At 39.4% G+C, this 144,179-nt stretch overlaps 2 protein-coding genes, 1 non-coding gene and 1 pseudogene across 3 annotated transcripts; 2 read left to right on the top strand and 2 right to left on the bottom strand.

The window, feature by feature from the left end:
- The first annotated feature begins 12,845 nt into the window (after window positions 1-12,845).
- Window positions 12,846-14,420, top strand: LOC107814048 (metalloendoproteinase 2-MMP). Its single transcript, XM_016639373.2, has one exon. It carries the CDS (start codon window positions 13,151-13,153, stop codon window positions 14,249-14,251), a length of 1,101 nt encoding a protein of 366 aa, XP_016494859.1. The 5' UTR covers window positions 12,846-13,150; the 3' UTR covers window positions 14,252-14,420.
- Window positions 14,421-43,602: 29,182 nt separating this feature from the next.
- Window positions 43,603-45,333, top strand: LOC142167271 (metalloendoproteinase 3-MMP-like; annotated as a pseudogene).
- Window positions 45,334-69,915: 24,582 nt separating this feature from the next.
- LOC107814043 (uncharacterized) lies at window positions 69,916-71,100 on the bottom strand. The gene is made up of 2 exons (XM_075227436.1): window positions 70,975-71,100; window positions 69,916-70,611 (listed from the first exon to the last, which is right to left on the bottom strand). Exons 1-2 carry the CDS (start codon window positions 71,098-71,100, stop codon window positions 69,916-69,918), a joined length of 822 nt encoding a protein of 273 aa, XP_075083537.1.
- Window positions 71,101-142,489: 71,389 nt separating this feature from the next.
- TRNAN-GUU (transfer RNA asparagine (anticodon GUU)) lies at window positions 142,490-142,563 on the bottom strand. Its single transcript has one exon. It is a non-coding gene; the product is annotated as a tRNA-Asn (tRNA).
- Window positions 142,564-144,179: the final 1,616 nt, after the last annotated feature.

Here is a 144,179-nt window from a genome sequence, read left to right as displayed (position 1 = left end):
AATCCAGTAGAGGATCCTATTATTGAGGAACATGGCGAAGTACCTGCAGCAGAGCCAGTCCCGGTGGATTTCATGTCCGCACCGAGATTCTAGGAGGTCATGGGCCGTATGCTGCGGTTCATGAATTTTATGACTCAGGCTGGTTTATTTCTTGTAGACCCAGCCACATCTCAGGCAGGAGGGGAGCACAGACCCCTACCGCTCAGGCTCCAGGGCATGCAGCTACCGTATATCAAACCCCGAGCACACTACCCATGGTCGGAGCTCGGCCAGTTGTAGTAGCTATACCTGAGCCCAAACCAGCTGCGGCCGGCGATCCGCAGAAGCTATTGGACAGATGGACCAGGCTTCATCCTCCTGTCTTTTGGGGTGAGCGGCATGAGGACCCCCAAATTTTATTGATCGGTGCAGGGACATACTGCACAACATGAGGATATTGGAGTCTCACGGGGTGGACTTTACCACCTTTCAGCTGGAGGGCAGGGCCCGTCGATGGTGGCAGTCTTATCTTCTTAGTAGACCAACAGGTTCTCCTCCCATGACTTGGGATCAGTTCACACGCCTTTTCTTGGACAGATATATTCCACCCTCGCAGAGGGAAGAGTTGCGATTTCAGTTCGAGTAGCTCCAGCAGGGTCATATGTGAGTGTCCGACTATGAGGCGAGGTTCTCTGAGTTATCTCGCCATGCACTCATGATACTTGCAGGTTTGCACTCTGGTATCCAGGCCACTATGGCCCGAGAGGTTGAGATGGGGACTTCTTATGAGATAGTTGTGGAGATATCTCGGAGGATCGAGGGTGTACGTCAGCGTAGCCAAGAGCAGGCTACGAGGGATAAGTGGTTTCAATATTCTGGAGAGTTCAGTAGTGCCCCAGCTGGGGGCAGGGGTCAGTTCACGAGGGGCAAGTCTAGCAAGCCCACCTATCTAGCACCGCCGCCTTCTCAGGGTGCTCCTGCGCGACCTTATTTCAGCGCCATGCCGGATAGTTCCTACCGTCCACCAGCTATTCAGGGTTCCTCCAGTGGGTATTCCGGCTATCAGGGTCAGACTTCAGGTCAGCAGTTTATCGTACTGAGAGGTTGTTTCGAGTGCGGGGATCTTAGTCATGTGCGGAGGTTCTGCCCTAGGATTAAAGATAAGGCAGTGCAGCAGGGTCAGGAGCCTATGATCACAGCACCAACTGCCACACTAGCCGTCCGGCTGCCTAGAGGCGAAGGGCAGGTGGGTAGGGGCCGTCCTAGAGGGGGAGGCCAGTCAGGTGGCGCTCCAGCCAAATTCTATGCCTTTCTGGCCAGACCAGATGCAGTAGCCTCAGATGCCGTGATCACAGGTATTATTTCTGTCTGCGGTAGGGATACTTCGATACTATTTTATCCAGGGTCTACATATTCATATGTTTCATCTCTGTTTGCTCATTTCCTGGGAGTTCCTCGTGAGTCCTTGGGTACTCCTGTTTATGTGTCCACTCCAGTGGGCGATTATGTTATTGTGGATCGGGTCTATCAGTCCTGTATCATGACTTTCTATGGTTATGAGACTAGAGCGGATCTTTTATTGCTTGATATGACCGACTTTGAGATCATCCTGGGCATGAATTGGTTGTCCCCATATCACGCCATCCTTGATTGCCATGCCAAGACTATTACCTTGGCGATGCCAGAGCTTCCTAGATTGGAGTGGAAGGGTTCGTCTGTCAGTGCATATTATCGGGTTATCTCCTTTCTGAAGGCTCGACACATGGTTGAGAAGGGTTGTTTGTCTTATCTATCCTATGTTTGGGATACTACCACAGAGACTCCAGCGATTGATTCAGTGCCCGTGGTCCGAGAGTTCTCTAATGTGTTTCCTTTTGATCTTCCAAGCTTGCAACCAAATCGTGATATCAATTTCTGTATTGACTTGGCTCTAGGTACCTGGCCTATATCTATTCCACCGTACCGCATGGTGCCGAAAGAGTTAAGTGAGTTGAAGGAACATCTTGAGGAGTTGCTAGCAAAGGGGTTCGTCAGACCAAGTGTATCACCTTGGGGAACGCCAGTGTTATTTGTGAAGAAGAAAGATGTGACAATGCAGATGCGCATTGATTACCGCCTGTTGGACAAAGTTACCATTAAGAACAAGTACCCGTTGTTGCGTATTGATGATTTGTTTGACCAGTTGCAGGGTGCCAGGGTGTTCTCTAAGATCGACTTGAGATCGGCGTACCATCAGTTGAAGATTCGGGATTTGGATGTTCCGAAAACGACTTTCCAGACTAGATATGGCCATTATGAGTTTCTAGTGATGTCCTTCGATTTGACTAATACCCCAACGACGTTTATGGATTTGATGAATCGCGTGTTCAGGCCATATATTGATTTATTTGTCATTGTCTTCATTAATGATATTTTGATCTACTCGCGTAGCATGGAGGAGCACGAGCAGCATTTCAGAGTGGTGATTCAGACCTTACGGGAAAAGAACATATATGCTAAGTTCTCCAAGTGTGAGTTCTAGTTAGATTATGTGGCATTCTTGGGACATGTTGTATCGGGCGAGGGTATTAAGGTCGATCCTAAGAAGATCGAGGCAGTTCAGAGCTGGCCTCGCCCTACCACAGCGACCGAGATCTGGAGCTTCTTGGGGTTAGTAGGTTATTATCGTCGATTTGTGAAGGGCTTCTCATCTATTGCAGCACCTCTGACTAGATTGACCCAGAAGGGTGTTTCGCTCTGATAGTTTGATGATTACGAGGCGACCTTTCAGAAGCTCAAGACCGCATTGACTTTAGCACCGGTATTAGTGTTGTCTTCTGGTTTAGGGATGTATACTATGTATTGCGATGCTTTACGCATTCATTTGGGTTGCATATTGATGCAGGAGGGGCGAGTTATTGTATATGATTCACGTCAGCTGAAGCCCCAAAACAAGAATTACCCCGTACATAATTTGGAGTTGCCCGCGATTGTTCATGCTCTCAAGGTCTGGAGGCAATATTTTATGGGGTGTCTTGTGAGGTTTACACCGATCATCGCAGCTTGCAGCATTTGTTCAAGCAGAGGGATCTCAATTTGGGGCAGCGTAGGTGGCTTGAGTTACTAAAAGATAATGATATTACCATCATTTACCATCCGGGCAAGGCGAATATAGTTGTGTATGCCTTGAGTAGAAAGGCGGAGAGCATGGGTAGTTTGGCATTCATTTCAGTAGAGGAGATCCTACTAGCTTGGGGCATTTAGTCCTTGGCTAACAGACTTGTGAGGTTGGATATTTCAGAGCCAAGTTGAGTTCTTGCATGCGTAGTCACCTAGTCTTCACTATTTGAGCAGATCAAGGCTCGTTAGTTTGATGATCCGCACTTATTAGTTCTCCGAGAGACGGTACTACAAGGTGGTGCCAAAGAAATTACTATCGGTGAGGATGGTGTTCTGCGACTCCAGGGTCGCCTATGTGTCCCTAATGTTGATGGATTGAGGGAAAAGATTTTAGAGGAGGCACACAGTTCTCGGTATTCTATTCATCCAGGTGCTACAAAGATGTATCGCTACCTGAGGCAGCATTATTGGTGCCGGCGGATGAAGAAGGACATAGTTGAGTATGTATCTAGGTGCCTTAATTGCAAGCATGTTAAGTATGAGCATCAGAGGCCAGGTGGCCTACTCCAGCACATGGTTATACGTGAGTGGAAACGGGAGCGCATTACTATGGATTTCGTAATTGGGTTGCCACAGTCCTTGCAAAGTTTGATGTAGTTTGTGTCATTGTCGACAGGCTGACTAAGTCGGCACACTTCATTCCGGTTGTTACCACGTATTCCTCAGAGAGATTGGCTCAGATTTACATTCAGGAGATTGTTCGATTGTATGGTGTGCCTATTTCCATCATATCAGATAGAGGCCCCCAGTTTACTTCGCATTTCTAGAGGGCCGTACAGAGTGAGTTGGGGACCCGGGTAGAGATCAGAATAGCCTTTCATCCGCAGATCGATGGGCAGTCAGAGTGGACGGTTCAGATCTTGGAGGATATGCTCAGAGTATGTGTGATTGATTTCGGAGGGCAGTGGGATCGATTCTTGCCTTTGGCCGAGTTTGCTTACAACAACAGTTATCAGTTCATTATCAAGATGGCTCCATTTGAGGCTTTATATGGTCGGCGATGTCGTTTGCCCATCGGATGGTTTGAGCCCGACGAGGCTAGGTTATATGGTACTGATTTAGTGAAGGATGCCTTGGAAAAGGTAAAGTTGATTCAGGAGTGACTTTGCACAGTACAGTCCAGATAGAAGAGTTATGCAGATCAGAAGGCGTGTGATTTATCATTCATGGTGGGCGAGAAGGTTCTCTTGAAAGTCTCGCCGATTATGGGAATCATGAGGTTCGGGAAGAAGAGCAAGTTGAGCCCAAGGTTCATAGGTCCATTTGAGGTGTTGAGATGAGTTGGGGAGGTTACTTCTGAGCTTGCTTTGCCTCCCAGTCTATCTAGAGTTCATCCGGTTTTCCATGTGTCTATGCTCTGGAGGTATCATACCGACAGGTCGCATGTGTTAGACTTCAGCACGGTTCAGCTAGATGAGAGTCTAGGTTATGAGGAGGAACCCGTTGCCATTGTTGACAGACATGTTCGCCAGCTGAGGTCCAAGAAGATTTTTGAGGTAAAATTTCAGTAGAGGGTCCAACCAGTCGAGGAGGCGACTTGGGAGGCCGAAGAGGACACGCAGAGCAAATATCCACACTTATTCGGCACTCTTGGTACGATTCTAGACCCGTTCGAGGATGAACGTATAGTTAAGAGGTGGATAATGTAACGACCTGACCAGTCGTTTTGCTTTCTAGATCCCCATTCCCCTTATAAGACTCTCCATATGTGCTTTTACTATTTTAGGACGTGCGGGGATGGTTAATTCGGTATTTGGAAGGGTTCGGGTTGAAATCAGAATACTTAGTTCCTTAATATTGGCTTTAAAGGATTACATTTGACTTGGGTCAACAATTCTAGTAAACGATCTCGAAATAGGGATTTAACGGTCCCAATAGTTTCGTATTATGATTTTGGACTTGGGTGTGTGTCAAGATCGGGTTTTGGATTACCCGAGAGCATTTTGGTGCCTAAAGTTGAAAGCTGGCTTATTGAAGGTTTAAAAGTTCTTTAAATATGTTTTGGAGTAGGTTTTAGTGTTATCGAGATCCATTTAGGATTCCGAGCTTAGGAATAGCTCCGTAAGGTAATTTAAGACTTGCACGCAAAATTTGGTATCATTCTGAGTAGTTTAAGTATGATTCGGCTCGTTCGGAGCAAATTTGAAGAACTTGAAGTTCATAAGTTAATTCGATTTGGTTTGGGGGTGTGATTCTTAGTTTTGGTGTTGTTTCCCACATTCTATTGTTTTTCGTGTTTTGTGAGGTCGAGTAGGTCCGTTTTATGATTTCGAACTTATTGGTATGTTTGGAGGGGCACGGGGACCCCAGATGCCATTCGGACGAGGCACGAAACTCATTTGGACTTGGAAATAATAGCTGAAGCATCAGAGTTCTGGTGCAATCGCACCTGCGGAGGACCAGTGTCACGACCCAAACCGATGGGCCGTGATGGGCACCTAGTACCTCACTCAACCGAGTACCAATATAACGTATCTTTTCGTATCATACTATTATAAGTAAATGAGATGAAAAGGTTGTCGTGAGATAACTAGAATAAAACATGAGGAAATACTCGACATAGGATGACCCAACATGATGTACCGACTTATACATATGACATGCGGTCTTATAAGGCCGACACGATACTTTATATACTCAAAACATAGGCCGACAAGGCCATACAAGTATCCATATATATGACATCTATCTACAAGCCTCTAAGAGTAGATAAATACCATAAAGGTTGGGACAGGGCCCCGCCATATCAATCAATACATGTCCAAATCATACTGACCGAATAAGCAACTCCAGAGCAAATGGAGCGCACCAATACCTTCCGCTGAGTTGATAGACTACTTGTAGGACTCTCAAACTGTCTATCGGGACCTGCGGGCATGAAACGCAGCGTCCCCGGGCAAAAGGGACGTCAGTACAAATAATGTACCGAGTATGTAAGGAATGAAATTCAGTAGATAAAAGACATGAGAGAAACATGGAGTAAAAGACTCAACATGTAAGTCTGAATAGCTCTGTGAATCGTTTGATATTTATAATGTCGTGCATATACGTGTAAATTTCATATCATGCATAGGTATATGCGTACATAACATCATCAACCCTCTGAGGGCATCCCATCATATCATCTCGCCCACTGTGGGCAAAATCATCAACATATACCAGCTGATCAAGTGGTGGTGCGTATATAATGCTGTAACCTTTTTCCATATCCCATATACATATAATATACGCGTATATAATGCCATCTGGTCATGGGTCAATGTACATGTATAAATGAATGAAATACATAAGATATACGTTAATAAGATTTCTCGGAATGTCATAAAATCAATATGTCTTTCGGATAAACTTTATCAACTACGTATTTTTCTGAGACTCGTGAACAAAAGATATAATAATAATTCATATGAGGAATCAAGAACATAGGCACCCCTAGTACTTCTATGGATAGAGTCATTTATGAAAGTTGTGCGTTTACTCGTTTTGTTTGTATCGTATGAATCACGCCAAAAATAAAGAAAGGATAGCCTTAACATACTTGAGCCGATTCTCTTGACAATCCCTCTAATACACGTCAATCACGATAAAACACATAATGGCGAGATCAAAGTAGGGAAAAATCTGTATGATATTCTTGAGAAAGATTGTACCGTGTTCCCTTAGAATTACATCTCATGCTGCTATTACATAATTTTGTATGAAATTTGGTTGAAGCAAAATCACGTTGCCATTCCATATGATATAAGCATCTCTCAAGCAAATCATATTGCTATGTAGATTAGATATAAACATTACTCTTTGTGATTTTGAGAAGTCTTTTTACCTTAGTGGGTGTGGGCCCCACTTCGGTGATGACTTAGCCAAAAGTTCCTCCAATTGTGCCACCTTGTTTTGTGATTTAAGAGTCATTATATGGGCATAGTTTGCTGCCACGTTGGGTCTTATCAAACATATCCAATAGTTATCCACCCATTTCCTTAATTAACTTGTTAATCCCCACTAATCTAATAATTAATCAATTACCCACATAATTAAAAATTATCTCAAATTACTTAAAATACTACTTACTTTTAACATACTTTATACACCTTACTATCATGGTCATATGGTACCTTATATGGCACTAGTCCATAAATACCGAATATTATAGCTCGGACCGTATTTTATCCCAAATTGACAACCTTCGACAAAACTCATTTTCTTCCACTCGTTTATCCTCTGACCTTCACGACTTTACTTATCACTTGTTATAAATAGCATAATACTTATAACCTCAAAATAATCTTGTCCTTGAACTGATGTCAATTATTTTACGACAAATCCAACGTACAATACTACGGGGTGTAACAACCAGCCGCAGATGCGAGCTTGCAGAAACGAGCCAATGACCACAAAAGCGAGAAAGAGTGGGCTGCCCAGTGGCCGCAGAAGCGAGGAGATGGGCTGCATCTGCGAAGGCGGAGATGCAAGTAAGTGGTCGCAGAAGCATGCTGGTGCGCAGGTGCGGCGCTGGTGCCGCAAAAGCGGGCTCGCAGATGCGAGACTTTGCCCGTAGAAGAGGGAAGGGCAGACTAGGGCATGATTCGCATCTGCGAGGATTTCTCACCAGAAGTGAAGGCACATAAGCGGAAGTCCTGGAGGCAGTGAGGTTCCTTTAATACGAGACTTAGGCCATTTTTGAATCATTTCTTTCACTTCTTGGGCGAATTTGGAGCTTCTTAGAGAGGGGTTTTCACTTAGCTATTGGAGTTAAGTAATTTCTATCCAATGAAAGTTAAATACATAGATTATGGGTAGATTTTAACATGTAAAATTGTAAAAATTATGGGTTTAGATGAAAAACCTAGGTTTTGATAAAAATGTGATATAACCATGAAAATGGTTATGCAATTAGGTGAAAATTATTTATTTGAGTTCGTGAGGTTATGGGTAACAATTACCTTCGAAATTTTCCGGTATCCGGGCACGTGGCCTCGGGGATAAATTTTAGGAATCTTCCAGTTAGGGTTAGTTAATCACTCTAATAGTTATATTTTGCACTTTTGAACCTATATTGATTAATTTATACAATATTTGACTATTTTCGGGTTATTTGGCACCGAGTTGAGGATTTAAAGCACATTTGTGGATCGAAAGCGAGCATTGAGACAAGGTAAGTCTCTAGCTTAACCTTGTAAGAGAGAATTTACCCATATATGATTTAAATTACTATTTGCTTCTAATTGTAGGGGCTACGTATACAAGAGGTGACGAGAGTCCGTACGTAGCTACTAATTATGCTTGTGTCTGTGTAGTTTAGGACGCAAATCATGAAATACTTGTAATATTTGCACCCTATTTATTAATTAAAGTGCCTAAATTATATTGGAACTTGATAGAGGAATTGTAAGAGACCAACTTCTACTTACTTGAGTTTTGGCGAGATACTTGACCGTTAATAAAAATTGTGCTTCTTTGTGTATTAGCCTCGTAATAGCTTTTAAACCGAATGTTATAAAGTATCCTCTCTTCTTGTGAAGTGGGCCGAATGCCTCAGCAGTAGAATAGATGCATCTATGGTTAGTGTCGCTCGACCCTCGACAGTGTACACATTATTCTGGATCGGGTCGTACCACCTCAGCATAATCGTGCGTGAAAATACTTGGAGCTTAATTATACTTGATATTATTTTATGGCCTGAGAGGTTAAAATTATATATGACAGGAACTGACTTGGGATTTACCATTTGTGAAAGAATTATTTATTTCCTTCTTGTTATTGAGATATTATTATTATTTACATAAACCATGCTCATTTAGAATTTCTGTATTTATATTATTAGCCCATAGTAAGTGTCGATGTCGATCCCTCATCACTACTTCTTCGAGGTTAGACTAGATACTTGCTGGGCACATGTTGTTTATGTACTCATGCTACACTTCTACACTAACCGTACAGGACCTAAGGCAGGTGCATCTGGCAGTCATACCGCTGCGTACCCCCGTTACCCTGAGGCCTAGTGGTGAGCTGATTCCTGAGCCGTTCCGCAGCACCTAGAGTCACTCTTTTGCACTTATTTTCTGTCTACTTTTATTTCAGATAGTAATTAAAGTTTTGTATATTTTACTAGTTGCTTATACACTTGTGACACCAAGTCTTGGCATACATACTATTAGACTTTATGATTTTGGAGTATTTATATCACTATGATATCCACTCAGTTGCCTTTGTTTTATTTACTAAATTTTCCTACTCCTTACTTTCTTAATAAATGGAATTTAATTACTTGAAAACTTATTGAAAGGAGCAATCACATGGTTAGTTTACTGTTGGCTTGCCTAACGGCAACGTTGGACATCATCACAGCCTATAGGAGAAATTGGGTCGTCACAGTTCTAGCACAAAGTTTCCTTCCTTGCTAAAATTATTACCCGAGAGTGATGGACCCAGTATTCGAGGTCGATCGTCGAGAGGGCTCAGATACTGTTGAGCTGACCATCCATTCCGATTCAAAACTGGTCTTCGATTCTAAGTTAGCAGGATCCACTGTTGCCCCGTTAAAAACCTTGCCGGAAAATCCATTTGGGACAAAATCGGTTCAAGGAAAAAAGAGTGCAACGCGTGCTTTCAGGCCTAACAACTATATCATCCTTTGGATGTTGCCTGAAAGGGTTAGTCCAATTTGCAATATGTATCAAGAAAGAATAAATGGGGTCGTACCTTAACAGTAGAATCGTTTTAAGTAAGTCACATTCCAGTTGTTCAGTAGCCGCTCACTGTTCCCTGCTTCGAGTTTGTACGAACCTTTATCGGTAATCTCGATAATTCAATATGGACCTTCCCAATTCGGTCCCAGCTTCCCTTCATTCAGGTTCGAAGTGTTCAGTGTCACCTTTCTTAATACCAAGTCCCTGATATTAAAGTGCCGGAGGTTGGCTCTTCGGTTGTAATACCTTTCGATCCGTCGTTTCTTGGCGGCCAACCGGACGAGGGCGGCCTCGCGCCTCTCATCCAATAGTTCTAGGCTCGTGGTCATGGTCTCACTATTCGACTCTTCGGTCACATATCGAAACCTAAAACTCGATTCTCCTACCTTAACCGGTATTAGTGCTTTGGTATCGTAGACCAACGAAAACGGGGTGGCCCCGGTACTAGACTTTGAGGTTGTACGGTAAGCCCATAGAACTTCGGATAAAATTTCCTTTGGCATCGGTCAATTTTTTCTAATGGTTTTGGAGTATGGTCTTGTTTGTAGACTCCGCCTCCCGTTCCCACTAGGGTAATAGGGTGTTGACAAGATTCTTTTGATCTTATGGTCCTCGAAAAATTTGCTTACCTTGCTGCCCATGAACTGCTCCCCGTTGTCACATACAGCCTCTGCTGGCATCCCGAACCGACATATTATGTGGTCCCAAATAAAATTAATAACATTTTTTCTCTAACTTTCTCAAATGCCTGAGCCTCAACCTATTTAGAAAAATAGTCAGTCATAAATAATATAAATTAAACCTTACCGGGTGCTCATGGCAAGGGACCGACGATGTCCATTCCCCATTTCATGAATGGCCAAGGTGACAAGACCGAATGTAGTAGCTACCCGGGCTGATGGATCATCAGTGCGTGCCTCTGACAACCATCGCATTTTCGCACGAACTCCATCGCATCTTTTTCCATGTCGATCCAGTAATAGTCGATTTTGATTATCTTACGAACTAACGATTCAACCCTAGAATGGTTCCCGCAGGTGCCTTCGTGAACTTCCCTAAAAACATATTCGTTTGGATCAGTTGTCCCATTATACTTCGGAATTTCGGGCATACGGAACTTTTTTGGGATCGGCTTCAGAGCTGCGCTCAGAGGGGAAGGCTTTTGAAAAAATTTATTGGAATCCAGGCCCTTTAGTATCGGTGGTGCACCTGGGATTTGATCGACCCTGGAGTTATAGGTCTCCATTTTCTTTCTTCGGCTTCAATTTTCTTTTCTCCCGACTCCATCCGTTTTTATCAGTTCCTCAAGTATCTTTATTATCTCGAGGTTGGGCCCGAATTCAGCATCACTCGGCCTTTTTGTGGTCGGTTCATTTCTGCGAGTGTTTTCTCGGGATGATCCGGGCTCAACCCTGCTGGGGGTGCGGCTTTGGTTCTACAACTGGGCTATCGCTACCTGTTGAGCTTGTAACATTTCGAAGATCACACGCAAATTGATCCCATCACCTTCGCCATCATGTGTACTCCAGGCTATCGACTGGGTTCCCCAGCGAATGTTGTTTTTGGGGTCAGTAGGCAATTTTGCTTCGATAGCCACGTGTGAGTTAACATCGATCGGATCAGCGACTGGGACTCCGTTGGGGTCAACGGGGGCACCTCGTTGTTGGGTACCACATTGTTGTTCTCGCCATGGTGGTCGGACTCAGCATCCACGTTAATGGGCAGATTGAGAGTTTGACATTTTTAATTTTGACTTGCAATTAAAATTCCTAAAGAACAAGTGTAATATATAGTGTGTTATGGAAATTTGTATCAAATTGACACTATTATCCTTAGTCCCACGGTGAGCGCCAAACTGTTTACCCTAAAAACGGATAACAATTAAATTTATAAGTATTTTAAGGATACGCGGATTAATTCAATACAAATGATGAATTGCGTTAGATTAAACAGATAAAGAATGTAATAAATTGTCAAACCAATCAAGGGAAGTGATCCGGACTCAAAAACAGCTTTAATGAAATGACTCATATCCGGGGACCATCTCTAGCTTCTTAGGTAAAATGCGTCCCCACGCGTCTAAAATAATGGTCTTCATATTCTTTTTCAAATAAAAGTATTAGTATTTGAACTAAACTTTCTAAAAGACAAATACGGCAACATCGTCTAGAAAACTGTTCAAATGCCATAAAACTTGAAATATTTAGTAGTCGAATTTCATTGTCCATGACGACTTTATTCTTTTAAAAAATTAGAATAACTGTTAGACCTCAAATGCTATTTCCAGTTCAATAACATTTAAAACTGCGTAACACTTAAGTAAATGGCTAACATAGTTATACAGAAAGCCATCAACCAATGAAACAAATTCGCCAGAGAACGGAAGCAGTTGAACCACCGCATATGACCATCCTGAGTTTGTCAAATCTTCTTGAAAGGTGTAGGGTCTTATTCTTCTTTAAATAATGAAGATGAAACTCTGAGGCTGCTTTAGGTAAAGGAAGGAATCGACTGCGATCCTTCCTGGTTCCTAGAAACTAATTATTCAGCATGTGTTGTCCTTTTTTTTTTTTTTTTTTTTTTTTGTTTTGGTTTTTCATTTTTCTCTATTTATATTCTAATTGCCAAATTGTCCTTTTCTTTTCGGACAATAGCCAACTATCCAATCGCCCTTTAAAGTCCACTTGAGCCCCAAAAAAAACAGAAAAACCTACTATTCAACACGTTATTCGGCATTTTTGTCAACTGAAAATGAAGTATTTTCTCTAGGTTATGAGCATATTGATTTGTTGATTTAGAAATTTACCACAAACTTTAAACATCAATTACGAAAATATTATTGTCATTCTCTGTACCTTATAGTAGCAAAAGACAGATTTAAGATTTAAATTTTATGAATTTTAATATTTTTAATATTAAACCCATCATATTTTCTATTTTCATAATTATTATTTCTCAAAATTATAACTTTAATTAAACCCATATCTATATGGCTACCTCCGTCACTAGTAGCAGCAGCCCTAAAGGAACTATTCCAACTGGTTTTACAAAACTTCCAAGAAACACGACTTCTTGTGTAGTCAAATGTACCACGCAGACCTTTTCTCCTTCTTACAGTAAACTCCATAAATCCAATTATAAAAATCATAGCCTATAAAGCTCAAATACCAGAACATTTCCTTCCAATTCATTCTCCTTCTTACCCAAAGCTCCATAACCCATCATCAAAAACTTCGGATCCATAGCCCTTAGAGCTCAAATACTATTACCAATTTTTTCTATCTTCCACTTTTCAACAGAATAAAGCACCCAAAAAATAACCCGAAATGAGGATTCCTTTATTTATCGCCATTGTTTTTGTTCTAAGCTTATCGCCAGCTTCAGCTCATTTCTTCCCAAATATCTCTTCAATTCCTCCTTCTTTATTGAAGCCTAATAACACTGCTTGGGATGCTTTCCACAAGTTATTGGGTTGCCACGCCGGTCAGAAAGTCGACGGCTTGGCTAAAATTAAAAATTATTTTTATAATTTTGGGTACATTCCTTCTTTGAGTAACTTTACAGATGACTTTGATGATGCTCTTGAATCTGCGCTCAAGACTTACCAGCAAAACTTCAACCTCAACACCACCGGTGTACTCGACGCGCCGACGATTCAGCATCTTATAAGACCCAGATGTGGAAACGCCGATGTAGTTAACGGCACCAGTACAATGAACTCCGGCAAGCCGCCGGCAGGTTCTCCGTCGATGCACACGGTGGCTCACTACTCGTTTTTTCCGGGCAGACCACGGTGGCCGGCGAGCAAGACAGATTTGACATACGCGTTTCTACCGCAGAACGGCCTGACGGATAACATTAAGAGTGTGTTCTCACGCGCATTTGAACGGTGGTCGGAGGTAACCCCGTTGACCTTCTCTGAAACGGCGTCGTTTCAATCGGCCGATATTAAGATCGGGTTTTTCGCCGGAGATCACAACGACGGCGAGCCGTTTGATGGTCCGATGGGGACATTAGCACACGCGTTTTCGCCGCCGGGGGGACATTTTCACTTGGACGGCGACGAGAATTGGGTCATCAACGGCGTGCCGATTGATGAAGGGAATTTCTTTTCAATATTATCGGCGGTGGATCTTGAATCGGTTGCGGTTCATGAAATCGGGCATTTATTGGGTTTGGGCCATTCTTCTGTAGAAGATTCTATTATGTACCCGAGTTTAGCAGCAGGTACCCGAAGAGTGGAGCTTGCAAATGATGATATTCAGGGAGTCCAGGTGTTATACGGGTCTAACCCGAATTTTACTGGGCCGAACACAGTTTTGACTCCGACGCAAGAGAATGACACAAATGGAGCCCCGATATTTGGTTCATTATGGGTTCACGTGGTCGTTGCATTCTTCTTATCATCATTTGTCCATTTAATTTAAAAATACTATATTTCTGTATTATTTAATTCATTTTAAAAAATTTAAAATATCATACGCCATTACGTTGTCTTTTAATGAAGATTGTTTCACTAGATGTTAATTCCATTATGCTTGTAAATGGTTGTTTTATGTATAGTTTTAGCTATTCTCTTTTTTACTTGAATAAAAATTGACTCTATTTTGAGGCAGATAAATCCACATCTGTTTGCTGAAACTCCTTTTTTATATTTTTTATATTTTATATATATATATATATATATATATATATATATATATATATATATATATATATTAATTAAACATTGTATTAAAAGTCGGCTTTTCGTTTGTGGGTATCAAATGTTTGGACGACGACTGTTCACATTCTCTTCTAATTTTCACGTCTTTGCTACTTTTATGCTTACATGACCCAAAGGAAACGAGTGTTTTTGGACAATTAAGTTTATTAATTACCAAGTATATTTGTACAAAACAGGGTCTAAACAAACTTTTTAAACCCCTCTCAGAAGAAAAAGACCAATATAACTACTCTCAGAAGAAAAAGACCAATATAACTAGCAGCCTTTTGCACCAGACTTCCTTAAAAAAACAAATAAACTCAAATAATCTCCTATTGCCTCGGACCCTTATGAATAGAAAAGTCTTCAGTTCATGCAATATATCGCTTTAGCTTTGTTATGATACACTCGGACATTCCTTTCAATCTACATGTCATAACTCATAAACCACAGCAGCAAAGCTTGCCTTCAACAAGATCCCCTGTACAGTTCTCCTTTTAGACATCTGTGCCACCCATTTCCACTCCAATTCTCAGCACCTAATAGTTCTCTGCCGCTTCAACCGGCTGAGCATATCATGCCATATTGCTTTTGAGAAAGAACATTCAAAGAAGAGATGCATAGAGGTTTAGTATAGGAGTTACATAAGGCACAAATACCATCTATACAAATGCCCCATCTCAGTAAAATATCTTTAGTTTTTAGCTTGCCAAGTAAAGCCAACCATAAAATAAACACCTGTTTTGGCCGTGCAGCATAATGACAAATCAAGTCATTCACAACTTCACCTTGCAATGTGTTAGGATTTTTGTCACGATCCGATTTCTAACCAAGTCGTAACCGGTATTCGGTGCCTTAACTTGACCGAGCGCACCATCTCGGCTTTTCTATTCTGTTCTATTTCTGTTATGCAATGCATCTCAACACAATTTGATATGATTTAAAGTAAATTTTTTTCTGAATCTTTCATCGAAATAATAGTCTGAAAAGAAATTCATTCTGTTATTTGGAATAGATTGAAAAACTAATGTAATGCAAAATAGACACCTATGACTCTATCTATGAAGCCTCTAAGAAATACTGAATAGTAAGACAAAAATCTGGAATCAGCGAACTCCACGAACTAAAAATGGAGCTCATCAAATCTGCCGGTAATGAGAGGAGAATATCCTAGCTCGTAGCCTGCTTATCTGCAAAATCTGTGCCTACTTTGACATAGGTTAATGTAGGTTCCATGAAGAGAATATAAGTTCACCACAGTGGTACTCAGTAAGTAAAGCAATCCTCCGACTAAAGCTGGAGCGAGACTCTGAAAGAAGTATGTATGCATGATATACGAAAATTCTAAAACCTGTAATAAAGAGTTGAAACAAACAACTCATATATCTAGTATAAAGTTCTTCTTGATGTCACTCATGAAAATTCGCTTTCTTTTCTTTTCTGAAAAAAATATGAAATTAAAATAGATAAATATATAAACTTTCTCGAAACAATCCTTGTAAATTTTCTAAAGCATTTTCTTTTCTTTTCTAGGGAGTTCCATTGATTCTCAGATTCTTTCTCATTCTCATTCTAAAAATGTCACCATACGATCGGTATGGTGGACGATCCCAGCCCGATCGCCTAGACCTCATTCCTATAGTGCCTAATAGTTCAAGGTTTTAGCATGCCCGTGTTCTTGTGCCTTACCAGGGCACTTCTATCATAGTGCCCAAACCAACGGTACACTAATCTCCTACTTTGGCAAGAGTAGTTTCGGGATAACATAAACCACTAGAGGCTATGAACCCTTCTCAAAGATCTAAGAAAACTCCCAAGATAATCTTCTGAGTAATTCTTACATCACAAAATTTAAAACAATAATATATCTTCACAGTTCTCATCAAAACAGTCCCATAAAATCATGTAAAAGAAATTTTCATAGTCTATACATTAAAGAAATATATGCAAGTCATGAATGCATGAGACATGATTTATGGGACAACAGACTATTCTTGAGTTATTAACCATGATAATCATCTAAGATTTTTCTACAATTCTAATGGATAATGCGAGTCCACTCATTCTATTCAGATGCCGCATTAACATTCTATACAGTCTAACAATAACTTATGGCATGATCTTTGTAAGAAGACAACTTTAGTAAAAGCATTGTCTATACTCACCTTAATTCTTTGCTTTTGAATACGTTCGTTTGCTCCAATCCAATGGGTTCAACTCACCAAACAAATCTATACATAGTTAATTTAAAAATTAATACTAGAAGTTCCAAGATTTCCAAAATATAGAAACCCTAGGTTTGATTCTTCTCTCCTTCTAGGGTTCATAGTTAATCTATATTTTGTAGTAGTTTCTAGGAACAAATATCAACCATAAATCTCTCTAACAATCATAGTTGAAAGCGGTTATGAAATATTCCTTGAATCACGAAATCCTAGGTTAGCGGAGAGACTTTGTTCTTGAGTTCTTATTGAGAATCTAGCAAGTTTGAGATGGAATATTATTAGAATTGATGTTTGAAAGTAGTATTCCAATATTAATCACATTTAAAACTCACCCTAGATAGTATGAGAACACTTGGATGACTTGAGGATAAGAGAGAAGGTTTAATCTTTAAAGAATGAGGATATCTTCTCTCTTCCCGTCCACTTTATTTCAACGTCATGCCTTCGGCATCACAGTCCGTTCCCGGTGCTACCTACGATGCCCAAATAAAATTATTTCTTGTTTTGGCATTCTGATTGGCGCCCGACGCACCCCTAGGTGCCCAAAAATGCGATCCATTAGTCTGACAGGATAGTCTTCAGTAAAACGCCTATAACGTTTTATAGGAACATCGAAATTATGAACGGTTTGAAGTATTAAAAACTAGACGTCAAGAGCTTTATTTTGATATATAGCTCAAATCTCAATTCATTTTAAATCGATATATATGATCCTTGAAACTTAGGTCATATGCTACTAATGTCAGTTTCATCCCTTAAACAAGTCCAATGCATTCCAATTTACTTCTATACACTTATAATCATCCATTCAACCTTCTAAATATAAGATTTATGTATTTTATGCCTTCAATCATAACTTTTCATATATCTTTTGTCCATCATAGAGATTAAGCGGGAACATGATACTTAGCAAAAATATTTCGGGGCTTTACAATTATCCTCCCTTATATGACATTCATACTCGAATGTCAAATGAGTTAAGTTAAAAATCCTACCATTAGCTCTCTGTCCCTTTTGCGTAGATTACCTAAAATGCAAAATTTGGCCAACACTTTGAATTTCTTATAATTTCTATACTACCTCCTTTGGAACTAGAGCAACCACAACATTTTCAACATGTCAAATCTCAATCTTTTATAGCCCATACAACTATCCAACTACAACCCAAAATCCAGACCACTCAAGATCACACATAGTTATCAAAACTTGTACATATATAGGTATGAAATCGTTTTGAAACTTGAAACAATTACATGTCTCCTCCTCATATAATAAATGATGGTGCTTTTTCTTCAAGTCCTCTTCGACTTCCCATGTAGTCTTTTCTAAGCCTTTCTTTAGTCTATAATTTCTTGAGGATAATATGGAGCATGATTTTATGTATATAGATCTTGCGTCACTTTTAATAGGAATTATATAATATTAAAACCAACATAAGTTCCCTTATATATCGTATAAAGCTACCATAAAATATAATTTCACAATAACCTCCCTCGTTTGTGATTCCGCCTCTAAAATCAAATTGGCCACTCTTACTATTCTCGTTTGAGAATAAACCTTACTCATTATTAAACTTTTCTTCTAACTCTTTCATCATGAAAAGGCACATGTAGGTTGGGAAATGCACCCACTATTATAGGACTGCTCATAAAAATCATAAGAACTAAAAGTTACCTCGGAAACATGACGTATATTTAGGCACTTTTTGTTCTTGCTTTTTCTTTCTGACCTTCTTAAGGTTTAGGAAAATTGAGGCATCACCTCCCTCTTCTTCTCAAAGTATATATATATATACACACACACACCATTCTTTTAGAACGTACCATCTTTTCTGCAGCCTCAATTTCAAGACGTCATTCATCCATATAGGACTACTGGTGCCCTTTAATCATTTATATCTAACATTACTTTTATACTTTTGGGTATTAGGATACCACTTATCTTATCAGGTTCGCTTTATCAATTTGGCGACTCGGTCCTCTGCCCACTTGATTGTTACAAATAGAACTACTTCTGAACTTGTGACAATATCTAACCTTGTGAGTTACCTGTTTTACTGATAGACTATTATCCATATTCATATGGCTTGTGACAAGTGGTGACACGTAAACTCTAGAACATCTATGTATGTTCTTCATTTTCTCATCTTTTCTAATTTCTTGAAATTACCCAAAACATAGTAGTGTTCTTCTACCATCCTTGGGATTACTGCAATTTAACACCTGTCATGCCTCACTTATTGGCACTATTCTCAAGTTTATCATGCAATCCTTTGTACGATAGGCACATGTGAGGGCTACGACATCACATAGATTAGGCGCTCTAGTGTACTCTGCTCTAACTCTTTGGCTAGCAATACTCTATTGATATTTTATCCTCCGAGGCAATTAACACCTTAAAAACTTAATCCCTTTGTTTTGCGCTATATGTGCGCTTACGATATCCATTTTTCAGTGGCATATCTCATCTAGCTCTGTTAATCCCTTGATACATCCTAATCTACTACAACATCCATGGTACTCTTATATCACTTTTGGTATTAAACTCACATTATACAAGCACCTTTAAACTTGTGTACATATTTGGACATGCCATTTACTGCAATGACGATTTGCTAGCCAATGATAAATAATTTTGGCTTTGAATCTTAATAGAGGATGTTAATTAACTTCCTAGTATGAGTCTATGGTCCTAACATCATACACATTGCAATTATATGTACTTACTATCTATTTATTTCTCAGATGGATGAGGTACCGATCTTACTTATTACGATTCACCTTTGAAAGGATTGGCTTGTACTTTACCCTTATTTGTGCTTCATAGGATTCTTCCTTAATTGCAGATATTTTATTTCAGTAACCTAGTAATCAATCACTATTCTCCTAAGGAGATATGTTCTTTCATGCATCCATCTTCCTGGAGCAAAGTGTCCTCCATTTACTTTGATACTTACCTCGTATATGGGTTTTTCGAGTATTAACCATTGGTCTAGATTTATCCTAATATTGTCAACATCTCTTTAAATGTGCTTTCCATGCACATTTAATCCTTCCATCATAATCAAGACTTCCTCGATTCAATACTTTGTAGACGAACCCCTTCCTCATCCATTACTCGCATATCTTAATACTACTAGTTAGTCATGATCTCATCTAGTAGTTTTTTATTCTAGTTATCTTCCTTTTTAGGATATATCTTCTTATTCCATGGTCTAACTCGTGCAATACCTGATACCTGACAACTTATTTGATCAATTGGCTCACTCATCCTGGGCTCTCTTGGTTCTTATTGTATCCGAACTCTACGACACTTCAAAACTACTAATTTTATGTCTAAATATCATATAGCACCCCAAATCCACTTCATTACGTTGCACACTTCACTAGAAAATTACATTGATACTATTTCTTGCAATGTTCTTAGGTTACTCGATTCTAGGTCATATTTAACCTGACTTGAGAAAGAGAGTCTCTCTAAGAAACTCATATGCTAACCCTTAAAATCTACGCTGCATTGATACATCTATTTGTGTGCACCATGGAAGAATATATGTTTTATATAATCCCACTTTTCTTTTGATATCATACATTTACGAAATTTCTTGGGGTATTCTGAAACTAAACTTCTAGCTTGGAGGCTAACTTTTCTGATATCTTTCCCCTTAGGGCTTGTCTTTTCTGAATATTTCTGTCATACTATGGCATCTTGGTTGGGCTGCACAATATTTTTTAAATATATAAATATCATATATTTTTTATTATGTATATGACTGCATGCTACAAATTCTGGACTTAGCTTGTTGACATGCAATTATTCGCAAGCTCAACCTTAAGTCATATTAAGCACCGTCGGCCACGATCAAAACATTATATAGTTGAGATTTGAGTCACCTCATCCAATATCTCTAAATATTTCAGAACTATGCTAGCTTCAAAATGTATCGGTATCACTTTAAGAACTCTAGGGCCTTAAGCCAATATATCACTCTTGTATCTTATTGGAAGTATATTCTTCACTTTATCCCATTGTCTGTAGTATTCATTCTCTCCATAATACAAGGATGACTTTTTGAGTTTTGTGATTTTTCTTTTACCTTAAGAGGACGCCTTTTAATGTATATTTCCCCTCTCTTCTATCTCCTCTTGTTCTTTGATACTCATGACCAGACATCGTATCTTTAAAGAGCTTGGTGTTGTCATTCTACCGTGGTTCACCTCATGGTAGTAATTTATCTCAACTTTGAAATTCCGAGGTCATGTCTTTTTGTACTTCTTAAAATATTGTAAACCATGCATGTGTTCTTATCGTCTTATCATCTTCATCATTTAGAGGATATTCTTTGATAGGAGCCACAAAGTACTCACTGCAACTACCATAAGTTTTCCTTTGACCCCTGTACATAACTCATTAGCCTCGTTGTTTTGAACAAAATTTGGATTTGAACTTAGGGATGCAAATCCAGATATTTCTTTCTTCCGCTTAATCTCTTCACGTTAGTAGTGGCCTATACCATGACTGTCCTTTTTGGTTTTTAAATTAAATCAACCTAGAAATTTATTCTTTTATTGTGTTACTACTAACCTTACTAGCACCAATTCCTTGTGAGTTCCATGACAATTGTGACCTTATTGAAGACTTCATCACCTTATCTTATCAGTATATAATATTTGACATAATTATTATGGTACTGATATGTTACAACCCTGAATCAGGTCATCTCGGTATTACCACATTCCCCCTCTTGGGATATAATTTTCTTAATCAGTTCCAACTTAGCCTTTATTCTCCCTTAAAGACAATTAGCACCGTAATCACCTCGCTTGTATACGGTGATGTCTTGCTAGCTTTTTTTCTTAGAGTCTTTAATCGCATCGGTATGTCAATCATTCTATTAATCGATGGAAATAAATGTATGAATCTCACTTTAAGCTTTAACGCACGATCTAGAGTATAGAAGAACGAAAAACCTTTTTTAAATATCTCTAGACCCTCATTAATAGATGTGGGGCCCTCAGAACGATAAACGAGACTCTACTGACATGACTTCATAGACCCTTAAGACTCTCTAAACTTGCTGCTCTAATACCAAGTTTGTCAAAACCTGATTTCTAATCAAGTCGTAACCGGCACTCGATGCCTTAACTTGACCGAGCAAACCATCTCGGCTTTCCTATTCTGCTCTATTTCTGTTACGCAATGCATCTCAACACAATTCGATATGATTTAAAGTAAATTCTTTTCTGAATCTTTAATCGAAATAATAGTCTGAAAAAAATTTATTATGTTATCTGGAATACATTGAAAAATAAATGTAATGCAAAGTGGACACTCATGACTCTGTTCTGACTCTGTCTATGAACCCTCTAAGAAAAACTGAATAGTAAGAAAAAATTTTGGAATCAACGAACTCCACGAACTAAAATGGAGCTCACCAAATCTGCTGGTAACGGGAGGAAAATATCCTAGCTCGTAGCCTGCTTACCTGCAAAATCTGTGCCTATATTGACATAGGTCAATGTAGGCTCCCACGAAGAGAATATCAGTACACCACAACAGTACTCAGTAAGTAAAGCATGCCTCCCACTAAAGTTGGAACGAGACTCTGAAAGAAGTATGTATGCATGATTTAAGAAATTTCTAAATGCTTATGATGAAGAGTTGAAACAAACAACTCATATATCTAGTATAAAGTTCTTCTTCATGTCATTCATGAATATTCTCTCTCTTTTATTTTCTGAAAAAAATATAAAATTCAAATACATAAATATATAAACTTTTTCGAGACAATCCTTGTAAATTTTCTAAAGCATTTTCTTTTCTTTTCCGGGGAGTTCCATTGATTCTGACATTCTTTCTAATTCTTATTCTAAAAATGTCACCATATGATCGGTATAGTGGACGATCCCAGCCCGATTTCCTGGACTTCATTCATGTGGTGCCTTATAGTTCAAAGTTCTAGCATGCTCGCGTTCTAGTGCCTTACCAAATCACTTCTATCATAGTGCCCGAACCAACGGTACACTAATATCTTACTATGGCACAAGTGGTTTCAGGGCAACATACACCAGTAGAGGATATGAACCATTCTCAGAGATATAAGGAAACACCCAAAATATTCTTCTGAGTAATTCTTGCATCAAAAAATTTTAAACAATTATATATTTTTATAGTTCTCATCAAAACAGTTCCATAAAATCATGTTAAAGAATTTTTCATAGTTTATACATTAAAGAAATATATGCAAGTCATGAATGCATGAGACACAATTTATGAAATATCATAATTGAGCCCCTCAATGAATTTGTGGACCCGTTCTCTGATCGTAGGAACTAAGATAGATGCATGACGGGCTAACTCTTTGAACTGATAGCATATTCTGACACTGTCATAGTGTCCTGACGCAACCGTTCAAACTCCGTGTGCCACGCATCTCGGAGAGTCTAGGGAACAAACTCTTTCAAGAACATTTTCGAAAATTGAGTCCAAGTTGGTGGTGTTGCATCCACTTTTTGCCTATTAAGTCTACCAACACAGCGGAGCAAGTCTACCAACACAGCGGAGCAGTATGCTCAGTTGTATATTAAAGAAGTAGTCAGGTTGCATAGAACCCCAGTTTCCATCATTTCTGATCGGGGAGCACAATTCACTGCTAATTTTGGAAGAAATTTCAGCAAGGTTTGGGTACTTAAGTGAATCTTAGTACATCCTTTCACTCACAGACTGACTGGCAGGCAGAGCGGACTATTCAAACGCTCGAGGATATGTTGTGTGCTTGTGTGCTAGACTTTAAAGGTAGCTGGGATGATCATTTACCACTTATAGAATTTGCATACAACAATAGCTATTATGCTAGCATTCATATGGAACCGTTCGAGTATTTGTATGGTAGGATATGTATATCTCCCATTGGGTGGTTCGAAATTGGGGAAGCAGAGTTGATAGGGCTAGACCTCGTTCATTAGGCTATGAAAAAAGTTAAAATCATTAAGGAGCGGTTGAAGACTGCTCAGAGTCATCAGAAATCCTATTCGGATGTTCGTCATAGGGATTTGGAGTTCAAAGAAGATGATTGGGTATTCTTTAAAGTTTCCCCCATGAAGGGTGTAATGCGATTTGGTAAGAAAGGGAAATCGGGTCCGATGTATGTCGGACCGTACAAAATTATTCAAAGGATCGGTGAGGTGGCGTACAAGCTTGAGCTACCACCTGAGATGTCATTAGTACACCCGGTGTTTCATGTGTCTATGTTGAAGAAAGTAGTTGGAGATCCGACACTCATTGTTTCAGTTGAGACTTTTAAGGTAAATGAGAAATTGACTTACGAAAAGATTTTGGTTTCTATTATTGATCGCCAAGTTCGAAAATTGAGAAATAAAGAAATTACCTAAGTGAAAGTGTTGTGGCGAAACCAACAGGTTGAAGAGGCTACTGGGGAGGCTGAGGAAGAAATGAAGAAAAAGTATCCTTATTTGTTTGAATGACCATGTATTTATGAAGTTGTGATCTAGGAAAATTATAAGACTTACTATCTATGAATTATGTATTATTTGTACATTTGATGTTGAGGGTGTTCCGTTCTGGAAATATATTACTTTTGAAGCCACAGTTGGTATTGTTTCGTATTATGTTACATCATTGGATTATGTATATGCTGTTAGGATGTGTTTCTGGGGCTGTCTGACAGGCGGATAGGCCAAATTACAAAGGAAACTCTGGCGAAATATTTGAAAATTTAGGGAGTTAGTCAAATTTGGGGCAGCTAGTTTGTGGTATAAAACAAACTAAGTTGCATAAGATGCTAATGGCGGATTTTTACCCTCATTTGAGGACGAATGATCCTAAGTGGGGGAGAATGTAATACCCCAGAAAATTTCGAAGTACTTAAGTGTAAATCCCGATAAAATTTGCAAAAAAAATTATATTTCATGGTGCCGGACTAGGCTTACGTGTTGAGGATTATAGAAATAATGTGTAGGAAGATTGTTGAGCTAAAAATGGTAAAGATTGGGTTGTGGGATGATGGAATTCTCCATAAAAAGGATCTTGGAACCTTAATGCACACTTAGTGTTTGATAAAATGCTCAAATGAGCTAGGACCATGATCATCTTCCTAATTTTGATTCAATTTTGTTATATTTCTACAATAGATTGAAGTTTCTAAGAATTCCGGAATATTTTAGAGTTTAAGAAAGCTCAATTGAGGTATGTTGGCTAAAGTCTTCTCTTAGAATTGAATCCCACGATATTTATGTAAATGATGTAAGTCCCGAGTGATTCATTATGAAACTGGCTATTCTGAGTAAGATTGGGTTGAAAGATATATGTTCAACAAGCATCCCAAATGCTTTATTCATGTTATGTTACCAATTGAGGATGTGTTAAAATATGGGTTGTGCATTAATAATGTTTCGACTTTAAGTCAAGTTCAAATGAAGGCTATTATGCCAAATTTTGTGAAATATCTTTTTGTGCCTTAGACGCTAAATTGCTCACATGTGTTTGGAATTGAGACTTTAAAATAAAGTAACTGATGGTAAGAAATTGGTATTGCAACATGATCATTTTATTGGTTGATTAACGAAAACATATATATCCTATTTATTCATGAATGAGTTTGGGTAGAAGGAAATCTAATAGGCTTTCTCGGCCGGGTTCACTCGGTTGAGCGCCAGTCACGCTCCTTGGTTTTGGGGCGTGACAAACTTGGTATCATAGCCTAAGGTTTTAAAGTATCCTAGGATATCTCGGGGCCGTGTCTAGTAGAGTCCTTATTATCGGTGTGTTGTCGACTACATCTCTAATTAGGATGCTACATGGGCATTTAGGAATAATACCCTTCTTTCATGTTCTTGATCGTGCGATAAAGCTGGTTTGTAAGATTATTCCTCCTTTAACTCCTGCATTGCTCTAATTTTCAGTACATGGCACCTAAGAAGAAGGCAAGAACTGGCCAAAGAGCCAATGTCACCCCAGGAGTTACAGTTGATCCTATAATTGATGATGCGGGTGAGCACCCGAGGAGTGAGAATATTCCTCCAGCTACTACATTTCCTGACTCTACTACAACTGATTAGACCGCACCTGTACCTACTCCTACTGAGGGTGCAACGGTCCCTCCAACTGATATACCAGTTCCACCTCCAGTTCCAGCTTCTGATTCTAGTGTTTCTAATGTTGATCTTAGAGGAGCCATACAGATGTTTGCTCAAATAGTGGCTTCCCAGGCCCAGAGGCCAAATGTTGCACCTACTTCTTCCAGTCAGCTAGGGATTCTACTAGTTCCAGGGTGAACAGGTTTCTCCAGTTGGATCCTCCAGTGTTCACGGGTACTATCCCAGAGGAGGATCCCTAGGATTTCATTGATGAGATGCACAAGACTCTCTGAGTCATACGTGCTACTGAGACAGAGGCAGTGGAATTGGCCTCCTACTACCTGAAAGAGGTGGCATATTCTTGGTTTGAACTATGGGAGGAGTCCCGTGAAGAAGGGATCTCTCCGGCGAGGTGGGGTGAGTTTGCCAATGCCTTCATTGATCATTTCTTACCTGCCGATACTAAGGCAGCCCGTGCTGCTGAGTTTGAGAACCTGAGGCAAGGTAGCCTGAGTGTGTGGGATTACCATATGAGATTCACGTACCTGTCTAAATATGTTATTTACATGCTGCCCACTATGAAGGCTAGAGTTCGTCGATTTGTACAGGGCCTTACTCCCTTGGTAATTAATGAGGCTGCTACAGGAATACACCAAGCTATCATCAATGAACACAATAACAAAAGAATCCAAATAAGGTTAGAACACACTATTCATAAAATGCAAGAAGGTTGTTGGCGCAATAGTCAAATCAAAAGACATCACCAAGAACACATAATGCCTATAGGGGATCCTGAAAGTCATCTTAGGAATGCTGAAGCCCTAATCTTTAACTGTTGATAACCCGATATCTAGTCAATCTTCAAGAATACTTTGGCACCCTGAAGCTGATCAAATAAATCATCCATGTGAGGCAATGGATACTTGATCTTGATGGTAACCATTTTCAAATGCCTATATTTAATGCACATCCTCATGGAACCTTCCTTCTTATTCGCAAACAACACCGGTGCACTCCAAGGAGAAATACGCGGCCCGATGAATTCCTTATCTAACAACTCCGGCAACTGCTACATCAACTCCTTCAACTCATCTAGAGCGATGCAATACTGTGGAATAGATATAGACTGAGTTCCCAAAACCAGATCAATACCAAAATCAATATCTCTATCGGGTGGCATGCCCAGTAGGTCTATAGAAAACACATTTGGAAACTCTCTCACTACGGGGACTGAATCAGCCGTAGGAGTATCAGCACTAACATGTCTAACAAAGGCTAGGTATGCCAAACATCCCTTTTTAACCATCCGTTGATCATTCAATGAGATCACCCTAGTAGGAGTGTGACCAAGCGACCCCCTCTATTCCGATCTTGGAAACCCCAACATAGCCAACATCACGATCTTAGCGTGACAATCAAGAATAGTATGGTATGGAGATAATCAATCCATATCCAAAATTATATTAAAATTAACCATACCTAATAACAACAGGTCCATCCTCGTCTCGTAGACAGAAATAGTGACCACACAAGATCGATATACTCGATCCACAATAATAGAACCTCTCACTGATGTAGACACATAAACAAAAATATCAAGAGAGTCATGTGGCATATCCAGATAAGAAGCAAAATATGATGACACATAAGAATACTGAAGCATAATAAGAATAAGTGGAATCAGGGTCAAATATCTCTGAAGCATCAATGTGGAACACCGAAACAATACATATGATCATAGCATCTGAAGCAACTACCTCTGTCCTGCCCTGGAATGTATAACAATAAGCCTGTCCTCCACTAGACTAACCTCCACCTCTAGGACGGCCCTGAACAGATTGGGATCCAGCCCCAAATAGTTGTGCATGTAGTGTAGCTGATGGTGTTAGAATCATGAACTGGGTGCCGTGACATGGTACACTACCTAGAGGCTGCTGGCTCTGTGACTGTCCATGAGGACCTGAATATCCACCCGAAGAACCCTGAATTCATAGAGCGCAGTATGAACTCTGTGCTGGCAGTGCACTGAAAGATGACTGGCTTAGGCGAGCACTGTATGAACCATGGCGGACTGAAAAACCATGAGGAACTTGATGGGCTAAGTGAACATACCTGAAAGAATGGCTTCTACTGTGATGCCCCTAGCTTCCACATGAAGCACCACTAACACCACCAAAACCTCGGGGCCTCTTTATGTCCCGCTCCTCTCTCTCCTGCCTACGGATATGCTCCAAGCGCTTAGCAATCTCCACAACCTGATGAAAAGTAGTATCAATCTCGATCTCTTGGGCCAACCCATATCGGATACCAAATTTAAGGTCCTCAATGAACCTCCTAACCCTCTCCCTCTTAGTAAGGACCAAGAACACAACATGACGTGCTAGATTCGTGAACTTTATCTCTTACTAAGTCACGATCATACCCTCCTAGCATAGATACTCAAGCTCACTACACAACTCATCTCTACAAGTATGTGGAATAAACTTTTCCAAGAAGAGAACTGAGAAATGAGACCAAGTGAGTGGTGTTGTGACATCTCGTCTACTCAGCTCATAAGTTTGCTGCCATATGTATTATGGCCTTGATAACTTGAAGGTAGTAAAGTCAATCCCGCTCAAGTCCAGCAGACCCAAAGTGCGCAGAATCTGATGACACTGAATAAGTAAACCTTGTGCATCCTTAGTAAGCTCTCCACTGAAAGTGGGAGGTCGAAGTCTCTAAAATCTCTCCATCCTCTTCTCCTTCTCAAAAGTCAAGCCTGGCCTAATCTTGGGCTGAACAACGATGACTGGTTGTATTGCTAGAACTCCCAGTGTCGGATAACCATCAGCCAGCTGCTTTGGTGTATGTGATGCAGGATTTTGGGCTCCTACCCTAGCCTGGGAAGTAGCTGGAGCAACAGGGATCATAGCCGTCTACTCTTAGGGCGGGAAGAAAAGAAAACGCGAAGCATTCTCTTGCTTTCCCAACCTGTTATTTTTAAAGACTGCTCTCTCTCGGCTAGATCTTGGTCCAGCCTACTACGAGGATCCCGTATCCAGCAACCCAACCTATACAAAGGTCATTAAAGACCCTTGACTAGGTTGGATTTATAAAGCTTACCTTATATTATTAAAAAGGGAAAGGGCCTTTTCAGCTGGTGTGTCAAACCCTCAAACACGCTAAAACGTTGAGCCGAGGTCTCCTAGAGTTCTGGTGTTGCAATAGGCCCCTCTGAGGCCGGAGTTGGTTCCACCAGCTTAATATGATCAGGGATCTACTCCTCAACTAAAGCTACTGATGTCTCCACATTGGCTTCTCTAGTAGGGCCCCTAACCGTGACGCGTGCTCCACCTCGTCCTCTGCCTCTACCTCTCACTGCTCTAGCCTAAGGTACTGGCACCTGCTCAGCTGCACTAGAAGAACGTGTCCTCACCTTCTATGAGAGAATAGACTAGCAAAGATTCAAACTTCAGGATAAACAAATCCACACGATAGAGAATAAAAGAAAGAGAAGTTTTCCTAACAGTCTTGTAGCCTCTCTAAGATAAGAACAAACGTCTCCGTACCAATCCATAAGACTTTGCTAGACTTTCTCATGAATCTTGAGACATAATCAAACTAGCTATGATAACAAGCTATCACAATCCAAAATCACCATCGGCCATGATGGCGCCTAACTGTCACGCCCCAAAGTCGGGGAGCCGACCGGCGCTCAACCGAGTAAACCTGGCCGAGCAAGCCTATTAAATTTTCTTCTACCCGAACTCATCCATGAATAAAGAGGAGATACACTCCATTAATCAAACACTAAAAATATTTTATTAACAACTCACATTCATTCCATTAGCAACTTCGTTCATAATTTTCAAAGTATTACAAGTTTATAGGTATAATGAAAAACATGTTTGCCAAATAGCAACATTTCTAGTTCAATTTCCAACATCATACACCACCCACAACCTGTCTACGGAGCCTCTAAATATGACAGAAGAATAGTATGGAAGTGCAGGTAACAAGGCCCCGGCTATACCTCAAGACACAAAGTGTAACATCAAGTGACATCGGGCCCGGAATAGAATATGGCTCACCAAAACCTGTTGAATAGGGAGTAACTGGTAATGAGGACCCAAGTTGCACCGCTGATGAATCAAATGCATCTATTAAAGATGCAGCGCCCCCGACAAAAGGGACGTTAGTACATATGGAATAGTACTAGTATGTAAAGCTAACTGTCCTCTTTCAAAATAGAATACCGATGGAAGAAAAGGGAAATCCATAGAAACATCAAGTCACAATCAATGATATTCAAATGCCAAGTTAAAATATAATAATTTTCAAAATATGAAGATAACACTGGGAAGTGATAATCAAATTATGATGATAAAATTATTTTTGGTTGGGAGGTATTTAGCACCGATATACCATTGTTCACAATACCAATGTTCACAATACCAATGTTCACAATACCAGTGTTCATAATACCAATTTTCATATCTCACATAGGGAGATTTTTAGTATCCATATACCATTGTTCACAATACCAGTGTTCACAATACCAATGCCACTGTACTTTTAGCACGAAGTCCGATCACGACCCGATCGGCTAGGCCATCCATCAGGGACATCAACCACAATTACTATCAATACCAATACCACCATAATTTTACCACAGAGTCCGATCACGATCCGATCGGCTAGGCTATCTCATTAGAGAATCAACCACAATTACTATCAATACCAATGCCACCGTACTTTTAGCACGGAGTCCGATCACGACCCAATCGACTAGGCTGTCTTATTTGAAGACATCAACCAAAATCTCAATTTCAATTATAATTTCTAGCACAATCACCACCATGTGTGCAACATGGTATCCGATCACGACCCGATCGGCTAGGCTGTCTTATTCAAGACATCGACCCTTTTATATCAATCAATCTCATCCCAATTAAGAGAAATAATTTTATCACATCAATCTCATCCCAAATAAGGGGAATAATTCAAAAAAATAACATAGGTGATAATGTATTTACCTCATCATCTTTCACATTGTATAAATCTCCACTAGTATTTTCAACCAATAACAATAACAATATTTCCTTGGTTCTTTTGGCCATTCACAAGATTCTTTATTCAAGACACGATGGCCATATTTGATATTCCACACTTTCATTTCTTTCCTCTCATGTATCATCATCATAAATATCAAAATACATATAATATTCCAGAAATCACAAGTTTAAGTTCATTAGAGATGAACAATTTAAGCATAATAGATTTCTTTCTGAGAAATGGAGTAAAATAATTGGCAATTAATGTGCAAGTTGAAATCATCAGCAAACAACCCACCATTATTTCTTGACACATTTTTTTTCACAAAGGGCAATACACAATTTCCACTCACGAATATGCAAGAACGCAAAACACATTGAAAATACACATATGAGCAATTAAGAGTCTTAAGCATATTGAGTTTTCTCACACAATTTGGAGTCATAACCTTCATTTGATACACAACTCAAAGATATAGCATTTTAATACACATATCATTCTTGAACACATTCCCAAAGGATAACATAATGTGTTAGGAATATTCGGAACACGTTTTGAATACTTAATTCTCGACACTTTGCTTATTCGGGACAATCGAATTTATTGGGAATAACTCGGAACATAGAATAAGGAACTTGAGACGACCATACTTGAAACTTATGAGAACATTATTGAATTCAATTGTAAGAGAGTAGTTTAGCCAACATACCTTGCTTTGAGCTTTCCTTAAATTACTACAACGTTCCGAAAATATAGCAATCCCAATCTATTTTGAGACATAACAAAATTGAACCATTATTAGGAAGATATTCATGATCTCAGCTCATTTGAGCATTTTATCAAATACTAGGTGTGCAAATTTAACTACAAAGGTATTCTACAAGATTTCCTTCACTCCACAATCCAATATTTACTTATTTGAGCTCAACAATCTTCCCACAAACCTTGTTAGTACAAGCATATATAAATAATACTCTTACACCCAAGAATCATACTCCCAATCACCCATCTTTTACCCCAAACTCGAAATTAAAGACTAGTGGTTTGAATCTTACCTCTTAGATGAAGATCTTGTGAGATTTCCTTGTTGGATTTCAAAGCTTGGGAAAGATCTTGATGAGCAAAACACTTCATCTACTTTCTCTCTCTAGAACACTCTCACTTCTCTCTAAATATCTCAGATAATTGCCCGCCTATTTATCAAAATGGGGTCGGGTTATGAAAATAGAAATATTAACCCTCCGAAAGCAGGTCCGCGGTCGCATAATGGAGAGCAGAATGGGTATGCGGGCCGCACAATGGTCGCAAAAATAGGTGCCCAGAACTGAGCTGTTCTGGTCCATTCTTCGACCAGTTTGCGGTCGCAGAAGCACTTTCGCGATCGCAGAATTGGTCGCAGAATTGCATTTTTTCAGCCTTTGGTAAGTTGGTCATAACTTATTGTAGGAGTGTCCAAATGACAAACGGTTGAAAGCGTTGGAAACTAGAGACATAGAATTTTCGTTTGATAGGTAATACACCATATAACTCTTCATATCAAGAGAGGTATGCTCGTTTGAAATAAGATCTTGTGCAAACTTACTTGAAACTTTTTCCCATCATAAAATTTTCAACTTGACTTAGCCTTGGGGCTCTTCTTACACCATAAACTATTCTTAATGCACCTCATACATATATTCTCATGATCAATTGGTATAATTCTTATAATAGCCCTTGTCTACACACAAAATAATATAATTAGCGCACATCAACTTTCTTACTAGTGCTCAAGTACTTCGAAATTTTCCGGGGTGTTACATTCTCTCCCACTTAAGAACATTCGTCCTCGAATGTTTTACAAGTCACTTCTAAGAATAGAGTTACCATCCTTTTACCTCCAACCATTATACATAGGCGCTTATGATTACATGGGTCTTATACTTCCCTTCCAAAACCTCAATTTATTATGGCCCTTAAAATTTGGCTATCTTTACAAATTCGTAAATATTTCGATAGAGTTTCCCCTGTAGCTGGGCCTATCCACGTGTCAGAGAATCCCAGAAATCAATCCTAACAATATATCCATTACTCAATGATGCATCACAATATATATCAACAACACCGATCTCAATATTAGGGCATTACATTAACAAAAGTGGTATCTTGACATGAAATGTACACATTTAAACCATTATGCATAGCAGGTACGTTTTTGAACCACAACCATTTGGCTCTACAAAAAAGTGAGAATATTTCCTCCCCTCAACACTTTCGGCCTACGAGGTGATCTCCTCGACTCACAGACTTAGCCATAGCACTTGACGGAGGCAATCGTAACTTCCGGACTTATCTAACAAGAATAACAAATAGTTGCTCCTCATAATCCAATTATCCATTAACTTCACCTTCTTAGACATAGACACATGAAACACCGGGGTACACGGAGAACAATAATAGGGAAACATCATACTCATAGTTTAGCCTATTTCCTTCAAGATTTCATAAGGCCTATTGTGATTACACATACTTTACCTTTATTAGCAATTCACATAACATATTCATAGAGAAAATCTTTAGAATAACCCGTTCACTTTCTTCAATTCTAAATCTCTACACCAAACACCCAAACTAAAACTGTTGTGACCTCCAACAATTACTCTAAGATGTGCTAGCATGAGTATGGCCCTAAAACTTCCCATCCAATATATTTGATTATAGGATGATGCTTCTTCTTTGACATGTTTGAACCTTCAACCCCCATAAGTTACTATAAATATGAACAATGAGGTTTGAGATTGGATAGAAATATTCAAGAATCCATCAATGTGCTGAGCACGGTATTTCAGGAGGTTATATCCTAAGAGACATGAAGGTTACTACCAATAGTACTGACATGATTGATCATTGTGATAACTTCATTGATTTGACACATGAGGCATAGAGTTACCTAGTAGGCATTGATAATATAGGGACCATGTTCATGATTCTGAGATGTAACAGAAGTGAGTCATGAAAAGGACATCAACAATTGTTTCATTCCATTCGTGCCTTATTTGGCAATAGTAGGCCTCAAAGAGAGATAACACTTATGTGACATCAGTCGCCTCTTGGATATAGGGAAAATCAGTTTAACTCGAAATAAGAATATTCTAGCACCCTGAATATGATATGGGTTTCAAGATACACAAAGTTGCATTACGCTCTTAACTATATTTGACACAAGAAATCTATGCCACAAACCCATGAGGATGAAAAAGAAGTTGAACATTTGTGAGATTATTATCATTCTGACAACTTAACCCTTCCTAATAGTTGATTCTATAAGAGAGAACTAGAGATACAACAAACTTTTCTTTCAAATCAATATGTTCACGTGTTACTAGACGGTGAAAAGGATTCATGATAATATACACAAAGGAACAAAGTGATTGTTCAAACCATAAGAGAAATATACACTGGAGAGAAATAGAGTGGCTCAAGAAAGACCTCAACACTAGGCTGCTTTACATTAGATTTGATACCACATAGGTAAATATTATGGTAGTGCGTGCATAGGCACAAGTGAGCAGATGTTATCCATTTGAATCAAAATATTCTATAAGAAATTTATCAGGTATGGTCTCTTGTTGAGAATTTAGGAAATCACGTAGGAAGTATTACTCCTATAGTTATAACTCAATTCAAGGACATAATTATATAGCTCAATTCCACAAGAGGTTGTAAATAAGAGAATTTGTGATATAGTGGATTCACGAATAACGCTTCTCGTTCAAAGAGTAGGTACATGAATTGTTTTGTGCTTCAACATCTTGTTAAGACCATGTTTATGAGAGCTCTTCAATATGGGTGCACATAAACAACAAGTAAATATTATGCGGTGTTCATAACGATATAGCAAGGAGTGACTTACTTGGCAACTTTATATTGATAGGGCAGTATCTTACTTGATACCCCTCAACTTCACAACCATAACGTATTTCAAGAGTCATTCAACACGTTCCCAAGTGGCGTTTCTTACAAATCAAACATTCCAACTTATTGGTACAAACAATCCTCTTTCGTTTCTTAGGTGCTCTTACCACATGATCTGGTGACACGATAACATTAATAGGGACAAGTACACTTCCCTTAGTAATTGATTCTCTCATTCCCCCCTCGCTGACTCGAACCCGTAGGTTACTCATATGGAAAATGAGGCATAGTGAGGAAAATAGCTTCCTATCTTGAGCTCTATCGCATGATCAGGAGTATCAAAAAAGTTTGAAATTCCTAAATGTCTAAGTAGCCTCCTCATTATAGATGTGGTCGACAACACACCGATAAGGACTCTACTAGACACGGCTCCGAGACATCCTATGACACTTTAAAACCTTAGGCTCTGATACCAAGTTTGTCACGCCCCAAACTCGGGGAGCACGACCAGCGCTCAACCGAGTAAACCCAGCCGAGCAAGGCTGTTAAATTTCCTTCTACCCGAACTCATCCATGAATAAAGAGGAGATGCACTCCATTAATCCACTGAAAATAGTTTATTGACAACTCCCATTCATTCCATTAGCAACTTCGTTCATAATTTTTAAAGTATTACAAGTTTATAGGTATAATAAAAAATATGTTTACAAATAGCAACATTTTTAGTTCAATTCCCAACATCATACACCACACACAACCTATCTACGGAGTCTCTAAATATGACAGAAGAACAGTATGAAAGTGCCGGCAGCAAGGCCCCAGCTATACCTCAAGACACAAAGTGTAACATCATGTGACACCGGGCCCAGAATAGAATAGAGCTCACCAAAACCTGTTGAATAGGGAGTAACTACTAACGAGGACCCAAGTTGCCTGCTGATGAACCACCTGCATCCATTAAAGATGCAGCGCCCCTGGCAAAAGGGACGTTAGTACATATGGAATAGTACTAGTATGTAAAGCTAACTGTCCTCTTTCAAAATAGAATACCAATGTAAGAAAAGAAAAATCCATAGAAACATCAAGTCACAATCAATGATATTCAAATGCCAAGTTAAAACAAAATAATTTCCAAAATATGAAGATAACATTGGGAAGTGATAATCAAATTATGATGATTATATTATTTTTGGTTGGGAGGTCTTTAGCACCGATATACCACTATTCACAATACCAATACTCACAATACCGATGTTCACAATATTAATGTTCACAATACCGATGTTCATAATACCAAGGTTCACAATACCAAAGTTCACAATACAAATGCCACTGTACTTTTAGCACGGAGTTCGATCACGACCCGATCGACTAGGCTATCTCATTAGAGAATCAACCACAATTACTATCACTACCAATACCACCGTAATTTTAGCACGGAGTCCGATCACGACCCGATCAGCTAGGCTATCTCATTAGAGAATCAACCACAATTACTATCAATACCAATGCCACCGTACTTTTAGCACGGAGTCCGATCACGACCCAATCGACTAGGCTGTCTTATTTGAAGACATCAACCAAAATCTCAATTTCAATTATAATTTCTAGCACAATCACCACCATGTGTGCAACATGGTATCCGATCACGACCCGATCGGCTAGGCTGTCTTATTCAAGACATCGACCCTTTTATATCAATCAATCTCATCCCAATTAAGAGAAATAATTTTATCACATAAATCTCATCCCAAATAAGGGGAATAATTCAAAAAAATAGCATAGGTGCTAATGTATTTACCTCATCATCTTTCACATTGTATAAATCTCCACTAGTATTTTCAACCAATAACAACAACAATATTTTCTTGGTTCTTTTGGCCATTCACAAAATTCTTTATTCAAGACACGATGGCCATATTTGATATTCCACACTTTCATTTCTTCCTTCTCATGTATCATCATCATAAATATAAACATACATATACTATTACGAAAATCACAACTTTAAGTTCATTAGAAATGAACAATTTAAGCACAATAGATTTCTTTTCTAGAAATGAAGTAAAATGATTGGCAATTAATGCGCAAGTTAAAATCATCAGCAAATAACACACAATTTATTCTTAACACATTTTTCCCCACAAAAGGCAATACACAATTTCCACGCACGAATATGCAAGAACGCAAACACATTGAAAATACTCACAAATCATAACGTCTGTTAAAACAACCACATATGAGCATGACTTGAGTTTATAAGCTTTTAGGCAATTCTATTTTCGAAGTCAATACGGAATACTTGAATCAAGGCTCATTTCATAACCTTTCTCACATCATTTCATTTCATTGGCTCGGTTGGCCACAAGCATAACTTTCACTTATATCAATCATCGCATTTCATAACCTTTCTCACATCATTTCATTTCATTGGCTCCATTGGCCACGAGTATAACTTTCACTTATATTAATCATCGCATTTCATACTTCTTTCACATCTTTTAATTCCATTGGCACCATTGGCCACAAGTATAACTTTCACTTATATCAATCATCGCATTTCATACTTCTTTCACATGTTTATAGGTTATCAACAGTAAGACATTTTCAATCAAGGCTTTTAGGTACACATATGAGCAATTAAGAGTCTTAAGCATATTGAGTTTTCTCACACAATTTGGAGTCATAACCTTCATTTGATACACAACTCAAAGATATAGCATTTTAATACACATATCATTCTTGAACACATTCCCAAAGGATAACATAATGTGTTAGGAACATTCAGAATAAGTTTTGAATACTTAATTTTCGATACTTTACTTATTCGGGACAATCGAATTTATTGGAAACAACTCGAAACATAGAATAAGGAACTTGAGACAACCATACTTGAAACTTATGAGAACATCGTTGAATTCAATTCTAAGAGAGTAGTTTAGCCAATATACCTTGCTTTGAGCTTTCCTTAAATTACTACAACGTTTCAAAAATTCTATCAAGCCCAATTTATTTTGAGACATAACAAAATTGAACAATTATTAGGAAGATATTCATGATCTCTACTCATTTGAGCATTTTATCAAACACTGTGTGCAAATTTAACTACAAGGTTCTTCTATAAGATTTGCTTCACTCCACAACTCAATATTTACTTATTTGAGCTCAACAATCTTCCCACAAACCTTATTAGTACAAGCATGTAGAAATAATACTCTTACACCCAAGAATCATACTCCCAATCACTCATCTTTTACCCCAAACTCGAAATTAAAGGCTAGGGGTTTGAATCTTACCTCTTAGATGAAGATCTTGTGAGATTTCCTTGTTGGATTTCAAAGCTTGGGAAAGATCTTGATGAGAAAAACACTTCATCTACTTTCTCTCTCTAGAACACTCTCACTTCTCTCTAAAAATCTCAGATAATTGCCTGCCTATTTATCAAAATGGGGTCGGGTTATAAAAATAGAAATATTAACCCTCCGAAAGCAGGTCCGCGGTCGTATAATGGAGAGCAGAATAAGGAACTTGAGACGACCATACTTGAAACTTATGAGAACATTATTGAATTCAATTGTAAGAGAGTAGTTTAGCCAACATACCTTGCTTTGAACTTTCCTTAAATTACTACAACGTTCCGAAAATATAGCAATCCCAATCTATTTTGAGACATAACAAAATTGAACCATTATTAGGAAGATATTCATGATCTCAGCTCATTTGAGCATTTTATCAAACACTAGGTGTGCAAATTTAACTACAAGGGTATTCTACAAGATTTCCTTCACTCCACAACCCAATATTTACTTATTTGAGCTCAACAATCTTCCCACAAATCTTGTTAGTACAAGCATATATAAATAATACTCTTACACCCAAGAATCATACTCCCAATCACCCATCTTTTACCCCAAACTCGAAATTGAAGACTATAGGTTTGAATCTTATCTCTTAGATGAAGATCTTGTGAGATTTCCTTGTTGGATTTCAAAGCTTGGGCAAGATCTTGATGAACAAAACACTTCATCTACTTTATCTCTTTAGAATACTCTCACTTCTCTCTAAAACCCTCAGATAATTGCCCCAAAATAAAGCAGGCCTGCGGTCGCATAATGGACCGCAGAATGGGTATGCGGGCCTCACAATGGTCGCAATAATTGGTGCCCAGAAATGAGTTATTTTGGTCCATTCTGCGACCAGTGTGTGGTCGCAGAAGCACTTTCGCGATCGCATAATTATTCTGCAATCGCAGAATTGGTCGCATTTTTCCAGTATTTGGTAATTTGGTCATAACTTCTTGTAGAAGTTTCCAAATGACGAACGGTTTGAAGCGTTGGAAACTAGACATATAGACCTTTCTTTTGATAGGTAATACACTATATAACTCTTTATATCAAGAGAGGTATGCTTGTTTGAAAATTTTTAACTTGACTTAGCCTTGGGGCTCTTCTTAGACCATAAACCATTCTTAATGCACCTCATACATATATTATCACGATCAATTGATATAATTCATATAATAGCCCTTGTCTGCATACAAAATAATATAATTAGCGCACATCAACTTTTTTACTAGCGCTCAAGTACTTCGAAATTTTTTGGGGTGTTACACTAACCCACTTGCTAGTCTTGCAAATCATAAAATGATTTCGAAAAATAATACCAAATAATTAAGTCTGAGAGTCAAATAATTATAGATGAGTACCAAATCGATATAACATATCCCCAGAAACTAGTAACACTGAGTCATGAGCTCTATGAATATAAGTATGATAATATGGTATACTGTCTAAAACAATAATAGTAATGAAAGATAGAAGGAAACGCCAGGGACAGCCATCAGGATACAACTCTACCTCGGGTGTCAACCACAACATCAATAGCTCTCAATACTCAACTGAGTCCAACTCCTATATCTGCACAATTAAGTGCAGAGTATAGTATGAGTACAATTAACCCCTTGTACTCAGTAAGTATCATGTCTAACCTCGGCGAGGTAGTGACAAGAGTGGTCAATGATACTCACTTATAAAACATGAACAATCCATGAATATATATATATACATGCAGCAACAATACCAAAATCTAAGCATAAAATACAGGTAAAGCCAACGGTGCACATGGAGAAGTTATGCACAAGCATCATAAACAAGCTAACAGTTTAGCATATAAAGAAGATATGCATTTTATATCAAATAACCTGTCAACAGTCGCATATAGAGCAGATATGCATGAATAAATAAGTCAACTTACACTGATTAACATATAGGGAAGATATGTACAGTGAATCATTTCATCAATTAAAGCAACATATAGAGAAGATATGTATAAAAGGCATGTATACATTCTGGAGCTAGCATACAAAGAAGATATATGGTAAAACTTATGTATACATCCAAGGAGCTTGCATATAGAAAAGATATGCAAAGTCTAAACACTAACCAGTTTCCCATGATCCGCGTATACGTCATCAAGAGAGAAATATAGAGGACAACCCTAAGGGGATGGAACCTTATCAACACGCTACAAAGACAACTCACGTACCGTGATCATAACAACTACACAAATAACTTACATGCTATAATAACTCAACCCGCATGGACCGCTCACATTCTGCCAAACCAGTCCATCTCACAGAAAGAATATACAAAAATACATATATATGAACAATTGATATCAAATCACGTACTCATGGACTGAGGAAAAAACATGATAAGATGTATGCACATGTGAAGTGTACGACTACAACTCAGATTAAGCTGTTATGCCATACAATAACATGACATACAATAACGAGTATCATGTCCAAGCAGGACACATGATATCTCTCATGCTTTAAAAAGTTCACGTAGTCATACAAATGATTAAAACATGAATCATAGAAGTACATAATCCAAACAAGGCATGATAGAAGCCTAAAGTGTAATTCGATCAAAATCATACATAACACCCGCACGTACGCTCGTCGCCTCGTATATATATCGCTTCTTACACATTCTAATTAGACAAATAAGGTCATATCCTAAGGGTTATTCTCTCGCAAGAAAATTAGATAAGATATTTACCTCAAACGAGCAAAATTAATACTTCAAGAATGCCTTCCCTCGCAAATCGGCCTCCGAACGGCTTGAATCCTCCAAGTAGCAGTAAAAATCCCTTCCAAAACCGCATCTAGCCAGACTCCAATACTCAAAATAGTGAAAATAGGTGAAAACATGACTTAGAAATCACTACCAACGATTTCGCTTCTACGATAACTAGGATCGCATATGCAAGCTTTCATTTGCGACCATTAGCTCGGATCTACGAGACTATGAGCCTCAGCCACTCATTGCTTCTGCAACCAACACTGCACATCTGTGACATCGCAGGTGCAACAAAACTCCGCATGTGCAATCCACGCAGGCTCGACCACTTTGCGCTTCTGCGATCTTCCAGGTCAAGGCTTGCCTTCGCAGGGGCGAACCATAACCCCGCAGGTGCAACTTTGCACCTCCCATCTGCAGGTGCGACACAGCAGATTCAGCTGATCCAAAAATTTCCAAAATAGTCTGAAATACATACACACCCCCTCCCCCGGCCCCTGTCTGTCTATACCATCAATTCTTATTACCTTACCCAGCTTATTCAAATACTCAAACCACCATGAATAAGACCAAAACTAAGAATTAAAGATCAAAATTCTCCTCTTAACTTCCAAACTTTCCAACTTCGCCAAATATGTCCGGATCATGCCTTTTTTTTGATAAGGTAAAGATTTCATTAAGTAATTACAAATATTGTACACAAAAGTACATGAAAGAAGGCTCCAGAATAGCTAGTTACAATAACTTTCCAAGCATCTCAATAAAGTCCAAATATTGATCTACATTCTCCAAAATACTGCTCTTACACCAAAAATACAAATTATGCAGACAATTGTTCTTAATTCTAGAGATATGTCTTCTTTGTCCTTCAAAGCATCACTTGTTTCTTTCCAGCCATAAAGTCCAAAAGATGTATAAAGGAATAGTTTTCCAAAATTACTGTTGTCTTTTAGCTATTCTTTGACTCTGCCAGCTCTCCAACAAACTCCTAACATTGTGGAGCATTATCCAGGATACTCCACAGATATTCAGGAAAAGATCCCAACACTGCCTTGAGATTTCACAATGTAGAAGATTCTTTACTTTTGTGTGAAGCTGAGAAAGAGCAATTTTTTTTATCTTAGAGTGGTATTGTTGTGCTTTGAAGTTGTGACTGGTTTAAAAGTTAATATAGCAAAAGTAGTGTATTCAGCATATATGCAGAGCAAAGAGTTAAAGAAATTACTGATATAATGGGATGTAAAGTGGAGGATTTCCCCACTGTATATTTAGGCCTTCCTTTGGGGGCGAAAACTAATGACCAGAGGATCTGACAAGGAGTTCGTGATAAATGAGCAGATAAATTGGTTCCATGGAAGAAACAATATCTATCCTTTGGGGGCAGAGTGACTCTTATTAATAGTGTAATAGATAGAGTTCCAACATACTTGATGTCCTTATTTTCGATTCACTCAGTAGTGGAGAAGAAATTAATTCGATGAAGAATAATTTTTTATGGGATGAAAATGCATAAAATTAAAAGATGCACCTGGTTAAATGGAAAGTAGTAATGAGAGTCAAAAAAAAGAGGAGGCCTAGGAGTTAGGAATCTAAGGTTACACAACAAGAGTCTCTTGATTAAATGGTTGTGGAGGAATTGTAATGAAGATAGTAAGCTATGGAAAAGGTTGGTGGGTGCAAAATATGGGAAGAAAGATGAGTGGAGGCCTAACCTAGTTTTAGGATCTATAAAAGGAAGTGTCTGAGGAAGCATCCGCAACTTGTGGAAAGATTTTCACAGTTATACAATATTGGAAGTGGGTAATAGGTGTAGAATAAAGTTATGGACTGATATATGGTTGGGAAGTGAATGTTTGAGCTCCAAGTTTTCAACGTTATTCAGTTGCTCAACTAACAAAAAGAGGATTGTTGCAGAATTTTACTCTACTACTGATTGGCAAATTAATTGTAGAAGAGGTCTAAATGATTGGGAGATGGATGACATATGGCAGTTATTACACCAATTGGATTCTTTTGCTGTGGAAGAAAGCAAGAGGGATTCATTGATTTGGATTGCAAGGAGGGATAAAAAGTTCTCAGTCAAGAGTTGTTACAATTTACTACAATAGTAGATGGGACACTGGGAATATGATTGGCCATGAAAGATACTCTGGAAGACTAAAGCACCTGTAAAGGTGGCATGTTTCGGATGGATTACTACTATGGGAGCTTGTTTGACCCAGGATAACCTGCAGAAAAGAGGATTTTCACTAAGTAATAGATGTTATCTATGTGAAAGACACCAGGAAGCTATAAATCACCTTCTTACGGATCATGCCTAAATATTCTGGATTCCAACCAAACTTTTCACACAAGTCCTGATAAACTAAACGAATCTAGCCAAAATTCCGAAACACCAATCGGATCCCGATGACATCAAAGTCAACCATTGGTGAAACTTAATAACTCTCTAATTCTTCAAATTGTCAACTTTCGGCAAAAGACTCAAAATCCTCTAAGAACCTCCAAATCCAAATTCGAACATACGCCTACGTCTAAAAGGACCTTACGAACATATTCAAACCATCCAATCACCAATCCGAAGTTGTTTACACAAAAGTCAAACCTTGGTAAAGTCTTCCAACTTAAGGCTTCCAAAACAAAACTAAGTATTCCATCACTCTCGAACCCCATGAAAACTAAGCCACCCATCTCTGCAAGTTATAAAATAACAAACAAGCATACAAAAAGTATCAAATATGAAAATGGGGCTCAAATACACATGACGACCGGCCGGATCGTCACACTTACACATTTCTACCGCAAAACGGTTTGACGTATAACATTAAGAGTGTGTTCTCATGCGTGTTTACCCAATGGTTAGAGATAACCCCGTTATCTTTCACTAAAATTGAATCGTTCCAATCAGCGGATATTAAGATCGGGTTTTTCGCCGGAGATCACAATGATGAAGACTCGTTTGATGGTCCGATGGGGACATTAGTGCACGCGTTTTCGCCCCTGGCAGGGCATTTTTACTTGGACGGCGATGAGATTGGGTCATCGACAGCGTGCCGATTGATGAGTGGAATAATTTATTCATTATTATCGGCGGTGGATCGTGAATCACTTGCAGTTCATGAAATCAGGCATCTATTGGGTTTGGATCATTCTTCTGTAGAAGATTTTGTTATGTACCCAAGTTTATCGGTGGGTACTCGAATGAGTAAATTTCATGGACGGTCATTCATATTTGTGTTCATTACCCAAAAGTCATTTTTTCTTTTTTTATTACATAAACGTCATTCAACTTTGTGTTCATTACCCCAAAAGTCACTTTTCTTTCTTTTATTACACAAAAATTATTATATTTTGCTCTACTTATCAAAAAGTCACCTTGGCCAGATTATATAATACTTTTACTTTAAAAGTCTATTATACCATTTACATTATAAATTCTTCCATTTATGTTATACCTTCTATATTATATACTAGTATATAATATATTTTTACTTAGATATTTTACTTATAACTATGAATATATTTTAAAATATGAATATATTTTAAAATATAAAAATGACAAAAGATATTTATTTTTAATATTTATTTGAAATAAAAAATAGATTTTTTTAACAAATGATAGTTTTTATAGTCAGTAAAACGTTTAAAAAAATTAAAGATATTTATATTTAATATCAAGTTTTTAAATCTTTATCTGTTAATATTATTTATTTTAAAGTGTTAATATGATGTGTCAGCATGCTAAATGTGAGAATTTTATATATCGGATTAATGAATATGCCTTGATTAATAAATATATGAGCTTTGATTTTATAATTTTAATTATAAATATTTCATTAGGCATGATTAAGAACGTTGACTTCAAATTTGTTCAAAGTAATGTTACTGATAAATTTAATAATGTTACCTATATATCTTTAAAATCAGCATTAAGGGAAAATTAAATGATTGAATATATTATTAAAAAAAGTTTATGTTATTTTAATTATAAGTAAAATAATTAGGTAAAAATATATTATATTGTATATAAATAGAAGGTATTATGTAAATGAGAGAATTTACAATGCCAAGGGCATAATAGACTTTTCAGGTGAGTTTTATAAAATCTGGTCAAAGTGACTATCGTGATAACTAGAGCATAATAAAATGAGTTTTGTGTAACAAAAAAAAGATTTTTGGGTAATGAACACAAAGTTGAATGACTTTTACGTAATAAAAAAAATAATTTTTGGATAATAAATACAAAGTTGAATGACCATTCATGAAATTTATTCGTACTCGAAGAGTGGATCTTGCAACTGATGATATTCAGGGAGTCCAGGTATTATATGGGTTTAACCTGAATTTTACCGAGCCGATCGCAACTTTGTCTTTGACTCGAGAGGACGATACAAATAGAGCCCGGACTTTGGTTCATTGTGGGTTCACGGGGCTCTATTGGTCGTTGGATTGTTCTTAGCTTTTGTTACTTGAGCATGAAAATACTATTCTGTTGGCTCCAGAGGTGGATCTACGATTTTCAGTATATGAGTGCACTACCAAAAAAAAATAAAAATATATTAAGTAAAAATTTAAACACAAGATTAAATTAAATATATTAATTTAACCTTTAATCAAGTGCACCATTCAAACTTATTGTAATATGGGTGCCAACACATAATATTTATGTACGGGTAAAATCATGGGCAAAGCTTTCTCCGATTCCCCAATGAGAGAACGAAGGGAAAACACGGGTCGACATGATTATAATCGAGACCAGGAACCCGTCATATCGAGACCCGAGAAGAATTAACGATGTATCTAAGATCAGACACGGTAAAGCGGCGTACACCGGACCGAGTATAGCTTTTGGACCTCGGGAGACGCAGTGAACAATTATGCATGACAGATAGAGGCATGTAATATCCACCCTCAACCGGATATTACGGTGCGAATCTCATTCAATATCAATTGTAGATAGACAATTACCGGAAAAAAAAGATTTTTATATTTTTTACACTTGTACAAGATCTGAAATTCTTCAACTATATAAAGGGAAAGATTTTCTTTTATCTGACACATTATAATACGTAATTCAAAGCAATAAAAGTTTACTTTTGTCCTCTAGCTACTGTTCAAGGTATTGCTCACTTGTTCTTTTCTTCACTCATGACCGAGCTTGTACCGAGGATCCAATCGAGGACGAGTTCCACTGTTCAATCCAAGATCAGGCTTGGTCATTACATTGCGATTGGTTTGATCATCTATTTTATCTTTAATTCATCTATATATTATTCTCAACTATTCGTATTGAATTAAACCACGTATCCTTTAACAGCGTACAAATTTAATTGTTACTCATTTTTGGGGTAAACAGTTTGGCATATACTGTGAGGCTAAGAATAATAGTGGTGATTTGGTACGAATCTCCATAACACACCCTATTTTACGCTTGTTCTTTGAAATTTTAATTTCAGGTCATCATAAGAATGTCAAACTCTCACTCTGCTCACTTGAACGTTGACGATGAATCAGGCCATCACGGCGAAAATAATAATGTGGTGCCCAGTAATGATGTGCCTCCTCTGGATCCCAATGGCGTCCTAGCCGCTGACTCGATCGATGCTAACTCGCAGGTGGCCATCAATATCAATTTGCCAGCTGATCCCGAAAATAGTGTTCGCGGGGGACCCCGACCAACGACTCAAGAAGCATCTGAATGTGAAGATGATGGGGGTGAGAATACGATTGATTTTCGAAATATTGCAGGCTTAACAAGAGGCAATAGCACAGCTAGAGAACCAAAGCCACGCACCTAACAGGGTCGAGCTCGAACAATCTCGGGAAAATACTCAGAGAGACGAACAAGATGTCGTGAGATAGGGTGAAGCTAAGTACAGGGAAACTTCAAAGATAATAAAGATGCTCGAAGCATTAACAAAACAGGTGGAGTCAGGCGAGAAAAAGATTGAAGCCAACGACAAGAAGGTGAAAACATACAACTCCAGGGTCGATCAGATCTCGGGAGCACCACTGATATTGAAGGGATCAGACTCCAAAAACTTTATCCAGAAGCCCTTTCCCCCGAGCGCGACACCGAAGCCGATCCCAAAGTGATTTTGAATGCCCGACATTCCCAAGTATAATAGGACCACGGATCTAAATGAGCATGTAACCTCCTATACATGTGCGATCAAAGGGAACGACTTGAAAGATGACGAAGTCGAGTCGGTGTTGCTGAAAATGTTGTCCAAGGGGGAAATGATATGGTATCGCAACTTACCTCCAAATTCCATTGATCATTTGTTATGCTTACAGATGCTTTCGTAAAAGCTCATGTCGGAGCTATCAAGGTCGAGACCAGAAAGTCAGATCTTTTCAAGGTCAAACAAAGGGATAACGAGATGCTCAGGGAGTTAGTGTCAAGATTACAGATGGAAAAGATGGATCTGCCACCAGTTGCGGATGATTGGGCCATTCAGGTATCACCCAGGGGCTCAACCCCTAAAGCTCCATGGCCTCTCAATAGCTAAAATAAAATTTGGTGGAGTACCCAGCAGTAATCTGGGCGGACGTCCACAATAGGTACCAATCAAAGATCAGGGTCGAAGACTACCAACTCGGGGCCCCCTCTGGATCTGTTTACCCCATTAGAACCGATGATAGATCTAAGAGGACCATTGATCAGGAGCTAAGGCCGGTCTGAGATCGATATCATCTATACAACATAGATTGGAGGGAAAACGGATACAGGCGTCACCCAACTAGGAATGAGAAGAGAAGTGATAAAGGGCCGAGCGGCCGAGGCCTGATGAGCAAAAGCAGGTTTGACAGGTCGCTTGGGAGTAGAGCAACACCAAGATTATTGGAGTATAATTTCAATGTGGACGCTGCAAGCATCGTGTCGTTCATAGGGCACATCAAAGAGAATGGTCCCGACCATTGTTGTCCGACCCTACCCAGAGAGATCCTAATTTGATGTGTAAGTGTCATAACACTCATGGTCATAGGACAGAGATAGCCGACACTTAAGAGAAGTATTTGCTCGATTGTTCAAAAATGGGCACCTCCGAGCATTCCTAAGCGAGCGAGCCAAAAACCACTTTAGAAACAGGGACTCAAACAAATAGGTCGAACAAGAGGAGCCCCAACACGTGATCAACATAAACATTTGGGGAGTCGATGTCCCCCAAGGGACAATGATAAAACACACTAAAGTGTCTATTACGAGGGAAAAATGCACCCGGGATTCTGTTCTGGAGGGAGCTATCTCGTTCAGCGACAAAGATGTCGAGGGCATCGTATAACCTCAGAACGACGTACGGGTAATATCTGTATTTATCAATAAATCTTGGGTTAAATATGTGTTGATTGATCCAGGTAGCTCGGCCAACATCATCAAATCAAGGGTCGTAGAGCAACTGGGGTTATAGGATCAAATCGTACCGGCTGTCCAAGTATTGAATGGATTCAACATGGTGTGTGACACCACGAAAGGAGATTTAAAGTTACCGGTAAACACTGCCGGGACAACCCAAGAAATGAAGTTCTACGTTATCGAAGGGGATATGAGGTACAACGCTTTGTTCGGAAGGCCATGGGTCCGCAACATGAGGGCCTTTACCTCGACCTTACACCAGGCGCTGAAATTTCCCACGCCAGGGGGAATCAAAACGGTCTACGAAAAACAGTCGACTACAAGGAAAATGTTTGCTGTCGATGAAGTGATCCCGGTGCCTGCGGTCACAACATCAAGAAGCGCAGAACCGACCGAAAAAGAAGAAGCTAAATAGTAATCAATGGTACCGGCCCCAGCCGAACCGGAGAAGTAGGAGGAACAAGGAGCAGACGATGAGGAATATTACATTGTCCTGAGATCATTCATAGCACTCGATGACACCAACGCCACCAAATCAATGATCGAGGAGTTGGAGAAAGTTATATTAATCGAGCATTTACCGGATCAAAAGGGATACATGGGAACTAGGTTAACCCCCAAGCTCAGGAAAAAACTTATTGATTTTCTTAAAGCTAATGCCGTTTGTTTTACCTGGTCCCATCTGGACATGACAGGTATCCCACTGGAAGTAACCACTCACAAGTTGAGTTTGGATTTGAAGTTCCATCCGGTCAAGCAGAAGAGAAGGTTGCAGTCTGAGATCAAATACACGTTCATCAAGGATGAAGTATCCAAACTCCTAAAAATAGGTTCATCCGGGAAGTTATATACCCGAATTGGTTAGCTAACGTAGTGGTAGAACCTAAAAAAGGAAATAAACTGAGGATGTGTGTAGATTATAAGGATCTAAACAAGGCATGTCCAGAGGATTCTTTCCTTTGCCTAACATCGATCGAATGATTGACCCAACGGCTGTACATGAGATACTCCATTTTCCCGATGCCTACTCCGGGTACAACAAAATTCGGATGGACCCGGATGATCAAGAAAAGAATTCTTTCATAACAAAGTTCGGTACCTACTTCTGTAACGTAATGTTGTTCGGATTATAGAACACTGGTGCCACATTCCAACGCCTAGCAAACCAGATGTTCGAAGAATAAATAGGAAAATCAATGGAAGTTTATATTGATGATATGTTGGTCAAGTCCATGCGAAGGACCATTTGAAACATTTGCAAGAAACCTTCGTCATATTAAGGAAGTATAACATGATGCTAAACCCGGAGAAGTGTACATTATATCTAATTGAGGGATAGAGATCAACCCCGACAAAATAAAGGTCATAGAGGACATCACTGTAGTCAACAACATCAAGGTGGATCGGTTCATCTCGAGATCATTGGATAAAAGCCATCGGTTCTTCTCACTATTGAAAATGAAGAATAACTTTTCTTGTACTCCGGAATGCCAGCGCGCTTTGGAAGAAACCTGTTAAGCCCCCTTTGATGCACACTCCGAAGGCAGACGAACAACTGTACCTCTACTTGGTAGTTTTCGAGGTGGCGGTAAGTGGTGTCCTAGTCCAGGAGGAAGAAGGTACACAATTTCCTATTTATTATGTTAGTAGAACCCTAGGCGATGCCAAAACAAGGTATCCACACCTAGAAAAGTTAGCGCTCGCCTTACTGAGCGCTTCCAAGAAACTAAAACCGTACTTTCAATGCCACCCCATATGTGTCTTGACCTCTTACCCGCTGAGGAATGTCATGCATAAGCCCGAGCTCTCAGGTCGGCTGGCCAAATGGGCAGTATAGATCATCAGGTACGATATCGAGTACAAATCCCGGACAACTATAAAGTCTCAGATTTTGGCTGACTTTGTGACCGACTTTACCCGCCTTGATACCCAAAGTCAAAAAGGAATTGCTACTCATTTCGGAGGATAATTCGGGGATCTGGACCCTATTCACGGATAGTGCCTCCAATGCGAAGGGTCTTGGGCTCGGTATCGTGTTAAAATAGCTTGCGAGTAACATAATTAGACAGTCTATTAGAACTGTAAAATTGACTAACAATGAAGCCCAGTATGAAGCTATGATTGTAGGTCTAGAACTAGCTAAGAGCCTTTGGGCCGAAGTGATCGAAGCCAAATATGACTCCCTCCCCGTCGTAAATCAAGTCAACCGAATGTTCGAAGCAAAAAAGGAACGGTTGCGGAGGTACTTGGACAAATTGCACATAACCCTACACCAATTCAAGGAATGGAATCTGCAGCACGTACCTCGAGATCAAAATAGCGAGGCCGATGCACTCGCCAACTTAGGGTCGTCTGTCGACTCTGATGAATTCAACTCGGGGGCAGTGTTGCAGCTGATGAACTAAATGGTAGAAGAGGGTCACGCCGAAGTAAACTCGACAAGTTTGACTTGGGATTGCAGAAACAAATACATAGACTACCTAAAGACATGAACATTGCCATCAGATCCTAAGGAATCGAAAGCTCCGCGCACCAAAGTTGCCAGGTTTAGTTTAGTCGAAGGGAAATTATTCAGAAGGTCCTTATTTAGCCCACTGGGTAGATGCTTAGGTCCGGGGGAGATCGAATACGCCATGAGGGAAGTCCACGAGGGAACTTATGGGAACCATTCGGGGGAAGAATCATTGGTTCAGAAGATGAACAGAGTTGGCTTCTATTGGAATGAAATGGAGAAGGATGCGAAAGACTTCATACGAAAATGCAACAAATGCCAAAGACATGCCCCGATGATTCATCAACCGGGAGAGATTCTTCACCTGGTCCTGTTGCCATGGCCATTTATGAAGTGAGGAATAGATATCGTCGGTCCCCTGCCATGGGCGCCTAGTAACGCCCAATACATACTACTCATGACCGATTAATTTTTTCGAATGTGTCAAAGCTCAGGTGTCTATGAAGGTCTGGGAGAAGGAAGTCATTGACTTCATCTGGGATCACATAATATGTCGGTTTAGGATACCGACCGAGATCGTTTGTGACAATGGAAAATAATTCGTTGGCAGCAAGTTAAGTAAGCTTTTCGAAGACCACATGATTAAGAAGATATAATCAACGCCTTATTACCCTAGTGGGAATGGACAAGCGGAATCAACGAACAAAACCATATCCAAAACCTAAAAAAGAGATTGACCGATATAAAGGGAAAGTGGAAGGAACTCTTGCCCGAAGTCTTGTGGGCATACCCGTACGACTTCGAAGTCGGGTACTAGAGTGACCCCGTTCTCTCTAGTATATGGAGGGGAAGCCTTAACACCAGTTGAGGTAGGGGAACCGAGCCTTAGGTTCCAGTATGCCACTGAAGCGTCAAACAACGAGGCCATGTCCACGAAGCTGGAATTGTTGGATGAAAGGCGGGAAGCCCCTGGTCCGGTTGGCCGCCCAGAAGCAGTGAGTAGGGAGGTACTACAACCAAAGAGCCAACCTTTTACATTTTCAAATTGGGGACTTGGTGTTGAGAAAAGTAACGCTACACACCAGGAACCCAAAGGACGGGTAACTGGGCCCGAATTGGGAAGGATCGTATAGAGTTGCCGGAATAACCAGCAAAGACTCGTATAAACTCGAGTCAGGAAACATTGTACAACTATAGAACAATTTAAATGTGGCACACTTAATGCGATACTACTGCTAAGGTACGAACTTAATTCCTTTTTTAATTTTGTTATATTACGAACTAACTTATGCAGGTACTCAGTTAAGGGAAAATGTGACTATTTGGTCTGAAAGCATGTGTTGTACTCTTTTTTCCTTGAACCGATTTTGTCCTGAAGTGGATTTTTTGGCAAGATTTTTAATGAGGTAATAGTAAAACGTGCTACCTTAGTTTTGAAGACCGCCCTTAAACCGAAATTATTGATCGTTATCCTCACAAGTTCGACCTCAAATAGTGGGGGGCCTTTACCCCTAGGCTATGATCTTTCGAAAGGGCAAATTTTATATGTCAAAAGCCAAGGCTTGGTGGTTAGGATTCATTATAAGGGTCAAACGGTCAAACTAACCATTCCCATATAGCCCACTCAGCCATGGCACAAGGCTTATGCGCCTCCGATTATGTACTCTACATATAAAACAATGAAATAAATCTTTGCTCCCTTCATACTTCGTTACTACGCATTTCACTTCATCGATGTTTCATAATGGATCCGAGATCCCAAAGCCCACGGGCTACCCTAACTCGGGGACTGTCATCCGATAAAAAAATCAGACGGCCCAGGCTATTGAATCCCGTATGCACCGAGCCTATTAGGCAGTGCCCGAATATGAAAGACTACGACCACTCTAAAATGACTCGGAGAAGTCCGAAGTCCGTACTCAGAAAGTAAATCCCTTAAGTATAATCAAAACCTATTAAAGGGTAACACTCGACAAGAACATCGTTGTAAATGACTAAAACACTTAAGCATCTTAAAGGCCTTCGATTTTATCGAAATTTCGAAGCCACGAGTAATACAAAATTGCCATCGAAATCGGTCCCCATTCGGACCTCCGAAGAACGAATGCTCTACATCACGTTTGATTCTATGGCAAGGCATTAGGAACGTTACATAAATAAAAGATTGCAAATAACTGCTGAAAAATAAAAACATGATGTTGCCAAAGGGAAAATCTTATATTTACTTCAAAAAATATTTACAAAGGCACGTTAAACAGCCTCAAAATAAGCAAGAGAGAAAATATACAAAAAGGAAACAAAAAAGAACTAAGGCATCTACGCTTGATCTTCACCGGAGCTCGACTCGGCACCAGAACTGTCGGAACCTTCGGAGTCTCCGGGACCCTCAGGCTCGTAAAGCTCCTTTGCTTCGGCCACAAGCCTCTCGACTTCTTCGATCTCGGCAGACAGGTCAAATCCTCGGGCATGAACCTCCTCGAGGGTCTCCCTCTGGGACAACTGCTTTACATACTCGGTCTTCATTCTTAAGCGGGCCTCAGCTACTTCCACATCAACCTTATATTGGGCCAACATTTTCTCGACTTCAGAAGAATCAATCGAGGTTGCATCCAATTTGGACTTTAGCGCAATATATTCCTAGCCAAGGGAATCCCGTTCCGAGGTAGCTGAAGCCAGTTGTGCTCGGAGTTTGTTATTTAGCCGTGACCACTTATCAGTCTTGTACTTTGCCACTCAGAGCCGGTCCCTGGCTGATGCTAGGACCTCTTTGGTAGCCTCCTTTTCCGAAGCCAGCAGGTCCATCCTGCCTCTTAGCACCTCGGTCGTGGTCTTGACCTCATCCATCTTGGCCCGAAGCTGGTCAATTAAGTCTATCTTCTCTTAGACCTGTGAAGTCACGTCGTTAATCATCACGAGTAGCTTCTTATTTTTAGCCTCAAAGATCCTTACCTTCTCGACCATATCAGCATGCTCCCGTTTCACGGATGATGCCTCCTCCTGTGCCTTTTCCAGCTCGGCTCGGAGAATTTGGGAGGTCCTTGAGAGCCTCGTCTTGTTGTTCACTGAGAGCCCTGTACATGTCCTTCTTCTGGACCTGCTCTTTGAGCACAAACTCAAGATGGCTAATTTTCATTCGGGACTGAAGGAAGCTTTCATGGTGGAGCACCGAAGCCTGAAAAAAAATAAGGTCGTTAGAACATGCTAAAACTAAGCAAAATTCGTAAACGGTTAAAGGGGTAGACATCTTACCCCGGTTCAGTGCATGTTGCGCCTCGTTGAAGAGGCTCGATATGCCTACTTCGTTCATCTTTGCCTGGTCCTCCTCGGTCACCGGAAATGAAGATAGCTGGCCACACCCATCGGAGCGAACAACACCCAGGCATCAGTCGGGATAATAAGAACAACCGTTCGTTTACGGTCGGGATCCACACTCGGGGCAGGGAACTGCCTCACTAGCATCGGGCTCGAGCTCGGCTCGCCCGCTCCTGATGGCACGTCCTTTTTGGGACCTCCAGGTGACCAAGCCTTGAATAGTCCTCCAACGTGCTCATGCCCATCCGTCGAAGAACATGTTGAGGGCATCATCTGCACCCTGAGCCGTCTCGTTTAATTTCTATTTATCATCTTAAGCCTCTTCGAACATAGATTCTGTGTAGGACAGCGTCACCACGATGTCGATGACACTAGCTACTTTCTTCGGGGTAGGAGTGGCTTTTTGGGAGGTCGTGGAATCCGATTCTCCTTGTGGTTCCCGAGCTAGAGGGGGAACGACCTCTTGGCGAACTTCTCCGGTTGCCGCCTGCTCTCCCTTGTCGATGGTCATCCCATGAGAAATAAATTCCATACCATCATCCTCAGGGTAATCCCCGAGCCGGAAGATGGAATCAGGTCCGGTACCCTAGCTTTGGTGTCATTTTTATTGCTTTTCCGGACCCAGGCAACTACCCATTTCTTCTTCACCTCGTCGTCTGGGGAGCCAAAGGATTTCATATTTTTCTTCTTTTTCTCCTCGTTTGCGGCAGCTCCGGGCTGTCCCGAAGTGGAAGGTTCAGCAAGCGAGGACAAGGCCTCATCCTCATCCAATAGCCGAAGCTCAGTGGTCTTGGGAAAACCTGTAAAAGGGAAAAGGCATTATCAAAAATAAAAGTTAAGTATGTAAATGCAATTATTCGGAAGGAAGACTCACCATGGGAACAGGGCCTCCCATTTTCCCTTCGAGAGCTTGCGTCATTCGCGCTCGAAGCAAAATATTTATTTGAAAATCCCCTCGATCCACTCCTGGAAGCGGGGGACTGCATTGGGAACTTGGGTGACCGCTGCACAACGGTAGACAAGGGCAATTAGTAAAAGGACAAAAGGAAGTACCAAGCACTCGAGAAGAAGAAGACTTTCACAATGAGTTCCACTTTTCAGGGAACGATAGAAATTTGGGGGGAAAAAGTCTTCGGTTTTCACCCGAACGAACCTCCCTTGCCAACCTCGATCTCGATCTTCATCGATGCTCGAGAATGGGGCTTTACTTGCTCGATGAACGAGCTTTATCAGCCCTTCTCGGAAGATTCGAGGACTGTAGAGATGAAACAGGTGGTTGAGGGTGAACCGAGGTGCTTCGGTGTTGTTTATGAACTGGCGGAGGAGGATTACAATCCACCAAAAGGACGGGTGTATCTTTCCAAGGCAGACCTCGTACCTTTTGCATAAGCCAAGGATTATAGGGTCCACTGGGGCGAGCGTGAAGGGGTAAGTGTAAACACTTAGATACCCCTCCACGTGAGTGGTTATATCTTCATTGGGCTCGGGAACGACCACCTCCTTGCCCTCCCAGTTGCAATCCACCCGAACTGTGGGAAGTGTGTCCTCGGTAACGGAGCAAATGTACCTCCATACTTCCTCGCCTCGGCCCTCTTGACTGGAGGCCTTCTCGACTTTGAAGTTGTTTTCAATGGAATAACCCCCTGGGAACGAAACTCTTCAAGGGAGATACCGGGACCACCTCGGGAATGGCCACCTCGGCATCCGTAGCCAGGTTGGAAGTTGAAGGGGCGGTTTGCTGAGGCAGAGATTTGGAATTATTTTTCCATCGAATTCTGTAAAATTTGACGGTTTGAAGAAAAGTATGAAGGTTTGAAGATGAGGATGAAGATTTGAAGATGGGGATGAAGGTATGAAGGTCTAGTTTGAAGATTTAAAGAAAGAGTATGAAGATTTGAAGATCTAGGAAGCAATGTATGAAAAGGCATTAGAGTTAAGTGGAGAATTCGAGGGTAAATCAAAGAGCTCTGCAATCGCAAAGTGAAAAAGTGAAAAAGGGTTGGAGTTTTTATAGAAGAAGGATAATTAATGTGTGATGTTTCGTATTCGAGGACAGTCAACCGACAGCTGACACGTGTCCGAAGTCAAAACGACGCGACTGATGGGAGGTTTCGCTGACTTGTCAACTCGGTTGTAACGTACGAAAGAAGGAACCGAGGTTAATTTATCGCTTCTCATCGCTTCAATAAATCTACTTTCAAAAAACGAGGAGACTATCTCTGTACGGATAAAATCGGGGGCAAAGTTTTTCCTGATTCTCCCAAGAAAGAACGAAGGGGAAGCATTGGTCGACGCGATTATAATCAAGGCTAAGAACCCTTCATATTGAGACCTGGGAAGAATGAACAATGTATCTGAGATCGAACACAGTAAAACGATGTATCCCCGGATCGAGTATAGCTTGTGGACCTCGGGAGACACGGTGAACGGTTATGCATGACGGATAGGGACCGTAATATCCGTCCTCAACCAGATATTACAGAGCGAATCCCGTTCAGTATCAATTATAAATCAACAATTACCAGGAAAAGAAGATACTTACCTTATTTAGACTTGTACTAGGACTGAAATTCTCCTACTATATAAAGAAAAAGTTTTTCTTTTATTTGATACATTGTAACATACAATTCAACGCAATAAAAGTTTACTTTTGTCCTCTAGCTATTGTTCAAGGCATTGCTCACTTGTTCTTTTCTTCACTCACGACCGAGCTTATATCGAGGGTCCAATCGAAGACGAGTTCCACTGTTCAATCCAAGATCATGCTTGGTCATTACATTGCGATTGGTTTGATTGTTTATTTTGTCTTTAATTCATCTATCTGTTATTCTCAATTATTCGTATTGAATTAAACCACATATCCTTTAAACCGCGTATAAATTTAATTGTTATTCATTTTTGGGGTAAATAATATTATACCAATTTTAGAAAATATGTACATAAAATATCAAATTTTGCGAAGAGACTATGGGTTCACGTGACCCATAATCATCCCTACAAATCCGCCCCTGGTTGGCTGTATAACTTCATTATATATTCGTAAATGTTTATTCTTCTATATAGATGTTAATTCCCTCTTTTGTTGGAATAAAATTTGTAATTTGACATCATTTTGCACAGATAAATCTAAATTTTTATTTGCTCTATTCTTCAAAGATGTTAAGCTGATTGCAACTTTTTCATATCAATTTGGCGAACAAATATGATTTCAAATGTGAGTGACATTAGTTTGATTCTTGAAAAGTGAAAAGTAGGGGCAGTGTTACGTAGAGGCAAGGGGTTCAATTAAATAACCTTCAATGAGAAATTATATTATGCAAATAGAAAAACAATTTTTTTTTTTTTTGCAAGTACAAATTGTTAAACTGCCTTAACATAAGGGTTTTTAGCAAAATGTTTCAAAAATTGCTCTAATCACATGTTTGAATTTCAAGTGTGATATGCCAGTTTATTTTTTTTGTTTTTTTTATTTTTAAAAAAAAAGTAGATCTTCTTCCATAAATTCGTGGTTTCGTCAGTAGACATAGTCACTTATATTTTATATATTCCACACTGGAAATCTAGTATGAGAAAATATTAAATGTTAATGGTTGAGAAGTTAGCTTGATGAACAAATTATCCCATAAAAGTTTAATATTTATATTAGGATCGGGAATCCGGGTAGTGCGAAATTTAGCCAAACAACGGTATAATGACAATAATAAAGACAATAGAAGTTGATAACAACGGCAATTAAAGCAGATAAAGAAGACATCAATTTAACGTGGTTCGGTCAGTGTGACCTACGTCCACAAGCGGAAAGGAGCAATTTCACTATAACAATAAGAGTACAAAAGATAGTACAAAATTAGAGTAAATACTCTAATTAATCTCAAATACTCTAAGAGAATAACCTCACATGATCACTCCAAAGAAAGGGTTCACACAAGTGCTTCCCAACACTAACTCTCATACAAAATACTCTTAATAAAGGAGGAAAGGAAGAAACAAGAATTAAAAACAAGTCTTGTTGGTGTGTTTACAGATGAGTAGAGAGTCCTCGTTATATAGGAAAAGAAGAAAGAAATGCTTGGCCAAAATTGGCCAAATCCTCTCAAAATATAAGGCCATTTATTTGGCCAACAAGACCTTAAATAAATGGCTCCAAATGTGCTAACAAGGCTCACAAATAAAAAGCCTAAAAATAAGGTCACCTTTTACAAATCTCCACCTTGGCCTAATTTTGGCTACAACAACAACAACAACAACAACCCAGTATAATCCCGCTAGTGGAGTCTGGGGAGGGTAGTGTGTACGCAGACCTTACCCCTATCCTGGGGTAGAGAAGCTGTTTCCAATAGACCCTCGGCATCCTTCCCTCCAAGAACTCCCCGCCTTGGCCTAATTTTGGCTGATATAGTAAATTTGCTTCACCTTCTCAGCAAAAGCCCCAATGGACATATGTTAAAATTTAATGCCATCAAAATCAGACAAGTTGTCTGATATCGAAACTGTAGTAGGGCCTATAACAGTGGAGCCCAATAAAGTATACAACGAACCAGATCTATGTGTTTTCATGATCACAAGAGCACCTTGAAATTTTTTAGAACTCCACCTTCACCAGTGAATTTGCACCCAAGGGATTCTAAAGTGCCCAAAGAGATGAGATTTTTCTTTAACTCAGGAACATATCTAATATCGGTGAGAGTTCTCACAACACCATCGTGCATTCTGATCCGAATTGTACCTTTGCCAATAACTTTACAAGTAACATTGTTACCCAGTTGGATAACTCTACCTGCAACTGAATAATATATAGAAAATAAGTCCCTGCTAGGACACATATGATATGAACAACCGAAATCTAAAATTCACTCATTGTCTAATCTAAAACTAGTTTCAGTTGCTAAAAATACAGTTCCCTCAATCTCATCAGTTGCTACACTAGCTTCGGCGGTGTCAGTATTTTTGTGTTCATTTTTCCTTTCCTTATGCTTTTCTTTATTTTTCAGCTTATAGCATTCGGAGATAATGTGACCTTTCTTATGACAATAGAGATACTCTAAATTATTGTATATGGATTTTGAGTCGGATTATTCCCTAACAAACAAATCAACTTCCGCTTGAGTTCCACTAGCTCCCCTAGTAATATCATTATCTATCTATTCTTTTGATTTTAAGATAGATTTAATATCCTTATAAGAGATATTATCCTTTACATAAAGTATAGTATCTCTTATATGCTTAAAAGATGGGGGTAGAGAACAAAGCAGTAACAAGACTTGATCCTCTTCTTTAATTTCAGCATCTATATTACTCATATCCATAAGAATGGAATCAAAGGTATCAAGATGAGAGAGAATAGAGGTACCTTCACCCATACGAATTGTATAAAGCTTCTGCTTCAGGTAAAGTCTATTTTCCACCGTCCTCTTCATATATAAGGTTTTTAATTTTTCCCACATGCCTTTGGCTGTGGTTTCTACAGAAAGTTCACGTAAAACCTCATTTGACAGATTTAAGATGATACTTGATTTTATCTTTTTGTCTATGACGGCAAACTCCTCGTCCGTCATTTTATCCGGCTTCTTCTCCTTTCCTTGCAACGCCAAGTCTAATCCATCCTGAATTAGGATAGCTTCCATCTTTAATTACCACATTCCGAAGTTTGCACTTCGGTCAAATTTCTCAACATAGGTCTTTGTTAGAGTCATTTTGGCTATTAAAAATAATCTGGTAGATCCGGCTCTAATACCAATTTGTTAGGATCGGGAACCCGGGTAGTGCAAAATTTAGCCAAACAATGGTATAATGACAATAACAAAGACAATAGAAGTTGATAACAACGGCAATTAAAGCAGATAAAGAAGACACCAATTTAACGTGGTTCAATCAGTGTGACCTACGTCCACAAGCGAAGAGGAGCAATTTTACTATAACAATAAGAGTACAAAAGAGAGTACAAAATTAGAATAAATACTCTAATTAATCTCAAATACCATAAGAGAATAAACTCACAAGATCACTCCAAAGAAAGTGTTCACACAAGTGCTTCCCAACACTAACTCTCATACAAAACACTCTTAATAAAGGAGGAAAGGAAGAAACAAGAATTGAAGACAAGTCTTGTTGGTATATTTACAAATGAGTAGAGAGTCCTCATTATATAAGAAAAGAAGAAAGAAATGCTTGGCCAAAATTGGCCAAATTCTCTCAAAATACAAGGCCATTTATTTGGCCAACAAGACCTAAAATAAAAGGATCTAAATATGCCAACAAGGCTCACAAATAAAAAGCCTAAAAATAAGATCACCTTTTACGATTTATGTAGTCTTATTAATTTAGATCTTGAAAGTTTTGAAAATTTTATATAAGTAATGGAGTAAATTGGTTTAGAAGGAAGGGTTTGAGTGTGGGCCAGGTGATAGGAATGGGTGATTTGACTTCATCTCATGACTTGTATAAGTACTATTCTTGGCTGCCATTCATATTTAATCATAGACCAGGGTAATCGATCCACTCTTTCTAGAATAATTTGACCAAGTGAAACATTGATGTTGTTCATACTTCGAAAGGCATGTTATCAAATGTGATGGGCAGACAACCTGCTGAATCATCTTATTAATTTCAGATTTGTCCATTTCCCCTCCATGACTCTTTCGAACTCTGTCTCAGTCTTGGTTCATATTCTATAAATAGATTCTAACGTTTCACCTCTCAACTTAGACCTTTTCAAAAATAATTCACTTTTGATAAAGAAAAACCAGATGGAATGTCAATACTATTTGTTTACTACTCTCCATGAACAACGGCAATCGCCTACCCTCTCTCCAAAATTTGCCCCTTTTTCTTGAGATCTAAATCGTTGATGTCTTCTCTCAAGACTCAAGAGATTCTTATGATGATAATGCAAGTGGTAAGTAAATAATAAGCCGTTCCTTTCAAATGTAAATCAAACAAATGAATGAACAACAAAATAATTATGGTTTTTCACTATAAACTGGTCAAGTTAAGTGTTGGCCTCAAACGACGCAAAACTATTCTTAATATATTGTGATATTGTTCGATTTGGGCCAAGCTAACACGACTTTCCCCAAAAGATCTCAAATACTAAAAGATTCTTCCACCTTATATGTAGGCTCTCAATCTTTTTCACTACCAATATGAAACTTTGTTTGTACACCCAATACTAAGAATTTGAGTCATCCATTTAAATGTGGAACAAGACCTGAATTGAGATGATATTAATAGATTGCCTACTATTTGTATATCTTATGGAGTCTTCTAATAATTAAAATAGATTCCAACTATAGACGCATGAAGAAAAATATCTTCATTATATTCCATGTACAATACAAATTGTGACTACAAGAATTGTTGAACAATCTTGGAGAGATGGAGAAGGAATCTAATAGCTCTTGTTGAAAGAGATTTTACTTAACTATACTATATTAGAAACTTATTTATATATAACAGACAAGTTATCACTTAATTACATTCTCATAAACAAATTATAAATTATATACAAATTACCCATAAATGAGTATCCTTCAATTATAAGCAACTAAATGGGTAATAATTGATACCCAATTAATTTTTTCTTCTCTCTGTTTTACCCAAATATTAGATCTAGGCGTTATACAATTAGATTTATAGAGAAAGGGGTTAATCAAAGTCAATATTAATATTCAAGTAACAGACTAGTATTTTTATGACGAATATTTGACGTATGCTTTTAGATAGGAGTAAATTAGAACAATAATGGAACAATACTGGCTTAGAAATGTAAAAAGTAGCAATAAATGGCAGTAAATGGTATTTGAGTAATAAATGAGACAAAGTTTACCCGACAAGGGTGAGATTTTTCACTAAGCTTTCTGACAATGATGGATGATGATAAGTAATTGAATATTCCGATTCTTCTTGGATTAGAAGAGAAGGATAAAAAAAAAGATATGTAAAGTTAGGCTTTGTATTTATTCAATAAAGAGAGAATCTTCAAAGAGAATGTCAAATAATATTCTTTACAAAATTGTTTGATCCCCTTCTAGAACTACATCTCTTTCTATTTATAAGATTACATGGGCCACAAAATCTTAGATAGTACGACAGAGAGGAATATTTACTAGAATATTCTCTTGGGAATCTAAATCCCTAAACTAGCCGATACTGCGTGCCGGGGACGGATGCTCGTCCTCGTCCTAGTCTTTTATTAAGCCACCTCGACCTCGACGATAATTTGCCTTCTTCACAAGACCTCGGCCTTTTGGGGTCAGGTTGATACATCATAATATCGACATGTCACAGCCTGCAAAGGCTTTATCTCCGTTGACTAGGTCAAATGCATGACATGAAGTTTTTTGTCCATACAGTTAGTCCATCCACTTGTCGAGGTCGTCCTCGTGGACGAGCTTGATAAGCGGGTAATAACGATCATGGTCGTCGTAAGAGGCGGATGACATGGCACTTTGAGAGTCACATATATTGAAATCTTAATCTTCCCGGGTGACCTCTGGAGAGAGCCTGTCATGGGTGGAATGTGACAAAAAAAAAAAAAAAAAAATTATTTTTTTTTTTTTTTTTTTGGACATGCGCGACTTTTGGATTGGTTCTGTCATTTCGATTTCGGCTGCCGTTATGATGATCTGCTTCGAATCCCAAGGTTCTATCATTATAAAAGGGGGATGATCACCAATTTTGAGTCTTTCCTTCACTTTCACTGCTAAGATTTCTTTCATCCTCTTGGACCCTCTTAATCTACTAATTGTTCTAAAGCTTCCTTCCATTGTTTTTTACTCTTTCTTCTTTAAATGTTCCGAACGTTACATCCATGTCTAACTTGCCCTCTAATACCAATGAGGAGATTCAAGCTACTTCACTAGTTGTCGCGGCCTCCGTTCGCGAATGAGACACCATCTCTTCCATTGAAGTGGAGGTTCTTCCCTTAGTGGAAGAGATTATTCATCGTAACCCCGATGCAAAACCGGACATGCAACGGCATCCGGAGATGGTGGATGAGGTTTCCAATCTTCTCTGACAGCCGAGCGCTTATTGGAATTCAAGTCTAAGTTTGGCCTTTCTAGTCAAGTGGAGCTCGTACCCGCGGGAAATGATGAAGTGTATACTCATCGCCTAGGATTTTGCGCACTTTTTGCCTACCCTTTTGTAGGCTATTCATTTCCTTTTCCCCCTTTGGTAGAGGAATTTTTTCGTTATTACCAGGTCTGCCCATCCTAACTCGCGCTCTTGGTCTATAAGGTGATAAAGATACTGTCAAAGTTTGCCTAGCTGGCCGGTGTTGAGATTACTATGAGGTATTTGGCGCACTTGTTCATGCCCAACTTCTATCGGGGCATGATGTTGAAGATTCTGCATCGTGGAAGCAAGTCTTTGGACATTAATATGGATGACAAAGGTATTCGGCAGTTTTGGCTTGACTTCTTCTTTGTCAAGACCGAGGCCATCGTGGCTGATATCGCAGATTTTCCTGAAGCTTGGAACCGTACTCGTAAGTATTCGTACTTAGCTTTGCCCTTTCATGTAGTCATGTATTTTGAGTTCGTGAGTTAATCCTTCTCTTTTGCAGCTACTACTCAACTTCTTCAGTTGGTGAAGCACCTCACAGACTAGGTTAGGCGAGTCCTTCCTTACACTACGGGGGTCCGTGACTGGTCGAACTTTTGGTAAAGATACAAGCCGATTCCTCCTATGAAAGGTAACGTCAACTTTGGATGGTATTGTGTATGTACTGGCCCATTTCATAGTGTTCATTTTTATATTTCTTTCCACGCATTGCCAAGGAGGTTTGTAAAAGTAACCTGACGCTGATGCCTTCTTTTAAACGAAGGAGGGTTGTTGCTTCCTCAACGCCTGCCCCTAGTTCAACTTCCACACATGTTCTTCCCTTGGCTCCTCCTTGCATTGAAGATGAGGAAGTTTCTCTGCACGACGGAGACCTGAGGCCCAGTAAGAGGAAAGCCATAGATGGGGGAGACGGTGTACCGGTGGTGGTAGATTTGTCAGAAATCTCTCCCGAGGTCGTGGTGCAAGATGTCATGGTGACACTGGCCGAGGGAGGTATAGGTGCAGCCTCAGAGGTGCCTATCTTGGAAGGACATGAGTTTGTTGCTTTCCTTCGACTTGAAGGGGACGAGGAAACCATGAGTACTGCTGATGATGGTCCTGCTCGTCCCCGATGTGGGGATGCTTCGTCTTCCGACCCAGCCCAAGGAGTTTCCCATGCTGAAAACGGAAAGGCCAGATGCTTGCCAAGCAGGACTTTGAGCGAGCTGAATTTACTGGCGACAAATCTGACTCTAACCTCGACCCAAAAAAATCACGAGACGACTCTGATTGAGGTTATAGTGTGTGTGTGTGGGGGGGGGGGTTGAGAACCATCACGATTCTAGTGAATCATGATTTACTTAAGAACACTGAGGACATGATCAAGGCCTTTGGCCCCTTCTGCACTGACACTGAGCATAGGACTCTTGGGCAACTAAGTAATAGTACCCTTTCCAAGAGCATCGCTGGCCTCACTCTCAGGGTAAATTGTTTCTCTCATCTTTCTCTATCTGTAGTTCTCTTTGCTTTAATTTGCTTCTAGACCTCCCATTTTTCCTTCTTACATTGCTTACTCTTTTCCTCGTGAAGACGGTTATCCTGAAGATTGAGAGTGTGCGAAGAGAGAGGAGGCGGAAGGAGATCTACCAACAAATACGGTCGAAGTACGAAGTGTACTGGGGTGAGTATAAGGAGGCCAAGAGGCGTCTTCGTAAGGGGGGGAGATGTGCCTGCCCTGAGGGAGGAGCTGAGAAGGAAGGATCAAGTGTTGCTCTCATCTGTGGTGCGGCTAAGCCCTCGTGAGGGGGCGTTGAAAAGGAAAGAGGAGGAGTTAGAGCTGAGCAAGGGTGTAGAGGCCCAGTACCATGATCTTCAAAGCTGAGTTGATCAACTGCAAGGTCATTTGAATGAGTGCCAGTTCGTAATGGACGGGCTCAAGAGAGAGGTGGCTGGTAAGTAGCAGCGGCTCGAGGAGGCAGAGTCTTCCCGGAGGGAAACTCGGAAAAGAGCTACACTTTTGGAGTTGGCGAATAAGAGCCTTTCTACTGATCGGGACAATGTTCGGTCAACGATTGAAGCTAAGGAGGCCAGGCTTGAGGAGAGGATTGGCAAATTAGAGAATGAGAATGCCAAGCTACTTGAGTGGGTCTCTGCTCTAGAGGTCGAGAATGCCAGACTACTTGAGCGACCCTCTACTTCTTCTGCCTCTAAGTTTCAGTCCATCTCTCAAGAGCGATTTGAGGAGTTGATCCTTGCCGAAGCCTGAGTAGAGGTGGTCCGCGAGTTGGGTCAGACATGCTTTGTCTTTGAAACAACTTTGGAAGAGGCTCGAGCTAAGGCTTGCAAAGCTCAGATGGCCTATGGCTATGACCCCGACACACCTCAGCCTGATGCCGAGGATGATGATGAATGAGGCTTTGACCAACTCGAAGGCAGTGCCTGGTATGACTCTGCTTACGACCATTAGATATTTTGCCTTTGTTTTTGTTTAACTTCCTTTACTTTTCTCTCTTCCTGGCATCTTTGTGCGCCTTTGTAAAGACTCTTTATCTAAATATCAAAGTTGATTTTTGTTTTATACACCCCTTTCTTATCTTTGCATGTTTCGTTTATGTAGTTATGTGTTTTGCTTTTGTACTTCCTTCCTTCATTGTCATCCTCTGGGTTGTGATGGTCATGGGGTTGAGTGGCCGTGGGCTGAGGAGTTTATTTTGATCAAACTAGTCGAGCGTGTCTCTTAGTTTAGATGTGGCCAAGGGCCGACAGGTGTTGTTCGAGCTGGTCGAACATACCTTTTATTTAAGTCGAGGCTAAGGGACGGTAGGTGTTGTTCGAGCTGGTCGAACATTCCTTTTTTTTGAGTCATGTCCAAGGGCCAATAGGTGTTGTTCAATCTAGTTGAACATACCTTTTTGTTGAGTCATTGACAAGGTTCGATAGGTGTAGTTCGAGTAGGTTGAATATACCTTTCCATTGTGTCATGGCCAAGGGCTGATATGTATTGTTTGAGCTGGTTGAATGTACCTTTTTGTGGAGTCATGGCCAAGGTCCGATAGGTGTTGTTCGAGTTGGTCGAACATACCTTTTCGTTGAGTCATGGCCAAGGGCCGATAGGTGTTGTTCGAGCTGGTCGAATGCATCTTTTTTGTTGAGAGAATTATGAGAACAATTTCAATGAACGGGTATCTCATTTATTTTAACATCATTTCATCGATTACATCATTTTGCCCTGAGTCTTTTTGGAGAACATTACAAGTTTTGGGTGCTAGCTGTCGTTCTATTCTTAGTCCCAGTATATCTAGTCCCTTCATTGTTCGATTTGGAGATTCTTGAGCAGTCGGGAATTAAAATGTATTTGTCCTCGCGTACCCCAACTTGAAAATGTCCTGTCCGTCGCCTTGTAAAAAACCTCCTTGAGAAAACCCCGTTGGGACAAAACTCAAGTGAAGAGAAAAGAGCACGACTTACGGGGCACTCCTTGTTTCTTAGAAGTTGATGTATTTGAGGTGGCTGATGTTCCAATTGTTTGGTAAGGGCTTCCCTTCCAATGTCTCTAGTTGGAATGAACCCTTGTGTGACTTGCCTATAATTTTGTACGGTCCGTCCCAATTGGCTCCTAATTTGCCTTCTCGGGGATCTCTTCCTGCTTGGGTCTTGGCTTCGAGCATATAGACCCCGATCTTGAGTAATCGTACCTTGGCCTTTATGTTGTAGTAGCATTCTGCTTGCTATTTTTATGTGACCATTCTTATGTACGCCATGTCTCTTCGCTCTTCGATCTCATCAAGGTCTTGTCTTCTGCCCTCGTCATTGTTGTTTCCACTCTCATTGGTGTACCTTAGGATGGGTTCTCCTACTTCAACCGGTATGACTGCTTCCGTACCGTAGACTAGGGAGTAAGGTGTTTCTCCTGTGCTTGTTTTTGGGGACGTCCTGTGTGCCTACAATACTCCTGGGAGTATCTCCAGCCACAATCCCTTGGCGTCTTCGAGTCTCTTCTTCATGATGTTCAAGATTGATTTGTTGTAGGACTCTGCTTGCTCGTTGCTGGGTGGTAAGGGGACGAGAGTATCCTTTTAATGTGTCTTTTTTCAGAAAACTCGGTGGTTTTTCTTCCCGTGAATTGGGGTCCGTTATTGCAGCTTATTTCTTTTGGCAGGACAAATCGGCAGATGATATTCTTCTATATGAAAGTGATTACCTCTTGCTCGCGAATATGGGCAAATGCGCCTGCTTCTACTCATTTAGAGAGGTACTCAGTTAAAACTAAAAGGAATTTAACATTACCTCGTCCTGGTGGAAGTGGTCCCATGATGTCCATTTCCCACTTAATGAACGACCATGGGAAGGTGGCAGAATGGAGGTGTTTGCCTGCTTCGTGGATTATTGGGAAAAACTTCTGGCACTGTTCGTATTTCTTTATGAATTCCAAGGCATTTTTCTTCATGGTGCACCAATAGTATCCTGCTCGTATGAGATACCGAACCAGTGCTCTGTCAACAGAGTGAATACCAAAATGGCCTTCGTGGACTTCCTTGAGGATGCGTTTAGTTTGATTTGGGCCAAAGCATTTTACTAAGGGGCCATTGTACGTTCTTTTATACAGCTCGTAAGGATGTTTTATCTTGCTGTTTGCATTCTCAGCTTCCTGGCTTCCTTTTTATTATTTGGGAGGGTACCGTCCTGCAAATAGTTTGTAATAAAATTGTGCCAGTCCTAGGTTAGGTTTACAGATTTTACCTCGACGTGGTCTAGTGCCGAGCTGAGGAGATGCACCATGCTGTTGTCCTTAGGAGTTATGCATTTTGTTGCGGCGGTCAATTTTGCGAGGCCGTCTGCCTCGACGATCTGAGTTCATGGAATCTGGTCGACCTGGAATTCATCAAATTTGGACAACAATTTTCATATCTCGGTATGGTACTTTTGCAACCTTTGTTCTTTGATCTGGAAAGTCCTGGTTACTTGGTTGACGATGAGTTGGGAGTCATAGCGCAGTTGTGGGTGCCTTGCCCCATATTCGAATGCTAGCCTCAGTCCTGCAATCACGACCTCATACTCTGTCTCATTGTTAGTCATATATGGGCATCTTATAGATTGGCGAATGACTCTACCAGTGGGGACTTCGAGAACGAGTCCCAGTCCGGACCCGCATGCATTGGATGTGCCGTTAGTTTGCAAGACCTAGAGGTCCTACGTCAGGTTAGAATCTTGAGCAGCTTCCTTCTCAGCCTCAGGCATCACCTTGGCACTGAAGTCCGTGACGAAGTCGGCGAGCACATGTGATTTTATCACTGTGCGAGGCTGGTAAGTGATGTCGTGCTCACTTAACTCGATTGCCCATTTGGCCAGCCTCCTCGACAGCTCGAGTTTGTGCAATATGCTTCTTAAAAGAAATGTGGTGATGACCGAGATTGGATGGCACTGGAAGTATGGCTTGAGCTTTCTTGAAGCTACGACAAGGGCCAGGGCTAGTTTCTCGAGTTGAGGATACCTCGTCTTGGAGATTATATACCTTTGTCTTCTCGGACTTGGACTATACTTACTGCTACTTCTAAGACAACGATGTAGACGAGGAGAGGTTCCCCATGCTCGGGTTTTGAAAGCAAGGGTGGCAATGATAGGTATTCCTTGAGTTCCTTCAATGCTAGTATACATTCAGGCGTCCATTCGAGGCCGTTGTCCTTTTGAGTACATTAAAGAACCTATGGAACCTATTGCCTGACCTCGAGATGAATCTGGACAGGGCGGCGATTCAACCCGTCAGCCTTGATATGATCTGGGTTGACTTCGATTCCGCATTGTGATACCAGGAAACCCCAAAACTTGCCCAAAGTTACGCCAAACACGCATTTCTTGGTGTTCAGTTTCATCCCATATTTTCTCAATATCTCGAATGCTTTCTTCAGATAGTCAATGTGATCCTCGGCCCTCAAGTATTTAACCACATGCCGTCGATGTATACTTCCATGGTTTTGCTGATATGGTTCTTGAATTTCTTCGTGACCAGCCTTTGGTAGGTAGCTCCCGTGTTCTTCAACCTGAATGACATGACCCTGTAGCAGTACATTCCCCTATGAGTGATGAATGTGGTTTTCTCTTGGTCATCTTCTTCCATGAGTATCTGATTGTAGCCTGAGTAAGCATCCAAAAAACTTAGCAGCTCGTGTACCGTTGTGGCGTCGATGAGCTGATCGATGTGTGGTAATAGAAACAAATCCTTCGGGCAGGATTTGTTCAGATCGGTGAAGTCCACGCACATTCTCCACTTCCCGTCCTTATTTTTGACCATTACAACGTTAGCAATCTATTTGGTGTACTTTGAATCCCTAATAGATCTGTTCGCCAATAGTTTCTCCACCTCCTCGTGGACGACCTCGTTGATGGTAGGGTTGAACTTTCATCAAACCTACCTTACTGGGAGGTAGAAAGGATCGATAATTAACCTGTGTATGGCTATCTCTTTGGGGATGCCTGACATATCTGCATGGCTAAAGGCAAACAAATATGCATTAGCTATTAAGTATTGACTAAGTTTACCTGGGTCTTTGAGTTTGCAACCGATGTAGGCCTTTTTGCTGGGGTCACTTTAATCTAGTTGGACGGGATCGAGGTCCTCAATGGTTGATCCTACAGCTTCGACCACCTCTGGGTCCATAATGGTGTCCTTGGCTTCGACCTGTAGGTACCTCGACCATGCGATCTCTATGCTTCTTTTTCTTTTTTTTTCTCGATTGTCGTGTTGTCACGGGCGATCCGATAGCACTCCCGGGATGTGTGCCGCTTATCTCGTACACTGAATATTCCCCAAAGGGGTCAGGAACTTGATTACTTGGTATAGACTGGAGGGGACTGCCTTCATGGGGTGTATCCATGGTCGACCTACGATGGCATTCTATGTCGTGTCCTGATCCATGACGTGGAACATGGTCTCCAGCGTCACCCCATCGGTGAGGACGGGGAGTGTGATCTCGCCCGAAGTTTGTTCAACTGTATTGTTAAAACCGGTTAGTGTTATGAAGTGCGGCACTATCTTTTCCTCAAGTCCCATTTGTGCGAGGACTCGAGGATGGATGATGCACGCTCCGCTTCTGTCATACACCATAATTCTCCTAACATTAGTATCAAGGATTCGTAAAGTAATGATAAGTGCATCATTGTGAGGCAAAGTTAAACCGTCGGCATCTAACTCATTGAAGATGATACTCTCTTCAAGGCCATCATACCGTTCGTGGGTGATTGATCGTTTGAGTTTTTGAGTGGCGGTGAACTTGATGCCATTGATTGAGGCGTCGTTGCTGCCACCAATAATTAGGTTGATTGTGCAAGCGGGCGAAGGCAGATTTGGTGGGCCTGGGCATTCTTGACCCCTTGCTAAAGTGTTCCTACCTTTGTAGCTGAGTAACTCTTTAAGGTGTCCTTGTTGCAACAGGTTCACCAGTTCTAACTTTAGAGCGTGGCAGTCTTTCATCTTGTGTCCATGGTCTTGGTGGAACTCACAAAAGGCATCAGACTTCCTGGTGCTTGTGTCGGACCTCATCTTTGGTGGCCACATCACCTTTGTTCCGAGCTTCTCAAGTGCATAGACCACCTATGTAGGCGACATACAAAAGTTATGAGCAGATAGTAAGGGGGCATACCTCGATCATTTTTGTCGATGTATGACCTTAGCTTGGAGGGGCCATCTTCTTGGCGAAAATTGGGAACGGGTGCCCTGATACAAGGTTGGTATCGACTACACTGAGGTGAGTCATCGGGTTGTCCCATTGAGGTCTTCATCATCTGCCCTGACCTAGGCATAGTAGGCATTTTGGATCTCATCCCAAGTATTCGGTGGGTACTTCATCAAATGGCCCAGAAGCTTTCTGGTTGCCTTTGAGCCTTTTCTATTCAGCCTGTTTTGGAAGGATGCCATGGCCATTACTTCGGAGACATTTGTCAAGGTCATCCTCACCTTATTGAGTCGGGCCAAGAAGTCCCTCAATCCATCCCCTGGGGATTGTCTGATGGCAAAGGTATCATTCACCCTCATTTCAGCTTTCTTAGGCCCAGCATGCACCGTCACAAACTTGTCCGCCATCTCTTCGAATGTTTCTATGGAATAGGCTGCCAGCTGTGAAAACCATGATAACGCCACTCTTGTGAGGGTTTCACTAAAAATTTTCAACAAGATGGAGGACACCTGCTCTTTGGTGAGGTCGTTGCCTTTCACAGCAGTGACATAGTGGGTTACATGGTCCTTGGGATCAGTCGTTCCATCGTAGATTCAGAGGTATGGGGGCATCTTGAAAGTTTTTGGTATAGCGTGAGGAGCCGCTTCTTCCCTGTATGGAAGGAAATGAGAGATTCAGGAGATAGATACAAGTTTCAACAAGTAAAAGAAGCAAGATGAAGAAGGGTACGAGGCACCCAGTTAATAAAAATTGTCAGTATTTGCGATGCAAGCAGAGAAATATAAGCATTTTGAGTTACCTTCAATTGTAACAGAGGTATGTACAATTGGCCACACCCGTCTCAGTTATGCTCCATGGGAGACAACAGATATAGTTAAGAGAAGGACGGGATATCAGGATCCAGTTAGGGTAAAAGTAACCCAAAATGTTGGATGGATTGTTTGCGTTAGTTGACATTTCCGAAGGATAGTGCAAACGTGATAATGGATCTCCTTGTGAGACACCTAGATGGTGCACTCTAAAATAGTACAGCTAGATGTGAGTGCTACAAAGATAGGCACTGGAAGCCTAGAAAGGATAAATATTATCTTAGTATGACTCCCGTCCCTAGTAGAGAGATAATGCTAGGCAACTCGAAGAGCCACTGGATGGAGCAAAGGGGAGCTAAGAACAAAAAAATATCTTATTCGAGTTTTTAGAATAAAGTGATAGACATAAATGTTAGCGGGAAATAAGAAAAGAGTTAATGAAGCATTATAAGTAAGATATGATACATGGATTACAACGGTAGATCAAAAGATGACAGTATTACAGAGTCTATAGTCAAGTGAAGGAAAAGACGAGAGGTGACAAGCCTTGAGACAACAAAAGAGTATAGGCCATAAAGTCATATCTCATTTCGAGAAATAAGCTTGTGACTCTAACGTGACTACCAGAAGGAAAGGTTAGACCCCAGAGTAATAGAAATCAGTATGGAATGATGATCAAGGTAAACTAAACATGAACTAGGGACTGAGTAATAGTCGGCATCATGAGAATTTCAGAGATTGCGTCCTGGCGATGATAGAATGTAGGACAGAAGAATACCCTTTAAAGGTCATTCAGGAAGACGCTTCCCTAAAGCAAGCAAGGTGAGCAAAGTTAAGCTTAAGAGACTGTGTGTGCCGGTTACACTAAGTGTCACCCTCGCGACTGAGGAATTTTGTTATCCTTGGTATAGAAGGATTACTGCAAGGTGAGTAAGGGTCATCGATGATGTGAAAGGACGCCAAAGATGAAGAGGTAAAACATCTATAGGTAGATCGTCGTAGCTCCAACTCTTAGTACTCCTCTAAAGGGGTGAATATGGAGTGATGTGGTATTAAGTCAGAATTAAGTGGTTCTAGTAACTATGGATTAATAAAGGAAGAATGTGATAAGAATGAGAAAGGGATAAGATTGCCCTTATTCAAATCCTACAGATATGTTACGATTCCAGAACAGTATGCAAACACGACGTCAAGGAGAGGAGGTAAGGGTTCCTTCCTGAGATGTTATTGATAGATAAGGAGCTAGTGCGGGACGTAAGTTAAGATAAAGGAAATGACCCATGAAAGATTACGCAAAATATTGATATGAGAATGAACCAATTAGTAGTTAATAGTTGATTCAGGAAGAGCCTAGTATGGCTAGACAAGAGGATACAGACAAATCAACAGGTCGTGCAAGATAAACATAGTGAACCCCAACATGGGGAAATTCAGTCTCGCAGATATGACATTGTAATACTTGAGAAATATTCAGATAGGAGTCGGGGTAGTTAAAGGTACCGTATGAATGTTATGAAAATAAAAGATAGTCCTACTGGGAAGATAGTCAAAACTTCAGTTCAGGAGCAACCCTACAAGCACAAGGGCGTGGAGGTAAGTAACTACGGATAATTATAGGCGAGGAAGGACATCAAAAATTCCGTCGAGTAAATGATGTAATAAGATCGCAGCTTTACAAGAGTCAGAGGGTCCTCCCTAAGTACGACAATGAAAGACTAGCTGAGAAAATAAGGAAAAAGGCTTCAACCTAAGCATAGTAACTTGAAGAAGAAATGGTCTTGTAATAGCAGTCTCACAACAGCATTGTATGCACTCCATAAGAAAGTGGCACCTATCGGAGCTAATGAGCGGGAAATGAAACCAAAAGTAATATTCGAGACCATGTGAGTTGCACAAAAATTCTGGCATTCATGGGAACTAAGATAAGCTAAGTATACACACGACACAGGGGCAGAAAGATCAGAAAAAGTAATAGCTTACATTTAAAAGAAGCTCGGAAGGAACAAAAAGGATTATGCACTTGAGACTTTAGAGTGATATCCATGCAGCATATATGTTGATATTCATACAGCCGTAAAATACTCCGGTATAACTTAAAAGAAAGAATTGAGCCCAGGGTATAAGCAAAGGATTGAATTGTTAGAAAATTGTATCATGGGTATTCTATAGCACCCATGGAAGGCTATAGTAATAACTAATACCAGGAGCCGCCGATCGGAAGATAGCTTAAGCCTACATAAAGGCTGATCAGAAGAAAGAGCAAACTAAAGAGTTATATCAACCAAGTAAATCAGGAGTCTGAAGAAATTATGATTGAGAATACTGTAGAATTACTCTTAATATCAGAGGTACAAGAGAGGTAGTATAACAGCCATATTCTATAACGGCCCTACGATAAAGCCAGTTGGAAAAGTACCAGCCTTATAAGAAGTCAGTACGAAGCTCCCACCAGATAGTGTATGCACCAGAGGTGCAAGTATTATAATAGAGCTTCGAGTTATGGACGTGAATTATACTTATATGGAAGGGAGTCATGAAAGAGATAGAAGGTACGATACAAGATTTTAAGGTAGTAATACTTAAATGCAGAAGGTTGTGTATAGTCCATACTTCAGATAGAATGCTAGAAGCGTTGGGATTCAGTATCCAGGAATAATAGCAACATCGTCAGTGGCATATATCTTCCAGCCTATGGTTTCTATGTACCGAGAGGCCTAGTTAAGAGAATAAAGAAGAGTTTGAGACGATGAGATGTCTCGCTTGATGTTCCAAAATAACACAAGGAAATCTATGGTGCAAGCAAGTTGAAAGAAGGATGCGAATAGTATAACTAGATATGTGTAGGTCGCAAGCTAAAGTATGGTAAAGCGACAAGGTTTTAGGAAGACATGAATAAGGATAAGAAAGGGCGAGTGAGAAGGTGACGAGAATGGATAAGTCCTCAAGATTAAGCCCATGAAAACAAGAGAGTTGATGATTTTTCTAAGTTATAGAAAACTCAGTATAGTCTGACTGAACTCAAAGAAGTCTAAGACTAATGACATTTAGAAGAGATGGAATGCCGCCCTAATAGTACAATGAGGGTATAATTGTGATAGATAAAGGATGACTATTGGGCCTTCGATTGAGTAATGATTTGATGATTTGTACAGGAATAAAATACCCACGTAAGGAGAATCACATTGGGATGCTATGAAATACGAGAAGTACAGTATCGTATCACCCCCAGGTGGATCAGGAAAATCACTTCAGATGTTCCATGACGCAACGTGAGCCCTAGTGATTATGTAAGAGGTTTCAAGTTATCAGTGGTAGATTGTAGATCAATATTGAGGTGAATCAATAATGGATGAACAAAATTCACAAAGTACGAGATGAGAATAGGCCGTTATTCTTAAGATGAACAATAATGAGGAAGCATTAAAGGACTTAGATTTATACATATGGGATAAGCAACGAAAGTAACATGGAATTCGATAGCAGACCTCAGTAACGATAAATCGAAGTAAGAGTTATGGTATAGTATGACCTACCTAGATGCAGTAAAGTCATACGAATGGATAACCGGGCCTATGAAATAAGATATAGAAATATTCATAAGTTCAACAAAGTATCGAGCAAAGAACTTCAGTATACCTATAGATTCCTAGAGAGACATCTTATCAAGCTCTGTATATGCTTACAAATTGAGGCCTAGAGATTGGCTAAAATAAACTGGAGGAAAAAAGGAAGAGAAGAGTCGCATAGGTGCACATACAAGGAAAAAGTCGTACATGCTGCATTACAGAAGGTAGCAAGAGTTACGAGATTGGAAGAATTCCGACCATAGACCGTGGTGTGAGAAAGAGGCCTAAAGGGGGGGAATGCCGTGGCCTTTGGATTTATTCACAGAACAGTTGCCTAGATGGCAAGAAGAGTATTAAAGTATTCGTAAGAGCTATGGGTTATGAGAATGATAAGTGCATTAGTCAACATTCGAGGAAGAATATTTCAAAGGGGGGAATGATGTTACACCCCATGTTTTCATACATGGAAGTACGCCATAAATAAATTAATGGAAGTTCGGGAATGGAATTATTTTGAGATTATAAGCATTATGCCATTTCAAAAAAGTGATGAGTAAATTCGTAAAGGTGAGAGGGGAAGCAAGTCAAATAAAATGAATTTTCATCCAACTTTGACATGTGGGATAAAATATGGCCCGAGCTAAAATACTCGGTATTTATGGACTAGTGCCATACAAGGTACCACATGACCACGATGGTATGATGTATAAGGTGTGTTAACATGAGTAGTATTTTAAGTAATTTGAGATAATTCTTAATTATGTGGGTAATTGATTAATGAGAGATTAACAAGTTGATTAATAATGATTTTGGATAAAGTTTGAACTCCATAACGTGGCAGCAAACCCATCTAAGGATTGTGACTCATAAGTCACTATGATTATGTGGAAAGACTTAAAGAGCATGAGTCATACTCATTAAATAAAGAAGAGACACATTTCATTAGCAATTTTTATAAGTTGTGAATAGATCAGAACGTTAGCCATTTTTGTCAATTCCTACAAATTTTCAAATTCTTATTTTCAAACACTCCAAATCAGATTCTAACCCTTACATTAAGCAACGTGAATTCTTGCAACCAAAAGGAATCCAACGAAAAAATTTAAAATCATAGTAACGTAAAATTTTGCGGTTCTAAAGGAGTACGGTGCAACCTTTTCCAAGAACATCATACGTATTTTTCCCTACTCTGATCTTGCCGTTACATGTTGTCACAATTGATCTGTGTTAGAGGGATTGTCAAGAGAATCAACTCAGGTATGTTAAGGCTATCCCTTATTTCTTCTGGCATGACCCATACGACACAAACGAAACGAGAAAATGCACAATTTCTATACATGACTCTATTCATAGAAATATTAAAGATGCTTATGTTCTTGATTCCCCACGTGTCATATTATTTTATCATCTGTTCATGGATCTCAAAAATACGTAAGTTGGTAAAGTTTATTTCATGATATTAATCAGAGGCATAATGGTCTTATGACGTACTGAGAGATTTTATTAACGTATTCCATATGCATTTCATGCATTTATACATACACATTGGCCCATGAATAGATGGTGTTATATACGCATATGTATATATATGTATATGGGATATGAAAAAGGTTACAGCGTTATATACGCACCACCACCTGATCAGCTGGTATACGTTGATGATTTTGTCCACAGTGGCCGAGATGATATGATGGGATGCCCTTAGAGGCCTGATGATATTATGAAACATGTACCTATGCACGACATGACATTCATACGCATATGCATGACACTATAATTATTTCATGATTTACAGAGTTATCCAAACTTACAGGTTGAGTCATTTACTCTATATTTCTTCCATGTCTTTTATGTACTTATTTATGTGCCTTACATACTCGGTACATTATTCGTACTGATGTCCCTTTTTCCTGGGGACGCTGCGTTTCATGCCCGCGGGTCCTGATAGACAGGTCGAGAGTCCTCCAAGTAGGCTATCAGCTCAGCGGAAGGTGCTGGTGCGCTCCATTTGCTCCGAAGTTACTTATGTGGTCAGTATGATTAGGACATGTACTAATTAGTATGGCGGGGCACTGTCCCGACCTTTATGACATTTATGTACCCTTAGAGGCTTGTAGACAAATGTCGTGTACGTGAAAGATTGTACGGCCTTGTCGGCCTATGTTTTGAGTTTATAAATGATCATATTGGCCTATTAGGCCCGTATGTCACGTGTATATGATGATGTAATAAGAAAGATACGTTACGTTGGTACTCGGTTGAGTAAGGTACTGGGTGCCCGTCGCGGCCCATCGGTTTAGGTCGTGACACACATGGATTAGAGTTTAACAGTATTTTCATAGTTTCTAGCTTGATTGTTATCCAAGAGAATCAACAATTGAGATTTATATGATTAATAACTAAAATTAACTAAGAATCTAAAGCTATTGACTAATGACTATCGCAACAAGGGTAAGCAAAAGGAAGTTATCGGTGGGAGAAAATAGGGGTTGATAGGATAAGTGCAAGATAATTGTTTGGGATATAACTCTAGATAATTTACTTCTAATATTTAAGTGAGTCTCTCGAATTCACTCAATAATTAGTTCAAACGTTTAGCAGAAACTCCTCTTTCGATTAAGTCTCAACCTCACGAGATGAACAAATTTAAGCACGTGAAGATATGCAAGAATGCGTAGTGGATTGGTCTTTAGGAGAACCTCTCTCGATTATTCTCCAAACTAGGTTTAATCACTGATTCAACTAGCCTCTTTCGATTACTAAGAAGAATTAATAAACTCAACCAACAATGTAATGCAAAGATATCACAAGTTATGCCTCTCTCGATTACATGAACAAGTGAATATAGATGCAACAATTAAATCATCCAAAAATGCTTCAATACATACAACTAGAGTTATAATCCACAAGCAATCATCAATACACCAAATCCGACAAAACCTAAAAAGAACTACTCCATAGATATGGAGAAATTCATTACAAATATAATTAAAGTAGAGAAAACCATAAATTCAATTCAAACTCTTGTCTTGAGTGAGGAAGGAATGATGAAATCCTTGTGCTTTTGCTCCTCCAACTCCTCCTTAGAATCCATAGGTCTAAAATGTGTCAAAAGTCCAAGAAAATAATGTTTTTTCATGTATTTATACCAAGTAGGGTCTGGCCCAAATGAAATCACCTTTTCCTGCGTAAAATAGGACAATTACTCTGTAAAAGTTTCATAGGCGCACCACATGGTGCGACGCGCCATGTTGGGGATTAGTGGGGAAATCCAGAAAGTTTTTTCTGACAGACAGCAGGCATTTTGCACAGCCGCGGTGCGCCACGCTCCGCGTTAGTGATGTTTTCTCATAGTACATAATTTTCCTCGCTTTTTTATATCTAGGTGCGGTTTTCGACACCCGAACGCAATCCTGGCTTAATCCCTTGGGCTTTTACTCAGACTTCAAAGCTTCAAATAGCTCGAATTCATTCCATAAATCTACATAGCTCGGAATCCCTCCTACAAGGCATAAAACACAGAATAAGTACAAAACACTAGTGATTAACGCTCAAACACAAGTAAAGTGTTGTAAATTAGAGTGCAATAAGTGACTAAAATACGAGATTATAGCCTACCATCAATACACCACCCCCAACACCTTAAACAGTTAACAATAAAGTCAAATCCTAGGGGTTTCCTTCTTAACAAGGTTAGCCAAGAGTCTTTCCTCTACCTGGTAGTCTTCAACCTTCCAAAATAGCCTTCCATCTCAAATCCACCTCCGAACGGGTCGAATCTTGTCAAATACAACCCAATAACATCAAACAAAGTCATAGGAATCAATTCCAAATAATAAAGTTCGAATTTTTAATCAATTCCTCAAAAGTCAATACAACGCAACCCGGGTATAGAGGGTCAAAACTCGAGTCAAGGGGTAGATCCCGACTACCCATAACCCCACGAGTACAAATATGTGATTCCAAAATCGAGTCCAATTCGACTCCCAAAGTCCCAATATTCATCTCTTATGTTGCAGGCTAAAACCCCAATTTTCCCTCCAAAATCACATGATTAAAATCAAGATTAATAGCCAAATCCAAGTGGGAATTACTTACCAACAAAATAGTGATGAAAATCACTCCAAACTTTGCCTCTAGCCGAGCTCTAAAGTTCCAAATAATGAGAAATGAACTAAACCATCGAAATATAAATTTGCCCGACGATTTCCACATCTGCGGACAAATTGTTGGTTTATGAGACACAACTTCTGCATTCAAAACTTTACATCTCCGAGTTCACTTAAACAACTGGCCACTCATTTTTGCGAATTAAATGTCGTATCTGCAACTCCGTAGATGAGGCCATAACCTTCGCAGATGCGCAAAACCCCAAGCCCGCCAGGCCTCGCAGGTGCGCCTTCGCACCTGCGATCCACCCCATTGCAGAAGCGCGACTTCCCCAAAACATCTCCACTTCGCAGATGCGATAGGTTAGTTGCACCTGTGACCTCGCACCTTCGCCCAAACCTCTGCAGGTGCGATGCACCAGAACCAGTACTGCCCAAACTACTCCCAATGGTCTGAGCCCCCCAGGACCCCATCCAATCATATCAACAAGTCCATAAATACTATTCGAACCTATCCAAAGCCTCCAAACACATGCGATAACATTACATCAACGAATCAAGATCAACACACAATTCAAACTTCTCTTAAATTCAAGAATTCTCAAACTTCAAGACTAACCAATCCGGATTACATTCAAACATTGCACACAAATTTCAAATAACAAAACGAACATATTTCAAGTTTCAGAATAACAATTTGAATTTGATATCATCAAAGTCAACACCCGATCAAATCTACGAACTCTACAAACTTTCAAATTGCCAACTTTTGACAAAAGAACCAAAACATCCTAGGGATCTCCAAAACCAAATCCGGATATAGGCCTAAGTCCAAAATCACCATACAAATCTATCCGAACCATCAAATCAACAATCTGAGGTCGTCTACTCAAAAGTCAAACCTTGATCAACTCGTACAACTTAAGCTTTCAAAATATAACTAAGTGTTTCAATTCACTCTCAAACATTTCCAAAGCGAAACCAACCATCCCAGCAAGTCACAAAACTACAAATACACGTACAGAAAGCATTAAATAGGGGAAAAGGACTCAAATACATAAAACGACCAACCGAATCATTACAGGTGCATAAAATTTATATTTTTTATTGTATATATACAAAGGTAATATATATATATATATATATATATATATATATATATATATATATATATATATATATATAATTGTATAATGATTTTACCTTTGGTGCATCGTCTAAAAAGAATCTGTAATATTTCACTCAAAATACATACATCAATACAAAAGCATTAATTAAACTTGTGAACAATGTTATTCCAACCAGCTTTTCATGTTTGCTTAAGTTTGATACTTCCACAAGTTACAAGGAAAGAAAAAAAAGTCTCCCATGCAAAATAAGTAGGTTTTCGCTTTTTGCTTCACCAAAGTTGATGAACTTGTAGACATAACTGAAAGTACAAGAGAGGGATGGGTGAATTGTCGTATTTTTCTTTTTATGACTAATTAGTTGACTAGTTTAATAATTATTCGACTAGAAATAGATGTGAGGAAAATGGTAAAGATAGAACATGAAATGTAGAAAGTAAATGACACCAAGTATTTTTATAGTGGTTCGGATTCAATGTGAATCCTAGTCCAGTCCCTTTGGGTTGCAAGAAGGTTCTCTCTTCAAACTCCTTAAAAACTTCCGTACAAGTAAGATGATGTTATCAAGAACACCAACTTCTTTTCAATTCTAAGTACACTCTTTGTATTTTCGATACAATGCCTTACCAATATTTTTCTCTCTTTCTTCTCTGTACAATTACACAGTAAATCACACTCAGATTACAATGCTTGCTTAGAGTAGAACATATAAAGTGGTTCGATCAAAGTATATGTCTTCTCTTTGTCATCCCACTATATATAAAACTCAAGGGATCTGCGTAGGTTCTTGATTGTTGTAGATTTTGAGAGATTGCAAGCCCAAAGGAATGATCCTTGGAATTAATCATAAGTGATGATTCTTTCCAAGAATTAGCGTGGAGCTTCCGTTGATTTGTGTCTTTAATGGCGGAATTGATAGAACCTTCCATCAGTGAACGGATCTTTATTTCAACGAGTAGCCTTTAATTGATCCTTTGATTTCGGAATTGAACATCCTTCCTTCAATGAGCGGATTTTCAGTGCTTTGATAGATGTGTTAAGCGGATACTTAGCAATCTCAATGTCCTCTGATTTCGGTCCTTCCTTTCTTGTCTTCCTTCGCATGGGCTGTCAGATATTTGGAGATCTTTATTTTCCTTTCCTTTTCTCCTTCCTTTATTGTTTTCAATCGCATAGGTTGACAGATATTTGAAAATCTTACTAGTCCTTTCCTTTGCTCCTGGAGTGTACCTACAAGTAGATATATGTTATTTTTCATCATTAAAATATGGATCTAACAATCTCCTCCTTTTTGATGATGTCAAAATAATAAGGTAAAGCCATTTTACTTCTATTTCCATATTAGTCGACTCTTCTTCTGTTGTAGTCGACGCCCCCTCAACCGGGCATCCAACTTCTTACAAGTCGACTCCCCCTCAACTTGGCAACCATAAAATCAAAACAATTATACATGTAGTCTTATAAAACCTGTAATATTATTTTCCCCCTTTGGCATCAACAAAAAGGAATCATACGGGAAAGAATATGTCAAAGCAAGTAATAACTAACTAGTTAAGCATGCAAAAGCACGAGTAATTGTCTTAATAGTACAACCCCATTACTGGATAACCCATCCCAAAACAAACACAAATAAATAATTTCTTAAACATTCATCCACCAACATATTTAACGATGCAGAAAATAAGTGAGAGTGTTGCAGATAGCCTCCTTGAGACGATCAAATCTAGCATTTACTGTGACTGATATTCCATCGATCTTGTTATGCACTTTCTTGAAATCTTTTACTGTGTTCTCTGCTGTCCTGAGGAGTTTGACTCTTATCTTGGATATATCATATCTTGTCTCCTTTGATATGTCATGAATATCTTCAATTGTTTTTTGAGTGGCGGCCAACATATCCTTGATGATGGACAACTTGTCGTTGATGACATTTAGCTTTTCCACAAGATCAGGGTCACAAGCACATGGATGAGAAATAGAGGCATTGGTTTGGAGTCAGTCAGAGCAGTCTTGGCTTCACCATCTTGCTTCTTTATCCAAGTACCTTGCACAACAACGTATCTCATACTAGCTAAGGCTTTGGAGTTGTAGGATTTAGTGACAATGACATAGGGATAGTTAGAAAGGGATATGTTTTGGGCTTTGAGAAGGTGGATGATGACCATACTACAGGAAAGACTTGTGGGATATTCGGCACTCTCAATTATAAAATTGATGACCTAATAGGACAATTTAACTTTATGCTTGGTCAGGAGGCAATAAACAAGGAAAGTATCCTATCGGGAAAAGGTTGAGACAAATCATGTACGCGAAAGAATAGTGGTTGCCATAATTTGTGTGAGAACACGAGTTTCAAAATTTACATCACAAGGGCCTAATTGAATGGGAAGGGAATCCATGGTGACTCAGCTATATACCTTTTTGCTTGATCAAAAGAAATTTCAAAATCTTCAGGAAAAGTACTTTTGAACAAGATTGAAAATCCAGAACACTTACACTGGAAAATAGAATCAATGAAGCACAGTCCAGAATAATGCGCTTACCAAGAACTAAAGATTCTAATATGTCATGTTTTGGGGAACGAAGATCGGCATAGAATATTTTTACAAGGGATTCATATACCTTGGGAGGAGGCAGATAAAGAGAGTGTTTTCAACCTTGAGAATCGAAGAGTTCCTTTACCTTGCAGTTCAAGATTTCCATGTCACTCATATCAATGACTCTGACATGGGCTATGGGTTTGTCCTTGAATGAGATGAGGCATCTCTGTTCAGGGTGTCCCAGAAGTTGATGTCAAAGTCCAGAGAACTTGTGCGATATGCCTTGGGCTTCTTTGGAGTGAGCGATTCAAGAATATTTTCCATAGGAAGCTTACCTATGTCACGACCTAAAGAGAAGGTCCACAACGGGCACCTAGGTATTACTTGTCGAGCACCAACGTAACGTATCCTTAACTATAATATAATGCATAAATGGGCCAGAAGGGTCGTCATAAGATAACCTGGACATAACATAAAGAATACTCGATAAAGTACAAACTCAAAATAATATACATGAGATACACAGGCCTACAAAGACAATCAAAATATCTATACTCATGACATCTGTCTACAGGCCTTTAAGGAATACATTAAAATCATAAGGTCAGGACAGGCCCCGTCATACCCATAAACATATGTACATAATTATACTAACTTGAAAGGCAACTTTGAGGCAAGTGGAGTGCAACAATATTTCCTGTTGAACTGGTAGCCTACTGGGAGGATCATCAACCCATCTATCAGGACCTGCACCATGACATGCAGCATCCAAAATTAAAAGAGATGCCAGTACGAATAAAGTACTGAATATGTAAGGCAAGGAGCATAAATAACAATCGTAATGTAAAGAGATAGAAAAGATACATCTCGTAACATCTGAGTGCCACTGAGGGCGACTGACATGATATGCATATATATATATATATATATATATATATATATATATATATATATATATATATATATATATATATATATATATACACACACACACACACATATACTTTTAAAATATTCGCCTTTATGGTCATCATCATCATCATATTGTACCCAGTCGTAATAGGCTCGGTAAAACATAGCCGGTTATCATAAGGCTCAGTAGAATCGTACCCATCCACGTGGAGCTCGGTAGAACCCAACTGATCAGTCGTTGCACAATAGGTGTCGTACCCGACTGACTATAGTGAGGCTCGGTATAGTAAAATAGGTACATATATATATAATGCATGCTGGACTCATAGAATCACACTCTGATCCTTTCGGAGTGACGTAAGGTCGGTAACCTCCATATACGTTATTAGATCTAACTCGTCATCATGAATCTTATAGGAATTAGGAAATACCAACAACTTTTGATACATAAGAATATGAGAAGCAACCTCAACATCAATCGTTCCATAAGAAGGAAAACAATGTAAGTACTGCTAGCTTCTAAGAGTGGAGTATCTTTGGAAGCTCGTTCGTTTATATTACGTACAATCAGAGTCGTGCAAAAGAAAGAAAGGGATAGCCTCACATACCTTGTATATATTTCCCAACCTCAAGCTATGAAAATGCCAAGACTCCTTAGTCTACAATAAGATAAATGATACTATTGTTATCGTCTAAGCGTCGTAACTGTTATATATCGACCACAACCTATTTTACAATAAAACGGGCAGCACATTCCCTATTTATATAACTTCTCACAAGTTACAACAATCACCAAACAGCCCAAACAATATCAACAATACTCATATTAAGAATCCCAAACAGTCCAACAATCAACAACAATACACCTACGATTTTTAGAAAATTGGGTAGCGCCCATATCACTTCCTTCCCATGCAAACCAACACCAAAAATGACAAGAACAACATCAAAACAACACATCCAAGCTACTACGTCAAGAACCAACCGAAACTTAGCTCAAAAACCTTCCAAAACAGTCCCATATGCACAACACCTCAATCATACTTTCAACTTTAGAAGGTCTAGAGAGGGTTTTAGGTCTGATTTGGGTTGAAAATGAGGCTTGCAGATGAAGTCCACATAGCTTTATATATCAAGATAATCCTCAACCGACCTCGCGGGTCCCAAAGGGAGCTGCTTGCGTAGTTTAATGTCTCTCTACTCCAATGTTATATTGACAAACAGTTTAATGTGTTGGAAACTAGACTCTTAAATCTTCAATTTTATGGATGTATCACCCCATAAATCCAGTACATTTTGATAAAGACCTAAATTTTCAGAAAAGTTATGAACATAACTTGCGATAACTTTTGTCGACTTTTGTTTCATAGCTCATTTGACATCAAAACTTAACACACGAATATCATACGACTAAAATAAATCATAACATCACCATCTTATCATATTAATCATCCAGTCTCACCCCAAAAGTACGGGTTACAACATTCCCAAATTGCCGACTTTTGATGAAACTTATTTGCTTCTATTTGTTTAACTTCTAAACCTTCCAACATGTGCTATGCATGGTTTTATACACTCATGAACTTGATAATAGTCTTGATCTACGAGTATCGACTACATCATGACACACTTGACCATTTGACGTGTGAAAATATGAGATGTAACATCCTCCCCCTCCCCCCCTCTTAAGGATATTCGTCCTCGAATGTAAAAATCCACGGGGATTAAGTCAAAGATTTCACTACAAAATGTAACCGTTCATACTACCCTGTTTTTCTTACAGGCTATACAAAATTGTATATGTGTGCCAAGGAATCTTTATGGGCGACCGTTACCTTATAAGGTTGATTCTGCTTCTTCCATCTTTCTTTCAACTAGTAATTTCCTAAGTATTCGAGTACTTTATAACTTTTAACAAGATTTAACTTGTGAATTTCTTATCCTCGTAGTCGACTCTTAGGTGGCATGCCCTTGAAGGGTTACGCATATTTTGACCTTTGGTCTTTCAGGGATATTCATATGTTCAACATAGTCTCATCTTTTATTTTGGTTTAGCTAATGTTCGTGTGCTCATCAATTCATGACCGAGGATTATGCCTACTTAATTCTTATCGTTGAATATTTGGCAAAATTGCTATCAACACAAAGCTGCCTATATTTTGGCATTACATCCTTAGCTTAAATTCTAAAAGCCCCTTGAACTGTGGCACTTATTCCCACGCCGAGCTCTTAATAGTGGTTGTCGGGATATTGTAACTGGTAATGTCATGGTAAGTGATTCTTTGTAGGTTGTCTTTTGTTTACAAGGTTAATACTGCACATCTTTCCTGGTTCGCACATTTAATTGGATCGTGATTTAACTCTTGAAGTTTATTTATTACCATATACATTCGCATGGGTTCATTGGTCGTAGTCCATTTTCCTTCATAGCTCCTATCCTCCTCGCGCTTACATCTTACGGTTACTAGTAGACTGTCAATACCATTAAGTCCTTCCTTGGATTTCCAATATCGTATATCAGTTATATAACACTCATGGATTCTTGGCCCTTCTTGTCACTGTTTTCTTCCTTATTGGATCGGATCTCCTTTGGTATAAATTTGTAATGTCGCTCTCAGGGTTCTATAATTTACTCATCAACTTAATTTAGCTTGGTCTCTTCTATCATTTGTTGCAATTTCTGGGTATCGCCCACGATTTTATTGTTATTCTGATGCTGAAGGGTACTTATTTATAACATTAGGGCAGTTTACGTCACTGTGCTCATCACGATGGTGTCATTCTCCATTTAAATAGTAGAGGTTCCCCTGTTTTAAATATCCTGGTGTATTCTCTATGTGGTTGTTCTCTATGTGTGAGGTGCTCATGTTAGAGTGGTACTATTCATAAAGGGTCATAATTCCTCTAGTTTTCCTCCGTCCACTTGGTCAAGCAGTCTCCTTTATTTTTTGACTACTCAGTAGTATGCTCAATTGCCTTAGCTCTTATGTCTTAGGGTTTCCTTACGTGTATAATCTGCTACATCATCCTTGCTTTTCATTCTTTGACTAACATGCCCGATGAGTGATAACTAATAGTTCAACTCTTTGTTGTATCCTCGTTGGCCTCTCTAGTCCACCTTTCATGGTTATTCCTCACGTCCTTTCTAGGAACGCTACTTGTATTCCTCTCCATATCTTGAGTTCTATAGTCTCGGGTTAGAACTTACCTCACTGTCTAGTTTTCTGCTTTATCTAATGAATGAACTCTACAGAGGTTGTAGGTGTGTTGTCGCAAAATTGAACTTTATACGCCACTCTATTACCTTGTCGACACTTCCATCATTCTTGGCCCAATTGTAACGAGGTATCTTTTTGGCTTATTTCTGCTTTCCTTATCCGTTCGTCCTTGTCCCACAATCATAATAGTTTCCTTGGGTCCATGCCCGTTTATTTGGGTAAATAATTCAGTTGTATTTCTATCTCTTAGTTTCCTTCTAATTAATTCATCGTCTCTATTTACGTGCTCCTCCCAGATCACCATGCATCCTTGCCTTGCTTGCTTGCAGTCTTACGCATCCTTGCTTTCTTGTAGTCTTATCCCTTTTTGTACTCATCAAGCAGATCACACTTTTGCTTAGACGTTCTACTACATCGATCTCCTCCCTTAGGGGCGTAACTTAACACTAGCATTTTTGGATTCTCCTCTTTTATAGGTCTAGTGGCTACCCTCACATCCTATTATGGTTCTTCTTTCTTGGCGACTTAAGACTTTCGAAGATATGCTCCTTCTGTTGAGGCAATTCCTATGTTGTCTAGATGTATGGGATGACATATATCTGGTTGAAATCCTAGACTTATATATCTTGTAGTATGAGGCTTCCTTGTGAAAACTCTAACTTACATTAACTCAGCACGATCTCCCCCACCCTATTGCTTGTTCTTTCTATATAAAATTGCTCACTTTTATGATTATAACTCTAATAAGTTCAGTCGAAACTCTCCAAGTATAGAAATTGCCTTAAGGTACTTGCTAACATTGGTATTGTTGTGTCTTTGAAATATCCACCTCTGATAAGTTCTATTTAAATAGTCACTTCACTTTCTTACCAGTGATTTAAGGTGATTCTCCCCATTAAGTCAGGCTTGCAAGAATTTGTCCTTTTAGTAATTTACTAGTCCAGTCGGCTAGCGAGGTATGTTCTTAAAATTACACGACTTGCTGTCACACAATTCAAATTTGCCTTCGAATCTTTGCGTCACCATTTCTCTTCATAGTTTCCTTATCTTTACTTGTCGTGTTCTATTTGGCTTTTCACTAGTCCTTCACTAACATTCTGCCTTATGTTTTTTTCTAAAGCTTCCCGTGATATTCTTTCATTTCTAATTCCTCCTGCCTTAGGTAATCTTAATTGTGGTCATCTCATATATCTCTGTCGCTTAACCCTCTAACTGTAAGGTTTCCCGAGATAATTTTCTATCATGTCCTTGTTGTTCACCTTTACTGCTTCTATCGCGTTATAACTCATCGAGTATAAAACATTACCTTTTTAACCCTATCTATCCCTATTAATTATTTTCAGGCTCGAAAATAATGTAATTACCTTTGTAAGAATCTCGTAACTTTACATCATATCATTATAGATGTTAAACACCGTAATTCTTATAATACATAATCTGCTTCTCATTCCATTACTTGTACTTCACCTCTAGCTTATAAGAATTTTGCATCTTAGTGATTACTCACACTACTCATTACTTACATTTGCGTAGATGAACTTTAACTATCAATCTACCACATATACATATCCTTTACGTGATCCCTTTATAAGGAAAACACAACCTTTATCTAAACATATTGTTACCTTACTAGTCAAGCACTCTTATTTTACCCTTCAATCGCAATATAAGTATGGTCTTAACTATCATTCAACTGAAAATATCATCTAAGTCTCTCCCTTTAAGATTACTCTTCTCCCTCTTTAGCCTTATCGAAAAAGCTTTATGAATTATCATCATAGTATAACATATGACATTTCAAGATCACACTCATGAGTATAAAGATATTTTTATCAAAATGGTAATTATACCTTCCATCATAACTCACTCTGGTCCTAAGATATCGATGCATGTGAACCTTGCCATGACCCTACCCCTAGAGCCTTGATCTGGCACAAACCCTTAAGACATAAGTGGGAAAAGTCCTCCAACTTATTTTCCTTCTACTTGTTGTTTGTCGCCACTTGGGAATCCTATGAAAGTACCCATTATTCTGACCCTCGTGGTCTAACCAATACCCTCATATGGGTCTTGTTCTGTGGACATTGGTGAGTCCTGGTTAACTAACTCCCAAGACCCTGGAATTCTCAATTCCGCAAAAGAACCCACATCCTCTGGTGAGCCATCATAGTACGGGTTCCAGGGATCAATTGATCTAGTAAGAACTTATGTTGCCCTCCTTTCTTCTCGCTCAACTGGGGCCACAGGGAAAACTGGTGATAGTGGAGCGCTTCCTGGCTCTTCTAATACCATCAGGGTTAGAGACTCCCGTAGTGGTGACTCATCTCATATCTCAGATGAGTCTGTCTCGACAGAGGGCATAATCTCTGATGAGTCCGTCTCAATGGAGGACATAACCTCAGATGGGTTTGTCTCCATGGAGTAACTTACTCCCACCTCTATCTCCGTCGCAGCCCTTGGATCACCTGTAGTCCTTCCAGTGGAAGTCATCTCTCAGCTATAAGACAAATAAGGATTAGGGTTAAAATTATCATTCCTTATGACTCGGTTCTATCGTACGATCTAGAACATGAAGGAAAAGTAACCATCCTAAATACCTCACAACCTCCTATTTATAAGTGTGGCGTGCAACACACCTATAAACAAGACTCTACTAGACACGGCTTGTAGACATCCCTAGGACAGACCTGCTCTGATACCAAGTTTGTCACGACCCAAATCGGATGGCGGCAATGGGAACCTGGGCCTTACTTGACGAGCACCAATGTAACGTATCCTTAACCATACTATCATGCGTAAATGGGCCAGATGGGCCATCATGAGATAACACGAACATAGCATAAAGAATACTAGACAAAGGACAACCCCAAAATGATATATATGAGATACACATGCCTACAAGGCCGAACAAAACATTCATACACATAACATCTGTCAATAAGCCTTTAAGGAATACATAAACATCATAATGTCGGGACAAGGCCTGTCATACTTATAAACATATGTACATACGTATACTGACTCGAAAGGAAACTCCGAGGCAAGTGGAGTGCAACAACACTTTCTGTTGAACTGGTAGCCTAGTGGGAGGATCGTCAACCCATCTATCAGGACCTGCAGCATGACATGCAGTGTCCAAAAAAAAGAGACATCAGTACGAATAAAGTACTGAATATGTAAGGGCAGGAAGCATAAATAGGAACTGTAATATAAAGAGAGATAGCAAATATACAACCTGTAAAATCTGAGTGCCTCTGAGGCAACTGACATGAAATGGATGATACTCATATATATATATATATATATATATATATATATATATATATATATATATATATATATATATATATATATATATATATATATACACACACACACACACACACACACACACACACACACATAAAACATTCGCCTCTGTGGGCATCATCATCATCATATTGTACCCGACCGTAGTAGGCTCGGTAAAACGTACCCAGCCATCATATGACTCGGTAGAATCATACCCGGCCATGTGGAGCTGGGTAAAACCCAACTGATTAGTGGTTGCACAATATGTGTCATACCCGGTCAACTATAGCGTGACTCGGTAGAGTAAAATAGGTACATATATATAATGTATGCTAGACTTATGGAATCACCCTCTAACCCTTTCGGAGTGACGTAGAGTTGGAAACCTCTGTATATATTATTAGAGCTAACTCGTCATTATGAATCTTATATGAATTAGGAAATACCAACAACATTTGATACATAAGAATAATAGAAGCAACATCAACATTAATCTTTCCATAAGAAGGGACACAATGTAAGTACTGCTAGCTTCTAAGAGTGGAGTGTCTTTGGAAGCTCGTTCATTACATTATGTACAATCAGAGTCGTACAAAAGAAGGAAACGGATAGCCTCACATACCTTGTATATACTGCCCAACCTCAAGATATGCAAATGTCCCGACTCCTTAGTCTACGATAAAAGAAATGATACTATCATTATCATTTAAGCGTCGTAACTATTATATATCGAGCACAACCTATTTTACAACACAATAGGCAGTACCTACCCTATCTGTATGACTTACCACAAGTTACAACAATTACAAAATAACCTAAACAACATCAACAATACCCATATTAAGCCTCCCAAATAGTCCAACAATCAACAACAATATAATTACGATTTTCAGAAAATTGGGCAGCACCCATATCACTTCCTTCCCATTCAAACCAACACCAAAAATGACAATAACAACATCAAAATAACACATCCAAGCTACTACATCAAGAAACAGATGAAATTGATCCAAAAAACCGTCCATAACAGTCCCATACGCACAACACCTCAAACATATTTCTAACTTCAAGTTTAGCATGTTTTCCTTCAACATCTAGGCTTGCTATGGCCTAAAAACGACTCAACCCAAGGAGATGGGTGAAGAAAATACCTTATAGCACACAAATCCCCAAGTTTTAGAGTTTAATTCATTTCTATGTCTTCCTCAATCAGCCACAAAGAGGGAAAGCAACAAACTATCGACTAGTTCGGGTTCCTAAGGCTTGAATCTACTTGTTTCACCTTCTCCACCTTTGATTTGGCTTTCAAACCCTAAGGATATGTTCAGGAGGTCTACAGAGATTTTAGGTCTGATCTGGAACTTGGAGACGAAGTCCACAACTTTATATATCAAGATAATCCTCAACTGACCTTGTGGGTTCCAAAGTGAGCTACTTGAGTAGTCTCGCAAAAATGCGAATATCTCTCTACTCGGATGTCATATGGATGAATGGTTTAATTCTTGGAAACTAGACTTGTAGATATTCAATTTGGTAGGTATATCACCCGTAAATCCAATTACATTGAGATAAAATCTCTGTAATATTAGACCTAAAGTTTTAGTAAAATTATGAACGTAACTTGCGACATCTTTTGTCGACTTTCTTTTCATAATATGTTTGACTTTAAAACTTAACACACGAATATCATACGACTAAAATATCTCATAACATAACCATCTTATCATGTTAATCACCTAGTCTCACCGGAAAAGTATGGGTTATAACATTCCCAAATTGCAGACTTTTGACGAAAATTATTTGCTTCTATTCGTTTAACTTCTAAACCTTCCAAGATGTGCTATGCATGGTTTTATACACTCATGAACTTGAGAATAGTCTTGATCTTTGAGCTTCTGTCGACTACATCATGAGACACTTTGACGTGTGATAACGTGGAATGTAACAACCTAGGGCTTTTTCCTTTAGGCTACGCACATCATCGGAGAGTTCTGCTTGTGAAGAGGCAAACTCTTCTAAGTGGTATGACCCTAGATTAACAGGTTCCGGTGGCTTTGATGAAGGTTTTAATTTAGAGCGAGTGCTCTTTTGAGTGGAGGCGGAAGGGTTTTTGGGATTTTTTGCCATTGTTGAGATGAGGGGAAGGGTTTGGTGCAATAGAAACAGTGTGAGAGAATAAGGATGGATAAAGATACTAAAAAGAGAGTGAGTTTGAAGGTTTAGTACATAAAAGGAAAAGGCATCAGTGAGATGACGTGATGATTGATTTTTCTTCTGAAATTCGTGAAAAGGTATGGAAAAAAAACTTGGAGGCGCATCAGTAATAGTACTTACACACATAAGGAAACATGCAGAAAATGTGGTAGTGAAACTAATTAATGCCACATAGGTCCTAATTTTTGGTACTAAGTGAAATAACGCCAAGAGAATCCTGCAAAGCATAAAATCAATCTTCAAGAAGGGGTTTTATGAAAATGTCTTCCAATTGATCATTAGTACTAACAAAAATTAATTCTATATCTCCTTTAAGAATATGACCTCTAATAAAATGATGATTGATATTTATATGTTTAGCCTTAGAATGATGCACATGATTCATTGAGAGACATATAATACTAGAATTATCACAAAAAAATTGAATAAGTTTAAAAGATAGTTCTTAGTCACCCAATTGGGGGGGGACATCCAAAGTAGTTGAGAAAAACATTGTCCAATGGCATTGTATGCTGCCTCAGTTATGGAAAAACCCATTGATCCATTTTTTTTGCTATTCCAGAAAATTAATGATTTTCCCAGCAATTGACACGTACCACTAGTGCTTTTCCGGTCTTCTTTTTCACCTGCAAGATCACCATTTGAAAATCGTTCAAGTTTAAAATTGTTAGAATATGGATACCATAGTCCATAAGAAGTAGTTTTAATAAGATAAAGAATTATTCGCTTTACTGCAGTTAAATGAGACTCCTTAGGAGCTTACTGAAACCTGACACATCTACACACACTGAACATGATATTTGGTTGACTAGCAATTAAGTATCACAATGATCCAATAATCCCACGATACTTGGTTTCGTCCACTAATTTTCCTTTCTCATATTTATCAAGAGTGGTTGATGGACTCATAGGCATTCCAAGTGCTTTGGCATTGATCATACCGAATTTTTTAATCAATTCCTTGGTGTACTTCGTCTAACAGATAAATGTGCTATTTTCTTATTGTTTTATTTGTAGTCCAGGAAAGAATGTGAGTTCTCACATCATACTCATTTTGAACTCACTCTGCATAAGATTTGAGATATCCTTGCACAAGATAAAGTTAGTATTACCTAATATAATGTCATCGCCATAAATTTAATTAATGAGATTACCTATAGAAGATCTTTTGATAAATAGTGTAGTATCTACTTTACCTCTGGTAAATCCATGATCAGTTAGAAAAGAGCTCAGCCTCTCATACCAAGCTCGAGAGGCTTGCATGAGTCCATAGAGGGCTTTAGCCAACTTATACACGTGGTAAGGAAATTGTAAGTTCTCAAAACAAAGAGGTTGTTTTACCTATGCATCCTCATCAATAAAACCGTTTTAAAAGGCACTTTTAACGTCCATTTGAAATAGTCTAAAACCTTTAAAATATGCATATGCAAGTAATATACTAATTTATTCTAACCGAGCTATTGGAGCAAATGTTTCATTATAGTAGACTCCTTCCTGTTGTGAGTAGCCTTGAGCAACAAGTCTAGCCTTGTTTCTAACATGTCTATCTTCATTTAACTCATTTCTGAAAACCCATTTAGTTCCAATGATTGCAGTATTTGCTGGTTTAGGCACCAATTTTCATACAAGAATTTTGTTAAATTGATCAAGTTTATCTTGCATGGCTTGCACCCAGCTAGAGTCCTTTGAGGCTTCATCAACCTTCCTTGGTTTGACTTGAGATGTGAGTGCGATGATAGCCTTTTTCTTGAGGGTTCCCCTAATTTTTATTTCATCATTTGGATTTCCTATGATGAACTTATTCGGATATTTAGGTTCACTTCTCCATTCATTTGGTCTTGTTTCAGCTTGCAGAGTGGTCGGCTCCTTTTGAGGTTCAGCATGATGGCTGACAGGTTTATTAGATGACTTTAGGGATTCATTATTGTTGTCAGTTAATTTCTTTGATTCCTGAGATTCATTTGTCTTAGATACGTCTTGGTTAATATCTTCATCACCTACAATGATTGCTTTCTCGGCCACAGAGTTATTATTATCGAAGATAACTCGAATTGATTCCTCTACACACATGTATATTTATTATAAACTCTAAATGACCTATATTTGAATAGCCAAGAAATATACTTTCGTCACTTCTTGGATCAAATTTACCAAAATTGTCCTTACCATTATTGTGGATGAAATATTTGCTCCCGAAGGGATAAAAGTAGCCTATGTTTGACCTTTTGCCTCTCAACAGTTCATATAGAGTCTTCTTCAAGATAGGCCATATGAGACATCTATTAAGGATATGACATGTTGTGCTAACCGCCTCTGCTCAGAAGTGATTTGGCAGAGAATGTTCCAATATCATTGTTCAAGCCATGTCTTGTAGGGTTTTATTTTTTCGTTCAACCACTCCATTCTGTTGAGATGAGCTGGGAGCCGAGAAGTTGTGAGTGTATCCTTGTTCATTGCAAAATTCTTCAAATGATCTTCTCTCGAATTCTCCTCCATAATCGTTTTTTGTGCTTGAAATGAGATACCTTTTTTCTCTTTCAATTCTTTTGTAGAAAATCTTAAAATTCCTCAAGGCTTCATATTTGTGAGATAAGAATATTACCCATGTAAAACGTGAGTAATCATCAGCAATAATAAATATATATCATTTTCCTCCCATGCTAGTAGTTCTAGTAGGCCCAAATAAATCTAAATGCAATAGCTGTAGAGGCTTGATTGTGAAGACAACATCTTTGGGTTTGAAAGAATTTCTAATTTGTTTTCAGAGTTGACATGCATCACATACATTACTCCTAGAGAAATTGTTTAGGAAGGCTAATGACTAGGTCATGTCTAGAAAGGTTTTCAATCAGGTGCATGCTTGTATGGCCAAGTTTCTTATGCCAAAGTCAGGGGTCATCAGATATGGATGCTAGACAAAGGTGGCTATCTATGTTTTCAATGCAATCTAGAATATAAACATTTACATACCTCTTTCCTAGTAGAATAATGTTACCTGACTCATCTTCCATAGCACAACCTATTTTCTTGAATTTGACTTCATATCCGGAGTCATATATTTGACTTATGCTCAGTAGGTTGTAGTTGAGTCCATCCACAAGATGGACTTCTATAATACCTCAGTTGTTGTTGAATGGGAATGTATCGGTGCCAACGATTTTACCTTTTGAATCATCGGCAAACTTGACATTTACTCTATTTATTTTTTTAACTTTTTTGAATAGATTCTTGTCGTCTGTCATGTGACTGGAACACGCACTCGAGATACTATTTTCCTTTTTGACTTTTCTTGTGGTGTTCCTGCAAAATAAGATTATTACTTTCTTTTAGGTACCCAAGCTTGCTTGGGTCCTTTTTGGTTAGTTCTAGTAATATCAGTACTGTTTTTGGGCTTCCAGATCTATCCTGAAATATTTGAGTTACGGAATCTACAAAAGGAATACTTATGGCCAGTTCTATTACAATAATGGCATACAAGTGTAGATTTTTCATTTGATCTACTAGTGATGTCATTACTAGTAGATCCATCTCCAATAGGTCTTTTTCCAGTTGACTTATAAGTCACTTGGTTTGACCTGATAGGGCTGTGATTGGTGGACTTGCGCATGCCATTGAATTGCAATTGCAATTCCTGAACTTCTTCTTGAAGCACAACTCTTTTGATTTCACAAACTTCAAGTTTAAGATCCCAGTCCTTCTTCTCCCTATTCAGTCTCTTTAATTCACTTAGATTCTTTTGAGACTTTTTTAGGGTGAGATCAAGAATATCATATAATTTATTGCACCTATCACATTCATAAGGTTTTACCTCGCTAAATTCACCACGTGCCATGAAATAATTTTTTGTTGTTCCCTTCATGTCATCATCAGATACATCTTCATCTATCCAACAGCCTGAGAACTTGTTCATATTGTTTTCTAAGATAGTCATGAAACATATATTTGCAATTTCTTTATGCTCTAAGTTGTCTTCGTCACTCCAACTTCCAAAAGATTTGTTTTTGTTAATTCCTCTAGAGGCTTTTATTTTGAGACCTGGGCATTCTGCTTGTGACCATATTTTCCACATTCATATCATTTTTCATCGTTCTTTTCTTGTTCATTGTATTGTCTTGAGGTTCTTCAAGAGGGCATTCTTCTCTTTTTGGTGTTCTTGTATCTTCTCATTAGTCCATTCATTATTTTGCAAATCATAGCTATCTCTTATTCTAGAGCCTCAGCTTCGTTGTTATTTTCATCTTCAGATCCTTCAATTGAGGTTTTGAAAGAGACTATTTTCTTATTTTCTTCCTGGCCTCATTTTTTGAGATGTGTTTTCTCAAAGGCAATGAGATCTCCTCGTAGTTCATCATATGATAATTTGTCTAGATTTTGAGACTCAAGTGCAACTACTTTTGTTTGCCAAGTGGTTAGTAGAATTCTTAGGATTTTCTTAACTTGCTCACCACTTGAGTATGGTCTTCCATAGTCATGCATCAGCAGATTTATCCTTGTTTCCTTGATTTTGCACGTCCCTTCATACGTAACTTCCAGCTTATCCCACATTTCTTTAGCCATATCACAACTTGAGCTCTTCTTATATTCTTCTCTGTTTATCGTGTTGTATAGAAGATTTCGCACCTTAGCATTAACTTGTATTACTGCCATATGATCATTAGAGTATTTATCTATGTCGATGGGTCAGTGGATGTTTGTCCATCTATTTTTTTGTCAGACTTTGCTGCTGGAATTGGATAATCTGCCCTTTTTATTACATGCCAAGCTTTGACATCATAGGATTTCGCATAAATTTCATGCGAACCTTCCAATGTGAAAAGTGTTGTCCATTGAAGTATGGAGGCCTTGCCTCTGAGGTCCCTTCTTCAAATAGAGCTCCGATGATTACTTGATTTGGCATGATTTTTTCTCACTAGCTATTGAGCAAAATAAAAATGTGAGATCTGCTTTGATACCAATTGAAAGTACAAGATGGGGGGGGTGATTGTCATTTTTTTTATGTGATGACCCAAAAGGTCATCTTATGTTTTAGAACTCGAATCTAAGCTCTTAAGCCTTACAAATTCTTATTTTCATTAGTTTTCAACACAAAAGCTTTCCGGAAATAGGCTCCCACCACTCCCCCTCCGGAGCAGATAGCTCCTTAGTATCAGGCTCCAACAGCTCAGCCAGTCGGATTAGTGCAGCCGGTTATTGCAGCACAGGTCGGAGACGGGCCAGTTATGTCTTCTGAGGCTTTATGGAGATTGGAAAGGTTTACCAAGATCTTTCTTGTTCACTTCAGTGGTACTCCTTCAGAGGATCCCCAGGAGTATCTTGACAGCTGTCACGAGGTTCTACAAAACATGGGTATAGTGGAGACTAATGGGGTCGATTTCCAGACCAGCTGGGTCGCCAGCTCTTACTTGGGACCAGTTCTCTCAGCTCTTCATAGAGAAGTTTCTGCCTATCACATTGAGAGAGGAGCGTCGCCGTCAATTTGAGCTTCTCCAGCAGGGTCAGTTTCAGGGTTAGCAGTCACAGCAGCCGAGGTTATGTTATACTTGTGGTGATCCGAGGCACATTGCTAGATTTTACCCTCGAGCAACGGGCAGCTCACGGCATCAGAGTTCTCGTGCAATGGTTTCGGCACCAGTTGCTCCACCACCTACTCAGCCAGCCAGAGGTAGCCTTCAGGTAGCCAGAGGTAGAGGCCAGACTATTAGAGGTGGAGGTCAGGCCGTTAGAGGTGGATAGTAGCCAGTTAGAGGCCGTCCCAAGAATGTAGTTTAGGTGATGGGGCCCAACCCCGGTGTTATGCTTTCCCATCCAGGCCTGAGGCTGATTCATCTAACGCTGTTATCACAGGTACTATTTCAGTTAGCAGTAGAGATGCTTCAGTTCTATTTGATCTGGGATTTACTTACTCTTATGCGTCATCCTATTTTGCTTCTTATTTGGTTATGCCCCGTGATTCTTTGAGTTCTCCTGTGTATGTGTCCACACCAGTGGGAGATGCTATTATTGTAGATCGTGTTTATCGTTCATGTGTGGTCACCATTGGGAGTCTTGAGACTCGTGTTGAGATGGTTGATTTTGATGTCATACTGGGTATGGATTGGCTGTCACCTTATCATGCTATATTAGATTGTCACGCCAAAACGGTGACCTTAGCCTTGCAGAGGTTGCCTCGATTAGAGTGGAAAGGGAATCTTGGCCATTCTGCCAGTAGGGTTATCTCTTAGGTGAAGGCTCGGCATATGGTCGAGAAGGGGTGCCTAGCTTATTTGGCTTATGTCCGCAATTCTAGTGTGGAGGTTCCTTCCATAGATTCGGTGCCGGTTGTTCGTGAGTTTCCAGAGGTGTTTCCTGCAGACCTACCGGGGATGCCACCCAACAGGGATATTAATTTCTTCATTGATTTGGCTCCGGGCACTCAGCCTATTTCCATTCTGCCATATCGCATGACCCCGCTAGAGTTGAAAGAATTGAAGGAGCAGTTGCAAGATTTGCTTGATAAGGGTTTTATTAGACCTAGTGTCTCTCCCTGGGGTGCACCCGTGTTGTTTGTGAAGAAGAAAGATGGATCAATGAGGATGTGTATAGATTATCGGCAGTTGAACAAAGGCACCATCAAGAACAAGTATCCATTGCCAAGGATTGATGATTTATTTGATCAGCTTCAGGATGCCAAGGTATTTTCAAAGAATGATTTGAGATCTAGCTACCATCAGTTAAGGATTAGGGCATTCGATGTTCCTAATATAGCTTTTCGGACTCGGTATGGGAATTATGAGTTTCTAGTGATGTCATTTGGGCTGACAAATGCCCCAGCAGCATTCATGGATTTGATGAACCGGGTGTTCAAACACTACTTGGATTCCTTTGTGGTTGTATTTATTGATGATATCTTGATCTACTCCCACGGTCGAGAGGAGCATGAGCAGCATCTTCGGGTCGTTCTTCAGACTCTGAAAGACAGCCAGTTATATGCTAAGTTCTCAAAATGCGAGTTTTGGTTGAGTTCAGTTGCTTTCTTCGGTCACGTTTGCATTAGTAGAGGATATTCAGGTGGATCCTAAGAATATTGAGGCAGTCCAGAACTGGCCTATACCCACATCAGCTATAGAGATCCGTAGTTTCCTGGGTTTGGCGGGCTATTACCATCGATTTGTGGAAGGGTTTTCATCCATAGCATCCCCATTGATCATATTGACCCAGAAGGGTGCCCCGTTCAGGTGGTCAAACAAATGTGAAGCGAGCTTTCGGAAGCTCAAGACTTCTTTGACCACGGCACCGGTATTGGTGTTACCCACAGGTTCAGGATCTTATACAGTATATTGTGATGCATCTCGTATTGGTCTAGGTGCGGTATTAATGCAGGGTGGCAAGGTTATTGCATATGCTTCACGGCAGCTGAAGGTTCACGAGAAGAATTACACTGTTTATGATCTAGAGCTGGCATCCATTGTTCACGCGCTGAAGATATGGAGGCACTATCTTTACGGCGTGCCATGTGAGGTATTCACTGATCATCGGAGCTTGCAGTATTTGTTCAAGCAGAAGGAACTCAATTTGAGGCAGCGGAGGTGGCTGGAGCTATTGAAAGACTATGATATCACCATATTGTATCATCCCGGGAAGGCCAATGTGGTGGCCGATGCTTTGAGTAGAAAGTCAGTCAGTATGGGTAGCCTTGCATATATTCCAGTTGGTGAGAGACCACTTGCATTGGATGTTCAGGCCTTGGCCAACCAGTTCGTGAGGTTAGATGTTTCTGAGCCCTGCCGTGTTGTAGCTTGTACAGTTGCTCGGTCTTCTTTGTTTGAGCACATCATAGATCGGCAGGATGACGATCCTCATTTACTTATCCTTAGAGACACAGTGCGGCACGGTGGTTCCAAGCAGGTTACTGGAGATGACGGAGTTTTGAGGATGTAGGGTCGTATTTGTGTGCCTAATATGGATGGACTTCGTGAATTAATTCTTGAAGAAGCACACAATTCCAAGTATTCTATTCATCCAGGTACCGCCAAAATGTATCAAGATTTGCGGCAACATTATTGGTAGAGGAGAATGAAAAAGGATATAGTTGCCTATGTAGCTGGGTGCCTAAATTGCTAGCAGGTAAAGTGTGAGCATCAGAGACCTGGTGGTTTACTTCAGAGGTTAGATATTCCTGAGTGGAAGTGGGAGCGTATCACTATGGATTTTGTTGTTGGACTCCCACGGACTCCGAGGAAGTTCGATGCAGTTTGGGTTATTGTGGACAGGCTGACTAAGTCAGTGCATTTTATTCCTATGGAAGTTACCTATTCCTCGAAGTGGTTGGTAGAGATTTACATTCGTGAGATCGTCCGTCTTCACAGTGTGCCCGTGTCTATCATTTTTTATCAAGGTACGCAATTTTCCTCGCACTTTTGGAGGGCAGTACAGTGTGAGTTAGGTACGCAGGTTGAGTTGAGCACAGCATTCCATCCTCAGACAGACGGACAGTCCGAGCGTACTATTCAGATCTTGGAGGATATGCTCTGCGCCTGTGTTATTAACTTTGGAGGTCCTTGGGATCAGTTTTTGCCGTTAGCGGAGTTTGCCTACAATAACAGCTACCAGTCGAGCATTCAGATGGCTCCCTATGAGGCATTATATGGTAGATGGTGTAGGTCGCCAGTTGGGTGGTTTGAGCCGGGGGAGGCTCGGTTATTGGGTACATATTTAGTTCAGGAGGCCATGGACAAGGTCAAGATTATACAGGATCGACTTCGCACAGCTCAGTCCAGGCAAAAGAGTTATGCCGACCGTAGAGTTTGTGATGTTGCATTCATGGTCGGAGAGAGAGTGTTACTTCGGGTATCACCCATGAAGGGTGTGATGAGGTTCGGAAAGAAGGGCAAGTTGAGCCCTAGGTATATCGGACCTTTTGAGATTCTGGAGAGAGTGGGAGAGGTGGCTTACAGGCTTGCGTTGCCACCTAGTTTAGCAACTGTTCATCCGGTACTCCATGTGTCTATGCTTCGAAAGTATCACGGCGATCCGTCTCATGTGTTAGATTTCAGCTCTATCCGGTTGGACAAGGATTTGACTTACGAGGAGGAGTCAGTGGCAATTCTAGCCCGGCAAGTTCGCTAGTTGAGATCAAAAAGTTACCCTTCAGTTCGAGTGTAGTGGAGAGGTCAGCCTATTGAGGCAGCTACTTGGAAGTCTGAGTCCGATATGCGGAGTAGATATCCCCACCTTTTCACCAGCCCAGGTACTTTTCTATGTCCGTTCAAGGACGAACGGTTGTTTTAGAGGTGGAGAATGTGATGACCCAAAAGGTTATCTTATATTTTTGAACTCGAATCTGAGCTCTTCAGCCTTACAAATCTCATTTTTACCCTCCTCGATTTGCGTGTGCAGTCCAGGCAGGTTTTCGGAAAGCTTTTGTGTTGAAAACTAATGAAAATAACAATTTTTGCCTTAAAAATTAATTTTTGTTGACTTCGGTCAATATTTTTGGTAAACGGTCCCGCATCCATGCTTTGACGGTCCTGGTAGGTCTGTATCGAATTATGGGACCTGGGCGTATGCCCGGAATTGAATTCGGAGGTCCCTAGCTTGAGTTATGAATTTTTGATGAAAATTAAAAGTCTGGAAATTATTTATTTTTAAGAATTGATTAATATTTGGCATTGTTAGTATGGGGTCCGTATTTTGATTTTGGAGCCCGGTACATGTTCATTATGATATTAAAGACTTATCTGTGAAATTTGGTGAGAAACGGAGTTGATTTGACGTGATTCGGTCATCCAGTTGAGAAGATATGAATTTTAAAGTGTTCTTGAGAATTTCATTTGATTTGGTGCTAAATTCGTAGTTCTATGTGTTATTTTGGCGATTTGATCGCGCGAGCCAGTTCGTATGATGTTTTTAGACTTGTGTGCATGTTTGGTTTGGAGCCCCGAGGGCTCGGGTGAGTTTCGGATTGGCCACCGGATGTTTTGAACTTAGAAAATTTTACTGGTATAACTGAACCTGTTGCAGGCCTCTGATCTCGCAATTGCGAGATCAGGCATCTCAAATGCGAACATAACAGGGTCCACAATTGTGAGGCTTTCATCGCAATTGCGATCAGAAGCCTGGGTTAGCAGTTCTCGCATTTGCGAGGTTACCTTCGCAATTGCGAAGGGAGCCTGGGAAGGGCAGGTTCGCAAATGCGAACATATACTCGCATTTGCGAGGTTCAGTGGTCGCAAATGCGACATTTTCCTCGCATTTGCGAAGGCAGCGGGATTGTGAAGGGCATCGCAATTGCGATTGTTCCTTCGCATTTGCGAGCTTCGCATTTGCGAAGCTCAAGTCGCAATTGCGACACTTGCAGCTGAGTAAAAGGGACTTAGACGGGATTTTTCATTCATTCTTCATATTTTCAAAACCCTAAACCTTAAGAGGCGATTTTCCAAAGACCAAATCTTCCCCAAATCATAGTTAATATTTTTCATCTTATAATAAGATTTCAACCTAGAATCTAGAATTGTTATGGTGAAATTAGGATTTTTGGATAGAACTTAGGAATTTCGAAATTTGAGGATTTAGACCTTAATTTGAGGTCGGATGCCAAAACTAATTACATATTCCGGCTCGGGGGTGAATGGGTAAAAGGATTTTGGTCTGAACCTCGGGTTTTGACCAAATGGGCCCGAGGTCAATTTTCCAACCTTTTGGAAGAAAATTTGAAAAATTTAATTTATGAAATATAATTGATTCCTTTAGCAATATTTGATGTTATTGAGTCATTTTTGAATAGATACGAGTGGTTTGGAGGTGAATTCCAAAGAAAAAGTTGTGATTGAGAATTTAGTGATTTTCGGAGCAAGGTAAGTGTCGTGTCTAACTTTGGCTTGAGGGAATAAGTATTATGTGTTCATTTGCTACGTGTTTGGTTGTTAAATACGATGTATAGGTGAGGTGACGAGCATCTATGCGTCGTTGTCGAGTCATAGCATGCGAGTGAAATTCTATTCTTGTCTATTTTGTAGCCTTAAATTCTACTATCCATGCTTAGCGGGTTATTTGAAATATTGGGTGACTCATATCTGGTTTCACTAAGATTTGATAACTTTCGAATATTGATTCAAGGTTGAGATTACATTGTACTATTGATTATGGGTACAATACTGGTTTCTCTGTGATATTCTTATCTATCCGTTGTTATTGATTCTGTGATTGGTGAGGAGGAGTGTAAAGCACGAAGGGCGATGCCGTGCATGCATTATTTATATTGTGAGGAAGAGTGTAAAGCACGAAGGGTGATGTCGTGTATATTATGAGAGGTTTAAAGCACGAAGGGTGATGCCATGTATATTATGAGAGGTTTAATGCACGAAGGGTGATGCCGTGCCGTTCTATTTATTTATTTTGTGAGGTTGAGAGTAAATGCACAAAGGGTAATGTTGTGCCATTCTATTTCTTTATTTGGTGAGGTTGAGAGTAAAAGTACGAAGGGTGATGCCGTGCAGTTTTCCTTGCTGTTTTAATTGCTCAATTCGTTTACGGATTTTTGGTTTAATTCTGGCTTTTCATTATTCTTAGTCTTTATGTTGTATTCCCCCATTGTATGTTCCCTTCCTATTATTTCTGCATTATTTCTTTATTTACTGTTGTTGCCACTAGCATGATTATACTATTCAGGTTATATGTGGGTATCTTGTCCTAGCCTAGTTACTACATCGCCGAGGTTAGGCTCGACACTTACCAGTGCATGGGGTCGGTTGTACTAATACTGCACTCTGCACTTTCTGTGCAGACTTTGATACCGACTCAGGTTGATCGAGATTTTGCTATTGGTCCACTGTCCGGAGACTCAAGGTAGATCTGTCGGCGTTCACAGACCTTGAAGTCCTCGTCTACTTTTTATGTCACTATTGTTTTCTTTCATTCAGACAGTTGTATTTCTTTCAGACTATTACTTGTAGTAAATTCTAGAATGCTCGTGAATCGTGACTCCAGATCCGGGTGGTAGTAATTAATACAGTTTTATAAAATTCCGCACCTATTATATTTCAACTTAGTTAATTATTGTTAATTACTGAATGGAAATAAGGAATTAGTTTAACGATTTTCTAACGTTGGCTTGCCTAGCAAGTGAAATGTTAGGTGCCATCACGGTCCTGTCGGTGGAAAATTTCGGGTAGTGACATTTTATCACTAAATAGTTGACTAGTTTACCAATTAGCCGACTAGGAATAGATGCAAGATAAATGGTAAAGACAAAATGTAAAATGCAGAAAGTAAATGACACAAAGTATTTTTTATACTGGTGTCACGACATAAAATATGCCTAGTCATGATGGCACCTAACTGACCCGCTAGTTAAGCCAAATACAGTCAACACAATTCTATTGGAATTAATATGAAGCCAATAAGTGAAATAACTGAAATTTACACAACTTCCCAAGGACTGGTAGTACAAGTCATGAGCGACTAAGATTTAGATTTATAAAAAATGATATGATGAATAAATACAATATATGTTTGAATTATACATAAACAGAACTCAAATCTAAAACTACCAAGGACAAATGGTAGTCATGTCCGGACAATGGATACATCTTCAATGCCAGCGCCCGCCATCCATAGCAGCATCAGCTCCAAGATCTGCACGCAAGGTGTAGAAGTGTGGTATGAGTACAACCGAACCTTTGTACCCAGTAAGTATCTTGACTAACCTCAGTAAATTAGTGACGAGGCTTTTTAGTTAAAATATACTCACTAATATAACTTGTGCAGTAGAATTGCAATAGAAACGATACTAGAACATAATAGAGAAGAGAACAAGAACAAATATCCGAAGAAGTAAATGATTACTAGAAGAAATTTCGGTCTATATTTCTCAATATAACAACCAATCATTTCCTTCAAGCGATAGCCATCAACTACGATAGTAAATCCAGAACTGTCATAGTGCGAGAAATGTACTCAAGATATTAAATCAAATGGCACCGCAACACCCTTCATGCATTTATCTCATCCTCACAAATATATGAATGTATGTCAAATCAATTGGCACGGCAACACCCTTCGTGCACTTATCTCTTCCTCATCGAGCATACGTATAACAGTACCAACCAGGTAAAAGAAATGTCAATAACAATAATGATAAAGTGGGAGATACACAAGTAGCAATAACGAACAAGGCAGTGCATATGGACAACGATAACAGACTAGGTAAGAAGCACAGAAGTAATGATAGAAGAACATAAATTTCACTAATTAACATGGTAGAATGCTTAGATATAACCAATAAGAAGGCATGGATAACTAACATGGTAGAATGTATGGATAACTAACATGGTAGAAGGCTTATAAGAAAGTGCAACAAATGAGAAACGACATAGATGTAGATATGATAAACAAGAAGGAAAGCATGATATTTACAAGTTAAACAGATATAAGGCGTGGATAATACAACAACAATTGAGGTAGAGGACAAAGAAAGAACAACAACGACAAGTCACATACAAAAATATGCATGAATATATACACAAGGAAAAGATATCATAATATAATGCATGTCTCTCGTCCTCGCCTGCACAGAAACACCCTTCGTACCATGAACACATGATAATATAAAACAATGGCACAGTATCAACCTTCGTGCTTTTACTCTCATCCTCACATGATAATGTAAATTTAAGGACACGACATCACCCTTCGTGTTTTACTCTCCTCCTCACAAGATGATATATATGAAATGCCACAGCATCACCCTTCGTGCTTTACACTCTTCCTCACATGATAATATATATGCAATGCCACGGAATAACCCTTCGTGCTTTACACTCTTCCTCACATGATAATATATATGAAATGGAACGACATCACCCTTCTTGCTTTACACTCTTCCTCACCAAGCACATGTATATCAATAACAAGCAAGGTAGGAAGCATGAACAACCTCAAGGAGAGTGATTAAGCAAATATTCCAAATGAACATCAATCACAGCTTTCAAGCCAATAACAATTTAATAAACCTCAAGAACCTTATTGTTCAAGTATCTCAACAAATCTCAACAGTGATCTTCAACTCAAGTATAGAATCCAATATCTCAAGAATAATGGTCGTAGCGATGTATTTGTGATTATGTATAGTGATGACCGAATTTAGCACATCAATAGTTTCACAAAAATGTTCGTCGAATTTTAATCAAGTTATAATAAGCTAAATCATAGTTTGTAGCATTTAATTTCATATTCATATTAATCTAGGTGTCAAGTGAAAAATGAAGCAAGAAGGTCACATACTCCAACAAGGCACAAATAATCGTATAATCTACCCCCAAGCATGATTTACCCTGGCACATGCATATACGTTCGTCATCGCAAAGATGCATCACCCCCGCATGTAGCAAACGATATCAATTAGTAGGAAAAATTCCCCCAACAAAGTTAGGCAAGACGATTACCTAAAACAAGCCAACTCGGTACACTAGAAGCGGCATCCCGCTCAAATCGACCTCCGAATGACTTGAAACTAGCCAAAAGCAACTCAAAATAATCAATTAATATCATAGGAAGCAAACACAAATGATAAAAGTCGAATCTTTAATCAAATACTCAAAGTCAACCAAAACGTCAAACCCGGGCTTGCATCGCAGAACCCGACAAAACTCACAAATTCCAATAACCCATTCGATTACGAGTCCAACCATACTAATTTCACTCAATTCCGACTTTGAATCGATGTTCAAAACTCAAAATTTCACTTTAGGGAAGTTTGATAAAAAAAAAACCCCTAATTTCTCTTTTGAAATCATCAATAAAATGCCAAAACCGAAGATGGATTCATGAAATATAATCAAAACCGAGTAAAAGATACTTACCCCAATCCGTGTGGTGAAATTCGCCTCCAAAATCGCCCAAATCCGAGCTCCATAACCCAAAATATGATAAAATGACCAAATCCTTCGAAATAGAGTACCTTAAAAACACTGCCCAGGTGAACGCTTCGCGATCGCGAAACCATCTTCGCGATCGCGAAGTACAAACTCCACTTCCCTCTAATTATTCTTCGTGTTCGCGGCACATTTCACGCCAACGCGACTCACAGCTGACACGGAACTTTGCAAACGCGTCTCCCTCTACACGAACGTGTTGAAGAAGGCCTCCAGCTCCAACTCCCATCTCAACACTACGCGGCCACGATTCCATATGCGCGAACGCGAAGAAGACTAACCCCAACTCTACGCGAATGCGGTCGATCTGTCGTGAAGAAGGCCTCCAGCTCCAACTCCCATCTCAACACTACGCGGCCGCGATTCCATATGCGCGAACGCGAAGAAGACTAGCCCCAACTCTACGCGAATGTGGTCGATCTGTCGCGAACGCGATGAAGAAAACACACTACGCAATCGCGACCACATCTTCACAATCGCGAAGAATAACAGAGACATCAGCAAACAACAGAAACCAGCAACTCCAAGCCAATCCGAAATGATCTGAAACCACCCCGAAACTCACACGAGCCCCTCACGACTCCGTCCGAACATACCAACAATAACATACCCAGTATTATCCCACACTGTAGGGTCTGGGGAGGGTAGTATTTACGCAGACCTTAACCCTACCTTGTGAGGATAGAGAAGTTGTTTCCAATAGACCCTCAGCTCAGAAAAGCATAAGCACCACATTAATGAAAATATAGACACGAAAGGACAGTACCATAAATCCATATAAAAGCAGAATAAAAACAACAAGATAGTAAGGTGATCAATAATGAAATCAAACAACGGTTAGTCATAAAAACCTACTACCAACAGAAAGCGAGACTGCATGCCAATACTACTGTTATGAACACTCAAGACTACCTACTCTACAACCCTAATCCTCGACCTACATACCTTTCTATCAAGGGTCATGTCCTCGGTCAACTGAAGCAGCGCCAGATCTTGCCTAATCACCTCTCCCCACCTCTTATTTGCCCTACCTCTACCTCTCCGTACGCCCTCCAATATCAACCTCTCACACCTCCTCACCAGGGCATCTGTGTTTCTCCTCCTCACATGACCAAACTACCTAAGTCGCGCTTCCCGCACCTTGTCCTGAGTCTCCGTTTCATCCATCCCGCCCCAATACGATGTGTGACATCTTCATCAATCTCCCCATCCCCCTGAATAATAGACCCAATGTACTTAAAACTACCTCTCCTAGGGATGACCTACGAGTCCAGCCTCACCTCCTTTTCCCCTCCTCGAGTTTTACCACTGAACTTACACTCCAAGCATTTTGTCTTGGTTCTGCTCAACTTGAAACCTTTAGATTCCAGGGTTTGCCTCTAAACCTCTAATTGCGCGTTTACACCGTCTCGTGTCTCGTCAATCAATACAATATCATCTGCAAATAGCATTCACCACGGCACCTCCCCTTGGATGTGGCGCGTCAGTACGTCCATCGTCATAGCAAACAAAAAAGGGCTGAGTGACGACCCCTGATGCAACCCCATCATAATCGAAAAATGGTCTGAGTCCCCACCCATTGTCCTCACTCGGGTCTTTACTCAATCATACATGTCCTTAATCAACCTAAAGTAGGCAACAGGTACACCTCTAGCCTCCATATATCTCCACAAAATCTCTCTCGGAACTTTATCGTACGCCTTTTCTAAGTAGATGAACACTATATGCAAGTCCTTCTTTCTCTCCCTATACTGCTCCATCAAACTCCTAACAAGGTGGATGGCTTCTGTTGTCGAACGCCCCGGCATAAACCCAAACTGGTTCTAGGAAATAGACACACTCCTCCTCACCCTTAGCTCTACCACTCTCTCCCAGACTTTCATAGTATGGCTAAGTAGCTTGATACCCCGATAATTATTGAAATTTTGGATATTACCCTTGTTCTTGTATACATGAACCATCGTGCTCAACCTCCACTCTTCGGGCTTCCTCTTCATTCTAAAAATTACATTAAATAACCTATAGAGACACTCCAAACCTGCCTTGCCCGCACTCTTCCAAAACTCTACCGGGATTTCATCCAGCTCGGTCACTTCGCCCTTGCTTATCTTACGCATAGCTCCCTCAACTTCATCGTTCTAATCCGCCTGCAATACCCAAAGTCACAAAGACTCCTGGAGAGTTCCAAATCACCCAGTATAATGCTCATGTCCCCCTCCTCGTTCAAGAGACTATGAAAGTAGGTCTATCATCTCGACGGATAAGCCTATCGTCCAACAAAACTCTACCTTCTTCGTCCTTGATGCACTTCACTTAGTCCAAGTCATGCGCCTTCCTTTCTCGTGCCTTGGCTAACGTGAAAAACCTCTTATCCCCACCTCAGCCCTAGAGTTCCTCATACAAATGACTAAAAGTTGCAGTCTTGGCCGCCATAACTGCCAGCATTGCCTCTTCTTAACCAACTTATAATGCTCCTTATTTGCCCTCTTCTCCTCCTCATCTACACTTTCCACTAGCTTCAAATATGCTGCTTTCTTGGTTTTCACTTTTCCATGCATCTCTCCATTCCACCACCAGCCTCCCTTGTGATCACCAGAGTAACCTTTAGAGACCCCTAATACCTCTCTCGCGGCTTCTCTAATGCACTGTACAGTTGTGGTCCACATAGAGCTTGCGTCCCCACTACTCCTCCAAGCCCCCATAGTCACCATCTTGACCCTCAACTCCTGCGCTTTAAACAAGTCCCAAAATATAATATAGACCAACTCGGGGCCTCAAATAACACATAACAATATCAAAACTATGAATCGCACCTCAAATCAAGTTTAATGAACTTTTGAACTTTCAACTTCCAAAACTCGCGCCAAACCATATCAAATCAACTCGGAATGACCTCAAATTTTGCACACAAGTTCCAAATGACATGACGAAGCTACTCCAACTCTCGAAACTAAAATCCAAACTCGATATCATCAAAGTCAACTCCCAATCAAACTTATGAACATTCCAAACCTGCACATTTCTAACTTTCACCAAATAGTGTAGAAACCTTTTAGAAACATCCAAATGCAAATCCGGGTATACGCCCAAGTCCAAAATTACTATCCGGACATACCAAAACTATCAAAACTACGATCTGAGGTCAAATACACCAAAAGTCAAACTTGGTTAACTCTTTCAACTTCAAGCATCTCAAGTGAGAATCATCCTTCTAAATCAATCCTGAACCACTCGAAAATCAAAAACGAGCATACACACAAGTCATAATATACCATACGAAGCTACTCATGACCTCAAACTGCCGAACTAAGTATAAATGCTCAAAATGACCAGTCGGATCATTATAACTAGTTCGGATTCAATGGAAATTCTAGTCTAGCCCCTTTGGGTTGCAAGAGGGTTGTCTCTATAAAGCTCCTTGAAAACTTTTGTACAAGTAAGTTGATGTTATCAAGAATATCAAATGCTTTTCAGTTCCAAGTATACTCTTTGTATTTTTGATACAATACCTCACTAATATTCCTCTCTTTCTTCTCTCTACTAGTTACACAGTAAATCACACTCAGATTACAATACTTGCTTAGAGTAGAACAAAGAGCACGAAGTTATATCAATAAAAGTGTATGTCTTCTCTTGGTCGTCCCACTATATATAAAACTCGATAGATCTGCCTCAATTCTTGATTGTGGCAGATCTTGAGAGATTGCAAGCGCAAAGGAATTGATCCATGGAATGAATCGTAAGTGATGATTCTTTCCAAGAATAAGTGTGGATCTTCCGTTGATTTGTGTCTTTAATGACGGACTTGATAGAACCGTCCATCAGTGAGCGAATCTATATTTCAACGATTAGTCTTTAATTGATCCTTTGATTTTTAAATTCAACAGCCTTCCTTCAAGGATCGGATCTTTAGTGCTTTGATAGATATGTCAAGCGGATTCTTAGTAATCTTGATCTCCTTTGATTTTGGTCCTTCCTTTCTTGTCTTCCTTCGCATGGGCTGTCAGATCTTTGGAGATCTTTCTTTTCCTTTCCTCTGATCATTCCTTTCTTGTTTTCCTTCGCGTAGGTTGACAGATATTTGACAATCTTACTTGTCCTTTCCTTTGCTCCTGGAGTGTACTTGCAAGTAGATATATGTTATTTTTCATCATTAAAACATGGATATAACAATAACTAGCTAGATGGGTTTGCTGAGAGACGTGGGGGTGGGGGGATTAAGGGGAAAAGAATCTAAGGATAGAAGAAGAGGAAGAGAGGATAGGAGAAAAATGTAAGTGAATCTCTTAATTGAAGGCATTAATTATAGTTTGAGAGTTTTTTAAAGGAGGAATGCATATAATTTGTAAAAAATTAAATAAGTTCCGCTAAATAGGAAACCTTAATTAAAGTGGGTAAATAAGTTGTAGTTTGTACTCCCTCTGTTTCATTTAGTGTCACGACCCCAAATCACAAGTGTTGTGAAGGAGCCTATCATGATACTAGAAAAGTCAAAAACTCACAAATACCAGTTTCTTTAATTCAAAATATACTGAAATAGGTTTAAGCAAATAACAAGTCTCATAAAAACTGGATAAAACACCTCAACTCAATACAAACTTTCCCAAAGAATCCGGGTGTCATGGAGTACATGTTTATACAATAACACGGTCTGACAAATGAAACACTTTCTAGGAAGATAGAACAGTATAAACAAAACTAAAAGATAAAGGAGGAGAGTCAAGGTCTGCGGACGCCAAGGCATACCTCGATGATCTCCGAACTAATGAAACTCCAAGATCAGCAACCACCATGCCCGGAAATACCTGGATCTGCACACGAAGTGCAGGGTGTAGCGTGAGTACGACAAACTCAATAAGTAACAAGTCTAACCTTTGGGCTGAAAGCAGTGACGAGCTCAAACAATACAGTAAAAGTATAGAGTTTAACAGTACAGAAACTGTAGACATGCTTTTAGGTTCAACAGATAAGTTTAACACAGATAAAATATGCCAAGTGTGACTGATAAGAGGAATGAGACATTTTTATATCTACATGCCAATATGAACACCGTATGTGATCCAACACAGTGAAACCTCAAGTACTCACACTTCCAGAGCACTCAATCTGACTGTCTCAATTCTCGCTCATCACACTTAGTCACTAAGCACTACACGGTACCTGCTGCGGCGTGCAGCCCGATCCATATATGGCCATAAGGCCTGTTGCGGCGTGCAACCCGATCCATATATAGCCATAAGGCTTGTTGCGGCGTGCAACCCGATCCACATATATAGCCATAAGGCTTGTTGCGGCGTGCAATCCGATCCATAAATATAGCCATAAGGCTTGTTACGGCGTGCAACCCGATCCATATATATATAGCCCTAAGGCTCGTTATACAACCCAGTCCATATATATAAATATATCACTCACAGCACGACACTCAGGCCCCAACTCAGTCATCAATCTCTCCAGTCTCTCGGACTCATAAATCTCATGCCAATTAGCCCAACAATGATATATGACACAACAATAATAATAGCAGAGACTGAGATATGATAAGCAAATAATGGATGTGACTGAGTAAAAAATTGCCATCTAAGCAAATAATTCAATAACAGAAATGACCACAGTGGGTTTCAACATGAATAGGTAACTCAATTACTCTAACACATAGAGATCACATGAATGGCTACAAGGTTTGAGGACTACACAGTATCACAAAATCAACCGGATCACAATTTCTATGGTGCACGCCCACACGCCCGTCACCCAGCATGTGCGTTACCTCAACACCAATCACATAACACGTAATTCAGGGATTTGTACCCTCAGAACCAAGTTTAGAAGTGTTACTTACCTCAAACCGTGCAAATATCTACTCCAATAAGCCCTTGTCTCACGAAACGGCCTCTGAGCACCTCGAATCTAGCCACAAACAATTTGATACAATCAACACGAGCTATAGGAATTAATTCCATATGAAAATGCTAAGTTCTTAATCAAAAGTCAAAAAGTCAACTCAAAAGTTAACCACGGGCCCACGTCACGAAACCAAACAAAAGTCACAAAATCCGAACACACATTCAACCACGAGTCCAACTATACCAAATTTACCAAATTCCGACACAAAATCGTCACTAAAATCCCCAATTTTAACTCTCCAATCTCTAGCCCAAAACTCCCAAAATTCCACCTCAAAACACACAAAATAGGTGGGAAATCAATATTATTGCATAAAAATGATTAAAAGTGACATACCTCAAGAAACCCCTCGAAATCTCTCTCAAAATCGCCTCAAATGCGAGTTTGCAAATTCCAAAAATGATAAAACCTTGGAACCGTACATTTATATACACTGCCCAGAGGTTCTCGCTTCTGCAGATCATTTAACTGCACATGCGGTTCTGCTTTTGCGGAGATTTCCATTACTTATGTGATCCACCCGTTCCAGCCCACTTCCGCATCTGCGATCAAACTTGCACAGATGCGAGTCCGCATCTGTGGAACACGCGTCGCACCAGTGCTCCCCAGGCTCACTCCCCGACCTCGCACTTGCGACCCTTTCTCTACATTTGCGACCTCGCAGGTGCGGACAAAACCATCACTCATGCGATCACATCCCGCTTCCTTCCAGGACACTTCTACGGTGCCATCCATGCACCTGTGGCCTCGCACTTGTGACCATGACCTTCGCAGTTGCGATCACACCAATCCAGGCCTACGCAGCCATGCCTTAAGTTCCAAATGCGATCCGTTAACCATCCAATATCCACCCGAGGCCCCCGGGACCTCAACCAAATATATCAACAAGTCCTAAAAAATGATATGAACTTAGTCGAGGCCTAAAATCACCTCAAACAACATCAAAAATACGAATCGCACCTCAATTCAAGCCTAACGAAAATTAAAAAATTCCAACTTCTACAATCGATGCCGAAACCTATCAAATCAACTCCGATTAACCTTAAATTTTGCACACAAATCATAAATGACACAACAGACCTATTCTAACTACCGGAACCAAAATCTGAGCCTGGTAACCACAAAGTCAACTCTCAATCAAACTTCTCAATTTCCAAAACTTCTAATTTTCCAACTTTCGCCATTTCAAACCAATATCAGCTACGGACCTCCAAATAACCATCCGGATACACTCCTAAGTCCAAAATCACCATGCGGAGCTATCAGAACCATCAAAACTCCATTTCGGAGCCATTTACACATAATTTAACATCCGGTCAACCTTTTCAACTTAAGCTTCCTACCTTGAGACTAAGTATCTCAACTCACTCCGAAACATCCCCGGAACCAAACCAACTACCCCGGCAAGTCACATAACAACAATTGAGTATAAAATAAGCAGTAAAAGGGGGAACATGACTACAACACTCAAAGCGATCAACCGGGTCATTACATCATCTCCCTCTTAAAAAATGTTCACCCTCGAACGGGTCTAGAATCATACCTGGAATCTCAAATAGGCGTGGATATCTGCTCTACATCTCCCGCTAGGTCTCCCAAGTAGCTTTCTCGATTGGCAGACCTCTCCACTTCACCTTCACTGAGTTATGTCCTTTGACCTCAACTTTCGAACCTGCCGATCCAAAATGGCCACCGGCTCCACATCATAAGTCAAATCACCATCCAACTGAACTGTGCTGAAGTCCAAACCTTGAGACGGATCGCCGACATCCTTTCGGAGTATTTTAACATGAAACACGGGATAAACACTCGATAGACTAGGCTGCAATGCAAGCCTATAAGCCACCTCTCCAATCGGCGCAGTACCTTCTCTCCCACCATGTAAGCAATATCACGAACCTTCCTATTGGCGGGCGTCATGTGAAGCCGATCCTTAATTAATTTAACCTTTTCCAAAGCATCCTGAACCAAGTCAGTACCCAACATCCTAGCCTTACACTGCTCATAGTATCCCATCGGAGACAGACACCGTCTCCCATACAAAACCTCATATAGAGCCATCTGAATGCTCGATTGGTAGATGTTGTTCTAGGCAAACTCTGCAAGCGGCAAAAACGGATCCCAAAAGCCCCCAAAATCTATCAAACAAGCGCATAGCATATCCTCCAATATTTGAATAGTGCGCTCGGACTATCCGTCAGTCTATGGGTGGATGGTTGTACTCAACTCAACCTGTGTGCCCAACTCTCACTACACTGCCCTCCAAAACTGTGATGTAAACTGTGTGCCCCGATCTGAAATGATAGACAACCACATACCATGAAGGCGAACAATCTCGCAGATGTAAATCCCAGCCAACCACTCCAAAGAATAATTAGTCCCAACTGGAATGAAATGCGCGGACTTGGTCAACCGATCAATAATCACCCAAATAGCGTCAAACTTCCTCGAAGTCTATAGGAGCCCAACTACAAAATCCATGGTGATATGCTTCCATTTCCACTCCGAAAGCTCAAGCCTCTAAAGCAATCCGCCCGGCCTCTGATGCTCGTACTTTACCTGCTGACAATTTAGGCACCGAGCTACAAACCCCACTATATCCTGCTTCATCCTCTTCCACCAATAGCGCTGCCTCAAGTCCTGATACATCTTTACGGCACCCGGATGAATGGAATACTGCAAACTGTGGGCCTCCTCAAGAATCAACTCACGTAGCCCATCCATATTGGGCACACAAATGCGACTCTGCATCCTCAACACTCCATCATCCCTAATAGTAACCTCCTTAGCATCATCGTGCTGAACCGTGTCCATAAGGACAAGAAAATAAGGATCATCATACTGGCGCTCTTTGATGCGATCATATAAAGAAGACCGAGAAACCACACAGGCTAAAACCTGACTGGGCTCCGAAATATCTAATCTCACGAACTGATTGGCCAAGGCCTGAACATCTGATGCAAGCGGTCTCTCACCAATAGGAATAAAAGAAAGGCTACTCATACTCACCGCCTTCCTACTCAAAGCATTGTCCACCACATTGGCCTTCCCATGATGATACAGAATGGTAATATCATAGTCCTTTAGCAGCTCCAACCATCTCTACTGCCTCAAATTTAGATCCTTTTGTTTGAACAAGTGTTGGAGACTTCGATGATCCGTAAATACCTCACAAGATCACCATAGAGATAATGCCTCCAAATCTTTAATGCATGAACAATGGTTGTCAACTCCAAATCATGAAAATGGTAGTTCTTTTCATGGGGCTTCAACTGACGCGAAGCATAAGTAATCAGCCTACCCTCCTGCATCAAGACACACCCAATACCAATCTGAGAAGCATCACAATACACAGTATAAGAACCCAATGCTGAAGGCAATACTAGAATTGGAGTTATGGTCAAGGCAGTCTTGAGCTTCTGAAAGCTCTCCTCACACTCATCCGACCACCTGAACGGAGCACCCTTCTTGGTCAATTTGGTTAAAGGCACTGCAATGGACGAGAAACCCACCATAAAGCAACGATAATATCCGGCAAAGCTGAGAATACTCCGAATCTCAGTAGCTGAAGACGGTCTGGGCCAACTCTGAACTGCCTGTATGTTCTTTGGATCCACCTTAATCCCCTCGCTGGACACCACGTGCCCCAAGAATATCACCGAACTGAGCCAAAACTCACACTTTGAGAACTTGGCATAAAGTTTCTCCTCCCTCAGCTTGTGTAGTATAATCCTCAAATGTTGTGCATGCTCCTCCTGGATACGTGAGTACACCAAAATATCATCAATGAATACTATGAAAAATGAATCAAGATATGGCTGAAATACACTATTCATCAGATGCATGAATGCTGCTGAGACGTTGGTCAGCCCAAAAGACATCACAAGAAACTCATAGTAACCATAGCGGGTCCCGAATGCTATTTTCAGAATATTTGAATCCCGAATCTTCAATTGGTGATACCCAGACCTCAAATCAATCTTAGAGAACACTCTCGCTCCCTGAAGCTGGTCAAATAAATCATTAATGGGTGGCAAAGGATATTTGTTCTTGATTGTAACTTTGTTCAACTGCCTATAATCGATGCACATCCACATAGTACCATCCTTCTTTTTCACAAACAGAACCAGTGCACCCTAAGGTGACACACTAGGCCTAATAAACCCCTTATCAAGAAGCTCCTGAAGTTATTCTTTCAACTTCTTCGACTATGTTGGTGCCATATGATACGGAGGAATAGAAATGGGATGAGTGCCCGGCACCAAGTCAATATCCCTGTCGGGTGGCATGCCCGGAAGGTTTGCAGGAAACACATCCGAAAAGTCTCGCACCACCGAAATAGAATCAATGTTAGGGGTATCAGCACCAACATCCCTCAAAAAGGCCAAATATACACCCCTTCCCAACCATCCGTTAGGCATACAGATAAGAAATCACCCTACTGGAACATAATCTAGAGAACCTCTCCACTCGATCATTGGCAACCCCGGCATTGCCAACGTCACGGTCTTAGCGTAACAATCCAGAATAGAATGACATGGAGACAACCAATCCATACCCAAAATCACGTTAAAATCGACCATACTAAGCAATAAGAGATCAACTCTAGTCTCAATCCCCCAATAGTCACTACACTCGACCAATACACACAGTCCACAGCAATAGTATCCCCCACCGGTGTAGATACTTGAACAGGTGAAACTAAGGACTCATGGGGCATATCCAAATAATGAGCAAAATACGATGATACATACGAATAAGTGGAACCAGGGTCAAATAATATAGAAGCATATCTTTGACATACTGAGACAATACATGTGATTTATTATGTCTTAAGAAACGGCCTTTGGCCTAGCAGGAATAACATATAATCGATCCTGACCGCCACCTGATCGGCCTCCCCCTCGAGGGTGACCTCTAGCTGCTTGAGCCCTACCCCGAGCTGGTTGTGCGAGCGGTGAAGTGGCTGGTGCAGGAATCATAGTCGGACCCCTCTGCTGAACTGGACCTGCCAAGAGAAGGGTACACTGTCTCCTGATATGTCCCAGCTCCCCAGACTCGTAACAACCCCAATCTGATAATGGTGGTAGGGACTGAATCAGACCCCGAGAACCAGAATAACCGCTAGAAGAACCTGGTGCAGACGAACCTTGAACTGAATGAACACGGGATGAACTCTGAGTTGGGAGAGCACTGAGAGATGACTGACCCGGATGTGCACTGTATGACCCATGGCTAGCTGATGCACCACAATGAAATGGACGAGCCATCTGAGATGGTCCTATAAGGACGACCCCTACTGTGGTGGCACTGACCCCCAGAAGAAACACCATTGAAACCACCCGAACCACGAGGCCTCTTGGCCTCCCTCTCCTCACGTTCCTGACTACGGACCAACTCTAGCCGCCGAACAATATCAACCATCTCGTCAAACCTAGCACCTGATGCATTCTACCGAGTCATAATAAAACATAATTGATAGTTGAGGCCATCAATGAACCTCCTAATCCCCTCCCTCTCAGTGGGAACCAACCAAACTGTGTGACAAGCCAACTCAAAAAATCTCATCTCGTACTGGGTCACAGACATGCCCTCCTGGCGTAGCTGCTCAAACTATTTACGCAACTCCTCCCTGCGGGTCGGTGGAACAAACATCTCCAAAAGGAGAATGGAGAACTCATGCCATAAAAGTGGTGCAGCACCGGCTGGCCTGCCCTGCTCATAGGTCTCCCACCATCTGAAGGCTACCCCAATCGGCTGAAAAGCAGTAAATGAGACCCTACTAGTCTCTAGAATACCCGCAATGCGAAGAATCCGATGGCACATATCCAAGAAATACTGAGCATCTTCTGACTCAGCCCCAGTGAATAATGGAGGCTGAAACCTCCCAAATTTCTCTAGTCTCTTCTGCACCTCATCGCTCATAACAGGACCCACCTGGTCCTGAGCAACTGTAACCTGCTGGGCAGGTAGTACCCCCGGTGTCTGAAGTCCCTGCACCACCTGCTCTGGAGTACGGGAGGCGGGAGTCTGAGTACCTCCCCCGGCCTGAGAAGTGGCTGGTGCAGCCTGAACTAAAACCGCCTGAGCAAGGCCAGTGCAAACAGTCAATATCTGGTCCAAAGCCTCTTGAAGGCCTGGAATCACAATGGGCACTGCTGGTGCCTGAGCTAGCCCCACCGACTCAACCATATTTGGAACCTGCTCTTAAGCTAGAACAACTGGTGGGTCTACAGGTGCTGTTCTAGCTGAGGTATGAGCTGCACCTCAGGGTCACAATCTGTGAGAGAATAAAATAACAAAAGTTTAGTTCTCGAAATCAACAAATTCGCACGACAAGAATACAAGAATGTGAAGTTTTCCTAAGGGTTCGACAGCCTCTCGAAGATAAGTACAGACGTACCGATCCACAAGACTCAACTAAACTTGCTCATGACTCGTGAGACCTTTGTAACCTAGGCTCTGATACTAATTTGTCACGACCCAAATCACAAGTGTCGTGATGGCGCCTATCATTATACTAGGCCAGCCGACAACTCACAAATACCAGCTTCTTTAATACAAAATATACTGAAATAGGTTTAAGCAAATAAAAAGTCTCATAAAAACTGGATAAAACACCTCAACTTATTACAAAATTTCCAAAAAATTCGGGTGTCACGGAGTACATGAGCATCTATACAATAGCACGGTCTGAAAAATGAAACATTGTCTAGGAAGATAGAATGGTATAAAAAAACTAAAAGATAAAGGAGGAGAGTTAAGGTTTGCGGACGCCAAGGTAGCTACCTCGATGATCTCCGAACTGATGAAACTCCAAGCTCAGCAACCACCATGCCCGAAAACACCTGGATCTGCACACGAAGTGCAGGGTGTAGCGTGAGTACATCCAACTCAAAAAGTAACAAGTCTAACCTTTGGGCTGAAAGCAGTGACGAGCTCAAACAATACAGTAAAAGTATAGATTTTAGCAGTACAGAAAATATAGACATGCTTGCAGGTTCAATACTTAAGTTCAACATAGATAAAATATGCCAAGTGTAACTGATAAGACGAATATGCCATCTCTATATCTACATGCCAATATGAACACCGTATGTGATGCAACACAGTGAAACCTCCAGTACTCACACTCCCAGAGCACTCAATCTGACTGTCTCAATTCTCGCACGTCACACTCAGTCACTCAGCACTGCACGGTACCTACTACGACGTACATCCCGATCCATATATGGCCATAAACCCTATTGCAGCGTGCAACTCGATCCACATATAGTCATAAGGCTTGTTGAGGCGTGCAACTCGATCAACATATATAGCCATAAGGCTTGTTGCGGCGTGCAACCCGATCCACATATATAGACATAAGGCTTGTTGCGGCGTGCAACCCGATCCATATATATATCACTCACAGCACGGCACTCAGGCCCCAACTCAGTCATCAATCTCTCTACTCTCTCGATCTCGCAATCTTATGCCAATTAGCCCAACAATGATATATGACACAACAATAATAGTAGCAGAGGCTGAGATATGATATGCAAATAATGGATGTGACTGAGTACAAAATTTCCATCTAAGCAAATAATTCAACAGCAGAAATGACCAAAGTGGGTTTCAGTAGGATAAACATAAACCCTAACATGATTTCTAACATGATTCGGTAGCTCAATTACTCTAACACATAGAGATCACATGAATGGCTACAAGGTCTGATGACTACACAGTACCACGAAATCAATCGGATCACAGATTCTACATGCACGCCCACACGCCCGTCACCCAGTATGTGCGTTACCTAAACACCAATCACATAACACGTAATTCGGAGATTTTTACCCTCAAAACTAAGTTTAGAAGTATTACTTACCTCAAACCGTGCAAGTCTCTTCTCCAATAAGCCTTTGCCTTGCGAAACGGCCTCTGAACGCCTCGAATCTAGCCATAAATAATTTGATACAATCAACACGAGCTATATGAATCAATTTCATGTGAAAATGCTAAGTTCTTAATCAAAAGTTAAAAGGTCAACTCAAAAGTCAACCCTGGGCCCATGTCTCGAAACCAACAAAAGACACAAAATTCGAACATACATTCAACCACGAGTCCAACCATAACAAACTTTATCAAATTCTGACACTAAATCGTCACTCAAATTCCCAATTTTAACTCTCCAATCCCTAGCCCAAAACTCCCAAACTTTCACCTCAAAAACACACAAACTAGGTGAGAAATTCGTTGGGAAATCAATATTATTGCATAAAAATGATCAAGAGTGACTTACCTCAAGAAACCCCTCGAAATCTCTCTCAAAATAGCCTTGAATCCGAGTTTGCAAAATCCAAAAATGATAAAACCTCGGAACCTTATGTTTATATGCATTGTCCATAGGGTCTTGCTTCTACGGATCATTTAACCGCTCAGCGGTTCCGATTTTGCGGAGATTTCCATCGCTTCCGCGATCCACCCGTTCCAGCCCACTTCCGCATCTGCGGTCAAACTTGCGCAGATGCGAGTCCGCATCTGCGGAACACGCTCCGCACCAGCGCTCCCGAGGCCTACTCCCCGACCTCGCACCTGCGATACTTTCTCCGTATTTGCAACCTAGCAGGTGCGGACAAAACCATCGCACCTGCGATTATTGCCCACTTCCTTCCAGGCCGCTTCTGCGATGCCATCCATGCACCTACGGACTCGCACCTGCGACTCTTTCTTCGCATTTGCGACCTCGCAGGTGCGAAGAAAACCATTGCACCTGCGATCATTGCCCACTTCCTTCCAGGCCGCTTCTGCGATGCTATCTATGCAGTTGCGGCCTCGCACCTGCGACCATGACCTTCGCATGTGCGATCACACCAGTCCAGGCCTGCCCAGTCATGCCTTAAGTTCCAAATTCGATCCGTTATCCATCCGAAATCCACCCGAGGCCCCTGGGATCTCAACCAAATATACCAACAAGTCCTAAAACACGATAAGAACTTAGTCGAGGCCTCAAATCACCTCAAAAACATCAAAAACACGAATCACACCTCAATTCAAGCCTAAAAAAATTAAAAAATTTTAACTTCTACAATCGATGGTGAAACCTATCAAATAAACTCTAATTAACCTCATACACAAGTCATAAATAATACAACGGACCTATTCCAACTTCCGGAACCAAAATCCAAGCCCGATAACCACAAAGTCAACTCTCGGTCAAACTTCTCAATTTTCAAAACTTCTAATTTTTCAACTTTCGTTATTTCAAGCCAAAATCAACTACGGACTTCCAAATCACTATCCGGACACACTCATGTATCCAAAATTACCATACGGAGCTATCGAAACCATCAAAATCTATTTCGGAGCCATTTACACATAAGTCAATATTCGGTCAACCTTTTCAACTTAAGCTTCCAACCTTGAGACTAAGTGTCTCAACTCACTCCGAAACATCCACAGAACCAAACCAACTACCCCGGCAAGCCACATAATGATAATTGAGCATAAAACAAGCAGTAAATGGGGGAACGGGGCTACAACACACAAAACGACCGGCCGGGTCGTTACATTTAGATGACACATTTTTCTTATTAGTCCGTTCCAAAAAGAATGACATGTTTCTACAATTGAAAATAATTCAACTTTAAACTCTTTATTTTATTCATTTTATCCTTAAAGAGAAGCTTTTATAACCACACAAATGTCATGGCCCCACAAAGCTTTTACCCCTTACGCTTTTAGGACCACAAGTTTCAAAAGTTTTTTTTTCCTTAAACTCCGTGCCGAGTCAAACTATCTCATCTAAATTGAAACAGAGGGAGTAGTATACATGGGGAAAATCCCTTGTTGGAATTCGACGCCCTAGGTCCATTCTACCCAAATGAATTGCTGCGCGTTCATCATTTGTAAAGGTGCTTCACTAATGTTCAGTTTTCTTTCTCTCCGAACAAATGTTTAGCGGTTTAGGTTAATTATGTCAACTTTCCAGTGGGAGAACTAATCATTCTTTGCACAATGGATGGTATAACAACAGACATTAGTGAGAGGTCCGTTAGATGTTTAGTTCATAACATTCTTATTGGGCCAAAATCCAAATTCATCCAGGTCGAGTTATAGGATGAAGACCCATTACTTTATTTGTGGTTGATATTGATAGGTAATATTTCATTGAGCTTATATTATTTATCCCTAATGATTTAGATAGGTTTATAGGAAAAAATTGATAAATTACATTGTTGGGTTTTGCTGATCTTAAAAAAAACTATAAAAAAAAAAAAAAAAAAGTGGTATCTATTAATTTTTGAAAGTTTGGGCTGAATCTACCATTGAAAAGTATGGAAATTGGTGTAAGAAAGTAAAATATCAAATTTGGAATCATTTAAAATTGATTTGACCAAATTGCATTATTTTTTAAGTAAAAACATGCTGGTAAAATGTTTACACATATTATAACGATCGGTTAGGATTTTCGCCCAAATTCTGAAGTGATAAGCAAGTTTTGCCCATTCAATAAGTGTTAGAAAAATAATTTTGATAACTCAAAAAGAAATATTCAAATTGATGCTTAGGTTCATTCTTTAATATTATGTTAATGGGTATTTATTATACAACCAATTTGAATAGTATAATTTAGTGTGTAACAGTAAATTAGACTATCTTTGAATATAATTTTTTTTTAACTATTAAATGGCTATCATTATAACTATCAAAATCAGTTAATTTTTGATAATTTTGAATCTGACCATTTCAGACTTAATGGCCTTTAATATGAAACATTTCATTGGCCTTAACTTTGATAACGTCCATGGCCTTAACTACAATATGTAACGTTTCTTTTGCCTTAAATTTGATAACGTTTTATTGGCCTTTAATTTAATAGTAACGTGTCTTTCTTAACCGCTGATGTCCAACTTTGAACAATATATATACTAGTTTTTAGTGTACGTGCGTTGCATATGTCTATCGTATTAATCAATAAAAATATATACAAAAATAATAAATTGATTCTGCATGTACCCCATACACTCTTATAATCTAGGTAAACCGGCTGTATTTCAGTAATCTTCGTAGGCTGTCAGTCAGACACTCCCAATTTAATCCCTTTTTTTGAGTCTTATGTTTCTTCTCATCTCAAAGATTTTCATTTAACTCTAACTTATGCACCACAAAGTAGGAACACTCTAAAAGAACTCATTCCACCTAATCCCTTCCTAAATAATTATATTTATAGATTACATAATTATATATATAGATCAAAGTAAAAATATAACATTTCAAAATTTAATATGAAAATAGAAATGTTAAAAAAAAAAAGGAAAAAATGGATTCTACGTTTTTGTTTGACAAAGTTGCCGAAAAATTTCCTATAACAAAAGTAGTTAAGAATTTTCATTTAATGTATTGTCCTTTTCTATTTATGTATAGGAAATATTAGAATTTAAAATAATTTGATTCCTTCTTTAAATATATATTTTTTCTTTTAATTAACTTAAGATTTTAGGAATTGAAGACATTTTAATTCCTTCTCTAAAACGTACTTTTCTCATTTATTTATGGTAGGTATTTTAGGAATGTGTTTTTCACTTTTCTAAATCAAGGTCCTAAATAGGAAAGTAATTAAATGAGTATTTCTAAATATTAGGAAAGTAAATTGAATGATTAATATTATATATAGGAAGATAACTATATGACTGTTTTGTCCAGTGTGAACTCTATTTTAAAGGGGTAAAAAAGACGGACGATATTTTGTTAAAGATATTCATGCTTTAATATAATATATAGATACACGCAATATTAGTTCCTATTATTTATTACGTACTTAATCTACAGAAAGTCTTTTACATAAAATATTTGAACAACTTATTCTTTGTCATGGATTCATGGTAATGATAGTCCAAAAAATAAAAGAAGAAAATTACAGAGGACCTATAATAAACAAGACTAATGTCAAATTTGATTTGATTTTTTCAATTCCTTATTTACCGTTTGATTCAACACCATAAAGAAAGTATAATTTATCGGAAGTTTCTATGTTAGGTTTTATATATTACTTAATTACTATGTCTATCTTATAGGCCTATAAGGTAAATTTTTAATTAATATTTAATTTTTAAATATTAGAATTTCTTACCTAGCGGTTCAAATAAGGTAATTATTTAATATGCAAGATTTTTAGTTGATTTTAAAGTCTTAATAAATATTAGAATAATTAAATGACTATTTTATCTAATATGAAATTAAATTTTAAACGTTTCTTTTGCCTTAAATTTGATAACGTTTCATTGGCTTTACATTTAATAGTGACGTGTCTTCTTAACAACTGTTGTCCAACTTTGAACTATAGATATATATGTATATTTTTGTGTTCATTTTGAGAGTGTGAAAAAAGTAAAAAAATTTCTTCTCTTATTCTTTTATTGTGTTGGGTTGTTTTTGTTAATCTTTGTTGTTTATGTTCCTAGTTTATGTTGGAACAACTTGTTGAATCCTGGAGGATACGCCTAATTTTATTCATCATGATGTGGCAAAATATCCTTAAGGACAGTGTCCTTAACATGCCTCAAGCTAAATCTTATTTTTCATAAACCAATATTTTTACAACAATTTTAAGGATATTTTCACGCTGTTATTATAGAGAATAATGCTGTTAATGTTGATGTTGATGCTAATACACCCGCTACACCAACTGTTTATGTTGATGTTCCATCGCCAATTATCTATGCCAAACCTTTTTCCTGATGTTTCAAAAATTGAGGTTTTTGGTGGAGATAATTTAAGTGTTGGAAGGAACGCGTACATTCTATTTTGTAGATGCATATATAGAGTTGTTTTTGCCCTTACTGATCGTAAGCCAACTAAAGAATCTTCTATTCAGATGAATCAATGGGTTCATGCTAACAAGGTATGTAGACATACAATAATCTTTACTCTTTCTAACAAGTTGTTCGATGTCTATGTTACCTACAAGGAGGCAAAAGAAATTTGGGATTCAATGATAACAAAGTACACTGCTGAAAACGCTACCAAACAAAAATTTGTGATTGGAAACTATTACAAGTTGGAGATGACGGAGGACAAGGACATAACTACACAAATCAATGAATATCACAAGCTGATTAAAGCTCTCAAATCTGAAGATATCTCTCTGCCCGAATAATTTATTGCTGGTATGCTTATAGAAAAATTCCCAAATCTTGGAGTGACTACAAACACAGTTGAAGCACAAACACAAGCAATTGTCGCTGAAGGAATTGGTCAAGCATATTATACTTGAAAATACCAACCGCAAGCAAGTTATTGCTGACAAAGGAAAGGAGATTGCTACAAGAGTTAACCTTGTGGAGGACAACAAGCAGCAGAACAAATCAAACAACAGGTACGATAAAAGAAATGGTTATAAGCCCAAAACTAACAATCAAACATTCAAGAAAAAAGGCAACTGCTTTGTGTGTGGAAAACCTGGCCATTATGCTATTCAATGCCGGAAGAGGGCTGGGAATGACAATCCCGCTAAAGCTAAAGTAATTTTAACTAAAGCCAAAGCGGATGACATAATTATTATGGTTGTTTCCCAAGTAAACCTTGTGGCCAATATGAAAGATTGTATCACGGCCTAAAATCCCAACCTCGGGATCATGATGGCGCCTAACATCTACTTGCTAGGCAAGCCGACGTGAATAGAAAATTAACTGATTTTAACAATTTGCGACTAAATATTAACAATAAAAACGGTACAAGTTTTCATGTAGTATAATAATAATAATAATAATAATAATAATAATAATAATAATAATAATAATAATAATAATAATAATAATAATAATAATAATAATAATAATAATAATAATAATAATAATAGGAATAGTAGTAAGACACCACGAGTCCGAACATAACCCAAAAACTGGTGTCACCGGTACATGAACATCTAGAGTGCTACAAACATGGTCTGAATAAAATACACTATTTTAAAACTCAGAAAAACAGTAAAGATAGGAGGAAATGGGACTTTAGAACTGCGAACGTTGTGCAACTGTACCTCAAGTCTCCGTCAACAACTCGATCCGAGCAAAACTACTAAATGCCGCTAGGACCAAATCCAGAATCTGTACAAGAAGTGTAGAGTATAGTATGAGTACAACCGACCCCTGTACTCTGTAAGTGTCAAGCCTAACCTCGACGAAGTAGTGACGAGGCTAAAGTGGGCCACTTACAATAACCCGTACGCAGTGAAAATAATAATAACAGGTAAGAAAAATAAAAAATGAAAGTAAGGCAGTTAATTTATGAAAATGAACTCAATCCCCACAATCAGAGAGCCCAGAACAGCGGACCTCGTAAGTTCATATACAAATGCTGAAAACCAACACAATAACAACATCGAGTACAAACACCCAATCCGTTGCGACACGCAATCCGATCACACCGTACACACACAATCCTTCCTTATTTCACTATAGCATCATTAATCAATATCAAAAATCACATATACAATCCATTGCAGCGCGCAACCCGATCACATTATATCAACATAATCAATGTCATAATCCTCCCTTATTATACCATATTATCATCTATCAATATCAAGTATTACATACACAAATGTCGCGGGGCACAACCCGACCACACCATATCATCATTTATCAATATCAAAATCCTCCCTTATTCCACCATTTCAGTTTATTAACCTTCAATTTCTATTGCGACGTGCAACCCGATCCACCAACAATTTCAATAAACATAAATAATCCAATAATTCAATTTACAAGAATTTCTTCAATCAAAGTATGAGTACAAGGCAATAAATGAACCACATAATAATCAATGAAACGCAACAAATATTTCAAAAAAAAAAAAGAAAAGTAAAGTACGTGGCAATTAAGGTGTGCAAGTAAAATTATTAAGGCAAGTAGAAATTAATCACATAGTCGTGAAAGGGACTAACAATTCAATACAAGAGTAAATAAGTGACAGGTAACAAGTTACGGCATAGAAAGCAATTAAAGCTTGTAAAAATTAAGGCATGAAATAAGATAATTCATGAAATACGAGAAAATATGGAAATAATTATTTTGACGGCGTATATACACTCGTCACCTCGCATATACGCCGTTTCACATGTAATTCACATAACATGTAGTTCAAGGGTTCATAATTCCCTCAAGTCAAGGTTAGACCAAATACTTACCTCACTCCACAACTCAAGCAATCAATCAATCACGACTTTGCCTATTGAACAAGCCTCCAAACCAACTGAATCTAGCATATTATTGACCAACTGCTTCAAAATAAGCTTTAGAAACTACCCACAATTGAAAGAGGTTCAATTTAAGTCATTTTTGAAAGAGTCAACAAAAGCGAACCCCGGGCCCGCTTTGTCAAAATTGAGATTCAGACCAAAACCCGACTACTCATTCACCCCCAAGTCCGGTTATGTGATTTGTTGCAAATCCGACCTCAATTCGATGTCTGAATCTCAATTTTACAAAAATTCTCAATTCTATCCAAATCCCTAATTTTTACTATGAAAATCCTAAATTTGATGTTGAAATCTCATGAAATGTAATGGGTAATTAAAAAAAATAGATTACAGTCACTTATCAATGAATTTAGGAAGAAAAGTCTCTTGAAAAATTGCCTCTACGGTGTTTAGGGTTGAGAAATTGTGAGAAATGAGCTAAGTCCCATTTTATCCCTCTTTTACCCAACTGAGAGACAAGGGTCGCAAATGAGAACCCTATCACAGAAGAACAAAAGTCACAAATGTGAACCCAAAACCATCGCCAATGCGACCAAGAACATCGCAATTGCGAAGCAATACACTAGTGGTCAGTGATCGCAATTGCGACCACTTCCTTCGCAAATGCGAAGGTCCACACTTCAAAAAGTGAACATATTCTCACAAATGCGTGTATCACCCATCCAGGCCAATGCTCGCAAATGCGAACCATTATTCGCAAAATCAAGGCTCACAATTGCGAGCCAGACCTCACAATTACGAGATCTGCAACAAAGCACCAGAATTGGTATTGCACCAGAAGACTTAAGCAAAACTAATCTGAAACGCGTCCGAAACTCACCCAAGCCCCTCGAGCTCCAAACCAAACATGCATACATGTGTAATAACATCATAGGAACTTGCTCGTGCAATCAAATCACCAAAATAACATCTAAATCTACAAATCAATCCTCAAAACGAATGAATTTTCAAAGTGAAACTCAAGAATACTAGAATCACATTTAAGTGTCCGATTCATGTCAAATCAATTCCGAATTGAACCAAATTTTGCAGACAAGTTTTAAATTACAATACAGAACTATTCCAAATTTTAACATCAAAATCCGAACCCGTTAGCTAAGAAGTCATCTTTCAGTCAATCCTTATAATTCTTCAACTTTCAAAAATGCTAGTTTTCGGCAAAATAAGTCAAAACAAGTTAGGGACTTCCAAATTCAAGTCTGAAAATACACCCAAGTCCCAAATCATGATACGGACCCACCGGGATGGTCAAAATACTGATGCAGGTCCGTTTACACAAAATGTTGACTGTAGTCAACTTAAACTATTTTTAAGGCAAAAATTCATATTTTCTTACAATTTTCACATAAAGACTTTCCGGAATAAGACACGGACTGTGCACGCAAATCTAAAAATACTAAACGGATCTAATCAAGGCCTCGAAATATGGAAATAGAGGCTAAATCTCAAAATGACATATCGGGTCATCACATTCTCCACCTCTAAAACAAACGTTCGTCCTCGAACGGCCATAGAATATTACCTGGACTGGTGAAAAGGTATGGGTATCTACTCCGCATATCGGACTCAGACTCCCCACGTAGCTGTCTCGATCGGTTGACCTCTCCACTGCACTCGAACGGAAGAATAACTCTTAGACCTCAACTTTCGGACTTGCCGGGCTAGAATGTCCACCGACACCTCTCCATAAGTCAAATCATTGTCCAATTGGACAGAGCTGAAATCTAACACATGGGACTGATCACCGTGATACTTTCGAAGCATGGACACATGGAGCACCAAATAGACTGCCGATAGACTAAGTGGCAATACAAGCTTGTAGGCCACCTCACCCACTCTCTCAAGAATCTCAAAAGGTCTGATATACCTAGGGCTCAACTTGCCCTTCTTTCCGAATCTCATCACACCCTCCATGGGTGAAACCCGGAGCGATAACCTATCTCCAACCATGAATGCAACAACACAAACTCTCTGATCGAAATTACTCTTCTGCCCAGACTGAGCTGTGTGAAGTCGATCCTGAATCATCTGACCTTTTTCAAGGCATCCTGAACGAAATCGGTACCCAACAACTGAGCCTCTCCTGGCTCAAACCAACCAACTAGCGAACGGCAGCATCTCTCATATAATGCCTCATAGGGAACCATATGAATACTCGACCGGTAGCTATTATTGTAGGCAAACTCTGCAAGCGGGAAGAATTGATCCCAAGAACCCCCGAAATCCATAACGCAAGCGTGAATTATATCCTCTAATATCTGAATGGTGCACTTGGATTCTCCGTCCATCTGGGGGTGAAATGTTGTACTAAACTCAACCCGTGTTCCTAACTCACACTGTACGGCCCTCAAGAAGTGCGATGTGAAATTCGCACCCCGATCTGAAATGATGGACACCGGCACGCCGTGAGGGCGAACGATCTTGCGGATATAGATCTCAACCAACCGCTCTAAAGAATAGATAACTGCTACTGGAATGAAATGTGTTGACTTGGTCAACATGTCCACAATGACCTATATTGCGTCAAATATCTTCGATGTCCGTGGGAGCCCAACAACAAAATCCATGATAATACTCTCCCACTTCCACTCAGGAATCTCAAGCCTCTAAAGTAAACCATTAGGCCTCTGATGCTCGTACTTTACCTGCTGACAGTTCAAACACCGAGCTGCATATGCAACTATATCCTTTTTGATCCTTCTCCACCAATAATACTGCCTCAAATCCTGGTACATCTTGGCGGCACCCAGATGGATGGAATACCGAGAAATGTGGACCTCTTCAGGAATCAACTCACGAAGCCCATCCACATTGGGCACACAAATTTGACTTTAACATCCCCAACACCCCATCATCTCCAATAGTAACTTGATTGGCACCACTGTGCCGCACCGTGTCCTTGAGGACAAGCAAATGAGGGTCATAATACTGACGTTCTTTGATGCGCTCATACAAAGAAGACCGAGAGACTGTGCAAGTTAGGACACGACTGGGCTCCGAAATATCTAACCTCACAAACTGATTAGCCAAAGCCCGAACATCTGATGCTATCGGTCTCTCACCAACCGGAATATATGCAAGGCTGCCCATACTCACAGCCTTCTTACTCAAGGCATCGGCCACCACATTGGCCTTTCCGGGATGATACAAAATGGTGATATCATAGTCTTTCAGTAGTTCCAACCACCTTCGCTGCCTCAAGTTGAGATCCTTCTGCTTGAACAAATACTGTAGACTCTGATGATCCGTGAATACCTCACATGACACGTCGTAAAGGTAATGCCTCCAAATCTTCAGTGCATGAACAATTGCTGCCAACTCTAAGTCATGAAGAGGGTAATTCTTCTTATGAACCTTCAATTGTCGCAACACGTATGCAATCAACCTGCCATCCTGCATCAAAACTACACTTATCCCGATACGCGATGCATCACAATATACCGTGTAGGATCCTGAAACTGTGGGCAACACCAACACTAGCATCGTAGTCAAGGCAGTCTTGAGCTTCTGGAAGCTCAACTCACACTTATCCGACCACCTAAATGGAGCACCCTTCTAGGTTAGTCTAGTCAATGGGGCTGTTATGGATGAAAACCCCTCCACGAACCGGCAATAATACCCTGCCAAACCCGAAAGCTCCGAATCTCTGTAGTTGAAGTAGGTCTAGGCCAGTTCTGAACCGCCTCTATCTTCTTAGGATCCACTTTTATGCCCTTGGCTGATACAACATGTCCCAAAAAGGCGACCGATTCTAACCAGAACTCATACTTTGAAAATTTGGCATATAACTGACTATCTCTCAAAGTCTGAACTACAACTCTAAGATGCTGCTCATGCTCCTCTCGACTGCAGGAGTGGATCAAGATATCATCAATGAATACGATCACAAAAGAATCCAAATAGGGCTTAAATACCCGGTTCATCAAATCCATAAATACTGCTGGGGCATTTGTCAACCCAAATGACATCACTAGTAACTCATAATATCCATACCAATACCGGAAAGCTATCTTAGGGAAATATGATGCCCTAATCTTCAACTGATGGTAGCCAGACCTCAAATCAATCTTCGAAAATACTTTGGCACCCTGAAGCTGATCAAATAAGTCATCAATCCTCGACAACAGATACTTGTGCTTGATAGTGACTTTGTTCTACTGCCGATAGTCTATACACATCCTCATTGAACCATCCTTCTTCTTCACGAACAACACAGGCGCACCCCAAGGAGAGACACTAGGTCTAATGAATCCCTTATCAAGCAAATCTTGTAACTTCTCCTTTAGTTCCTTCAACTCAGGCGGGGCCATATAGAAATGGGATGAGTGTCCGGAGCCAAGTCAATACAGAAGTCAATATCTCGATCGGGTGGCATCCCCATCAGATCTACAAGAAACACCTCTGGAAACTCACGCACCATTGGTACCAAATCTATGGAAGGAACCTCCACACTAGAATTGTGAATATAGGCAAAATAAGCTAAACAACTTTTCTCGACCATACGTTGAGCCTTCACATAAGAAATAACCCTGCTGGTAGAATGACCAGGAGTCCCTCTCTACTCTAATTGAGGCAACCCCAGCATGGCTAAGGTCACCATCTTGGCGTGATATTCCAATATAGCATGATACGGTGACAACTAATCCATGCCCAAAATAACATCAAAGTCCACCATGTCAAGAAGTAGGAGATCTACACTAGTCTCAAGACTCCCAATAGTAATCACACATGAGCGATAGACACGATCTACAATCATAGAATCTCCCACTGGCGTGGACACATACATAGGAGCACTCAAAGAATCACGAGGAACAACTAGGTATGAAGCAAAATAGGATGACGCATAGGAATAAGTAGAGCCCGGATCAAATAGAACTGAAGCATCTCTATGGCAAACTAGAACAATACCTATGATGACGGTGTCAGATGACTCGGGCTCAGGTCTAGCTGGGAAGGCATAGAAATAGGGTTGGGCCCCACAACTGTTGCGGCGCGCAACCCGATCCCACCATATCACCATTTATCAATATCAAAATCCTTCCTTATTCCACCATTTCATTTATTAACCTTCAATCCCCGTTGCGGCATGCAACCTGATCCACAAATAATTTCAACAAACATAAACAATCCAATAATTTAATTTACAAGAATTTCTTCAATCAAAGAGTATGAGTACAAGGCAATAAATGAACCACGTAATAATCAAAGGAACGCAACAAATATTACAAAAAAATAACAAAAATAAGTAAAGTATGTGACAATTAAGGTGTGCAAGTAAAATAGTTAAGGCATGTAGCAATTAATCACATAGTCGTGGAAGGGACGGACAATCCAATATAAGAGTAAATAAGTGATAGGTAACAATTTACAGCATAGAAAGCAATTAAAGCATGTAACAATTAAGGCATGGAATAAGATAATTCATGAATACAAGAAAACATGGAAACAATTATTTTGACGGTGTATACACACTCGCCACCTCGCATATACGACGTTTCACATGTAATTCACATAACATGTACTTCAAGGGTTCCTAATTTCCTCAAGTCAAGGTTATACCCAACACTTACCTCACTCTGCAACTCAAGCAATCAATCAACCACAACCTTGCCTATTGAACAAGCCTCGAAACCATCCAAGTCTAGAAAATTATTGACCAAATGATTCAAAATAAGCTTTTGAAACTACCCACAAATGAAGCAGGTTCAATTTAGGTCATTTTGAAAAAGTCAATAAACGTCAACCTCGGGCCCGCTTGGTCAAAATCGAGATATGGACCAAAACTCGATTACACATTTACCCCTGAGCTCGGTTATGTGATTTGTTTTGAAATCTGACCCCAATTCGAGGTCTAAATCTCAATTTTATAAAAATTTTCAATTCTACCCAAATCCCTAATTTCTATCATAGAAATCCTAAATTTGATGTTGAAATCTCATGAAATATAATGGGTAATTGAAAATAAATGGATTAAAGTCACTTACCAATAAATTTAGGAAAACACGTCTCTTGAAATATCGCCTCTAGGGTGTTTAGGTTGAGAAATTGTAAGAAATGAGCTAATTCCCATTTTTTCCTATTTTACCCAGCTGCAAATGTCGCAATTATGATGTTTTTGTTCGAAATAGCGAACATTGCAAATGCAAGACAAGGGTCGCAAATGCGAACCCTATCAAAGAAGAGAAAAAGTCGCAAATGCGACACTTAGGTAGCAAATGTGAACCCAGAACCATCGCAAATGCGACCAAGAACTTCGCAAATGCGAAGTAGTAAACTAGTGGTCAGTGATCGCAATTGCGACCACTTCCTTCGCAAATGCGAAGGTCCACACTTTGCAAAAGCGAACATATTCTCGCAAATGCGAATATCATCCAACCCAGCCCATGTTCGCAAATGCGAACCATTATTCGTAAAAGCGAGGCTCGCAATTGCGAGCTAGACCTCGCAATTACGAGATCTGCAACAGAGCACCAGAACTGGTATTGCACCAGCAGACTTCTCTTAAGCAAAACTCATATAAACCACGTCCGAAACTCACCCGAGCCCCTCGGGCCCCAAACCAAATATGTACACAAGTGTAATAATATCATACGAACTTGATCGTGCAATCAAATCACCAAACTAATATCTTAATCTACGAATCAATCCTCAAAACGAATGAACTTTCAAAGTGAAACTCAAGAACACTAGAATCACGTTTAAGCGTCTGAATCATGACAAATGAATTTCGAATTGAACCAAATTTTGTAGACAAGTTTCAAATTGCAATACAAAACTATTCCAAATTTTAACATCAAAATCTGAACCCGTTATCTAAGAAGTAAACTTTCAGTCAAACATTGTAATTCTTCAACTTTCAAAAATGCTAGTTTTTCGCAAAATGAGTCCAAAAAAGTTAGGGACTTCCGAATTCAATTCCAACCATATGCCCATGTCCCGACCCTATTTCCCCCATAGGCAGTGGTGGCTCCCAACTTCGTCGCCAGGCAAGCCAATGGTGAACTAGTAATGTATTTGTTCCTTTTTAATAATTTTAAAGTAGCTGATTTTTTTAATTTATTGAGTAAATGAATAGTGAGAAATTATAGTAAGGTAAAGCATAAACTAATGAGAGAGTAAATACGGTGAAATTAATACTCAAAATCATAAACTGTCTACTAGAATACTCTCAAACTCGGTATCACAAGTATATGAGCACTAGTAGAATATACAAACCATCTATGCTACTGTCTGGAATAAGATAGACAAAAAATAAATACAAAAGAGAGACTGCGGGTACTGCTGAACAGACACAGAGAGCAGCTCATCACTATGCCTCGGGATAATGGGGGTGCGCGCCTGAATGACTGCCAGATGCACCTGCCTCAGACCCTGCACGATTAGTGCAGAAGTGTAACGTGAGTACATAAACAACATGTACCCAATAAGTATCTAGTCTAACCTCGAAGAAGTAGTGACGAGGGGTCGACATCGACACTTACTATGGGCCAATAAATAAAGTACAAAAATTCTAAATAGGCATGGAATACATCTATAATAATAACACAATAACAAACAGTAAATAAGCGATTCTTTAACTAGAAGAAAAATTTAAAATCTCCAATTAGCACATACTAGCTTCAACAAATACAGGCCATCAAGTAAACTATAATTTATCAAGTCATAGAAGTAATATCAAGAGAAATCGGACTCCGAGCATTATCACGCACGATTTATGCCGAGGTCGTACGACCCGATCCAGAATAATGTGTACATTGCCGAGGGTCAACATGCACGAACCATAGATGTATCTATTATACTACCAAGGCGTTCGCCCCGCTCTACAAGAAGAGAGAATACTCTACGAACATCCGATTTAAAGATTATCACAAAACTAATACACAAGGAAGTACAATTTCTATCAACGGTCAAGTAACCCGCCAAAACTCAAAGTAAGTGATGTTCGATCTTTACGAATCCTTTACCAAGTTTCAATATAATTTAAGCACTTAAATTAACAAGTAGAGTGCAAACAATACAAGTATTTTATGATAGGGTCCCAAAACTAGCCGGACATAAGCATGATTTGTAGCTACGTATGGACTCTCGTCACTTCATGCTTACGTAGCACCCACAATTAGAAGCAAATATTAATTTAAAATACCTATGGGATAAATTCCATCTTACAAGGTTAGACAAGAGACTTACCTCGTCCCAAAGCTCACTTTCCGGCCTACAAATTCACTCTAAAACCTCAAGTTGGTGCCGAACAATCTGAATCTAGATAAATATTATATAAATTAATCAATATATACTCACAAGTTCATAATTTAGCTATTAGAGTAATTACCCAACCCAAATTGGAAGATTCCTCAAATTCACCTCCGGGCCCACGTGTCCAGATTCTGAAAATATTTAAAGATAAATGTTACCCATAACCTCATGAACTCAAATATATAATTTCTACCCAATTCCATAATCATTTTCGTGGTTTAATACCATTTTTATCAAAACCTAGGTTTTTTAACTAAACCCATAATTTCTACAATTTATGTGTTAAGAATCTAACCAAAATATATGTATTAAACTCATATCGTGTAGAAATTACTTATCTCAAAGTGCTAGGTGAAAATCCCTCCTCAAAGAGCTCTAAAATCGACCAACAAGTGAGAGAAATGGACCAAAAAGCCTAAGTACCAACTTTTAAAACATTCTGCCCAGGTCTGCCTTCATTGCGATCGCGGACAAGCCCTCGCGATCGCGAAGGCAAAACTGATGAACCCAGGAAACTTCCTCTTCGCGTTCTTGAGAGGACACTAGCAAATGCGATGCACTGAGCTGCCTACTCATCGCGAATGCGTGCCCTCACTCGCGAACGTGTAAGGCAACTAGGTTGCCCAGGCCCAGACCCTCGACTCTTTACGAACGCGACAGGTTTCCCATGAACGTGAAGGCCATTGGACCCAAGCCTTCGCAAACGCGACTAAGACTTTGCGAACGCGAAGCACAAAACCACCCAGTCCCCAATTTCTTCTTCACGATCGCGGGGGTTCCTTCGCGTTCGCGAAGAAGGAAAGCAGAACAACACACCAGCAGATTTTTGACTTAGCTTCGAGCAGTCCGAAACGCACCCGAGCCCTCCGGGACCCCGTCCAAATACACCAACAAGTATATAACCATAATATGGACCTGCTCCAACTCTCGAAATACGTAAAACAACATCAAAACTAAGAATCGTACCCCAAAATCAAATTGAATCAAGTTATGAACTTCAAGCTTTTCAACTTACTCCGAACGCGTCGAATCATACTTAGACTACTCGGAATGACACCAAATTTTGTGTGCAAATCTTAAATCATCATACGGAACTATTCCCAGGCTCGTAATCCCAAGTACCTTGATAACATCAAAATCTACTCCAAACCAAACTTAAAGAACTTAAAAACCTTCAATGCGCCAACTTTCAACTGTAAGCGCCGAAACGCTCCCGGGTCATCCGCAACCCGATCCGAATACAAGCCCAAGTCAAAAATCATCATACGAACCTATTGTCAAATCCCGATTCCGAGGTCGTTTACTCAAAAAATTGACTCAAGTCAAACTTAACCATTTTAAGCCACTATTAAGAAACTAAGTGTTCTGATTTCAACCCGAACCCTTCCAAACCCGAACTAACCCTCCCCACAAGTCATAAAATAGTAAAAATACATATGTGGAGTCTTAATTAGGGGAATGGGGATCTAGAAAGTAAAACGACTGGTCGGGTCGTTACAGCCCAAATCCCAAATCACAATACGGACCCACTGGAATCGTCACATTGATCCGGGTCCGTTTACACAAAATGTTGACCGTAGTCAACTCAAACTATTTTTAAGGTAAAAATTCATATTTTCTTCAATTTTTCACATAAAGACTTTTTGGAATAAGACACGGACTGTGCACGCAAATCGAAAAATATTAAACGGAGCTAATCGAGATCTCGAAATACGAAAATAAAGGCTAACTCTCAAAATAACCTATCGGGTCATCATAGATTGGGTGTTAGATTCTGGTTCCACTTGGCACATGTGTGTTAACAAAAAAGACTTTGTGACTTACACCTAAGTTGAGGAAGGAGAAGTTGTATATCTTGGTGACTTAACGACTACTCCAGTTCTTGTAAACGGCAAAGTTCTTCTCAAACTCACATCTGGCTAAAATTTTGGCATTGAATGATGTGTTGCATGTTCCTAGTATCCAAGCCAATTTGGTCTCTGTGGAATTATTAGGAAAAGTGGGGGTGAAGTTTCTTTTGAATATGATAAGATCGTGTTGACCAAAAATAATAATTTAGTTGGCAAGGGTTATTATAGCCATGGCTTTTTTATACTCAATGTTATGAATGAAAATGATAGTTCTTCTGCTTACTTGATTGACTCTTTTAATTTATGGCATGGTAGATTAGGACATGTTAGTTTATCTTATATTAAGAAAATGGATTCTGAACGTTTTATTTCAAATATTAATTTTTCAGATTTTAATAAGTGTGAAGTTTATGTTGAAGCTAAACAAACTAAGAAATCAGCGAAACAAACAATAATTGCTAGATCTACCATGGGATCTGAGTTTGTGGCATTGGAATTGGCTGGCAATGAGGCTGAGTGGTTAAAAAATCTCTTGGCAAGTATTCCACTATGAATTAAACCAACATCTTCTGTGTCAATGCATTGTGATTGCCAAGCTGCAATAGCCATTGTTAAAAATAAATCTTTCAATGGGAAGAGTACACATATTCGATTGAGACATAATGTGATAAAGCAGTTGTTGGAAGATGGAATTATTTTCATAGATTATGTGAAGTTAGAAGTGAATTTGGCTGATCCTCTGATAACCTTTGGAAAGAAAATTAATATCTGGAATATCAATAACAATGGGACTATTGGCAGTTTGAGTTATATCAACAATGATGGTAACCCAACCTATATGATTGAAGATCCCATGAAATAGGTTCATATGAATAATAACAAGTCATTAGCTGATCAAATGTGCACTATTAAATTATGCCCTTCCTATGGTATGTGTATATAGTGCTAGACTGCAAGGAATGGGAGGCTGAGTTATTAAACTCTTAATCTAATCCATGGCCTTTTTATAGGTAGTGTATTGCGCTATAGAATACACTTGATGGATGGACCTATATGAGTGTGGAGTGGGGCTGCTCCTATGAAATTAATGGCAAAAAATTTCTAGAGCACTCATGAAAACCAGGCACGTGCATGGCCTATTAGAGCAAAACCGCAACAAACAACAGAGGGGTCGTTTGGTTTGAATACGGCTTATGCCGGGATAAGTTATGCTGGGATAAGTTATGGTGGGATAAGTTATGGTGGGATTAGTTATGTTGGGATTAGTTATCCTGATATTATTTTTTATCCACTGTTTGGTATGTTGTATTAAAAATGACAATTGCATAATTTGTAAGAAGAAGGTATAAGTTATCCCGGCACTAATTACCCCACCCTCTACAAGGTATAAGTTATCCCGGTACTAATTTTAATCCCGGGATAACTTATACTAGGTTTGCTAACCAAACAAAGTATTAAGGTGGTATTAATTTTTATACCAGCACTATACCTTCTTATACCTCATAACAAACGACCCCAAAGTGCGTGGGGCTATAATGTGGTAGATAAGACATCCATAGAAGTTTCAAACTTCACCAATTGTTCTGTAAGTTTATTCTTATTTTATCTAAATTTGGCTCATAATCCAAGAGACACCAGATTCGATACATTATGCTCATTTGTGAAAACCCAGCGAAACTTTTTATTTCATTCTATTACTTAATATTCTTTTTTGAGTTATGTGGGGGATTGCTAAAAAATATTATTTCGATAAATCAAAAAGAAATATTAAAATTGATGTCCAGATTCATTCTTTAATATTATGTTAATGGGTATTTATTATACAATCAATGTGAATATAATTTAGTGTGTGTAACTCTAAATTAGAATATCTTTGAAGTATATTATTTTATTAACTTTAAATGGCTATCATTATAACTATTAAAATCAGCTGTGTAACAAATCAATGTGAGTATATTATTTTATTAACTTTAAATGGCTATCATTATAACTATTAAAATCAGCTAAATTTTTGATAATTTTGAGTCTGATCATTCCAGACTTAATGGCCATTGATATGAAACATTTCCCTGGCCTTAACTTTGATAACGCCAATGGCCTTAACTACAATATGTAAGTTGTAACGTTTCTTTTGCCTTAAATTTGATAACGTTTCATTGGCTTTACATTTAATAGTGACGTGTCTTCTTAACAACTGTTGTCCAACTTTGAACTATAGATATATATGTATATTTTTGTGTTCATTTTGAGAGTGTGAAAAAAGTAAAAAAATTTCTTCTCTTATTCTTTTATTGTGTTGGGTTGTTTTTGTTAATCTTTGTTGTTTATGTTCCTAGTTTATGTTGGAAGAACTTGTTGAATTCTGAGAGATACGTCTAATTTTATTCATTACGGTGTGAGCGAAATAGCCTTGAGGATAGTGTCCTTGACACGCCTCAAGCTAAATTCTATTCTCCATAAACCAATATTTTTACAACAATAAGAATTCATGACCCGTGTTAGCTCTCAAGTTCTGGCCACGAAGTCATTTTTGCAAAATCTTTTGAAACGAGAACAAAACTTAAACAGTGACATTTAAAGATTCTATTTATGCAATCACCCCAAATTCATATGCTAGCTCTCCAGCCCGGATGTAAAGTTATTTGTGGTATTGAGAAAATAAAAAGAAAATGTATTAAATATACGCTAGAAGGAGAGCTTGAACCTCCAACCTTGTCGGTTTAGGATTTTGCATTCAAGTTTTGGCCGCGAAGTCATTTTCGCAAAATCTTTTAGAACAGGAATAAAAATTAAACAGTCACATTAAAAAAGATGAGAAAAATATTTTTAAACGCTCTAAAAAAATAGCCTAAAAAAAAATATTATTATTTTTTTATAATAAAGTAATACATTAAATTTTTTGACTAGCAGATGTAATAAGTTTCGGGCGACCGATCAATGTTATATTTTGCCGTTAATTGATTCTATTTGTGCAAATCACCCCAAATTCATACGCTATCCTCTCTCTGGGCTAAAATCAGAATGAATGCACGTGTCTGGCAAAAATTTACGGAAGTATGATACTTTTTAGAGTGGTCTTTAACTTTTGACCTCCGCTTGCCTCACAGCAGAGTTTCAAGGTCAAAAGTTAACAGTATCGCCTATAGGGCAAGCGAGGGTCAATACTTATTATACTTGAAATTTTTTCCATGAGGTAAACGGAGACTAAAATTATAAGACCATCTACTTTAAGGGATATTTATGTACTTCACCCGACCCGGATGGGCAACTATATTTGTGGTACTGAGGAAAAAATATATCACAATTATACGCTAGGAGGGCTTGAACCTCCGACCTTGTGGCCGCGAAGTCATTTTCACAAAATCTTTTGGAACAGGAATAAAAATTAAACAGTCACATTAAAAAAGATGAGAAAAATATTTTTAAACGCTCTAAAAAAATAGCCTAAAAAAAAATATTATTATTTTTTTGACTAGTGGATGCAATAATTTTTGGCTAACCGATCAATATTATATTTAGCCCTTCATTGATTCTATTTGTGCAAATCACCCCAAATTCATACGCTAGCCTCTCTCTGGGCTAAAATCAGAATGAATGCACCGGTTCGGCAAAAAATTACGGAAGTATGATACTTTTTAGAGTGATCTTTATGAGTGTCAAGGTCAAAAGTTAATAGTGTTATTTATGGGGCAAAGGGAGGGTCAACACTTATTATACTTGAAATTTTGCCCATGGGGCAAACGGAGTCTAAAATTGTAAGACCATCCACTTTAAGGGTTATTTATCTACTTCATCCGACCCGGATGGGCAGCTATATTTGTGGTATTGAGGAAAAACATATACAATTATACGCTAGAAGGAGGGCTTGAACCTCCGACCTTGTGGTTAACAGCCACACGCTCTAACCAACTGAGCTATTCCAGCTGCTGCTCGATCAGTTCCAGGTTTTAATTTACTCAAGAACTTTAGTCTGCTCTCTCTGACAGCATTCGCGCCTATTTACTAAGCTTTTAAAGTTCTTTTTGCCTCTATACTATGAAAGTTTCTTCATTATTCAATGGAAATATTTAATTATTATAGATCTCGTCAAAAATTGATACAGTATTTGATAAATCCACCACAAGTTTTAGTCGATTTGTCAAATTTGCAAAATAAGACTCTTAACATATATCATGGTTCATGACGTAAGAGTTTTGATCAACATCAATATTAGCCGTAAAAGTGGATGATGCAACGAAAAGAACCTAACTTCCTCTGTGCTTATTATATGCTTTCAATTGGTAACTCAAGACAATGCTAAGTGATGGTGAGTGCTCTCAATTGATACACTTTTCCTTAATTGTTCAGGTTGAAGCATAATTAACTTCGTCGTTATCCCGAATTTAGTGATGTCTACCACTTTTTGAGTTGGATCGTCCTTACTTCCTATTAATTGTGTGAAAATAAATTTTTTGGTTAGATATTCTTAATGCCTTTAAAATAAGATTTCTATTGTAAATGAAAATCTTTTAGAAAGATGACTTTTTGTACTAATAAAGTTCAAACGTCCGCTCCACCGATGGTGTACCCAAGATTTTGTACAAGCGGGTTCAATCAAAGAATACGGTAGTCGATTGTAGGAGTGCAACAGTAAACACAATTTGTGTACAACTCTTTTTTGTTCATCAGATCACTTCAAAATGAAGTCATTTAATTTTTGTTAAAAAAAAGTTAGGGAGAAATTTTAAAAAAATAACAAAAAAAATTCGTCCTTTATTTTTTTTAAAATTTATCTATATAAATTAACAAATTTTATTTTAGAAAATTTAGCAATTTTAACCAAAAAGTATTTAACCTACTTAAAAATTATATTATAACTCTAAGATATTTAACATACAATGTTGTTGCAAACAAAAGACAAGGAAAAAAAAGAGAGTTACAAACTAAACTAATTTATACAAATTATTAAAGAAAAAGATATTTACCCGAAACTAAAATTTTGAGTATAACACAAATTAATGATTTCAATATAAACTAAACTAAACTTAACTAAATTAAGATTATAAGTAATTTCGATAAAGCACTAGAACAAAAATTCACTTTGTAGAAAGGTTTTAATTTTTTGAAGTAAAACGAAGAAGTTTAATAAAATTGCTTTTATTGGATTTAAATAAAGAAAAGAAATAATAAAGAGAAGTAAGAAAACAAAGAGTCAAAGACAAAATAGGATACATCAAGCCCTAATTAATTATATAACCTTGTAATCTTTAGTGTTTTATCAACCCTTGTTAATTACCTCGATATTGGAGAGCTTACAAAAAACCAAGCGTTTTCATCATAAGAGCTTCGAGAGTGCGGTAAGGTTTCTGCTTTTTTAACTCACCATTACCATGCTTTTTCTTAATTGCTGATATGTTGGTAAGTACTTAAATATTTTGTTCCCCATGTTTCAGTGTTTATGTTTCCTCAAATTATCATGATCTTATGTTTTACAAACCCAAGAAAAGCTTTAATTTTCAAATAGGATTAAATCCATGAACTCAAAAGTAATGATCGTGTCC

The sequence above is a fragment of the Nicotiana tabacum genome, chromosome 12, assembly GCF_000715075.1.
Source record: "Nicotiana tabacum cultivar K326 chromosome 12, ASM71507v2, whole genome shotgun sequence".
Classification (NCBI taxonomy): domain Eukaryota; kingdom Viridiplantae; phylum Streptophyta; class Magnoliopsida; order Solanales; family Solanaceae; genus Nicotiana; species Nicotiana tabacum.
The sequence above is the reverse complement of the archived record's forward strand: the minus strand, read 5'-3'. Positions and strand labels throughout refer to the sequence as shown.

Excerpts from the sequence above, each read along its gene's own strand:
- LOC107814048 (XM_016639373.2), top strand. The coding sequence starts at position 13,151 with ATGAGGATTCCTTTATTTATCGCCATTGTTTTTGTTCTAAGCTTATCG.
- LOC107814043 (XM_075227436.1), bottom strand. The coding sequence starts at position 71,100 with ATGGCGGACAAGTTTGTGACGGTGCATGCTGGGCCTAAGAAAGCTGAA. Across the intron at positions 70,612-70,974 it reads TCTTGGCCCGACTCAATAAG|GTGGTCTATGCACTTGAGAA; the intron begins GTGAGGATGACC and ends TCGCCTACATAG.